Source organism: Podarcis liolepis (genome assembly GCF_965112155.1).
Source record: "Podarcis liolepis genome assembly, chromosome: 6".
NCBI lineage: Eukaryota > Metazoa > Chordata > Lepidosauria > Squamata > Lacertidae > Podarcis > Podarcis liolepis.
In genome coordinates, this window is record NC_139559.1 from 29,605,158 (window position 1) to 29,727,053 (window position 121,896).

A 121,896-nucleotide genomic window follows, 5' to 3' on the forward strand; every position below is an offset into this window, starting at 1 on the left:
AATCTGGCTTTCTACCATTCCATGCGGCATATCTTTTGGCAACTGAAAACCACAAAAATTGTAATTACATTTCCTCTCAAGAACAAGCATTTAGCAGGAACCACAGAAGTCCCTTCAGGAGATGGCTCATTTGGGCGCTTCTCCTCTCTGGAGCATTTGTTTCAAACCAAATCACTGTTGCATATGAGTTTTATTATGAGTTTCCGTGCGCTCTGATTTCCTTCACAGTGTTCCATTGTGCAAGAAGTGGTTTAGTCATGCAGGTCACATGACCTGGAAAGCAGTCTGTGGACAAACACCGGCTGCCTCAGCCTGAAAGCGAGATGAGTGCCACAACCCCAGAGTCGCCTTTGACTGGGCTTAACCGTCCAGGGGTCCTTTACCTTTACCTTTTTATTATAATATTATTCTCATAATATTATTGTGCATGATGTCTCACAGCACATCTTCTCTTGATTTAAAAGGAATTTTCACTTCAGCTTAAAAACAAAAAAGCTGAGTTTTTGTGACTGTGTGGAACCCAGTTCAGCTACTGATTCATTGATTGGTTGATTGATTGTGTGATTGCAGTACATTGTTTATTGCTTTCATTTTCAATGGTCTTGATAGATAGTAAAATTCACATTAAATTGCTGTTTTAGGGGTTGTTTCTAAAAGTCTGGAACAGATTAATCCATTTTGCAATACTTTCTATGGGAAAGTGTACCTTGGTTTTGGAACGCTTTGGTTTCAGAACGGACCTTTGGAACAGATTAAGTTTGAGAACTTTACTATACTTTACTCACCTGCAAGGATAATGAAACCTCAACAACTGCTTGTATTAGTGCAAAGCAATGTCAGAAAGAGGTCATTTGAAGTAGAAGCCTGGCAAGAGGAAAGAGATACTTACCCTCCCACCACCATCATCACTTTCCCCATCACTGGCTTCCAGATGCAACATGGTGAAGGGGTGAGTTTTTCTCCCATTGCAAATACAAAGCTTGTTGTGCATGGGGCAGGGCACTTCTGATCAGGATCACAGCCGGGGCAAACCCTCTTCCCCCGTGTCATGGGCATGCAATAGGATGCAAAACAAAATTAAATAACTTTGGTTGTAGGCCCAGTGTCGTAACAAAGGATTTGTCTCCTCTTTATTCCGTTTCTGGAATGTGGAAAAAAGGTATCACCTCCATAACACTGGAAATAGCCTGGATATCCCAGGGTATAGTTTTGGCAAGGGCATGGAGGCCAGCAGATCTTTGCTGTTTTAAAGTTTCTGGAATGAACCCAGGTTCTTGTAAGAATATGCAAAGCCCTGGACAACTTCAGTCCAGCATGCCTTGAATACCACCTGAGCCCTTATATCCTAGCTTGGTCACTGAGATATTCTGAGCATTGCTCATTGTTCCGTGTTCCTGACTGGCTTCAACTAGATGTTGGGCATTGCGTGTCACCAATCCCATCCTATGGGATACCCTTCCAGGAGAGATTCAGAAGGCATCCTCCCTGCTAATTTTCAGTTGTCTCTAGAAGAAGCAGCTTCTGATAGACATTTGGCTCCCCTTGGTCAGTACAGCAGAACTTTGGGTTCTTATTTAATTCTCAGAAGAGTTCAATTATTTAGAAGCTAGCAGCTTCTATATGTGAACGTTCTGTTTGTAAACATATTTTTTAAAGAATCACACTGATTTTCACGATGATGTACATTTTTATTACAGTACTTGCATTTAACTTTAATTTTACATTTTTAAATGGGCAAAATAGGTATAGTAATATATCTGAAGGAAGATTTTGTGTAGTTTTATGCTGCAGTTCCAATTATTTAATGTCTGTACCATCTATGGATACACAATAAATTAAATTTATCTACTAATACTACATGAACTGAGACCTATTTCCTTATGTGGCTGTACGAGACATGGGCTTTGGTGAATGAGTTTTAGGGAAGGATTAATTCCCTTGTACAGATAATTTCCTTCACAATTGATGTTGTGCATTAATGTTTTATTAGGGGCTTCCTTTCTGAAGCCAATTTTATAAAACTGATTTATTGCCCGTTCCAGTGATATTCAAGTCAAGGCTTTATGGAGAGGTCAGCATTATCTGATTTAGTTTATGGAGGTTCATAAAAACAATGAGAATTCTTAATGTGGTCTGTGTTAAAACCAAGATGTACTTTATCAAGAGTACAATAATGCTGCACACTTATCCTGGGGGCCTGTGTTAGCCCCTGGCATCCTTGGGCCAGGTCCTCATCATCTGGAATGGTTCACTGCTAACACCTGGCCTGGACCCTTTTATTTTAAAAGATGAATATGCCCTGGTCCTATGAGACCACCTGGTGGCTGGGTCTCACTTCGTTCTAATTTCCCAACATGCATTCAATATAGTACTACATATTAGGGCATTGTGGATAATTTAAATAGTGGTACTCAATGATGCTTAGGGACGCGGGTGGCGCTGTGGGTAAAACCTCAGCGCCTAGGACTTGCCAATCGTCAGGTCGGCGGTTCGAATCCCCGTGGCGGGGTGCGCTCCCATTGCTCCCGTTGCTCGGTCCCAGCGCCTGCCAACCTAGCAGTTCGAAAGCACCCCCGGGTGCAAGTAGATAAATAGGGACCGCTTTCTAGCGGGAAGGTAAACAGCGTTTCCGTGTGCTGCACTGGCTCGCCAGATGCAGCTTGTCACACTGGCCACGTGACCCGGAAGTCTCTCCGGACAGCGCTGGCCCCCGGCCTCTTAAGTGAGATGGGCGCACAACCCTAGAGTCGGACACGACTGGCCCGTACGGGCAGGGGTACCTTTACCTTTACTTTACTTTGCCTTAACTTACTCAATGATGCTTGGCGTTCTGCTGCCACCATGGCCCATGAAATAGATGTGGGAGGTCACCATGTGGCACTTTGTCCTGGTCCACGATTAAGAGAAATGTTAGTGGTCTAAGGAAGCCATTCATGAATTTATTTAGAGGCTAGGTCCACCTCCTTAATGACTCTGCAATTACATTATACAAGGAATGGCCCATTTTTATCAGCTGAAGTATTGTGGATGAGGCATTTACCTAAAAATGTGTAGTTAGAAACAAAACACAGGGTATCTGACTGTAGAGGACACCCAAAGGAGTGTTCTGATCATAGATGATTGAGGGGGTTGCTCTGTTCAGAATACAGAATTCGTCACAGGAAGCTAGACCAAATATATATATATATATATATATATATATATATATATATATATATATATATATATATATATATTGCTTCTCTCCAATCAGGATAGTAACAGGAAACTCCTCACTCCATCTAAATACAGCTAAGTCTGGTGCCACCTAATGTGTAGCCATGTAATGACACTATCCACAAACCACAGAAGGCACTGATAACCACACCACTACTTAGCTGGTTGCATAAAACCCTCTAAAATAACCCTTTAAGATTTCAGGCTATCCATTTATTTTTTGTGCAGTTTTAAGGATTGGGGGTTTAGGATATATCTCCAATCAGGCCCAACTTCAACACTTGGCTAATGAACTCATCCAAGAGTATGGAGTCGATTTGTTGTCCCATATCCCTGACTTCACTCCTACAGTCCATGTTCCGTTGGTGCTCTGCTTCCCTTTCCCGCTCCCTGTCTCACAGCACAGTGTGTCTTTACTTCTAATTTGCAAAGCAGGAGTCGTAGCCTGGTTAATTAAATCTGTCTTAATTAGTATGTGCTGCCACACACCATTGTATTGCCAGAGACGGTTTTCTACGCTGCCACAGAATGCTTGCCACGTACCTAATGCCTCATTTCCATCACTGCAAGCACAGTCTGTTGAAAGAAACATTGTAACCCATCTCAATCGGGCTCCTTTCAGTGAGCCGATTAAGTACAGGGGATTTTTATGCAAACATGCATCAATAAATTATCAAGGTAATGTAGCACAACGCATGGTGGAGCTGAGCATGAAATTAACTGTGGGATCGATTTACACTGTAGCCTTAGAGTTATTGGTGAGCCTGGGAGGTGGTGTGGAAAAGAAAGAGAAAGAGAGAGCAGGGGCTAGTGAAAAAAATAATCCAGAGGGTTAAGCATAAATAAATAAAAAAATGCTTTAATAAAAAAAAACCCTAACATGCACATACTTTGGGCCACACTCTTCTTCAGCAATATTTAGATCAACGAACCTCAAAGAAACAGAATTATTTATATACTTCTTCATATGTAAGCAATATACCGGTATATAATATTTGTCTCCTTCAGGCTGCAAAAACCACACTTTATCAACCTTGGGTTCCCAAATGCTCTTGAACAACAGCTTCCATCATAACTGACCACTGTCCATGCCAGCTAGGAATGGTGGGATTTGGGAGCTGCGGTACAAGAACATCTGCAGACCCAAGGTTGAGAAAGACTAGGCTACACATTTACCTAGAAGGATGTGCCATTGTCAAGAGCTGCTGGTTCTGTATGCACATGCCCCATGTGGCGATCACAGAACTGCAGGTGGCATCTTTTCTGTGGAGAAACTTCTGGACATGGGCTGCCCATCCAGACTGGCCATGGGACCTTTCTGGAGAGGAAGGGCTACTGAGTTTTGCTTGGACAATATAGTATTCCTGTGTTCTGATGTGTGCCTGGATTTTTGGATAATCTTTAGTCCTGACATGCTCTTCGGACCTGCCTCCTGGTTTGACTGTTGACTCCCAGGGCACTTGTCACTCATTCCAAAGTCCGCCACCAGGAACTTTGGGAGAAAAATATTTTTTTCAAAATTCAAATATATATATGGTCCAAGCAAAATACATCACATTAAAATCACGCACATGGTTGCCCTTCTGAGTTGTGTATCAAATAACACAACCAACTAACTGCTAGTTAGTATATCAAATACAATTTTTAAAGCGAAGTCCAATGCAAACAAAGCTGACTTAAGCTATTGTGATTTTTATTTTATTTTTTGTACTTTGCTTTTTGGATAATACTTTTAACAACAGAATGCTTCACTGCCTCTTTGGTATCTTCTTTCAGAAAATTAGGGTGCTTCAGTAATCTGCAAAGAAGACCATGCCTTCTCTCATTACACCATGAAAAGGACTGCTTAGGACTACTTAGAAAGTAATTTCTGTCATAGTTTTGGGTCAGGGGACACAATTCAACAACATTTTTGTATTTCTGGCAATGCATCAATATACTTTCTTCTCAGTTTTTCAGTAGCCTTATCAAATATACCCATGGTTGAAAATGGCAGCTCCTACTTCAATGATCATCTTCACCAAAACCCCAGATCGTCATGGAATAATGCAATGGTTGGGGCATTCTGTGACAATAAAATGACAGCCTCCAGAAATGGCCACCGAAGTTAGCTCCATTGACCAGTGCTTGAACAACATCCATTTGTTTCTCTGGATGTTAATTTTGGGCTATACAGCAATTAAGCTGAATGGGCTACATTCAATTTAGTGTTTTCATTCTTTACAAAACAAATGAATACAAAACTAGGGATGACTACAACAGGGTAAGGAAATATTATTTCTTTTTCTTCTGCTCTCATTATGAAGAGCTGTTGGCACATCCATGTTGGAGATAGTTTATGTTTTAGAAAAGAAAATTTAACATTCAGACTCCAGGTCAGCAGCCAATCCCAAACTTAATATGCTGCTAAGAGGCAAGGAATGGATTTCAGCTGCTCTCTAAATATTTGAGACCTGACAGCCTGGAATCCTAATGACAGGATAAGCCTTCTTGGAGGGAAATAATAATGAGATAAAATCTAAATGAAGCCCATAGTGTTTCATTACAGTAAAAAAAAGCCTGCCTGCCTGCCTGCAACACACAGAGCTAGGACTTGAGCTATACACAGTGTTAATTCCACATCCATCCATTAGGGCCAAAACACACCTGATGCAGAAGATCCATGATCAGATCTGACTTTTTTAAACCAAGGAGCCACAGACATCTCCAAATTTGATAGGAGCAGTAACATTGGTAGTTAGCATTCAAACCTTTCATCCAAGGCTGTGTTCCTAATTATATCCCCGCTCTCTGAAGCTGCTCTTATTCACAGAGGGTAAAAAATGCAAAGAAACAGTTTTGAGCCTGTATTTTACCTCCTGGTCACAGCTCCAATCATGCACTCTTGTAGATATTTTAAAGGCTTGTTGTTGTTGTTGCTGTGTGAGATGGGGTCAATGGGCTGAGTTCAAACGTAACCCTAAACCATGGCTTAGTGTTATGTGAACAAGCCTCAGGCTTATGCAGTCACCCCACCTCTGTCTCTCTGTCTTTGTCTCTCTCTCTCGGTCAAAAGGCCACATTCACCCTTGACCAGCCTTCAGTAGGTTGCGCACCAGAGGTAGAAGCACTGGTGGCAGAGCATCTACTTTGCATACAGAGGGTCCCAGATCCAATCTCTGTCAGCTCCAGGTAGGCCAAGGAGAGACTCCTGTCTGAACAATACTGAACTAGATGGGACCAATGGTCTGACTTGGTAGAAGGAAGCATTGTTAGAATTCCTGATCTATGATTGCAGTGATAGGATTGTTGTTGTATGTTTTGACTCCATAGAGTGGGAAGTGACAGAAACAGGATGTTTGTGTTACTGTGTTCCATGAAGTGGGACTATTGTCCTTTGTTCTTTTTCTCTTTGCTGTCTGATCCCTGAGAGAGAGGGAGCCATGTTGCAGTGGTCCGTGTGTGTTTATATGTAAATAAAGTAGATTAGCCAAAATGCTGAGTTGCTGAGGTCTGTTACGCAAGCTGCGAAGACTCTGCAGATCCCTAAGTGTGCCGATGTCTGTTGGCATTGGTCGCTGTGATGTTTGGGCAGAAGATAGCTTTTGAAGCTCCCGAACGATCGACCAGGAAGAAGTGTGAAGAAGTGTGCATGCACACGAACGCTCATACCAAGAACTAACTTAGTTGGTCTTTAAGGTGCTACTGGAAGGAATTTTTTAAGATCGACCAGGAGGGAGAGAACATGCCAGTCGGGCATGTGTCTCTGCCAGGGTCCTACTTGAGTGTAGGCTGAAGTCCTGAAAAGCATCTCATGTTCTGAAAGTGAGTGTGACCAAACCTTGCAGTGCCCCCTAAGATCAGTGCCCAGTGCTGTGGAACCAGTTGTGCTGCCCTAATTTTGCCGCTGGAGCTATTGTGTCATCTGCTACTGTTAGGCTGCAATCCTATACACTTGCAAAGTACCGTAAGTCCCATTGGGGCTAACTTCTAATTAGACAGGTTTAGGGTTGTACTGCTACTTGGTTTCTGCATTTTTTATTTTGCAGCTGGAGGTTTGATATGATTGATGTGGTTTTGTCCTTGCCTTTGCTTTTCTTGTTTTGGTTTCGATACTGTTTTTAAACTGTACGCTCTACTAGCTGCTTTGAGTTATTTTACAAAGAAAAGTGGGAAAGGATCTTGTAAAATATTTATTATTATAAGAATGTTCTCAGAGCCACTCGTTATTCTACCTTACAAAAGGAGGTCCCATGATGAACCAAAGTGGAGCCAACCTCAAATAAACAATTTGGTGTTGGGGAACTCTAGGCTGTAAGGACCAGTCACACCTTTTTGTAGGACAAGTGCACACAGGAAGGCAATGCCCATTCAGCAGCCACTAAGGCTATTTTACTTGCTATTTACACTTCAGGCTCCCAAAGCCATTAACACATTACCCAGCAGATGCCAGCTTCATTCTTAGTGCATTCAAGTTAATGGAACTGTGCACTGAAGTGCCATTGTGGTTATTTGTTTAACTGACAGGAGATGGGGATATTGCTTGAGACAACCTTATAAGAAGCACTCTAATTAAATTAGTGGCAAGGGAGCAGCAGCACAGGTAGAGAGTCCTCAAAGCAGGGTGGGGGAAGACTGTCCTCTTTCACAGGTTCACATGAAAATGTTGCATCACATGGTCCTTTGAGCTGATCCAGCGGGGCTACTTTCATGTTCTTATCTTCCATTTATGTAAGAGCAGCATATCCTAATCGTCCTTGCTCCTACCCAAGGCTAAACCTCAAAGCAAGAAGTAAACACTAATGGTACAAACTCGGTGCTGAGGAAAGTGCAGAATGTAGTCCAGGTACTCTTACAAGGCAACAATAAATCTGGTCCGAGAACAAGGCCAAGGTGCCTGAGTTCAATATTAGTAGCAAGAGTTCCAGGACTGCATGGGAGCTGCAAAGCTGTCCCAACAATTGCCCCACCTACCAGCCAAGCTTTTAAGCAGAGAGTCCCTCTCCCTGCAGGAATTCCTTCTCTGAAGATGCACACTCTTCCTGATGATGGGAGTCTCTTTGCTTGGCAACACCTTTCCCTGTGAGACACCAGCAGGAGTGCTTCTGTCAGGTGTGCATGCAGGAGCCAGGCCCTGTGACTAATAGGACTTTGCAGGACTGGGGCCTTCCTAAGTTTGTTCAGGTAAGGCCAATTGGTAACTCACAGCACCTGGTAGCAAGAGCTGGGAAGGTATATAAGGTCAGCATTTCCCTTCAGTTCTTTGCCACAGCAACATGTTCCCTGCCCTGCTTTGTTTGGCTCCTTGACTCCTTGATCCCCTGACTTTGTGACTCCTTGCTTCTTGATCCTCGGACCCTTGACTTCTTGACTCCTTGCTTCTTGATCCTCAGACCCCTGACTTCATGACTCCCGGCTCTCTGACCCTCAGACTTTTGGCTTCCTGACTCCTGGCTTCTGGACTCCTGTTCCTGCTCCCACCCTGCCATTTTGCCCCCGGTCCCGACGTCGCCAGCTGGGACTTCGATCACCCGTGAACAGCTTCCTTTTCTGAACTCTCCTACTCTTCCCCAGCTAGCTGGGCCCATGAGTGTCCCTCATCCTCCACAGGCTGGGAAGGGGCAGCCCCTGGGACTCCCATCTCATGTCTGGAGGTGTCTGGAGGCAGAAGGGGGCCTTAGCAAGAGGGCTCTATACCATAGTCTTCCCTCCCCTTCCTACTACTAATTGCCCTCATCCTTAGGTGCCTCCCACACTGGGTCTGAATCAGAAAGACCAGGGGGAAAGGGAACCATGATGCTATTACAGGGTTACAGGGCTGGGGGGAAATTGCACCTGTGCAATGTTGCCCCTCTTCAGAGAAGAAGCCCTGTTGTAAAAGAAATGTGATGATCTTACTATCAGCCACAAAAATCTGTACTGTGCACAACTTCTTCCCCACTCCAAAAACAATTAGTGTATTCATAGTCCTTCCATTTCTCTCTCTCTCTCTCTTTCTCTCTTTCTCTCTTTCTCTCTCTCTCTCTCTCTCTCTATTTCTCCCTCTCAGTTGTGGGAAATATTCTTAGTTGCTACCCATGTCAGAGCCTTGCAGGCTGTAAAATCCAATGAGGGTGCTTTTTAAAAAGAGAGTGAGAGACAATCATTGTTAATGTCTCAAGGAGCAGAATAAGGCACTGCCATTTTATTCACAAGCCAGTTAGAGGCAGAGGCAGTGAAACTGATGGAGCTTGTTCAAGCTTTATGGGTTTGACAGGCACTGCAATCATGGCTTTAGACTCAGCAGGAGTCCAGAGTGAGACTACCTGCCAAAACAAACTTTTGTGGCTGTTTAAAGCCATTTCAAATAGCAGTACCAACCAGCCTATTAAACCTTCAACTTAAAGCAGACTGTTACTTTCATCTTCAAGGTTGTTTGTTACTTGAAGCAACTCAAAAATATGCTCTTCACTCAAGAAATCATTTTTTTCAAAAGAGAACTCCACAGATTCCAAAAAACCCAGATACTGCTGTGATACATCTGAAACTGCCCCTAGACCTAGCTGCACGCTGCTTGTGTAGCAAAAATGTCTTCCATAACAGCCACTGATTGCTCACTTCGACCTGAATGAGGATCTGAGCTTTATCTTAACCCAGCAACTTTCCACTTGATCCCTCTACTCTCTTGCCTGACAAAGTGACCAAGTCAGTCATTCCATGCTATGCTATGCATGAGCGTGTGGTTGTGACCTCGTAATGACCTCTGAGAATGAACCTGATGGAGTGCCTGAAAAATACTTGCCTCACCGACTCACATGTTGTTTCCACAGAAGGCAAAGGGATGAGCACATGTTTTGAATAAAGAACGTTCCAGTTCAGTCCTTAGACTCTCTATGTAAAGGATCTCAGTTAGCAAAGCCTTGGTGAGTCGTGTTCAAAGTCAGAGATTGCTCAATCGTCTTATTCACTATAAATACAACTTTCCAGGGGGTTAGAGGTCATTGCAATGTGTGGTTGGGAGAATATCCCTTCTGTGGAGCCTGTTGCAGACAGTTGAGCAGCTACATTTGAACTACTTCCACATCCATACTTCCCCAGAGCAAATCCAAAGATATACAGAGGATGTTAACACATACCATTTTATTGTGCAGAATATGATTTGATGTGTCACGCTTTTATAGAAGCTTTCAGTACAGCATGGCCATCACCTTGAACTGCTTTGTATACCTTAAAACACATGGTGTGCGTTTTATTTTTCATATGAGGTTTACCTAAATAATCTAAAAAATGCAGAACTCTCCTGTTCCACCAAAAGATCTGTTTTGCAAACCAAGCTTCACATTTCAAGGCCCTTGAGAAATCATACAATAATGGGCAAACATAAAAAAAATACACTCAGCTTATGATCTCTTTATAAAAGGAAGAACCTTCCAATACATTCTTCCCAGAGTTTTTTTCCAGGATAGATAGGTAGCAAAAGTACCATACTGCCATTATAGTAGAATTGCCACACACAAAAAGATGGCATTACTGGAACGATTGTCCTATTTCCTTCCTTTTCCCATGTTTTCTTTCTTCTTGGTAAGTTGCCTTTGGGCTGGTGAGGTGAAAACAATCCGTAGAAATCTAATCAATCAAGGATTCTTTTTAAAAAACAACAACCTAGAGGTATTTACCCGGCAAGCACAATATTCAAAAACAGACCTGGCAGAATGATACACACATCTTATGCTACCTAACATCTTGGAGTCCAGGTTTAGCTGGCCATGTTTTCTTCACCCTTGTCCTTATTTCTGCAGAAAGCTTCACTTGCCTTGATCTTTCTGTTGCTCTGCAGGATCCACAGATAAAGGGGATGACATTCCAATAATCACTGAAAAGGTGCAGCCCATGGATGCACAACTCTCATTTTACCTTGAGTGGCAGGCAGCCCAGTCTTGAGTGAGGGTTCAGCCATCTACTGTTCCATCAGAAAGATGAATATAAGATATACATACCAGATCTGACTTTTATGCTCTGAAAATACAGAATGGTCTCCACCACCACCACCCTCCAGAAAAGAGAACCCTGCATAAGACACCCATCATTTGAGCCCCTTATCACTGGTCACTGTACAAAACCTTAGCCCCCGGATGTTTGGAGGTTCCTGTCATTATCTTTCTATTAAGCATCTTTTTTATAAAAAACAACAACACACAAAACACTTTTGTTATTGCGTTTTACTCAAATGTCATTTCTTGGAAATGTCAGACATCTTGTTTATTGGTGACATTTCAGAGGTGTCTGTCACAGCTGCTTCAGTGGGTGTCCTGAGGCAATATTTATTACTCTCATATCTAAGTAGTTAGGGAATTTCATCCGTAATGCCAGGATTCTCACACCTGCTGCTCCTTTTCATAGTACATCCTTGCAAATGCTATGCATTCTCCTGGGCCTCAGCCTCTCTGTTCTGGGTGAAGGAGACATTTGCCCATCAGATTGTTGAAGGGGTTCTTCATTCTGTTTTGCTTTGATGTGGCTGTTTCTACTCATAGCTCCTCTGGATTTCTTAGGCTGAATGAAGCTCCAGCTCTGGGCTCTGGGTGGCACTGTGGTCTAAACCACTGAGCCTCTTGGACTTGCCAAACAGAAGGTCAGCAGTTCAAATCCTCATGCCTGGGTGAGCTCCTGTTGCTCTGTCCCAGCTCTTGCCAAGCTAGCAGTTCAAAAGCATGCCAGTGCAAGTAGATAAATAGGTACTACTGCAGCAGGAACTTAAATGGCATTTCTGTGTGCTCTGGTTTCTGTCACGGTGTCCCGTTGTGCCAGAAGCGGTTTAGTCATGTTGGCCACATGACCCAGAAAGCTGTCTGTGGACAAACGCCAGCTCCCTTAGCCTAAAAACAAGATGAGTGCCACACAGGGCCGGATTTAGGTTTGATGAGGCCCTAAGCTACCGAAGGTAATGAGGCCCTTTATATCTCCAGCTGTCCTTTGTCAACAACAAATCGTCTCTGTTTTTTGAGTTGAATATATGCTATATGGTAATTTATGGACCTAATAGGTATCTATTACTTACATCATAGGAGCCTACACAACACAAAACACTGTTGCTGTATGTAGGTTTTATTTTATTTGTTTTTTATCTTATATTTTAGAAATGTACATCCAGGTTTTTTTTCCTTTAATTTTTTTGGGCCCCACCAAGAGAGTGGGCCCCTAAACTATAGCTTGTTTAGCTTATACATAAATCTGGCACTGGTGCCACACCCCATAGTCGCCTTTGACAGGACTTAACCGTCCAGGGGTCCTTTACCTTTTTACCTTTACCTCTGAATTTTTCCATTTCCACCCATAAACTTAAGCTATGAAATATATATATACTGAGGAGGTGTTGATGTTGTGCAGGTCAATCAAGTCCTTCAGAATAGTGCTTGATGGTGGCTTTTTGATATCATTTCTGGAATGACTTCATACCTCTTTTACAGTATTTTATCAATCCAAGTGCGTTGCAAACCACCCAGGAGCCACATGCCTGAAGTAGGTGGGACCCAAGTTAAAAGTGGGTGGAGTTATACACACAATATGTGCATGCATGCACACACACACACACACACACACACACACACACACAAACTTATATAGACAAACCACGCATATTGCACAAATGCAGTTACCATAAATATAGTGTGTGCACACATCATAGTTCTCTTTAAAGAATGTGAAACAAGAACTCATGAGAAATATCTCCTAACTATGAATTTTGTGTCAAATAGAACAATATCACTCTTACTGAGATTTGAACAATTCCTGGTCAACAGTATCTGTCTGCATAAGAAGTGAAGTTTTCACAGCTAAGCACAGAGCAGTGGCTTCTCCGCTTTTATGGAACTGCCTCCCAATGAAGATTTATCAGGCCTAAACTGTCATTTTTTTAGGTGCTCAGTGAAAACACCAAGCCTTTTATGGTCCTTGAACTTGCCGTTTTATCTCTTTGTTGCTACTAGCAGCTTTAAATTTTGTAGTTTCCAATTGTGCTTGATTAATTGGCTTGTTTTATTTCTTTATATTTATTGATGCCCTGTTTCTCAAGGAAGGCAGCCTTCCCAAAGCAACTTGCAATATAGCCTAATCTAGTATAACAGCTAGTATAAATAAATTGTAAAGCAATTTTTAAATTATTTTAAAAACAATTCCTTGGTACTTCCAGATTTCACGGCTGAGAGAGACTAGCCATGGCAACCTTGAAATTAGTAAGTGTGCGGATATGTGATTGCTTTTGAACGTTTAAAATGTATTTTGTTTTTATGTTAAACTAGCAGGGAGTGCCCAGTGCTTCCTGGTAATTTGTAGACATGCACAGTTTGCAAAGCTCCCAGAGCAGTCAGTGAGGATTTGTTAAGGAAGTGGGATGAGCTGTCTAGCCTTGGGAAATACAGCCCTTTCCAGTGATCTAGGACTTGGAAAACTCCAGCAGGAACCATGCACAGCCTAGTCCTCGACTGGTCTATGCACTAATCCCGGGTAGTTCAACGTGCAGCCCTCAAGGACTTTTTGGTGGCCCTCTGCACCATTTGACATCACCTCCGCCTTCACACTGCCTTCCAAAGCTGCATAAGCAAAGTGCTGGGCTTTGGGAAGGAGTAGTGAGGGCTCTGGTAGGGTCCTAGAGGCTTCCTCCCTCCTTCCCAAATTCTAGTTAGTGCTTTCCCAGCTTTCAGAAGGAGGTAGGAAGGCTCTAGGATCCTGCCAGAGCCTCACACCTACATCCTAGCTTAGCTGGCTTTGGAAAGGCAGTGTGAGGGCTGGTGTGGGTGTGGGTGTGGGTGTCAGATTTTGGCCTCACTCCCTGCTGCCCCCGTGCAGCCCCCCCACCACCACCACATGACATGACAATGTGTGGTCCACAGGTTCCATGTCAAAGTACTCTTGTGGCCCACTGCACTAATCCAAGCACTTTGGCAGGATGAGGTCCATGTACTGTTCCTCAGGGAAAGGTAGCCCCATGTTGAACACAATGCTCTTGAGTTTCCGCCTGATCATGGCCACCTATGAAATCTTAACTGTATTGGTGCTTTACGGCATTTTTTGTTGTTGTTGTAATCTGCTTTGAGGGCCATTTGAGGTGGAAAGACAGCGTATTGATCTATCTAGCATCACATTTGTGGCATCCCACAAGTTTGGTATGCTGATTTCAACACTGTGCTCAGTCCCTTCTTGCATAAATGGTAGCCAGCAAGCAAATCTAAGTAACAGAAATGGTAGACAAAAATCTTGGCTTTACACATTGACCGCATGCATAACTACACACCGACTGCTTCTAACTCTGCAATTCTATGATTCTATGTACTTGAACAATGACGATTGCCCTCATGTGTAGTTTTCTGAGGTCCATGACCATTACTTGTGCAACTGAGTACTAGGTACGTTTTGCTACAACCTCCCCCATAATCACTTGTCAAGATTAGACCAATGAAGAAACAGCTATACCATATGAAAAAGCAAATAAGTATAGGACTAGCCTAACTGCTTGTCTTCAGACAGGTGCCTAAAGCTTCTCATAAGAAGAGAGATAGCACAAAAAAACAGGAAGAGACAGGAAGTGAAACAGGAAGTAGATACATTGGAAATCTTCTACTCAGTCCTACAGAGTTGTGGTGTGGAATAGGATGTCAAATTGTAATATGCAATCAACGTTCGTTATGAACCAACAAGCCTCCTATGAGAATAATTAGCTAGTAGACAATTTACTCCCTGCCAAAGTCTTCCTGTGGGCTAACAGCTCTGATTAGCTCCTCATCACACGATGGATTTGCACCTGGCAGATGGCTAATATCTCATTGGTGCAAGATTATGAAAATTATTGCAAACATTTTTTGTAAATAATTTGCAAATTTTAAATGAAAATCACATCTAGTTAGCATATCAAAGTTCATTTTAATTAAGAAGATTTGAACGGCAGCTAAAACAAATAAGCAAATGAGCAAATCCTTTCTCCCCCTCTCCCGGCAAAGAAAATGGCACCAAGTTAAAATGCTCCTTGAGAAAAAGATGCCCCTATTTGAATTCTCTGTTTGTAAGCAAACACATTGATTAGACAAAATGAACATTGTCCCTTAAGGCATTTTCCTCATGCATGTTAACAATGTAAAAGTTTAAAGGGCAGAAAACTTGGCAAATAGAGGAGGAGAAGGAGGAAAAGGAGAAAAAGAAACACTGATGTTAACTCTGCTGAGGTGTAAACCTATTCATGGATAAAAAAGCAAGTGTTCAGTCACCCTAAGGGCCATCCTTTCAGGTGCTCCCTGGGGCTTTCTTATTCTGACACTCTTGCTGTTCAGCGTGTCTCTCCCCAGAGAGATAATGAAACACACCAGATTAACATATCATCAGGGTAGTTTCAGCAAGGTAAAGCTGTGCCACAGTCCCGCACAGTTCGTTTGGGGCAGTGATGAACATGATACATACCTGCTCGCATCACTGGCCTTTCTAGCCCCGAATGCAGGTTAGGAGGGATCTCAAAGGTCTTCTAATCCAACCCCCTGACCCGTCCAATGCAGGAAATCCATCACAGCATCTCTGAGCGGTGGCAACTCTGTTTCATCTCTCTCTCTCTCTGTACCTGCTCTGAAAGGTAGGTGGCTAATCTGTTGTCTACTCTTACTGGCAGCAGTTGTCAGATTTTATAGCATTTGATGACTGGGAGTCACTGTTCTTGGCAGCTCTTGAGATCTTGGTTGACACATCAGGTCACCCTGCCCTGAGTTGATCTGGGGACTACCACCCTGCCCTAGATCCAACCCCCTGAATAAATTTGGGGGCAGCAATAATGTTTAATTGGGGTTTTAAAATGTTAATCAAACATATAGCTGGGAACTGAGACCAGAGGTCCATTCCCAATCCCAGCCAAGACAAAGGGTGCTGAGATGCCTCCTCCTTCTCCCTCATATCAATGCCGCTGTTCAGCAGAGGGGTCAGTCCTCTGGATGTGGTCACACATCCACAGGATGTGGATGATGCTCCATGAGCAGAGGGATCTATCCTGTGTGGGTGATGGGGGTTAATCCTGAGTAGGTGATGCTCCTAAAGCAAAATCATCTGTGGACCATCACCAGCATCCCTGTAGGATCAATTCCTCCAATGAACAGCTCTTGAGTGGAGAGGGTAAATGCTGGAGAAGGAGGCTTCAGGCAGGCTGGGAGTTGGCCCTTCCGCTTCCTGGAAGATGCATGAAACAATCAGAGATAGGTCTTGGGCTTTTTGAAGGATTTTCTGCCCTTCCTATCTCTCTCCCTTCTTTATGCCCTTACCCCTGACAGCTACTGATCAATGTGAACCACCCAACTCATAGCGATCCATGGCTATCTGAACCCAACTCATTGAACATCCTAGTCGCTCAGAATAGGCCTGATTTGGGTTGACACTCAGCCAGATCCGGTGCACAGCCCTAATAATGACTGGTGAGTTGTTACCCTGGGCACCTTTGGAAGGAAGAGAGGAATATGAATTGAAAAAAGAAGCAAAACAGCTAATTCTCCTCTGCCAATACCCACTTTTCCTGTTTTCATCATTCTCCCAATTTGGGGGGGGGGCAGAGCCTCAGATGCAATGGGTTACTTGGCAGGCACAGCAGGACACATTTGGGTTGGTTTGTGACCAGGCATTTGCTGAATTAACACGCAAAGGAAGAATGCTAGAAAGGAAAGGAAAGGATGCATTAACTTGACCTGCTGCATGGGATCCATGTTAGCTCTGAAACCCCAGGTGAGGGATGACATTGTCTTAGCTCAGATAATGAAAATGACAAATAGACTCAGAGCTTCCCACTATTTATTTATGAAGCAGATTTTGGGCTTGCGAAGCAAGGCGACATTTTAAGCCTTTGAGCACACATTGCTTGTTCCAGTTCCTCTCTTAATAGCAGCAAATCTTGGTGCTGAGTTTAAAACTAAGTTACACTGTGGTGGGATGTTCTCCAGATCTAAATCAACATGCCAAGGAGATGTGTGTGAGCTTCTGTGTGTCTAGTTTGTTTAAACCAGTGCTGTGCAAAAACAATGTATCCTGTGCTTTGTTTCTTTTTTAACCATTCTCCACCAACTAACAAGAAAAGAAATGACATTCAGAAATTATCAAGGGGGAGAGAAAATTTCAGTGAAATATTCAGGAATGAGATCCAGGGGTTTTGTCATGCTTACTTTACTCTTGTGATGGCCAAGGAGTATTTCTGGACATCCTTGCTTTTATTCTAAAAGTATCTCTGCAGCCTTCCTGTCTTCCCACACTTTAAATTAAATCCCAGGGGAAGACATCATGAAGCCACTCTGCCCATGGCACTCTCCCCTGACAGAGGCCTTCCCAAGTTTCTCCCACCCTCTGGAGAAGCTGAGTTTCTTGTGTCCTCTCCTTGCTTCCTAGCCACCCTGCTTCAGATTAGCCTGGTTCTTCTAAATGTGTCTGCTCTGCACAAATCCTAGGAGACCTTGTGTGGCCTTGCTTCCTATTTTCCAAGGAGTAATCCAGAGCCGCACTTTAATTGCAAATGTATATCACCCCTTCCTAAGAGCAGCACTTTCTCAGCCCGCTGCAGATTTATTTGCGTTGTTCTTCTGTTTAATAGAGACAAAAGAGGGGTTGCAGTCTGCTTGTTAAAAGAGAGAACCGTACAAGGAAATACAAGGACACAGAGAGCAGCCAGTGTCAGTACATCAGGAGGACTGTTCAGATTAAATAGCTGTATCTTCAAGTACCAATGCTGGCTCTGAGCCGAGTTTTTAGCTGAAAGAAAAGCAAATTGATGCCTGGCTTGCAGTGGCCTAAAAATAAAATACTTTTATACAGGTCTTCCTTCTTTCCTTTTCTTTGAAAGGGGGACACCGGTGCTCCTGTAACACTTTAGCTGTAATGGATGCAGACATCTTCTTTCCAGATCATGCCAACTTTGCTGTGGACCCAGCACTCTGCCATGATTAAATGTTGGTCAGTAATGGCAGCAATCCATTCCCCCCACCCATCCAGCCTTACTTGCCATTAAGCTGTCCTATACACCATGCAGCCTGGCTGGCCCTGAGCTTCATGCAGGCTAGGAAGGTGACTTACATGAAGTCAAACTATTGGCCCATCTGGTTCGGGATGATCAACACCAGAAGTGCAGAGCCTTTTCCAGCCCATTTCCACATCTCCCAGTTTCTCATTTTTCCAATCTGAAATCTAGTTCTTGTTATAGCAGTTTGCAATTATTATTATTTAATAAAAATCCTCATGAAGCTTCTTCACCATTTTAGTGTGCATTTTTCCTAATAAATACCTTTTCTGTGTGTGCATTTTTTTTGCAAGCGATGGCTCCTAATATAATACATGTTTGTATGTTGTTTTCACTCATGCATGCATTTGTATGCACTTTTTAAAAATTACCTAATATATGCATTTTTGTAAACACTGGAGAACCATCACAAAATCCTGACAGCTCTGAATTTTTGTTCTCATATTGTTTCAGAAGGGGCAAATGATCGATTCACCTTTAAACACCAGCTGGTTTGAATTTCTCCCCCATCCCTAGTACAAGGCTGTGTTCCGTCCGGAGCGGTTTTCCAGGGCCTAAAAGCCAGAGGTGGAGGGAGGAGGAAGATGTAATAGCTGCTTTCTATACACACTCGCACATTCCTCTCTTTCCTCCAATGAAACAAGCAAGAGGCATCATGCGAGCAAAAACCCTCAAGGAGGGTGAGGGGTGTGGCCTGGGAGTCCCACAAGGGCCAAATAGAGAGGCCTGGAGGGCCACGTTCAGCTACCAGGCCTGGGGTGCCCCATTCCTAGTCTACACGGACAGACAGCAGCTCTCCAAGGTTTCAAGCAGCAGTTTTTCCCAGCCCTCCTTGTAGATGCCAAGAATTGATTCTGGGACCTTCTGCATGTTCTGAGACCCAGAGCTATGGCCCTCAGGGATGTGACCAGCTGGTGCAACACTGCTGCTCCCACTGCAGTCAGTAAACAAATGGGGACTCCTGTAAAATGGGGATGCGACTCTGTGCCATCTCTTACAGGGCTGTTGCGAGGTCTAATGAGATAACGCATTATGATATGGTGGCCTTGGGGAAAGAGCAGTAGAAATCTTAAGTAATAATATAAGTGGAGGCAGGATTAGCATTAGTCAGGAAAAAGCCAAAGGGAAAGTATCAGGGTTGCTCTTTAGAGCTGAATAGACCAGGAGGCACACAATGCGTTTGCATTTGCGAGTCTATGAGCTTCCTAATTGGGTTTGTGCCCCTGTATTGTCGCCAGAGACAACAGCATCATCTTAGCAGGCAGTGATGAATGGGAATGATCTGTGCTGCCAGCCAGCGCTTTCATTTGCTTCAGCAATGTGCTGAATGGAAGATGGCAAAGAAGTTAATGCTGATGGAGAGGCAGGGTGTGGGAACAAACATATTGTTTGCTGGCGCCATGGGAGGGGAGGCGATCTCTCCCCTGCTTGCTTATTAAGTAAAAGCTTCACCTCCAATTTGAATAGCATTAAATTTCGAGCCACATAAAGGGGCAATCTGTACATTTGAATCAGGAGGACCCCTGTCCACGCTCTAATCAAATGCATTTTTCTTTCTTTTGCAAGCAGGTGTAGAAATCAAGTTATGGCAAGTGGTAAAGAACAATCAGGTTAACACACGTAATAAACTTGATACCAAGATGAAGGGCAAAATTAAAGCCCATTAAATGTGACACAGAATATAGAGGTATATTATATATAAAACCAAAGGGAGCATAGATTTATAGGCTGCCTAACACAAGGGCTCACAGTGAGTTACATATACATCCATATATTAAATGCTGTGCTTTAAGTATCCCCAGAAGGAAAACCAGTGTTGGTTCATCTAGCTCAGTATTGTCTGACATTCGCAGCCCTACTTGGAGACACCAAGAATTGAACCTCGGACCTTCTGAGTGGAAGACAGATGCTCTACCACTGCACTACGGGTCCTTCACATACCACAGTATCTCTGCCACTCACTTCCATCCTGCTTTCCTTTATGCTCAGTCCACTCCATCCCCAGTGACAAGCAGAGCCAATTTATTTTACCATTGTCCCCATGCTTCTCTCTGCGGTGTTCAACAACACTGAGATTGAGGAGGAGGAAGCAAGATGGGTGGTGCTGCCCTCTGGGCTGTGTGTGAGAATGAAGGCTGGTGGAAGGCTGGCTATAGGCAAAACTGGTTGGTGGGGCAATGCCATATGATCCCTAATGGGTCAGCCGCCACTGAGAGCCTGTGTGATTTGTTTTAGAGTTGGAAGGCTTTTTGTATGAAACAGCACTACTCTCTCTTTATGTATGAAAGACAAGCCTGTTCATCACCACCACTGCCATTCCACCATGCATTCATATAACATATGAAAAGGGCTTTTTAAAGAACTGTTCATGGGGCCCCATGTCCAAGTGAAACTATATTCTCAGCTTCACTAGCAGTTGTGATTAGTTTCCAGAAAGAGGTTTAATCTGGCAGTTCTCTGGTTTGATGTCCCATGCAAACTGCTGCTATCTCATTATTGCAATGTAATGAGATGGTTCTGGGCTGCTTTCCCCAATAAGGTCATCCCTCTACTGGACTGATTTCCACAACCTTGGCTGACCTGGCTCAGCTCTTGCTGCCTTTTGATCATCTCACATGGGTACCGTACTTTTTGCTCTATAAGACTCACTTTTTCCCTCTTAAAAAGTAAGGGGAAATGTGTGTGCGTCTTATGAAGCGAATGCAGGCTGCGCAGCTATCCCAGAAGCCAGAACAGCTGCTTTCGCTGCGCAGCGATCCCTCTTGTTGTTCTGGCCTCTGGGATTCAGATTTTTTTTTTCTTGTTTTCCTCCTCCAAAAACTAGGTGCGTCTTATGGTCTGGTGTGTCTTATAGAGCGAAAAATACGGTAACTTGCATGCTGCATTTCTACAGCTTCAGGTTTATCAGTGTTGTGGGGAAGGAGGGAATGGGAAGAGAAAATCCCGCCATCTTCTTCAACTCCAGGCCATACCTGATATCATTGCTCTGCTCAGCCAAAAGGATGAAGCAGCTTCTGGAATGGGTTACAGGGAGGCTGTGCTTGGACAGAGGGCTGGTAGGCAAGGCATCTTCTGCCTCTGGGTTAATGTCAAAAGTCATGTTTTTAAAAAATATTATTTAATCAATTTTTCGATACAAACATCAACCGCAAAAGACACATACAACAAAAACCATAATAGGAATAACACAATTTGACAGTTCAGATTTGGATACACTGATATACCTATGCCTACACCTTTTTTAACAATATTTTCCCACCTCTCTCTCCCCCTTCTACTTCCCACCACTATCCACCTTATCACTTAAATATTCATTCCAGATTTCTTCATATTTATCCATTCTTATTTTGCATCAACATGCAATTCGCTCGTATGTAGCTAATCTGTCCATATTATCAATCCATGTGCTCAATGGAATCTACCGTATTTTTTGCCCTATAGGACGCACCGTCCCATAAGGCGCACCTAGGTTTTTTGGGGGGAAATAAAGGGAAAAAAATTATTTTCCCCCCAGGCGCGGGGCTGGGGCGGGGGAGGCCGAAGCTTCCCCCGACCCCAGCCCCCAAACAGGCAGCTCTCTGCAAGCCGTGGGAGCCCAGCGCTGGCTCCCGCTGCTTGTGGAGAGGTCCGTGAAGCCTGGACGCGCTGATCTCAGCGCGCGCAGGCTTCGGCATGCAGGCAACTCTCTGCAAGCAGTGGGAGCGCTCCCGCTGCTTGTGGAGAGGTCCGCGAAGCCTGGAGAGCGAGAGGGGTCGGTGCGCACCTGCATTCGCCCCATAGGACACACACACATTTCCCCTTCATTTTTGGAGGGGAAAAAGTGCGTCCTATAGGGCGAAAAATGCGGTGTGTCAAAAGTCACTAGTGTCTGTTCACCAGTCTGGTGCCCTCCTACAATTGGGGAGGGGGGCTGGTGAGAGTTGTGGTTCAAAAGAGCAGGGTAGCAACAGGTTGGGGAAGCTGCTCAGCTGTGAAGTCAATCCACCAAGGTCTAAAACAGAGATCACCTTCTGCAGCTCTGCTACGTAAGATCATTTAACTAAACAGAACCCCCTCTTCAAATGAACCTGGAGCCTCCTGCCTACAGAGCATGTTTTCTACCACGGAGCTAAGTTCTCTCCCTTGTGTATGTATACAAAGCTGAGGAAAGAAGATGCATTTCAATTTTCTTACAGTGATCTTGCTAATTAGCCCCATGCAATTTAGCACAGGCTTGCTTTTATCTTTTGCAGGCTTTCTGAAGTGAGAGTTTGATCCAACACCCGTTTCTTCCATGGCATAGAATTTTACTGCACAAAAAACTGACGAAAAACAAAACCTCCAACCCAACACTAGCAGCAAGGGAAGTTGCATTTTTCATCACATCAATTCCATTTCAAAGCATTTTCCAGTACCAGCTAATCCCCATAGTGATGCCTTGGTTGTCAATAACTTCTCAGCAGGAACCTGGCTGTGTAATTCAGGAACAAATTCCTTGGGCTATCTATCTTCCTGGGGTGTAAGAGAAGCAGTGTGAGCTTGAATTACAGAGTCTCTGGTTCTCCCCTTCACAGAACAGGAGGGGGGAAACTTCTTGTGCTCCAGGAGGAAGCAAATGGCACAGCTGTAAAGTGGGCATAACATACAGGTTCTGGCAATGGTTTCAGGTCAGGACTGTAAAGCACAATCAGAAGAGCAGAGAGTTTCCTTTTCCCTCAGGGATGGGGTGGTAAACACATGGCTGTCCAGTCTCGGTCAGTATGGCCAGTGATGAGGGATGATGGGAGCTGTAGTCTTACAACATCAACAGACCTACAGGTTAAGTCACACTTGCTCTAGGGCAGGGATGAGGAACCTCTGCTTCTCCAACCAGTAGATAAATGACAAGGAATTATGGGAGTTGTAGGCCAACAACATCTGGAAGGCCAGAGGTTCCCCATTCCTGCTCTAAGACACCTATACCCTGAAATTCAGAAGCTCCAGTTCATTGCGGCACAATAATTAACAGCCTATAGACATTAAGTCCTGGACTGCTAATAACTGATGCCTTGATTTGGTACAAATGAGAAATACAGAAGCAGCTGTATTTCAACAGAACTCTACAAAAACTTTAAATCTGGATGATGACAGATTTAAGATTTTAAATGAGGAGGTAGTTTGAAAGCACCATTCCTGCTCTGAAAACATGTATACATTTTTCTGTCTGGGGAAAAAAGTGGTTCTGCAAGTTTCCAGTATGCTGGGGGAAGTGTTGGGAAGCTTATGAAAGGTGCCAGGTTCAAACTGCAGCATCTCTGGCTAGCACCTGTCTGAAACACCTCAGAGTCTCTGTCAGCCAATGTAAACAATACTGAAAGAGATGGCCATAAGGCAGCATCCTATGTGGAAAATCTTTTCCAGGAATGTGTAGGGGAGTGCATTTTGAACTCTGTCCCTTGGTTTTCTAAGTGCAGAGACTGCTTTAAAAAAGAGGGGGGAGGGAGTATTCAAACACACAACACATATCAATTGGCTGGAGTTGTACACTTTTAGGGGTCAGGTATTTGGAACACAAAATAGCTATTCTGTACCAGAGATGTAGCTCAGTGGTAGGTAAAGGTAAAGGACTCCTGGATGATAAAGTCCAGTCAAAGGTGACTATGGGGTTGCGGCGCTCATCTTGCTTTCAGGCCAAGGGAGTGGGCGTTTGTCCACAGACAGCTTTCTGGGTCATGTGGCCAACATACTAAACCACTTCTGGCACAACAGAACACCGTGATGGAAACCAGAGCACATGGAAACGATGTTTACCTTCCCAACACAGCAGTACCTATTTATCTATTGCACTGGTGTGCTTTTGAACTGCTAGGTTGGCAGGAGCTGAGACAGAGCAACAGAAGCTCACCTCGTCACAGGGATTCAAACCACTGACCTTCTGTTTGGCAAGCCCAAGAGGCTCAGTGGTTTAGACCTCAGTGCCACCTGCATCTTTAGCTCAGTGGTAGAACAGTTTCATGGCACACAGAAAGTCCCAGATTCTATCCCTGGAATCTCCAGGTGGGGCTGGGAGGGATTCCCTGCCTGAAACCCTATGGAGCCACTGCCAGTGTAGACATAACTGAGCTAGATGGACTGATATTTTGCCTGACTTTTCCTTTATTTTGTCTGACCAAAGGTGGCAACACTGTGTCTTGGTTTTATTTTTAACTGCTATTATCACATTCGCCCTTTTTGTTCCACTGCTTGCTCCCTTTCATGTACTTCTACAGCAGCTCCAATGAGATGCAGCAGACACAAAACTAACTCTTCATCAGGGCCTGAATTAAATCTGCTGCAGTGTTCTTGTTTGCTTTCATTTATTAAATGTTTTTATATCCTGCCCTTCCTCCATTCTGAAGCACAGGGTAATTTCAGATAACTAATCATTTAAACACCTGTTTATAACGAGGCAGGCAGTTGACAACTTTTCCTCTTATCTTCTGGAGCAGTTCTCCAGCCCTCTCCCTCCATGGTGTTCTTCCTCCAGCAGACTTTATAATAATTTAGGAAGCTGACACACAATCCAAACTTTTCTTCTGGATAATTAGTGAATCAAATGGCCGAAAGACGAAGGTAATTTTCATCCTCCTTGGAGACTTCTTTGCAACAGACATTTTATTGCATGCACAGCTCCAGTCATTACCCAGATGAGCTCTAAAATACCTGAGACAATAACAGACTCGTTGACTTGTAACAGTCTGTCAGTTACCTATAATAAGCCCCTCTGAAGTCGAGTTAAATCCCTGTGCATGAAAATGTTTGCTGATTGTGTTTGTGAATTACAGACTTCTTCCCTGAGTCTGGTCACATGTTCTACAAAGCTAAGCAGATAAGAAGAGGCCAATGGCCCATCTAGTCCAGTGTCCTGTTATCACACTGGCCAAGCAGATGCCATTATTATTATTATTATTATTATTATTATTATTGCTACTATTATTATTCCCATTTATATACTGCCCTTTATCAAAAGATCCCAGGGTGGTTTACAACATTAGAACAATAAAAACGTAATAAAAAAGCATCATAATATACAGTATAATAATAAATTAATCATAACAACAGTCTCCCCACCCACCCACCCATATCTTTTACAGGCCATAGTTTATTTCATGGCCAAAGGCCTGAGTAAAGAGGAATGTTTTTGTCTGTTGCTTAAAGACCTCTAATGATGGTGCCAGGCAAGCCTCTCTGGGGAGAGCGTTCCACAGATGGGGAGCCATCACAGGAAATGGTTCATTCTCATGTTGTCACCCTCTGAACCTGTCAGGGATGGGGAACATAGAGAAGGGCCTCAGATGAAAAGCTCAGGGTACGTGCGCTCTGCCTTCCGTCACAGTATCCTGTTGCACCAGAAGTGGTTTAGTCATGCTGGCCACATGACCCGGAAAGCTGTCTGTGGACAAACACCAGCTCCCTCGGCCAGAAGTGAGATGAGCGCTGCAACCCCATAGTCACCTTTGACTGGATTTAACCATCCAGGGGTCATTTACCTATTTTTTACCTAAGGTATTGAGGAAAACCCAAAGCAGATGCACCATGCTGTTTCTTCATTCCGCTTTATGGATACACAACCTGTCTGTCTATCTGTCTGCAGGCACTACAGGCATCTGCAAGGGATTCCACAATGAGGGCAATTAAATTTATCTCATTGCCCTCGGGGGCAGGCGAAATTTAAACACACCCCTGTCCTTGTGTGACTGCAAACACCTTTCAGTTCAGCAGCTTTATGGGCAGGGAAAATGCTTGCCAGTGTGGAGGAGGAGGAGGAGCCAGAAAGTAAAACTGATCCTGTTCATTTCTGCCCAGGCTGCCCAAAGCATCTCAGTCTGAGATCCCTCTGGAAATGACAACCATCCTTCCATCTTCCCAGCCAATGTAGCAGCTTACAGAGAATAACAGAAATGCTAGCAGTCTTGCCACAGCCGAGAAAGGAGGAAAGCAGAAGCCTGCATACAGAAGCAAGTGCTTGGAAGGAGGGTTGCTTTTTCCAATCATTCGCTTGCTGCTTCCCTATTCCACGTGCAACATTCTATTGGCAACACTATGCTGTTTCTTCTTATTGATTGACAGGATTTCTCTGCTGCCTTTTGATACAATTGAGCTCAAGGTAATTGAGCTCAATAGCTTGTTTGGGTTGGTTTTTTTTAAGAAAATCAAAGCATGCAATTTAATATAGCATGGAGAAGAATGTGACAATTACAAAGGTTATATTGGGGAGAGGGGATTAAAAATCTACATAAGAAGCATTAAAAACAGCAGCAGCAAGGTTCCAGCTATCAAAGAGGTGACCAATCATGTTTTATAACTATGGCACCACTATGGGGGGGGAGGGGAATATATCCTGAACGGAGCATCATTTAACTCAATGAAAAGATGACACATGGAGCAGGACCCTCTAAGGATGCTCTTATAGCATAGGAAATCTAATGGGAAAGTAAACAAACACCTGGTGTATGGATGAATCTCCAACTAGACTTGACAGGCTCATAGGAGCCACAACAATTTTCATCCCAGTAATAAAAATGTCACTTGGCCTTTTAGAAAATGTGTGATCTCATGGTCCCTAGGAGGACATTCCAGGGGCCATCGGATATAAAGGAGCAAGCGCTCACTTTTGCTTTTGCGTTCTCTCTCTCTCTCTCTCAGCAAAGGGGAGATCTGCTCCTGGATGCCACCCCAGAGCAATGGGGGAAACGTCTCCTTTACCAACACAGAGAGGGGAAAGGGGGTCATTCCACAGGCAGGTTGGGGCAGATCAGGTGAGGCTCTGGATCCACTAGATCCAAACCTCTTCCTTTGCTAGAACCCCACCACCACCACTCACACACAAAAGAAAGGGGGAGGGTATATGCCAGGTCTGAGACTGGCATATGTTACCAATAAAAGGGGAAATACGCCCCCCCCCCAAAAAAAACCCCACCTAAAGATAAGAATGGGCAGATCAGTAAGAAACGGTGGTAGAAAAATTACAAAGTATCTGCACATAACATTTCTGCCCTGCTAAATGGAGCCCAGATACACTTTTCATTTAGCAGTTCTTCTACTATGGATTTTCCCTCCCTTAGGATTGTTCTGTAAATATGAAGAACTTCCAGAACACCTGGTAGACTCTGATCTGCTCCTTGTACTTGCTAGCGATTCCATGTAAAGGAACTTCAGTATCAGTAGGAACAATCAGAGTGACCATTCAGGTTTAAGATTCTCTTACCAGTATCTCCATAGGCAGACATTTCTTAAAATAGTGAAAATTTAGCTTACAGCTAAGGAGGGGGGAAATGCCCAGTGAAATTAACACTGGAGCTGTCCCAGCTCTGACTTACTCAATGGGTATAATTAAATGGTCTGATGAAGACTTGAATTAGCTCGTCAGCCTGCACATCCGTGATGAAGTTCAGAAAGCATCAGGAAAATCTTTCAGTGGAAAGTCTATCTGCCCTAAGATTTGAAAAAGGTAGAGTGCACTCTTCTCAATCAGGCACCTGATCACCCAGTTTTCCAGGCAGTGGCCTAGGCTGATTAAACTGTCACCTCTCTAAAACTCAGTGATGAATTATTCCATCCACTCTCAGTATCAATAAAAGAAAGAACCAAAACAGGGAATTCCAAAACCCTGCAATGGGAATAGTTGTGTAGTGGCAAATTCGGAACTGCAGGGTCCCTTTATGACAGTCACAGCCACACCCCCTCATAGCCATGCCCCCTTCTAAGATTACCCAACAATTGGATAATCATACAATGATAATAATTAGGGATGCATTGCAGCCATCACTGCAGTTCGACTCTTTAGAGCTACACCAATGACTGGCAATACGCAGACAGCTTTAGCAATGGAGATGTGGGCATACCCTCATCAGTGAAAAGTCTAAAGGCAGGTCAGTTTAAAGCAGAAACTAAAGGGTTTGTCTTTGCTATCCAAAGCTCTGTACTTGCTGCCAGTGAACAATGACAATGGATACAGATACCTGCAGAAAATGCAAATATAAATCAAGAACAATAGAACATGAAGGTGTCTTATTCTGTACATTATATCTTATCAGATATACTGAGGTTGCAAAGCTCATTCCCGATCAACTGGATAGGAAGTATCAATGAATCAGTTCCTTACTATAAATAAACTCTTCAGCCTGTTTTTGAGAAAAATGGTTTCATTGTGTACTTGTATAAACCTAGCATAACAGATAAAACTATATATTACAATGGACTAGGCATAATTCTAGTGCACACCCTACCCCCAAATACCCTACCATAATAGATATTGCAATATTTGTCATACATAACATGTGGAGCCAGGAGAACACAGAGATTTGTTTTTAAAAATGAAAATATAACACTGAAGATAAAGCACACAGAGAAACTCAAGGTAATTCATATACACCTGGAATATTCTATCCAGTTCTGGGTGCCACAACTTAATACCTGTGGGTAAAGGGGGGTATACAAATTTAAAAAGGATATTGGCACGCAGAGGAGGGCAACCAAGATGATCATGGATCTGCAAACTAAGCTTTATGAGGAACCATTGAGTGAGATGGAATAGAGGTGGCTGAGAGGAGATATGATAGCCATTTTCAAATATCTAAAGGGCTGCCATATGGAGACGGGATCAAGTGTGTTTCCTTCTGCTCCGGAGGGCAGGACGTGAACCAATGGATTCAAGATACAAGAAAGGAGATTCTGACTAAACATCAGGAAGAACTTTCTGACAATGAGCTGTTTGACAGTGGAATTGACTCCTTTGGGAGGTTGTGGGTTCTCCTTCCTTGGAGGTTTTTAAGCAGAGGTTGGATGGTCATCTGTCATGGATGCTTTAGTTGAGATTCCTGCATTGCAGGGGGTTGGACTAAAAGACCCTCGGGGTCCCTTCCAACCCTACAATTCTATGAGTCTTAGGGTGCACTCTTGTCACGATGTCCTAAATTGCCACCAGGAGTTAGGCACAGAAGGAAAGGATCCAGCTGAGTTCTTCTCTTCCACATTCCCAGCAGAGAAGCAGCATCTCTAGAACTCAGAACTCTTGAACAAGAACAACCAAAGAGAGTTCCTCCCAAGCCAGACTCCACTCCAAGGAACCATGTCTCAGTATCCAAGATGTGCCTAAAAGGCTCCAGACCAAGGATCACAACTCTTGAGTCATGGGGCTGGGAGGGGGATGTCTTGGAAGAATACAAGGTGCCCTTTGAAGCTTGGATTTCATTTCCGTGCATTCCTTGCCCTCAGCGATCTGTCCATGGTCCTGCAAGCTTGATGTCTGATCCACCACTTTAAGTTCTCTTACCTCTTTCCTCCTCCCAAACTACAGGGCAGATTCCCCTGCCTGCCAGGCTATCTGTTGGCCTCACCAACTCAATGCAAATCAATTATAAAGCAGTCATGGAAGCAGAGAATACTTTCCCCGCCACCATTGCAGTGCCTTCCTGTGAAGCTATTCTGAGGGCTCCAGGTGTTTTTCAAGAGGGCATGCAGCTGATCTTAAGGAAACTTCAGTGAACCCATTGTGAATTGTTTGCTAAGCACTGTGACAACACAGTTGCTTGAATCTGTCTTGACTTGCATGCCATCATGTGGGCAGAACAGCCACAGCTAAGTCATATTTCTTTGGATGAATTTCGATTATTGCAGCCTGAGGATGCAGAAAAGGTGCTTGGAAAGGAATCGCTTATTATTTGCCTGCTTGCCTACCTGACTGATAATATTGAGCAGGAAATGGATGAATAGATGGATCCAGGAAGAGATTAATACTGCATTATGAAACTGAGTAGTCCCAGCTATCTGGAAGGAGGTGATAATGATATTACTCCTGAAGAAACTCTTCGGGGACCCTAAAGATTTTTCTACTCGCTTATATCCTGTACTTGTATAAGGTGTTCTAAAACTCTAGGCAATCTTGGGTGACCCTGATTATATACATCCATTTCAGCCTTTCTTCTATTCTGGGTTTGGCAATGAACCTATCTTGGTTGCCTGTGTTGGATCACTTATATGGGGAGAGTATAATCCTATTTGCTCACTCTCCACCTCTCAGGAGCTTTCAGTACCATTGACAAAGTTATTGTTCTGGACCATCTGTCTGGGATGGGAATTGGGAGGCATTCAAGTAAGCCTTTCTCAGAGCTGACCCACTGAAATGAATGAACCTACATTTAACAACCTAAATCAACAACTGCCTGACTTTAGAAGACATCTGAAGGCAGCCCTCTATTGGGAAATTTTCAATGTCTGATGTTTTACAATTTTTTATATGTGCTGTAAGCTGCCTCGAGTGGCTGGGGAAACCCAGCCAAATGGGTGGGGTACAAATATAATCTTCATCATCATCATCATCATCATCATAGGTTTGCTTTGAGTAAAAATTAGCTGAAATAACTTCCACTGTGTTCCATGTGAGTTTGGGTATACTGTGTAATGTGAAACAACCAACCATCTTGCTATCCTTCTTTGTTGGTGCTTCAGGCTGCAAGGCCATTTATTCCCCATTCGCCATTTTGTGTAAATAAACATTGTAGATTTGCTAAGATTGGTATTGGTTCTTGCCAACTTCCCCCAAATAAGCAAGGCAATGCTGGTGTTTATAAACTAGAGACCATATCCATTGCAATATCACCTGAGGCACACAATCACTTCCAGCAGTTTCCCCAAATTAGTTCCATGAGCACGTAGGCAAAACACAAGCTCATATGTTTATAGACACACATGCAGATCGGAATACAGTTGATGCTTTGTTTTATGGCATTGTTTTTGCTGCGGTTTCACTCAGTTTTTATTTGTATCTTGAAAGTGTTTTTTAAAATAATAATAATAATAATAATAATAATAATAATAATAATTGTAAGCCACCTAGGAAGGGGAAAGGTGATAGTGTGGAGCCTATGTTTGTAAAATACATATAATTATAAGGGGTTCTGACTCTCGCAAAACAAAATGGCTGTGTTAAATCCTTTGCATTTGTTAATTCAGTTTAATTCATATGCAGCTCTGAAAGAAGTCCCATTGAAGTTAAGTGGGAGGTCAAACAAAACAAATCTCAACTTCACCCAATGCAGCAAGATTCTCTCTGCTGCCCTGGTGATTAGTCAAAAGGCAAGATGGATAAACTAGATAAACAAGCTTGGCAAAACCTTGGTCCCAGAAACTGGAAATAATTGCTACTGGCTGAAAATGTTTCCTAGTGGGGCAGGTTAGCACCCCTCTTTGCCTTTCCCATCATTGCTTTAAGCTTTTCTCTCTTTTCTGAATTTGAGAGAAGGGGAAAAATGGTTTTAATTAACAGAGATGACTGGCGAATTTCTCTCCTGTAATGAGACATGTTTAAAACATTAGCCTCCAATTTATGAAAATTTAATGTGCTTTAGAAGAGACATTGAAAATATTTTACAGTTGCAAACATTGCCAGGAGCTCTCCTCAGTGAGTGGGCTCTTGCCAAAAAAGATGCTGCAACGTTCCAAGTTGGTACCACTAATAGGATTCCACCCAGATGAAAGTGTAAGGGTGGCTGAGCTCACACACTGGGTATTTACTCTGGGATTATCACTCTTTGTTTACTCACTTTCTGAGGGCATCTGTATAACATCATCCCCAAATTATTGCTGGCCTGTGTTTTCCCTGTGGTTCTTCCATATCCTTGAAACTTCTGAATGGGTTTGGGGTACAGAAAGGATTCTCCACAGGCAAAGATCGCCTGAGCACTACTGCCTTCTTGAAGAGGCACGGTTTTGACATGCACAGTGATGTTTCAGGCAGTTCAGCCTAATGCCTCTTCATATCAGCACAATTTTAGAGGTGTGGGGTTCTGGAAACAATTTTTAAATTTGTGCTGAAATGCTTTTCCACCTTTTTTAAAAAAAAATGCCCTACACCACTTAAAAGAAGTATTTTAAATGCAAAATTTAAAATGGCTATGCTGCTAAAATGACATACTTAGGTGCAGTGACACATGTAGAAATGTGCAAAGAAAATAGCAGGGTGGATGCTCACAATTGTACCTGGAGACACCGGGAATTGAACCTGTGGCCTTTTGCATGCAAAGGATATGTCTTACCACTAAGCTACAGCCCTTCCCTGCCTTAATGTGAGGTGTACCTGCAGAAATGCCCTCTTCTGCACAACTCCTAAAGGTGCAGCAGCCCTGCTTTCTTTTGCTTCTGCACTGCCACCACCCCAGTTGAGCCGTAATGTGCTACGGGTGGCATATATAGTAGCTTCTGTATGGATGTTATATGGCAAAATGGGATTTAAGATGCTGCAGTCACTAGTACTTATAGAATCATAGAAATGAACAGTTGAGAGGGACCCCAATGGTCAGCTAGTCCACAGTTTCTGAATCCCTGCTTGATTGTGATCTAACATCTTCATGAACCCTTCCAAAATAAGGACTCTCTCTTTCCTCCCACACTGTGGAAAGTCAGGTGCACAGCCGGGAGTCATTTTGGACTCACAGCTGTCCATGGAGGTGCAGGTCAATTCTGTGTCCAGGACAGCTGTTTACCAGCTCCATCTGGCAGGCAGGCTGAGACCCTACCTGCCTGCGAACTGTCTCGCCAGAGTGGTGCATGCTCTAGTTATCTCTCACTTGGATTACTGCAATGTGCTCTATGTGGGGCTACCTTTGAAGATGACCCAGAAACTACAACTAATCCAGAATGCAGTAGCCGAGATCACATAACACCAGTCTTGAAAGACCTACATTGGCTCCCAGTACGTTTCCGAGCACAATTCAAAGTGTTGGTGCTGATCTTTGAAGCCCTTAACAACCTCAGCCCAGTATACCTCAAAGAGAACAACAACTACCAGACTTTTAGAAGACATCTGAAGGCAGCCCTGTTTAGGGAATTATTATTATTATTATTATTATTATTATTATTATTATTATTATTATTATTATTATTCCACATGCAGCTTACAGCACCAAAGCAAGGACAGGTTAGCACTAAAGGTTGGCCACCGAAAAGCAGCCTGCAAAAGGAGGTGCTATTCAGCATCTCCAGGCATTGCCTGCAAAGTAAGCGACACAACCCCATGCCCAGGACTTATCATCTATAAATAACCATTGGGCAAAAACAACTTCAACGAGGGAAGGGAATGCTAATCACCAAATCTGAAATCTGAATGAGCCAAAGGGAAACGGGAATCACTGTCGGAGCTGACATTCATTTGTCTTTATCTGCTTCACTCATGGCTCTCCCTTCTCCATTTCCACTCATTGCCAGATATGGACATTGATTATGTCCTCCTTTTGTCCTCCTTTTATCACCCTGTTGTCCAAGAGACATTATTCTGAATTGTTCACCGTGAGCACATTAATTCAGCCTAACAGACCACTACAACTCTTCCTCATGTAACTTGCACAGCTGCATGACAAATCCTTATTTGTGCATGCAGTTCATTCAACACACAGCACACAGATAGTTGAGCTGTACAGTCCTAGTTATTCACAAGTAAATTCAACAAGTGCATAATCAGTGTACACAGTTGTACAAATCAACAAGTCTACACTCTGTCCCACAGACACTTCCACATGCAAGGTTGTTCATGTGTTCAGCGTAATGTGTGAGCAAGCCTCCTGCTTGCTGCCATGTGCTATGCACAATCCAGGCTGGTGGTTTTTTATTTTTTATTTTATTTATTTCAGATTTCACATGGAGAGGTTGCGTGAATGAACCCGAAACCCCTTCTGCACCTGTCTCATCTGTCAAAATGCTTATGGGGACCAAATTCCACTGCAGTCAATGAGAATTTTGTGCCATTAAAGTCTAAGTTAATTGCTTTTCAACAGCGCTCTACTTACTGTTAAAAGAGGAAACATACCCCCCCAAAGGCTACAATATTGTAGGGATGAACTTTCTGCTGACAGAAGCCTTGCTTTCACATCACTGTTCCTATAATTACCTGACTCTTGCAATAACACAACGCTACCCTGTACTGCTGGGAATGTACAGCAGTATACACAAGACAGAATCCCACTGCTAAAGTGAAGGATGCTGATATACAGCCAGGACACGAGTGGCATCTACAGGTGGTTTATCAATACTGCACATGTGCTTGTCATTTCAGTAAGCCCACAACCTACACACATTTAACTCGTGCACATTCTGCTTCATGTACCAGGCAACAAAAATTAAAGAGGGGGGCGGAAAGGGAAAAAAGACCTGCCCAACATTGCACCCAATGTGTTTTGACTATACACAATTTTGGCTTTGGGTGTGGGCTTACCATATTCTCATTTTGGTACTGCAGCAAGGATGCGAGTTACCACATGGCATGCACATTCAGATTCCATTTGTATCATGCCGACCTCTGAAACCTCCCAACAGGGATCAGACCCTATTTTAGTAGGCTGTACCAAAATCCATTAAATAAACCAGCTTCAGTGGGAGCTGATGAGCAAGAAATCTAACATGGAGGAGGATAACAGTCTGTTGGATACTGGTGTCTGGGCCAAAAATGGAGGGGTGGCTCACTCATGCATGTTTATGATTTCAGGAGCAGAGCACCAACTTGCATGTGTGAATGATGAAGGTCATACGTATAACACTAACGTAGTAGTTTGAAAAAACTTCACTATTAAGCCAGATCTTCTCAGATCCTTCTAAACATAATGCTTTTCACTGGAGTCAGTTCACACAAAAAGCTTCAAGTAATCAAGCGAGGTGTATGACTTTGAGGAGTAGCCTCAGTGCTCATTGATAGTCCAAATGTTTTGCTATCAGACAGTCCTGGGTTCAATCCTCAGCAAATCCAGGTATGGCTGAACCAACTGAAACTCTGGAAAGCCATCACCAGGGACAATAGTAAGCTAGATGGACCTGTAGTCTAACTCAGTAAAGGGCAGGATTTGTGAAGCTGCTATTTGCACAGGAAAGCAAGGAGTTTTACAGCCTAAACATGACAGTACATAGCACCATAGCTAAGCTATCCCAGTCATAGAAGGAGAATAGCTTATGAATCAGCAGACAAGGAGTTTCACTGAAGCTTCAAGAGCATTCCCAAGCTATGACCTTCAAGGGAAGGGTAACTCCATCCAGAACAGAACAGTATGGTCAAACCTTGGTTGTCGAATGTAATTCGTTAAGGAAGACCGTTTGACTTCCAAAGCGTTCGACAACCAAAAACTGAAAGCGGAAGCCTCAATACAATAGGGAAACTAAAAATGGAAGCCATGTAGCGTGTTCGGCTTCTGAAAATCATTCAAAAACCGAAGCAGTTACTTCTGGGTTTTCGGCATTCAGGAGCCGAAACGTTTCAAAACGGAGGCATTCAGGAACCAAGGTTTGACTGTAACTCAACCCCATGGACCCAGGAAATGCTCCCCAAGAGTACCTTCGTCTTATTAGGTACTGCCTTTCATCTGGCCCATTATTGCCTCTAGACACTGGTTGAGCTCCTAAACAGCCTCTCCTGATTCAGATGGAAGAGAGAAGTTTGGTGTTATGCTGACGACACTGCATTCCAAAACCCCAATTACTTCCAGTGGCTTCATATAGATATCAAACAGCATTGACAACAATATGGTATCCTGCAGGACAAGTGGCAATGGACTGAGGAGCTTCCCAATTCTCTCTGGTATTGATGTTGTAAATAAGAGCAGAACCACCATATTACAGTGCCTCCAACGCCCAGTCCACAGAGCCTACTGGTACAGAAAGATCAAGAACCAGCAAGGTTGCACTCCAGCCCACCTTCCAGTAAAGGTCATTTGATCAGGGCAACAAAGGGAAGGGATGCAGCTCAGTGGTAGATGCAACCGCTTTGCATGCAGAAGGTCTGAGGTTTGACTCCTGGCATCTCTATATAGGGCTGAGAGAGACTCCCTGTCAAACCATGGAGAGCCATTGTCAATCACTGTAGACTATACTGTGCCAAATGAACTAACAGTCTGACTTGGCAGAACAGATTGAAAATGTGCAATCGGGAGCATTTTAAGACTCCACTGTCAACACTATTTCTTGCGTAGGACATAAGCACATATCAATAGCACAGATCATGTGGGTTGGTTGCCCATTGGTACTAGCTCACAGTGCAGTGCAGATCATGGCAGGTAGTTGTACAAGTGCTGCAGAGGACTCAACAGATCTATAAATTAGACATGCCACTAGTCACACGTTGTATTCCAGAGCGTTTCCGTGTGCTCTGGTTTCCGTCGTGGTTTTTCGTTGCGCCAGAAACGGTTTAGTCATGCTGGCCACATGACCCGGAAAGCTGTCTGTGGACAAACGCTGGCTCCCTTGGCCTGAAAGCAGAGATGAGCGCTGCACCCCAGTGTTGCCTTTGACTGGACTTAACCGTCCAGGGGTCCTTTACCTTTACCTATATTCCTTGATAAAAAGTACTCCACTTAAGCTAGATTAATATACAACAGCAAATAACCTGACTGGCCATGTATAGCTAGTTCCCCTAAACTACCTATACTGAGGAACTACAGGAACATAAAAAGAAAATAATAATATATAAGCTTTCAAAATTCATCTGATTTCCCAAGGAAGGTATACATTTTACATGGAATGGTGTAAGGTTGCCACCCAGTGTTCAAATACAGGAATTTCATTTCTGTGGCTCAGTTAAGTATTCCATTGATTTGTGAATGGCCAAGGCTGAAATGCAGATACAGTGGTACCTCGGGTTACGTACTTAATTCGTTCCGGAGGTCCGTTCTTAACCTGAAACTGTTCTTAACCTGAAGCACCACTTTAGCTAATGGGGCCTCCTGCTGCTGCCATGCCGCCGGAGCACGATTTCTGTTCTCAACCTGAAGCAAAGTTCTTAACCTGAAGCACTATTTCTGCGTTAGCGGAGTATGTAACCTGAAGCGTATGTAACCTGAGGTACCACTGTACATACATGGATCATCCCACTGCATATCTCATGTGAAATCTTAAAGCTTAAGCATTACACAAACCATCAACAAATAAACATCAGTGATTACTCTGCAGGCTAAAATTCCCGATTACCAACCAGCTCTGGTAAGTAAGATAAATCAAACTCTGAAAAGTGGAGAGGCAGAGAAATAAAATGCTTGGAAGAGCATACAGTGCCACAACTATATGATCTATTCTGAACAGCAATCAAATTTCAGAGTAAGGAAAGTGACTCTCAAATATGAGCATCAAACCAAGAATACTACTTTCCTGACAAAGGCACTGTAAACAGAGATCGTGTTTCGGAGAATGATTTTGTGACTGTCTAATTATTATTATTAATTAAATTTCTATACTGCCTTCATCCAAGGATCACAGGTCGGTTTACAATATAAAACACAAAAATACATAACAAAGTAAGAAATAAAAACAATATCCACCCCACACATTTTAAAAGGCCATAGATTGTTTAAATAGCCAAAGGCCTGGGAGAAGAGGTATGTTTTTGCCTGGCGCCTGAAGATACGTAACAAAGGCACCAGGCAAGCTTTCTTGGGGAGAGCATTCTACAAACAGGGAGCCACGGCAGAAAAGGCCCCTTCTCGCGTTGTCATCCTCTGGACCTCTCCTGGAGGAGACATGTGAAGAAGGGCTTCAGATGATGGTCAGAGGGTCCGCATCAGTTCATATGCAGAGAGGCAGTCCTTGAGTTATTATAAAATATTGCGGGAAATATTAAGAACCAGCATGTTCTTCTCTCTCTCTCTCTCTCTGTGCTGATTCTGCTTCTATACCCTTCTGTGTGAGACTCACATCTAAATATACACTGGTAGGTTGTGGTAGTCTTCCATTTTTATTTTACTGCTTTAAGCATTGTATTGTATTAATATTGCGGCCCTGTATACCATATGATTCATCTGTTGCTTTGCTGAGGATGTAAGAGACCGGGGGCGGGGAGAGACTACAAATGCAAGTAACTGAGCAACAGGTAAAGGTAAAGGGACCCCTGACCATTAGGTCCAGTCGTGACCGACTCTGGGGTTGTGGCGCTCATCTCTCTTTATTGGCCGAGGGAGCCGGCGTACATGTGGCCAGCATGACAAAGCTGCTTCTGCCGAACCAGAGCAGCGCATGGAAACGCCATTTACCTTCCCGCTGGAGCGGTACCTATTTATCTACTTGCACTTTGACGTGCTTTTGAACTGCTAGGTTGGCAGGAGCAGGGACTGAGCAACGGGAGCTCACCCCGTCGCGGGGATTCGAACCGCGGACCTTGTGATCGGCAAGTCCTAGGCTCTGTGGTTTAACCCACAGCGCCACCCACGTCCCTGAGCAATACTAACCCCCGATAGGACCAGCAGATTGATCACCACACCCAAAGACCTGCTAGGGCATAGCACATATATTGCCGGTGTGTGCTCTCTATATTTTGCTGTGCCAATTCCATGCTGGCAGAGTTGAGGCACCCAAATTAGGCCCATCTCAGGGGAATGGAGTAGCTTAGGATACAGCCTATTCCTTGTCAGCTGTAATTTGCCCTTGCCCCATAAAGCCTTGCTATGGAGCTGTAGGTTGGCTAACACGGGTGAATACTCTGCAGCAGAAGTGCTCCATGCACCATGCTTTCCATCGCTGCAAGAACAGAGCCTCTCTAAGAGCAGGTAAGTATGCCTGCCACAGTCTACACCTTCCAGCAACAAAGATCAAAGGGTTGGAATTGCATTTGGATAATCTATGTTTACAGTAGCTAAAGATATATAGCACATCCCTTAAGACTAGACTACATGCATCTAAACTGTATGATTTGTTTCATACAGCTCTTGATGAAGCTGTTAACAGGATGGATCTATATTTGAGAAGTACAAAGTCACTGATGTTATAGAGATGTACATTCTAGAAATGCGAAGTTGATTTTATTAAACCGTCTTACATTTGTAATCCAGAGGGAAGAGGACATGGGATAATTTAATACATTGTGCCATTTCTGTTTTTACTGATGTTTCTCAGGAAAATCAATAAAGTTATAAATTCTAAAAAAAATGCTCATATCATGTACTAGGATGAAGTATATAATCATAATGGTTGCCCTTCTACAGTCAAACCTCGGTTGTTGAACATAATGTGTTCCAGAAACCCGTTTGGCTTCCAAAACAATTGACAACCAGGGCACAGCTTGCGATTGGCTGCAAGAGCTTCCTGCACTCAAGCGGAAGCTGCGTTAGACATTCAGCTTCCAAAAAACGTTTGAAAACCAGAACATTTACTTCTGGGTTTTTGGCATTCAGGAGCCAAAACGTTCCAAAATGGAGCTGTTTGGGAACCGAGGTTTGACTGTAATAAGTTGTCTGCAAGATAACATATGAAGGGAGCTTGTAAACAAGACTTAATTTGAGAAGCCCTCCCAGCCTTTGATTGTACTTTTCCTCATAATTTTTATAATGAATTCTGTATTATTTGTAATCAAAGAGATAATTCCAGGTGGATACAATAGTTTAGGCAGGAAAAAGGGGAAAGGAAAAGGTAGAAGAACTGTGAAAGCCATATACAGATGTGACTCTTGGACTTAGCCCACGGAAGCAGAAATAAGGGGTTTAACATATTCATTATATTGATTAGACTTATTATAGTTCTCCGGTTCAGAAGAATCTCATTTAGGCACTCTGGCTAATTTTCTAAACCCTTGCAATCACAGTCCTCAATAGGATGATCAGCTTTAATAACAGAGTGGGGATTACTGCAAGTACAAATCTACAAAAGGGACCGGCAATGTAGTGTGTATCACTGTATTCCAGCCATCTTTGAAAGAGACAAAATTAGGCAATTTCCACTGGAAGCCACGTGACAGGGGTTCGAGATGACCAGACAAAATTGTAGCTACTTCAGAACTACATGGAAGGAATATATTTCACATTAAATCATACTGAGATAGACTAATTTAAATCAATGGACTTTAAAGTCCATTCATTTTAATGGGGCTACTCTAATCATAACTAGCATTGGAGATCAGCCCTTGACTTTTTTTTGGGGGGGGTTGCACATCCCCTATGGTGCATGGGGGCAGGGGAATGCATGAGAACATTAATTACAATTGCATAATTTACCATTCTTGAGAAAATGGGCACACAATCCTGAGGAGCGGAACATCCACGGATATAGGAAGCACAAGGACACCATTAATAGGAAACAAGGGTATGCTGAAAACAGCAGCAACCATAATGCATATCAGATTATAATCTTCAGCTATACCCCAGGGAAATTTTTAAATGAGATTTCTACCATATTATGGAGCAGAGAAATTGCCAAGACAGCTGCCTCAGCCAGCATTTGGACTAAGCCTTTCCAAAACCAATACTAAGATAGTTACTGTGGGATGTTGTGTATTTTCAGTAGCGGTTCTCTGTTTTCTTCCGTTTATACAAATACTTGGCGGCAGAGTTCCATATAGAATGCTGAAAGGTTGCATGCTGAAAAACGTATGATGTACTTATGCAGAATGAAGAGCAAAGGCCCTTCTATTATTAACCAAGGCAATGTTTCTGGCTCTGGCACAGAGTTGTTGTTTGTAGCAAATTAATGAACACCATGTGGCAAATGGATTCAACATCAGATGGGCTGACACAGCAGTAAGCTTTCAAAAACAGGCACTGCTTAGCACTATTCAAATTCTGTTCATTTGGGGGGAGGGGAGAATGTATTAGTATTTCTAGCATATACTATTCAGAATATTCAACTTAAGAACCAAAGTGGCACATACTTGGATATCTACACTTCTGCCTCGAAGGAAGACCAAAGTACCAGAGAAAACCGATGTACAAAATGGGGTGGGGGAAATCCCAACAAGGTTCTCCAAGTTTCTGTTACATACATGCATAGTGAAGACATCAGGCAGGTACGAAAATCAATCAAGGTATTTAATACAGTGCAAACCATAGATCCTTATTTAAAATAAACGTATGTTTGTTTGTGTCTGAATGGGAATTGGATATCACAGATAGCAATCAACATTCCAGGTGCTATGTAGAAAAATGTACAGCTAGTGTCAATTTCACCTACTTCCATCATAGAATTACTTCAACATTCCAAATCCACCTCACCAAATCCAACTGGGAACAGCGACCAAGTGAGTGTAATGCGGAGAGAGGAGTGTCAATGCCACCAATGGATATAAATAGAGACTTTAAAGAACTAAAAGCCTAAGTGATGCATTTGTACATCTAAGCATAATAAGCCAATAACGGCTTATGACTTTTCCTTTTGAAATACTTTACAAGACTTCTAAAAGCGTTTCCATCAAATTAAGTTACAGGCTTCGTATCCCGAGTCAGATTCAGCATGGTCAGAACTCTGAAAGATGGTGATCCAGCAGTGGCATTAGCATAGTCCAGAAGCTGAATGTTGGAATTTTGCCAATAAGGTTTATTATTTAAAGTAAGTCAACACCCTAAACTGCAGGCAACTTTCTTTGGAAACTTTGTTTCCCTTGCTCAGACCATGCTATGCAGAATGCAATTCCCACAGCTATGGGATTAAAGAAATAAAGGCGTTGCGCTTAATGATGTCTCCCACCCATACATGCACCTGTAGCAACAGGTGAGCAGAGTCTCAATTGTTTCTCCAGCTGGGCAGCTGGTGTAGTTATATGTTTTCAGCCCAGGCTTCTAGCTCTTTCATGTCATCATCCTCTTCTTCTTCTTTCTTCTTAGCTAGAAAAAGACACAACACCACAAGATTAAGCACTACATTGTGATTGTAGGCAGTTGTCCAATGTATTTATTTTAGGTATTTATACACCCACTCTTCATCTGGCCAATACAAGAGCAGTTCCTGGCATGTAAACATAATACAAAAAAATAAAATAAAATAAAAACTATCATCATCAAATATTTAAAATCACAACAAAATTATGTCACACAAACATACACCCCATCCCAAGCAATTATTTTAGCAACCAACAAATACCTGAGTGAACAAGTGCTAAGCATGTTCTGAAAATTCAAGAGTTGCTTGCCTTATTTCAGAAAAGAGGAAGCTCTACAAGGCAGATGCCACCAAAGACCCTCTCCCAGATTGCTGCATAATGTACATCTGTGACAGTCGCACAACCAGTGACAGCCTCTTCCAATGATCTCAGGAAATAGAGAGACCTAGATGGGAGCCTAAAAGGGATACTTTCAGGTATCCAAACCCGAGTTCTCTAGGGATTATGTCAATAGAAGCTCCTTAAATATGGCTTAGTTGCCAAATGGCAGGCAGTGTTTTAAAGTGGTGCTTGCTTCCCTGGGGTGATACGCCAGGTTATATGGAAAAATGGAGGGCATGTTTAAAAAGCTCCTTGCTGTGTTATCCACACATGGGCAACATCTGCATGCTGCCATCAGAACTGTGCAATGCTACAACACTATGGGCAAGGGATTTTAATCAGAACCACATCCATTTATTCTCATACCCAAGACAGTGATTCTCAAACAAAAGGTATGGGGGAAGAATTTTGTCACCCAAGTTCCTTTTCTTCGAGACAATTGTTCTCATCCCTGGGGGAATAAAAGTAAATGAAGTATTCCAACCTGGAAACCATTGATTAGTTGGAATAGGCGATCAGAAAACTGCTTATGGGGTCTAAGGTGTCAGAGATAGATCCTGAGGAAGCTCCCCCACCCAGCTTTGAGAACCATGACATTAGATCTGTAGATAAAGATAACTAGGGAACTTAACTGGCTTTCCTTCTGTGAAACAGATTAGTGTGTGTAAATTTTGCACAGTAGTTCAGAAATAAAACCACAAGAATGGCATATTACAATGCTTTTTTGACAAATGCACTTGTTACAAGATGCTCCTGTCTTTAGCAATTGCAAGGCACACACCTGGTTTTGAAGGTATAGATATTGAGGGCACATTGGGAAGTGGAACTGTTTCAGGACCACTGATCTCCAGCAAGTTTTTATCCAATTCTTCCTGTTCGAGTTCCTCTAGTTCAGCCATCAGTTCATCCTATTATTGAAGGAGAGAGACACTGCAGTTACAGGTGCTAGTACCAGAAATCACTGTTGCCAATTTTGTAACATCATATAATTGTAAGAAACCTTGATGTCCAACTCAACACAACTGGGCATTCTAAGTGTCTCAAAACGTTTACATATCCAAATTATTCTGTTGTTCCCAAGCGCAAGCCAGAGTATTAAACTCACATTTCTGTTGTTATTTAAGATGGAAAAATCATGAGTCATAATATTTTGAGTCACAAGAAGTAAGTGTGTTTCAAAATCCTTAAGTTTGTATGTGTACAAACGTCATACTTGTCTTAAACTGTTTGGTACTTACCTCATCAAATTCTTCACCGATTCCCACAGGCTTGGAGATAGCTGTTGAAATTTCTTCTGCTAACTCCTGCTGTTCTGCAATGTCTTGCATTAGTTCATCTACTTTGTCAATATCCCTGTAGGAAAAGGATTTAAGTTACTTGAACCATTCAGTCTTGGAGATCATTACAAGTCTCAATAGCTTTAAGGAAATATTCAGCTAACCACCAGGGCAAACTGATTCAAATCATCAAGAAAACAATACTGCTGATTTAAAACACACTTCTTCCTTTGAAATCATTATTTCCTGAGCAAGAATTCAGACTAATTTAAATAAAAATTGTAACAGTAATAACTGGTTGCTCTAATAAATTGTTTGCATCTATTCAGTTGCATAATCTGGAAGTAAAATTCAAAGACTTTAACCATGAAAGCCACATACTTTTCAAACTATATGCTGCTTACAGATAAAGAATGTCTACATGTAATGATACTGAGCATGATCAGTTACTTGAAAGCTTATACACGTCTGTACATACTTTTATAGAAACAAGTCCCGCTGCACAATGTAGAATTTGAATTACTGTGTGCAGACTGGTTTATAATAACTGTCCAGAACTATCAAAAAAAGAGAGAATATGGGCAAAGAGTGAATGTGTCCCTTTGTACTGCACTCAGTGAAAAGTTGGCCCATTCAATGAACCAATGATGAAGAGCATCTTACATGTTGTCGTGAGCAGCTTTCATTGCTTTGGCAGCAAATCCCATATTCTTGAGCACTTCAGTGTTGGTGTTGGCATTTTCCAGCGCTTCCCTCTGGAATTCGATTGTCGATAATGTGCCATCGATTTGTGCAAGCTGCTTCTCATACCTCTTCTTTCGTTTTAGGGCTTGAAGTGCAGCTGGACAAAAACAAGACAAATGATGATTGATATACAATGTGCATCTAAAACTGTTTCTACAAGCATGATGTTCAGAACATAAAACCACTTAAAATTTATGCTACCAATTATGCCTCTCGCATCTTTTGTGTTCCCAGTTTAATTAACTTTTGTTACCAATAGGTGTCTTTCTCTAAGCAAATCAATTTTGTTGCTGAGTTGTTTGTCTACTCAGTATCAAACTGCAGGATCTACAGCCAAGTACTAGAAGCTTAGATGCTTAGCACACAAGGCATGACAGGCTTGTTGACAAATAAACCTTCATTCAATCTTTCTAATATGGTAGTCTAGCAGGTAATGAGAGAGAAGGCTCAAAGAATTATTCAAACTACACAAGAATGTAAAGTAAAATGAACACAAGAAATGCATAAAATCTGGATGTTTTGTCTTAGTCACTATGTAAGAAATGGAAACACTTTATATGACCGCCATCTAAGATACTTTGGGGGCAGGAAAGAGAAGAGAACACTCTGAGTAAGCAAGGACATTTGGTACAGGGCAGGCATAAGTACCTGCAGGAGAACCACCCCTAGGGCACCTTCTCCTCAAGGAAAAAGTGAGGCAATGAGGATTTCCCATTTCTTGGTGTCAATTAAAACTCAGCTTGGCGGGGGCACTTCAGTTTTGTTTGTCAGCATTGGAAATTTCACACCACTTCAGAGGATGCTATGAAAGGAGATAAGCATGTTCAAGTACTGTATTTTCTGGCTACAGCAGCAGCTCCTGCAGCAATTCCCCACCAAAGAACAAAACGACAGCAAATTAAATCGGAGGACACCAAGCTCTCTAGATGAAGCAGAAATACACTTGGAAATTGGCCCCAGAAGCCTCCCCAATCACCAGCAACAGAATGACCCTAACCACTCTCGGTAGTAGACCATGTGGTCCAAAATGGTGGCCTTGTGTTGCCCCAGCAACTAGACATGTGGCCACTGCCTCAGCCCAAGCAGCCCCCGCAGTAAAAGAAAAGAAAGGCTCACAACAAAGGCAGGGAACCAACAACAGCATTAAGCGCAGCAGAGCGTGGCACAGCCGAAGGGGCAAGCAAAGGTAGAAAATGGCTGGGGGAGGGGAGGGAAGCCGATTATCAAGCCATGAGGGCAACGACGAAGGGAGCAGTTTGGGCAGGGGAAGCAGAGAGGGGGAGGTGGCTGGGAACAGAGAAACCCGGAAGCTTTTTCACCACGAGGGCAGCAAAGTTGTAAAGCGAGAGCGGCAACTGAGGGAGCACTCCCCTCAAATGCGCTGCTCCCCACGCACAGCGATGGACTCACCCACTGCCAATTGATCGGGGCGTCCGATAAAGACTTTTTTCCAGCCACCCTGGGTTGAAATGGTGCCTGTCAGCTGTTCCACGTCCCAAGCAAATTCCACGAGAGCGGCTCAACAAAAGCAGTAAAAAATCCCCCCAAAATGCTTCAGCAGGTCCGACAAAAGGAATAACTGAGCAAAGTTCAGCGACGTCATAGCGATTGAGGAAGTGAGCCAAAGAGGAAGCCCTCTGGCTCGCTCCTCTGTTTAAATGGACCCGGCCACGCCCCTCCCCCCCGGCCACTGGGAAGTGGAGCGGATTTCCGAGCCGGGCTGGAGACTGGTTTTTCTAATTTTTATTTGGTGTGCGTTAGAAGAGGGGTAGTCTTATACGGTGAGTATATCCCAAACTCTAAATTTTAACTGGAAAAGTCGGGGGTCGTCTTATTCGCCCAGTCGTCTTATACGCCGGAAAATACGGTAATCAAGCAAGGCGTATGACTGTTTTGTCTTTCTTTCTCTGTTTTTGTTTTTATTTAGATTAGTTTCTTTTATTGTATTGTATTATGAAAAACCTTTAATAAAATCTTATATATATATAAAGGAGGCAATCATCTGCATAGGTGTAGATTTTCTAGTTCACTCTAGCATGAAACTAGGCTGCCTGGTACACATGGAAGCGGATCAGTTTGGGGCAGTTAGAACTGATGTAGTAATTGGTACTCAAGCAGAATTATAGCCAGTTGCAAAACTAAAATGGCTATACAAGACTATTCACATTAAATAGTAGGCAATCAGGTGTCCGTTTTTAATTTTGAGAGCTAAACATCTATAGCAAAGGAAATTTCATTATACCATTAAAATTAAGATGCAACAGTTACCATTTTCCACTGCCCACTGAAAGTTCCTAATTAAATGAATTTATCATTTAAAACCTTAAACAGGAATTATACTAAGCAGGAATACAGCTCCGGCCATCTGCAGTTGTAAAACCTTTTCAAGAAGTAAACAAAGCCTACATTTAGAAGTTTCCCTCATCTGGCTGCCCTCTATGAATGCTGGAATTTGAGCTGCTTTCCACTGTAAAACATTCAAACTGTAGGTCAAGTGTTATGGTAGAGCCACTGCACTGTTTCTGCCAGGATGAGTTACATTATCTTCTAAATACCATCTTTTCAAAGAATCCTATGATGCTATTCTACAAATAGCAGCCCAGTTTGTTGCCTAACCCTATGCAACTTTACCTATTTTCAGCAACAACACAAGTTAAATTAACATATGACGCAGGCCAACACTGAAATAGATCTGTTCATATACCGCCTGTGCAGAGTGTTGTTTCTGGGCATTTAAGTGTCAGGTGGCAGTAAGTCATTTTGACCATCTGAATCAGGTAATTGTGAGAATAACTATAGTGTTCTGTTACAATGAAGTTTTCAGGCACTGAATTTTTTTACAAGTCATTTCCAGCAAAATTGTTCTTGTTATAAATTCCCACTGAGCTAAAAATTAATTGTATTTATTGCCAGAGCATTATCTATCCAGAGGTAAAAAGATAACTTCTTAAGAGATGATAATAAAATTTAGCATCTTCTTTGCAATATTATGAATCTGAACATTTCAGTAAGCAGGGAAAACAGAAGCCTCAACATCCCAGCCGTATGAAGTTATGCTCCATTATTTACACTGTATGTTACACCAGAGATGACCCTAATCTATTATGCCTCTTAAAAGAGACTTGCAAATTAAGGAATAGCAGTTCTCCTTTATAGCAAAAATTTCTTTTTAGCACTCAATAAACTTGAATCACTAACTCGCATCATCAGAAGCACTAAACTTCACTCATTAAGAACTGCATGCAGATTCTTGTGGAACTCTTAAGATTAAACTCAACGTAAACAGCAATCTGCAGTGGAAATTGGGATATTGACAACTTTAGTGCAATTCCATTCATTTTGATGGGACGTAGACAGGTTTCAAATGTGCTACGTTGCTGCTCAACAGATTCTTTCTTGCAATTGTCATTTCTGTGCAAAGGACTGAAATGCAGTTTTAAATGCACTTGTACCAAGATTTATAATCAACTGGTGACCATAAAGGAAGATCAGCTTACAGTCACATTTCAGCCTATGTTTTTTGTATCATCCTCTCTAAAAATGCATCTTTATAGTATCTGAAGAATCTTCGGTATAGAGTTGTTGCTGGCATCCATCTGTCTCAAGAAACAATGGACTGCACCTCTGGGGTGAAGTCAAACCGAGCACCAAAGTAACCTCCCCAGGGAACAAGCCTGGGCTGTATGTATGGAGGTCCTGGGCTACCCAGATGACAAGATCCTCCTCTCTGCCTTGCTGATGTGGTCCAAAGAAAAGCAGAGCAATACATTTGGCATCAGCTTGGCTGCAGGAGTAGCTGACCAGAAGAAGGCGTACAAGGTGCCATCCCACCACCTTAGGGACTCCACTCTGGATTTGTGTAGGGTTTGCTCCTTAGCCTTTTCTTCTCCGAAGTTGTCCTACAAGGCAGTGGAGATTTAGGACCAGAGTTTTCCTTCTCTTAGATGGACTACCTTACCAGGTTGATGAGCCCCATCTGCCCCTCACTTTCCTCTACAGCACGTGCAGTAACTGCCATCTTGACTGTGGGACACACTATTAGCTCAATCTGCTGCAGCTTTCTTCACATGAAGGGAAAGTCCTTACTCATCGAGAGTCTGAGAGTTGTATACATCAGGGAATAGGTTTTTCAAATTTTAACCTCCTTGACCTCACTGCAAATGTATTTTTTACTATTAGCAGATACAGTATAGTGGAGCTCTATTGCTCAACTTTCATAACGGTAGGCACTTGCAACACGCAATGTAGCATTGTACATACACACACCATGATTTCTGCTGAAACTGGCGAGTTTGGGGGGGGGGGACAACCATAGCAATTTTTCTCTAATTCTATGCACGCTAATCAGCATGAAGGGATGCAGTAACACTTTAATTTTAAGAAGAATCACAAGATATTGCTGAAATGTACATCTGTACCTGACATTTTCCTCCTGGAGCTTAGGGAATGATTTAGATCAGGGAAATAGCATGAGATTTTTGTTTGCTTGCTTGCTTGCTTGCTCATTTTAAACACCTTTCCTAGTGTTCCTTCCCCATAGATGTTTTGAGATTTACAAGCATACAGGAGATTCTGATCTCAGACCTTCAACATGCCCAAGCTGGCCCTCAGTCTAGTCTCAAGGTAGTATGAACTACTGTCACAGGTAAGCAAGAAGCAAGTATCTTCTCCCACACTGACTAGTGTGGTACTTTAATGAAATATTCCTATTCAGAAATTATTTTGTTGTGATCTTTACAACCATCCTGCAAAGCAGACCAGCATTATTCTACAGCTACCTAATGAACAGTAAGAGTCAAACAGGGGACATCTTGATTTGTAGCTCAATCTCTTTACCACAACACCACATCAGCTGTCAATAAACTGGATTACAGCATAAAGTGCAGCATTCTGTTGTAACTATACAACCAATCTAATTTCCCATTGATAGAATTAAGCATTTGCCAGATCAGCAAACTAAGCTTTTCCAACTAGCCAGATGATGAATTAAAGAAGCCTATAGCTTTCTCCCTTTATTTTGGCATTTTTTACAAGTCATGATTATAAAAGCTGACAACAGAAATAAATGGTAAAGAATGTACATAAATTGTATACACAGAAACATATTCTGCTGTGGAGATAAAAAGTTCCAGTATTACTGTAAGGAGACCCTGTTGCTTCTAAATACCACAAGCATGCACAGCACACTAAATAGCAAAACCATGATAAGAATGAGACAGTGTCAATTAAAGGAAAATAGTCCTGAGCAACATAACATGGAACAGCTTCATAAAGGAGATAAGATAAACAGCCTCTTGTTTAATATCTTTTCAATGTGCCTCAGGTTCAACTAATAAATAAGGAATACTGACCCTGACAAGAGATTAGCTTAGAACTTAGCCTCAGCAAGGAAGCCTCAATGAGGAAATACAATGTCAGTGCTAGTTTAAAGATTACAAATCACTCTGCACGAAGTGCAGGTTCCTACTTAGGTCTAGGCTTCAAATGGATGCAGCCAGGCCCATGCAGAGCTTGTCTGAGGCCTGAGGGAGAAGTCCTGTTCTTGACATGACAGCATAAGTCTGGCAGGCCCCTAGCACCCCCCCTCCCCCAGCCAGCTTAGTCCTTAGTGTACCCAGCTGCCTCCCTGCCCTGCACAGGTCTGGATGCAGCCCCAAGGAAGCAACCCAAAACTGAGCAGGGACATAGAAAAGATGCTGTATCTAGAGGCTAACCCTAAGGTACTCCCTCGCAGAATCCCACTCAAACTAACCCAAGATCTGAGTGCTACAGCAGAACTTGAAGAGCAAAACTCAAAGAGGGATGGGGAAAGAGTAAGACCAGGATAGATGTACAGCAAATTGCTGGCGTCAAGAATTAAGTCCAAACTATAGAAACACGGCATCTGCTACCTTACACTTTTATGTGTATAGAGTTCAAGATGCAAATGCTACTAATGGCCTGAGAAAAATGAAAGAGACTTTAACTGTAGGACAGGCACGCCGAACTCCCAAGATACTGATCTACTCACAGTATAAAAAACTGGCAGTGATCTACATTGTCATTCGAGGGTGAACCAAAGTTGTCCCAAGATCGACCAGGATCAACCAGGGCCACCCCGCAATTGACCAGTAGATCACGATCAACCTGTTGGACATGCCTGCTATAGGAGATGGGCACATGGAAACAAAGCACACCATATTTTTCAGATATACTACAATAATTTTCCCATTCTGAAAACCAGCTGCCATTTATTTGACTATATTGAATAAACTTGTATGCCTCCACTGTAGTTCACACAACAGCCCCCTTTACTTCCCCCCTCAACATCTGAAGTCTCTTTTGTGCTGAAAGCAGTGTAGAGAAAAGCCTGCAAAACTTATCTGTATGCCAAACTCACAAGAGGCCCACAAAAACAGGAATGGAGGAAGAGCTCTGGGCTGGGTACTTTTAATTACGGAACTGTAGCCTTATAACAATGATCTGGTGAGACCAGGCAGGCCACCCCAATAATGGAAATGTGTTTTGTTCCTGTCTTGTGTGCCATTTCATTGATAGTTGCTGCACGTTTAGTTTATCTATTTTGCGTTCTTAGTAGGCTGAACATTACCCTGGAGGCTTTTAAGGCAAAAATGCCACTAATACCGCAATCTTAGGCACATTTAAATGAAAGTAAAAATCTACAGATTGCAAGGTGTCTTATCTCTGAGTAAACATACACAACATTGTGAAGCAAGCTCTTTTCCTACCTATTAGGCTGTGCTTTTACTTTGCTCTAACTGACCCCAGCACCATCCTTTCCTTTAGAAAGGTCCAAGCACCTTTCTGTCTCTACACCCCTCTTGCCACAGGTAGATTTTAGGCTGCTGTGGCCCCTTGGAGTATGTCCAGCACTGGTCACGTTGGTCTGCTTTATTTATTTAGGTCTGCAAGCTTTTATTTTGTGCTCTGCTTGTTAAGTATCAAACGGAGTAACTATAATACTGAAAGTCTTTATTTACGGATTTACATCTACCTATCTTATTTTGCCTTACTTGAATGCAATTGATGTGTTCTGTAAAGTTGCTTCCCCTTCCCCGAAGATGTTACCTATTTTGACAGCGACTCCGCCAGTGGTTATTACGAGGCGCTTTGGGCGCAGTTCACTGTGTGGGTGGGAAACCAGCATATAAATAAAGGGAACTTTGAAAAGAAGTCCCACCCGAGGAGAGAAGCCACCTCTTCCTCCGCCCACCCGCCCCGGCTCACCGCGCTTGTTCTTGGTGCCGTGTTTGCGGGCCGCCCCCAGCTCCTGCTCGATCTTCTTCTCCAGGAACTCCTGCTTCTTGCTCAGCATCTCCTCCGTGTCGCGAAGCCGCTGGATGGCCTCCTGGGGGGAAGGCCCCTTGCCGCCGCCCTTCCCCCCCGTCCCGAACAGCTTGCCCAGCAGCCCCGACATGGCTGGGCCGCAGGCGGAGAAAGCGGCAGCGGAGAAACGGCGGCACCCCGCGACCTCCCGGTTACGATAGGATCAACCGTGAGGGAGTGAAGCGGGGCCGGCCGAAGACCGCCGGTGCTGAGGTGCTGAGGCAAAACGCCAGGAAAGAGACACCACCTCCGCCTTCCTCCCGACCGGAGAGGCCCCTCCACCAGCAGCGGCGGCTGTAGGGCCTCTCACAGGCCCGAGCCCTCACGGTGACCACTCCCTGACTGACACACAGATGCCACACACGCAAAGCCCCCGCCGGCACGTCAGCCTCGGCTGCCCCTTGACTGACTCACGGCCTCCCGGTAGGACCGCCCGAGATCTCTCTCTCACGTCACTCCGGGCGCCACGGCAACGGCGGCTCCGCCCACAGCCTTCTTCCCCAGCCCTCGCTACTCAACAGGCCGCGAGTATGTAAATAACACGCAAGGGCTGCCGGGTGCCGTAGTTTTTTCACTCAGGGTTTCCTCTCGTTCTCTGAGGGGGTAACGTCACTTGGCGACGCGCGAGGAGCGCTCGCACGAGCCTGGGTGTTTTTTTTGTTTTTAACTCTCTCTCTCTCTGTGCTCAGTTGAACGCTGGGAGATGTAGTCCTGTCCTCCACCAAAGCATTAGGAGATGCCCCATACAGGGCTGGCCCTAACATGAGGGAGAGAGAGGCAGGTGCAGGGAGGGGAGAGCCATAGTTATGAGAGCCGTGTGGTGGGGAAGACAGCGTCCAGTTCACCTGTTTTGTAGTAAGATTCAACCACCAGGTTGTGGCCTTGGGGAAAGGTGCCATCTCGTCCTTCACCTCAGGCAGCTGATATCTTGAGCCACCCCTGAGCCCACAGGTTGAACCTTTTTGGAGCCTCTAATAGTGACTTGCTTGAATGGTGGGTTTGGATGTGGGCTGATATTAAGTGACCTTGAGCAAGTCAGTTTCTCTTGCCTAACCTACTTCATGGGGTTGCTGTGGGACTAAAATACAACTCTCAGCTCTTTGGAGGATATACGTACCGTATTGAAAAGTAATGAATGATAACAGCAGCCGAAATAAAACATCATTGTTAAAGATTGTACTTGAAATGCCAGGTGACTCGGGCTCAGGCATGAAGCTTTTCCAAATACAGTACATTTGTTTTTCTGAGGTTTGTGGTCTGAATTTAGGTAGCCTGGCTATGGCAAAACTTGATCATCAGTGCTATGGGTGGGTGAGGATCTTGTTTTAGTGAGGACGTTGTTAATTGATAAAATTGTTTAGTTCAACTTTCCCCGCTCTTGCCCCTGTCTCTCGCATTCCTTCTCCAATTCTTCATTAGGCATTGTTGATTACACAGAATGGAGCAAGAATTGCTCGTTATTTTTCTCTGCCCTTCTTCACAATGCAGTCACTAGCTGCCTGTACACTTGCAGCACACTTGCATTTCTAAATCATGCATTTAGGCATGTTTCCTTTTATATGAGGTTGCTGCTCATCATATGCTAATCCTAGTAAGTGCATGAGGGAAAGCTCAAATTTTAACTGGACCATGGTATTTCTGCAGAACTGCGTCCCTTTTCTACATACATCAGAGTCATAGGATGTTTCTGTTGAGAGCATTTATGAATGACATTCGAAATGGAGAACACAATGCACTTACTCCCAGTACGAAGGATTGTTTGCTTACAGCTGGAAAGACAAATTGTCCAGATACATGGTATTGCAAATTTCAGAAAATAATTACAAATGGGATGCACTACAATTAAAAATAAATAAATCAGGTCTTGTATGTTATTTCAATGTTCTGTATTGTGTTTCTCACTGGATTCAGGAATCATCATAAATTATGTTAACCAATAAGCATCTTTCAAAGAAAAGCATGCAACCATACCTTTCAGTGCTCCGCATGATTAATTCATCTGGATAAGGGAAGCTACTCTCAGTTTTATCAACAAAATTCTTTATGAATGCTGATCACTGCATCATGGCAGCTGAAACATACACTCACACATACAGTACACATACACATTTCATTCATTTCCAATCCCCTGCAGCAGCATATCTCCATCAAACAGCAGAGGAATTATTTCCCCCATTAAGTCACAGTACTATTCAGTTATTCAGTAGCCTGAATGTATACAGGAACTGCTAGCATGGCGCATGGACTCTCCGAGCCAGGCTGCAACTCAGCCAGAGCAAGGTTGGATGGAATGCCACTGCATTGGGTAGGGTTGCCAAGATCAGAGTCTGTTGCCGACACGGCTGTTGATCTGCCAACCACAATGGACAGGACTGTGTCAGACACTGGAAACTGTTCTTTATTGGGACCACCTTTCTGAGGGTTTCCTCCATCTGTACTGTCTTTCAGTTCTGTCAAGGTCAGCTGAGCTGAAACAGGAAGCCCCACTTTCCGGCCACGAGTCCCCCACTTCTTCTGGGATTTTCTGACTGGCAGCTCTTTGTCCTTGGCTGAACTCAGTCTACACTTGTGGTCCTTCATGTACTTCTGGCGTGTAAAGCCTTTGCTGCATGTAGGGCAGCGGTACTTATAGTTTCCAGTGTGAGAGCGCTGGTGTTCCACCATGTGAGCTCGCCGGCTGAAGGCCTTGCTGCAGTATTGGCACTTGTGGATCTTCATCCCTAAACCAAGAAGAACACAACTTAGTTGCAAAAGGGCTCATGGACTAGGAACATAAAGAGAGCCCTGCCAGGTCAGAACAAAGGCCCAGCTAGTCCAGAATCCTGTTTCCCACAATGGCTAATCAGATTCCAATAACCAGGACAAGAGGATGATGGCACCCTTCCACTGTAGTTTCCTAGTGACTGCTATATGGAGGAATGGTACCTCTTATCTTGAAAGTTGTACATAGCCATCATGATTAGTAGGCATTGATAGCCTTATCCTCCATGAATTTACCTAATCCCTTACTAAAGCTATACAAGTTAGTGGCTATCACCAAATTCTGTGGAAGCCACTATGTGTTCTGTGAAGTAGTTCTTTATGTCTGTCCTGAATATCCCACCATTCAACTTTATCTATCTACTTTTTATACACCAAGCATAATTTTATACACCCTTTATTTCTGCTGCCTTATTCACCTATTTTCTAAACTGAAGAGCCTCAGACATATTCTTGAGCTACACTGTCCCCGCCCTTACCTGCGGCTGAGAAACAAAAAGATCACTGTGGTTCAATAATTAGGTGAGTGAAGAAAATTAAATGAACCTGTTTATCTGCAGCATAGGGCAGAGCATGAGCCAGAATTTCATTTACCTGAATGGGAGAGAATATGAGCTTTCAATTTGTCCGGTCTGTTGAACTCTTTATTGCAGCCTGTATGATTTCTGTGACAAAAATTTAAAACAAATATTTAATCAGATGTTGAATGATACAGATAGGAGTCTCAGATGTAGTTCTGTTTCAGCAGTGTGCAAGTAATGCTGGGTGTTTCTTATGATTTAAAATAGCAGAACAATCATCAGAGCTTTCTGATCTCCTTGCCATGGTACAAAAAGAAGAAGAAAAGTGCCTGCATAATATTGCAGATCAAATTGGCCCGACAACTGAAAAATGCTTTTTGCTGTTTTTGCCTTTTGCATAGCTTTTGAAAAACTGGACTACTGAAAAAGAAATGCAAGTATTGTGCCAATAAAGAGCTGCAAGTTTATCCTTAATTGAAGAGTTGGAAGGAACCAAAATGACCCATCAGATCTAACCCTCCACCATCCTGCCAATTCATACCAAATATAACGCAAATACATTAAAGCTGCATTTTGTTAAGATGCCTGTGCAGCCAATGACTCAAGCAAATAAGCCAAACGAGCCACAAAAGGGAGAGACAAAACCAAGTAAAACCCTTCTTGCTGTAAGCAGAAGTATGGATTGCATGATAACAAAGTGGGCACTGGGGAGTTAGTGAATTCATTGAATTGAGAATGGGCTGGGGGGGGGTGTAACCAAAAGTCTGTGTCTAAGGACCCTATGCAATGTGTGATGATGCCATCCAGAAGCGCCCTTAGAATTGCAAGGCACCACCATTGTCTGCCTAGCTCTTTCATTTCTAAACTGTCTTCCAATGAACAATGGAAAGAGAGAATGTGGTTAATCAGAAGAGGTAACTACTGCACAGAGACACAAGATCCCAGAGCCAGTAAAATCAGAAGGCTTTTTTCCCTCCAAAAAAGGTTACTCCCTTACTTCAAAAGGCCCTATGTTAGCCTATAAACAGAAACTAGTCCAAGATGAATTACACTTTCCATCTAATGGCTGCAAAGCCAGTGCCATTACTGGCTGCTGTTGAAAACGTGATACTTACGAGAAGGGGCATTTATATTTCTTGAAAGGCTCATGGATCAACATATGCCGTTTGAGTTTATCTTTCCTGTTGAAGGCTGAGTCACACACAGAGCATTTAAAAGGCTTTTCACCTGTGTAGGACAGAGACATAAACTCAGCAAGGGAGTTCCAGGCTAGGCTTGGCTTACAGATATTCTAATATCCCTTGCTTTGGCTGAGCTACAGAAAAGAGATGCAGCAGAACCAGGCTCTTAAGTTCCCGAAGATCTCTCATCTATCTCTCCCTGCTGGCCACAATCCTTGAGAGTCATATGCCTGGATGTTGACTACTGAGAACTGTGTAGGCAGTTGGATGCATTTTAAACTGTTTCAATACTACATCTGGTGTGAACAGAGAAGTCACATTTCTGCATAAAACTTGCCTGTTTGTTCATCCAGGTGATCAGTTGCATATACAGTGACCTCCTAACCTCCTAAGGCCCAGGGTCTGGATCCGGCCCAACTGCCTTCTAAATCCGGCCATGGACAGTCTGGGAATCAGCATGTTTTTACATAAGTAGAATGTGTGCTTTTATTTAAAATGCATCTCTGGGTTATTTGTGGGGTATAGGAATTCGTTCTTCTTTTTCAAAATATAGTCCAGCCCCCCATAAGGTCTGAGAGACAGTGGACCGGTCCCCTGCTGAAAAAGTTTGCTGACCCCTGTGACCTAACCAATACTCAAAAAGATTACCAAGCTGGCTGCAACAATTCAAACAGCTAAGTGAAATGCAAACAATAAAATAATGACTATAAGGGAGGGGGACAACCTGATCTGAATGCCTTTAAAATAATGGGCTTACATTAGGAAGCAGGTTGCTGATCATCACTAGAAATCGTAGCAGCAGACCCCAAAGAATGAATGGGTTCAACATGCAGGAAAGCAGTACTGTGCTATTGCCTACCCGAGTGAATGTGAGCGTGTAGTTTGAGGTAGTGTTCTCGGCGGAAGAATTTTTTGCAGATCTGACATTTGAATTTCCCTCCACCCCCATGTGTAGGTAGATGTCGTCGTAAGTACCTCTCACAAGGGAACACCTGGAAAAAGAAGACAACACATGATTAAGAGCACAGCCATCTGGAAGGGCAGCAGCCCTTGCTCCTCGGCTAAGGGCACACGTTTTTCTAAATGACGCTCACCATAAAAACGTGCAGTGCAACTCTCATCCGGAGAGAACGATGACTTAACAGATCTCGGAGATGCTCTTTTAGTTATAATTGCATGGTCAATTCCTGCAGGTCCAAATGTGGGAGGAAGAGTCATAGGACAGAACACACCTTGTTAACCAGGGGCAATGTGGCCCATGCTTAGCTCCTGTGACAGTGCAAATATTGCACTTGTCAACTGGGCATTAGCATGCATCCAATATGCAACCTCAACCTTTCAGAGGCAGTCTTGGATAAATCTATTTTCTCAGCCTAGCAGATCTCACAAAGAGAGGGTAGAAAAGAAGCCTGGACAAATAAATAAGAGGTCATAGGGAAAATAGCTAATAAAACCACCAATGGCACAAAAGAGTAAACTGACTTCGTCAAGGCCATCATCTACCTACCTTCTGACAGTGAGGACAGGGAAAGTTGTGTGTTGCTGTCTGTAAGTGATGCTCCAGGGCTTCTGGGGTAGAATATTTATTTACACACTTGACACACCTGAAGCAGGAGGAAGAAGAAAGAATGCATTGAGTTAGAGGACTAGGGTCCAGTTTTAGTATGCATTGTTATATATTATGAATATTATCAAAGAAGAAAATGAGACAATTTATAACCTTGAGTCCCCAGTGTGGTGTAGTGACTAATAGTGCTTGGCTTAGGCGCAGGAGATCTGGGTTAAAATCTCTGCTCAGCCAGACATCAGTCAGTAACTAACTCTCTGCCTAACCTACTTTACAGAACTGGGAGGTTGATTGCGAGGCTAAAGGAATAGGGAAGGACCATGTGCCTTGCTTTGAAAAGTGCTGGGATTAAAACTGTAATAAACAGATAAATCACTTCCTCCTAATTTTCAGTTCTAAGCTGTCCCCCTGCTCCCGCATTGCTTAACTGAGGTAACTTAATCTTTAAAACAATGGAGGCTGAGGGAGTGGATTGGGGGATGGAGAGCTTAAAGAAAACTTGTTCTTGTACCCCAAGTTGACCATTGACACCAGAGCTCCCAAAAATATCTGAGTAAAGCCTAGTCACCTTTTATAATTATCTGAGAACTTTCAAGACCTGAGGGCCACATTTTATTCTCAAAATGTTCTCTAATCTGTGACCAGTGACAATGACTTAATTCAATGGCCTAAAAATCCTTTATTTGATATGGACAGCGTGCAATTTCTGTTTCTGTAAGTGGTTTTGCTTTGAGAACCTGTTCTAAATCACTTTGAGAGCCTCTTGGGGCAACAAAGTGAGGTGTGAGAATTTTAAATAGATAAACAAAGATGCAACAGTTTGTCAGTACAGAATTAGTACAAGCTTCAAACAACAGAGATTAATAGCTTCTGCTTCTAGTTTTTAGAAAACCAGAGTTTTGCCATTCCATCAGAATTGCAACAAACTATAGTTTACTTACTCTCAAACCAGAATCCCAAACCACAGTTTCATCTGATATGTTTCATCTACCTACCTAAACCATTCAATCAAAAATAGTCTCTAAGTCATCACTTGACTGCTACATACATGTTAACTGTTTGGCCTGACAAGAACAAAATTCAGCTCGAAGTCAAAAGCTATAATTGCTCCCTCCAAACATAGACAGAATAAGCACTTTCCCAACAACTACTGTACTTGTAAATGGCAATGTCCTTCTTGGGACTGTGTTGAGGAAGCAAGCTGTGGGAATACTGATGGACACCCAGTTCATAGAGGGAGGGGAAGTCCTTGCTGCAAAGGTGACAACGGTAGCTCAGCTCCTCCTGATGGTTCTTGATGTGCTCCAAGAAGGAATCCAGCTTCTGGAATGTTTGAGCACAACTTTTCACAACACACTTGTAAACCTGCACATGAATGGTGATAGGAGAATGATTAGACCGGTAACCCTGACCACTTATCATCATGAAAACAAGCAAACCCTAGTGTACTGTGAGAAATAAATTAATAAATGTAATTAAAGATTCTTGTACGCTCCTATAAAGGAGGTTGCCTGCTCAATCTCTGAATGATTTATTATTCTAACTTCTCTTTCCAAGCATGCTATACTGATGATAGGCAGTGGCTCGTTCAGTTAGAGAGAGCACAGAATGACCTGCCCTTAGAGGAGGCTACAGGTTGTATCTCTGTACGAGTTACTAAGTCTCAGTTTGCCTCCTTCAAGTCAGGGGACATAGAAGATGCCTTCTACCAAGTCAAACCAGACTGATCTAGATTAGCATTGTCTATACTGACTGAGAATAGTTCTTCGGGGGTTCAGACAGGGGTCTTTTCCAGCAGTACCTAGAGATGTGAGGGATTGAACCTGAGGTCATCTGCATACAAAGTATGCATGAGGACACATCCAAGACAGTGGCTCAGGCAGACATAAATGAGGTGGACCTTTCTACAGGCAGGTGATTCTTACACTAAAACAAACCTTTTTGGGAAGGGGTATCAAAAGGGACCTAAGCTATAAGAAATTTAGTGAGCAATCGTTTAGTTTTACTGTGCTTTTCCTACCCAGAAGCTTGGATAGGAATAGAGTGTACTGTCTGCAGGAGGGCTGCAGATCAGTTGTACAAAAACACATTTCTGTGTGCATAATGTCTCAGGTTCTATCTCTAGCATCTTTAGCTGAAGCATTTCTGAGCCTTTGCCAGCCAGGCAAGATTTTACTAGACTAGACTGATCATTGGTCTGTCTCAATAAAGAAATCAACATTAGCCTGCATTTTGCACAAAGAAAAACTGGGTCCTATCACCTATGTCCTTTATGCAAATTTTGTGCATCCATTTCCTACTTCTGTAAGTCAGAGAGAATGGTAAAGAGTTTAGCAGCGCGGGGGGAAGTCATCCTTTGACTTGGCACCCACCTGTTCATGTTTGTGTTGGGTCATGTGCGATTTCAACTGGAAATATGTGCAGAATTTGTTGGGGCAGAACTGGCACTGGTAAGAACTGTCTATCAAGACCACTTGCTTAGCTTCCAGTTTGCAAGCCTCATGCTCTTCTGCAGGAGGCATGACCTGTGGCTGTGGGGGGCTGCTTCTGGGAACCGTATTCAAACCTGGAGGAAATAGCCAAGATACATATATATTAGAGGTTCAGCTTAGGAAGTTACTAGAGTTGTTATTATTGTAATTATAAGAACAGTTTACAACCAAGGTCAGCCGTGCATTTTCCTACAATACCCTACGACTCATCTCAAATCACAGCCAACCAACTTTCCTTTCCAAAATGCAAAGCCAGGGAGGGGGGTGTCAGCTTCTCTTTGTTTTCCCTTCCCTGTGCTTTTCACTTAATATGCATTATCATTAAGGAGTGTGATCTCCGCTCTGGGTATTTTAGAGTTTAAATGACAGAGGAACTTGCTGATCAAAGCTCTACTTCTTGGCAAGGTTAATGTGGGCCTGGAGGTGAGAGCTCACATGATTGAATGACCCTCAATACAACAAACCTGATGCCAGGAAGGATTATTGCCTAGCCTTAGCTCTGAAGTACCCATTTTCTATGTGTCATATAGAAACTGTAGTTTGAAGTGGGTATAGCCTAGATACACATTTATTGCATCAGTGATAACTAGGTCAAGATCTACCCTTGGTTGGTGAGAGGCCTTAGGCACTGTGGAGAGGAGATAGTACTGTGGGAAGCACCAAATGTCGTTCTCTGCCAGCTAGTCAAATTAGCTTCGCTGTAATTTGCAGCCAGTGTTCACCGGGTTCATTCTGCATTTTCAGACTTGTTACACCTGTAGCTGATCCCTTCTGTTTTGGTAAACCCATCTATAATTGGGATTGGAATGCCCTTCCCACCCAACCAATTAGCTGACAAGGTGGGAAAGAGATTGGCTAGACAGGCTAACAAATTGCCATCCGATGTCTGGCTCAGGGCAAAATAACTGGACCATCATGTACAAATGATTTGGAGTGCAAGGCTCAACTAATTCCTTAAGATCAACCATGGCTAGTACCAGGGATATTTAGGATGTCAGCTATGCAATACATGAAGTCACTGGCTAAACAGGCTCTGTTCCATGGATAGTTCTCACATGAAGCAACTAAATCTTAGGAATAAACCATGTGCTTCGCAAGTACAATATACTGACTAGCATCCCATGTCTGGGGATTCATGATCACTAAACACATCCAAACAAGCTCAGAGACAAAGGATTATGGATTTGTCTCCTACTGCCAGATCCCACTACTGTACAAAGCTTTCAAATTAGGAGGGCTGGGGCAGGGGAGAAATAACATGGATGGAGAATACAAAATAATGGATTGTGACCCAGTTGTAGTTTGCAAACCTGGCCCCTACATTCATGATCCAACAAATTTTGAAGTTGGTAGTACACATAAATCTACTCTCCAATCCTTCCTAGTCCTAGGGACCAAGACAGGTAGAAGAAAGTGGAAGCACAATTATTCAGAGGTTTGGGGAGCAGGTCACCAGTCAACTGGCCATCCCACCAGTAAGTAATGCACCTGCATTCTCCTCATCCTCCTGCTGGTTGGGGTTGAGTGCCATGACTTGCACAGTGACAGAGCTCCGAGAGATGGTACACCCAATTCCTGGTGGCCACACCTTATGCGTCTGCATATGCTTTTTCACGTTGGACTTTTGGGCGAAGGCACGACCACATACAATGCACTGGAATGGCTTCTCCCCTGTGTGACTGAAGGAAAAAAGGAGATTGCATAAGGGAGGGTAAGGCAGAATCTCTCCACGGGGAATAGCCACACTACTCCAGCTCCTTTTCGGCAAAGGTAACAGGTTTGATTTCCAAAATACTGTAAAGAGCTTTTTAAAAACAGTGTCAAAATGAAGTGGAATCCCTGCCACTAAGAAGTCTATCCGGGCAAGCAGGAAGTGGTACTGGGAAGCAGGAACTACTAAATGGCTACTGGCAAGAGGAGCAGAAACTTTGGCTTGGAAGCACAAAGCAAAAACTGGAGAATTCTTCTTATTATTTAGTCGCTTTGTTCATAAAAATGACTCAACGCACTTACAGACACAATAAAAAATACTAAAATGAATTACAATAAACATAATAAAAACCTAACAAAGAAGCAAATTGATACAAATAAAAAGGACAGGTCCAGCAGATCCTGCTCTACCAAATACTTAAAAACCCTTCAAACCAAGGATGAAAAGCCCAGGTAAAATGGAGCATGTGGACAGACTGTTTCTACGTGTTGGGATGCAAAACGGGAGGTGAATGTGGCAGCCTAGAAGCTATTGTTCCCAGCAGGATCACTTACGACCAGTCTGGAGAGTGACTGGCAGGCCCAATTTGGCAGGCTGGCAACAGGCTGTGGTGCAGCCCTGCAAGACCTGGTGGCTTTATCAGCTGAGAGCTGTGGCTGAATTTAGGTTTCACAGACTACATGCATTTACTCACTCAGGCCATTCTGAAGCCAATGTTGAACTTTTTGGGGACCACACTGACCTAGCAGCAAGATAGTATTGATTTTCAAAGTCTTATCCAGCATGGAAGAATGGCTCAAATGGAAGTGACCTGTTGCTCAGAGTGTCCAGCCAATCCCTCATCCTATCCAATTAGCCATAATCTGTATGCCTCATTTGGAATGCCAACGTTACCTTCTGATATGCTGCTGCAGGTCAAAGTTCTTGGTGAATGCCTTATCGCAGTATGTGCATTTCAGTTTTGGTGACTTGGGTTTCCCTGAAATAAAGTGGTAGGAAATAATCATGAGCTCAAATTGGGGAGACCACTTTCATGGATTCTTACTCCCTCGCTCTCCATTGTGCTAGAACTGTAGGTAAAGGTAAAGGGACCCCTGACCATTAGGTCCAGTCGTGGCCGACTCTGGGGTTGCGGAGCTCATCTCGCTTTATTGGCCAAGGGAGCCGGCGTGCAGCTTCCGGGTCATGTGGCCAGCATGACTAACATTGGGATGAAAGTGAAGCATGAATCTTAGGTTCAAGTGATGGAAGCAGGGAAACGATTATGGTGGCCAATAATCTCAGCTAAGAAGTAGGCTCCTTAGTGGGCAAAATAAGCTACTTAGGCCCAATAATCACGTTGCCCCTTTTGCTTATGGAGCTGCTTCAACACTTCAAACTCTGCATTACTAGGGTGAGAAACCTCAAACCAGGAATTCCTACTCTGGATTTCCCCCATAACAGTGTTAATAATCTGGAAGCTGGGATAACACTGGCATGGGCTCCTCCTGTGTAGTCGGGGCTTCTCACATCATCTGGTGGCACAGGAAGGAACAGCACCACAGCAACTCCTCTACCACCAGAGTAACAAAAATGACAAGCTTTAATGGACTATAACAAACATCATAATTTCTTGAAAATACTGATGAGAAAAACAGACATTCTGATTTTCTGTAGTGGGACATATCAGCACATGCTTAGGCAACGGCTCTGAGTTCCCACTGTGTAAATATGCACAAATCCCACCCACCACCTACCCCCACAGGATATGGAATAGCGACAGCAAACAACCCACAAGCAGACTGCAAGCTAATTCCATCGAGGAAGGGCTTTCTGTGTAGGAATTCCGCAATGTGTGAAGCACACCTGAAAAAACACTTAGCTGCAAAAACACTCATAACAGTCCATTAAGCCCACACAAGTATTTTAATTCATTTGTCTGCATCATCTAAAATACTGATTTGTATCTTCTATCCCCCTGCACTGTGGAGATATGAACAAGTGCCCAACATGGGGAAACTGCAGATGCATCACCTTAGAGGTAAAAACATGAAAATTCTATTTCAAATGTTATGTAGAGAAGGGTGGAAAGGGAAGCGTGAGGCATTTAATATCCATTTACAAATAGACAGATTCTCAGATTCTGATGCCCACCTGCGGAAAAGGTTACAGCAAGCACTGGTGGCGAGAAGCCTTACCTTCTAGCAGGCTGCTGTCTGTCTTAAGACGACGGTTCTTGGCAGCTGAAGCCGGATCAAAACTGGTCACATTTCCTCCGCAGGCATTGTTCAAGGGAGCAACAGCGTTGGGGCTTTTAGACTTAAAACCTTGCTTCCCTGGGCTGTATACTGGAGGGGAGGGGTACACTGCGGTTTCCACACATTGATTGGGCACCTAAAATAGAAATTATTGAGGAAAACATGCTGAAAATGTAGTGACAACATTGACAACTCTGAAAAGATGTTTCCACTTCTAAACATTTAGTATTCTGCTCAACATGCTAGATCCAGCCTGGTGTAGTGGCTGGGTGTTAGACTAGGATCTGGGAAACCAGGGTTCAAATCCTCTCTCAACCACAAAACTCACAGGTGACCTTGGTTCCGCCACCATCTCTCAGACTGACCTACCTCACAGGGCTAAAATGGGGTAAAATGAGAAAGGGAAGAACTCTGTATGCTACTTTGAGCTTCTTGGGGAAAAGGTGGGATATAAATGTAATAATCAATAAAAATAAATGAAGTGTGGACTAATTTCAAACATGTGGTTATCATCCTAAATGCAGTGTGGAAAGAGAAGTGAGTTGTCTTAGCTTCTGCTCACGGTCCTCTCAAAGGGCTGAGAAGTCAAAAGCAAGGCACAAGTGGAATTATCTAGTGAAGGTCTTATGAATTATGACTTAACATTTAGGTGTACCAAATTACCATACTCCACCCTGCTTTACAGCTCTGTAGTGCAATGGATATTTACGTTTTCTCATGTGAAATGGAACTGAACAGATTCCAGAAAAATGCCAAGTAGCCAGAGCAACTTCAGACACTCTTGAAGCAGAACCAAGTCAAAACGTTTAACCATTTTGACTTCATGACCGCCTTATAGAACTTGAAGTCACTTTTTAGACCTTGAATGCAGAAGACAGTGGGACTTTCTTTCTCAGACAAACTGAGAGCTCTTTGAATCAAAAGGTGGGATATAAATCATATAAAGATCTATGAATAAGATTAGAGAATACATCAAATTTATTTTACATATGCAAAGTAAAACCAGTGTTATGGTATCAGATGCATAAGTAATTTAGTGCAATGGGGTGACAGTGCTTTCTAAAGAGCCAGTCCTTTTCACTGTGGCCCCTGCTTTATCTGAGGGTATGAACTCACCAAAAACAAAATTAGGCAAAGAGTCTTGCCACATTCTTTTTTTCTGTGTAGCATCTGATTATGCTTTTTCTATCTGCAAGATTTTCATTTTACTCCCAAGTCAACAGTTACATCAAAAATAAATGTTTTGAAAAGAGCTTCAGCAGTGTGGGCTCTTCAAAGATGCAATTCCGTCTTGGACTATTGTCTTAATACTCAGGCTAGGTTACTTACTAGGCTTTCCTGGCTTTGTCCTGTTACTTCATGAACTCCATCTTTTAGTAGCTTTCTAAACAAACCCTCTGCCTCCTGGTTTAGCGTTGACATTCTTCTACTTGTTGACAACTATATGATGTTCCCTCTTAATCACACTGGGCCAGCGACACACGTTTCATTCTAGCGACCTCTCCACATCCATCGATTTCTGTTGCCCATAAATCGTTTTCCTTGTTCCCTCAACTCCCTGCAGCTGGCTGACATCTTTCTGATCACTATTTTGCTCACAGAGAAAATAATCACTGATTAGAAGACAAGCTTGTTCATCTTGCTGCACCTCTAATTTCTTTGATAAATAGGATTTTGAGGCTAAGTGAATCAGAAATAGCATTTTATCACAGTCTTCTTGTAGCCAGAGATTGTGCGCCCTTCAGGGGCGAAAGGCAGTAAGCAACACTTGGAACCATATTGCACTATGTGGGTCAAAAAAATAAAAAAATAAACTTTACCTCCATAGGTGGGTAGGGTTGCATCCCCAGATTCTGTATCTCTACTGTGCTATTCCCAGTCATGGGGGTTGATGCACTGTACACTTCCACCACTCCATTGCTGCCTGAGTTGGCCTGACCTGGTGCTCCAAGAGACTGAGGTGCGGGAGGAGGGGGCTGAGGTGGCGGTGGTGGGGGTGGAGGAGGAGGCGGTGGTTGAGAAAGGTAGCCAGCTCCAGTATGCATATTCAGGCTGCTCTAAAAAGATAGGATGAGAAATTAGCAAGCTTTGGAAGAGAGCATCAGATTTCCCAGACTCAATGACTCCCATTCATAAACGAAGATCACTTTTGTGGGTAAAACTACCTGTAGCACTCTTTCCACATTGAGTATGGTTGACATGGGATGGAAAAAAATGTTATCTGTGTTGGTATCTGCAAAGAGCCTGTTGCAATTGTAACATCAGAGTTAAAATGTTGTAATAAATTTGGATTTCCTTCTTCGTGCCTTAAATGTGGTGCTTGGTGATGTGGGCTCTGACACACAAATGCTTGTATTGCCTCTATTCTACAGCTTTATTTTATTTTATTTCTTAAACGGAATCACTAGAATCACACATACTTGTGCTATTTGCACACCATGGATTTCTACAATCATTACTTCCCATGATTTTTACAATGCTTCATGATATTCTACTTGCCTTTTTTGCCACTGACATACACGAAGTTTACTGTGCAATGGCAATAACGTATATTACCTGCTTCAACAGTTGCCACTAATTTAGTACTCCACACTATGTAGATTTTGCAATCAGTGCAGAGATGTTCTGATAAGGATGAGTCTGAAGCCAAAAGCTTAATTTTTGTGTGTCATTATCCCCACAAAATTACCTCTAACCTCTTATATACTTTAATTTGCTAGAGCATGTATGCATCTTAAAGGGCATAAAAAACATTCTGCTTACCTGCACAGAGGGTTGTACTGTGGACATTGGTTGGTCCAGGGTTGTAAAAGCAGACATAGCTGACATCAAGACCTCATCACTCACTAAGATATTCCCCTGGACTAATGTCTGGATCAAAGGAGAGGGTGGGACGGTAATATAGGTAGAGATCTGTTAGGAGGAAGAGATTCTTTAAAATCCTTTATGTTGGATCTCAGCTCAGAAAGAATAGCTTAGTTCTTGTGAACTGCATTAAAATAGGCTAGGAAAAAATCCATTAATCAATGCAATCTTTCTCTCTCTGCTAGAAAGAGCATAAGAAGAATGGTCTAAAAACCTTGTAACGGAAAGCAACACTTGACATTTATACCACAATCTAAGCGTACAAAGCACTTCACATTGTATCATTAAACTCTTGCGAGACCTCTGTCTCATAATGTGGATATTTTACTGTATTCAGATTATATGGCTCTACTGTGACATTCATACACTGACTTGAAATGTTTCCAGGAGAAATTTAACAGAGAACAGACAAATTTAATTAATCCAAGCCCAAAGCCATGACATTTGTAGTCAAACCAAAGTGAGATGTCTGGATCCTTAAGTTTATGCCATTGCTACACATCTGGAAGTCAGAAATCCTTGCAAATCTCCCGGCAGTTCCAAATATACTTTGTACCCTCATCTCTTCTGGACTGCTAGTGCTGGTTTAGGGTTTTATCATGCAGCTCACTGTTAATGGCACAGAGATCTCAGAGAGTTCAACATCTATACCTGACGATTTGTGGTCTGAGCCTGCTGCACTGAGGTAATGGATGGTGTGTAGATGCTGTTAGTAGCCAGTGAAACAGTAGCCAACGAGGGTGTACTGCCTTGACACTGCTCTCTTTTGTGGGTCATGAATGCAGGCAGTGAGTTGAATTGCTTCTTACATTTCCCACAAAGAAACACATCTTCATCATCTGCAGTCAAAAAGAGAGAGAAGTTATTGATCCAACTCCAGAGTCCTTTCCAATTGCTGCACTCAAATAATAAAATAGAGTTTCAACAAGAGGAAGTAAATTTGCCTTTTAGGCCAGAACAGAAGCTCTCAGTCAAAGGCAAGTGAATTGTCAAACAGTGGGATTTCTCTTCATGGTTAGCTTTCTAAAAGCCGTTTCTACCTCAGGAAAAGTCACCTGTTTATACAGCAAATCACATTTTTCTGCCTATACAAACGAAAGAGCTGCATATCGTCAAACACTAGGAAATATTGAGTGGACAAGCACTTTGGAAAGCAGGGTTGGCATGCCCACTGCACATTTGGAAACAACCATTCCCATTTACACTTTGTGCACAGGAAGCAAAACACAAATGCTACATAAAGTGCTACCTGAGGCAGGTGAGCTTCCTAATTGTGCTCTTACTGTGATGTAAGAGATGAAAAGACGAAAGTACAGGAAAATGCTCAAAATGGCACTGTAAAGTTTATTCATATATAAATCGTTGATCAAATATTGCTGATTGTGTGCTGTGTAGCACTTGCTGATGTAAGTTTAATTGTTTTGTTACTGTTTCTATTTAAAAATAAAACCCTCTAAGCCTTGATGCAATATCATACAAGAACAGTAGGACAGCCAGATCTCACGTTTCTAATTCTAATCTAATCTAATCTAATCTAATCTATTTTAATACTATACTAATTCTAAATTCCACCTTTATAAATTATGATGGAGCTGCAATGCAGATTTACTTGGAAGCAAGAGCCAATGATGTTTAGGGCCAAATTGTACATCACCAATCTAGAGTGAGAGGAAGAAAGCAAATCAAATTCTATAACCATTTGTAGGAGAAATTTAAAACAAGCAAAAAAAACCTAATATATTCCAAGGGCATCTAACACCACAGCCAACCCAATAAACAGCAACATGCAAATCCAGACTTCATATCACACCCTGCAGGTAAATCTCTGTAATCCTGGCAATTGCAGGATTCGGTCAATGGGAGGAAACCACAGAGGGAAAGAAGGGAAACAGGGCTAGTCCATCAGCTCTGCTGATAGATCTTAGTTTATCTTCTCCCTCAACAATCACCTAGCAATGGCTGCATCATGCTGAACTGTTTCCATCCCAGCTGGCCATCTTAACATCAGTAACTTTAAAAATTGGTGCCTAAGTTTGCTTTTCCCCTCCTCCCTTTCCACCTCCCTTTCCGTTGGTGGTATGTCTTTTTCATTAAGGCACTGTAAGAGCCCTTTTCATTGAAGTGAGGAGTAAAAATGCCTTAAATAAACAAACAAACCAAAAATGCATGCCAGTCTAAACAACAACCCTGCATCCCATATGCAAAAATGGCCAGATAAAATTAATATCCTGGAAATGCCTGCTGAAATAAAAATGCCTTCACAGCACCACAAAATCCATACAAATGTTGGCATTTAGCTATCCAGAACAATTTAAAACCAACAACTTAAAACCAGCAGCTTTGTGTAGAGACAATGCACATACTTTTGTAAACCAAAAACATGTTTAATAATTTTTTTTAGAAAAACAACAGCAGCTATATAAAACATTAAAAAGTACAGCATCTTAATTAAATGCAGCACAGAATTAATGGGTTTACAAAATCCATTTAAAAGTCAGCACGGAATGGAACAAGCATATGTACCCTAGGAGGGAGTTCCACAGATATGGGGCTCCCACCCAAAAGTGCCAGTCTAGCACATAGGGTGGCCAATCAAAACTGGGAGCATTACAGGCGCTCCCCACCCCCATGCCAGGGTTCATAGTAACAAAATCAAGCCCCAAGAGCCTGCAGTTTGCAATTTTCCATGCTGGCTAGGGAGCAAGGGAAGTCAGCAAAGAAGCTGGGGCTGAGGAGGAGATGCCCTTCTGCATGGGCGCCGTCCAAGGCCAGAGATTCTTCATCCTTGCAATAAACCAAAAGTGGGGGGTGGGACCTCTGATTCTTTTCTTTCCATCTCATTTGGTATGCAGAGAAGGGCTCACCCATGGACTGGATGGTGGTGGATGTGTTGACGGATTGTCCTGATGGATCTGTTACTGCTCCCTGGCCATCTAGCAAAGACTGAACAGCTAGAACCGTCTGATTATCCATACCTGGAGAAACAGAAATGGTGGTTAGAGGGACTGTATTCAGAAACACTGCATTTGAATTATTTTAACTATCAAGCATATCATGCATTCTGCTGCAGGACCCCCATGTCCCAACCAGATTAAAATATAACCTATTTCCTTCTCCTCTACTTTTTTTTAACCTTTTGATTTACAGCCACCTATGATATCAATAAGGACATGGGTGGCGCAGTGGTCTAAACCACTGAGCCTCATGGGCTTGCCGATCAGGTGGTCAGCGGTTCGAATCCCCGTGACAGGGTGAGCTCCTGTTGCTCGGTCCCAGCTCCTGCCAACCTAACAGTTCAAAAGCATGCCAAAAAGTGCAAGTAGATAAATAGGTACCACTCCAGTGGGAGGGTAAACGATGTTTCTGTGCGCTGCTCTGGTTTCGGTGTTCCGTTGCACCAGAAGTGACTTAGTCATGCTGGCCACATGACCCGGAAAAACTGTCTGCAGACAAACGCCGGCTCCCTCAGCCTGTAAAGCGAGATGAGCGCCACAACCCCAGAGTCGTCTGTGACTGGACTTAACTGTCAGGGGTCCTTTACCTTTTATGATAGCAATACCCCACAATTTTTAAAACCTAACATGTTTTATTACTCTATTAAAGCAACAAGACTGACAATATTTCTAAGGCTTTCTAAGATTCTACCAGTAAAAGCAAAATGATTATTTCTAGTACACAAGTGTAGGAATAAGTGGGTTAAAAGGCTCATCACTAAAAAGTACTAAAACAGGTGGGGAACTGGAGCAAGCCTGCTCACTTGACAATCATCTGAAAACACCATACACAGTGCTTTGAAGCCTCAACAATCTGCTGATTGTCAGTGCATGAAAAAAGCCTGGTGTGGCACTTGACATCCCAACAATGCTGATTATCAGGGCTACAAAATACCACAATCTGCTCTATGTAGCCACTAATCAGCTGCTTGTCACGGCTTCAACAACCTGTGCTTGGCTATATGCAAGCCCCAGTGATTGGCTGATTGTTGGGACTTCAAAGCACTGTATATGGGTATTTGCAAGTGCCATTGATCAGCTGTGTTTGCATCCCCCTTTTTAGCCCAATTGCATCTTTATGACATCAGGTGTCAATCTCACGGAGGGGGGAGGGGTGTTACCAAAAAGAAATGTTAGAAATGCATCATCTATACTCTTGGACACATTTAGATTGCAAAGCTAAACACAGTTACTACTGTAGGTAGTGAGCCCCACTTCTAAAGAAATACACATATCAATCAAGGCCAGCTAAGTTTTCTGCAGGTTCATGGGAAGTATTTTACTGAATCTGAAACACGGATTAAATCTAGCAAATAAACTGTACTGGAGAAACTTCCAAAAAATCACCATAACATATATGTTATGGTCAACAACTACACTATTATATTTGAAAGGGAAGGATGAATTTTAGGGCTAACTAAACCAATGCAGATTCTGTGTCCAGACAGGATAGGATACTGCACAGAGAAGGAAGTGATCACTGTTTTTAAATGGTTACCTTGGCCCTCTTCCATGCTTATGAAGCTATGCAGTCACAATGCAAGATTAAAAGGGGTTCTGATATAATTGGGAGTTTCCTGTGAAGAGGGCTTGTTAAACCACTTTGAGAGTTGCAGTTCTGTGATAGGAACAGGCTCCCAGGATTGGGAAGCCAGGACTGTTTAAAATGGTATCATAGTGCTTTAAATGTTTTGTGTGGCCTTAGAATTAAATTCAATGTCATACTCATAGTAGGCCCACTCAAATCAACAGAGTAAGGCAAGTCCAGTCACTTCAGTGGGTCTACTCTGAGTATGCCTAAGTTCACCCCTACCCCTGGTAGTTTCAGTGAGTTTCAAGCATCCTTATTTCCCATTTCTATACAAGCCGTTGAGTTCCATGATATCTTTCTTCCTGATAAATATGTTTGTGATTGCAGCTTTCATATTCTCCAAAACAGGAACCCTCTGAATTTAATTTTTGTGTTGTAAATATTACCACACAGTTTTTCTTGCTGTCTTGTCTCTCTGGCTTGCTTAAAAATGGCATTCACAAAATAAAGAGACAGAACCAGCAGAATGCATTAAAAGGTATACATCATCTAGATTCTGGACAAAGAACTACTTATTTTATTTGATGTCCACTTAAGACCTTACAGTTCTTTTTTCCATCAATAGAGGAAGTAATTCTATGACCCTGAGTTGTATATTCATCTGTATCCAGTCACAACACCCCTGTGAGGTTGCTGAAATGAAGGAAGCTAATCAGGAATGAACTTTTGTGTGAGAAGATGCAGTTCTGGTACTGAAATTAGATTCCTAAGATCAAAACATTTTCAGAGGCAACCTGTTTTTTCATTCTAACTGTATGTCCTTCACATATGATTCCAGTTCACAGATTTGGGGTTCTAGTTGAACACTAAGTAGACCCAAAATGCCTGAAATCTGCCCAACCTGCTCTAAAACATCAGTACCACATAACAGCATCGCATGATCACTTAAGACAATCTGAGATAGCTTTTTAGCCCTTGTTGCTCTATTTATGAACATGTGTGATGGCAAATTGAGAACGTAAAATTGAATGTTTTCATTCAACAGCACAGAAAAATTGAATGTTTTCACCTCTCATTATACTTGAACTCAGGGTCATCTAATTAAATTGATCAGGAAGAGATTTTGGGCAGAAAAGCACTGATTTGCACAGTGCACAATTAATTTATAGAAATCAATGCCACAAGATGTGATGGCTACTTGTTCAGGAGGCTTAGAATTAGACAAATCCATTGAGAATAATGGCTACAAATCATGATCCTATATGCACTCTTCAGGTTCAGTGGCAGTTGCTGGGGGGCGGGGGGAGAGTAGTTAGAATTATTACTTCAGGTCTTGGATAGCCAGCTGTCATGGACACTTTGCAGAGGGTCGGGCTAGATGTCCTCAGGGTCCCAACTCTACAATTCAATGCAGTGTTTGAAACTCCCATTGTTCTAGGCATATTTTGCGATGGGGAATTTCATTAGCATGGGAGCAGTACTGCACCTAAGATTTCAGATTAAAACTGCAGAGTGGAAGGAAAGGAAGAACCTTTTTCTGCCTCCCCACTTCCAGCTACTATCTGAATACTGGAAAAGAGACCCTCTTAATAATATTAGGGGGGTGGGCAATGGAAGGACTAGACCATGTGAAAAATGAACATAATATTTTAGCTGGTTTTCATTTTCAGCTTTGTATTCTTGTTATAAAAAAGTGAAGCTAGACATTCTGTTGTTGCGTCCATAACCTAGGCTTAAGGTGCCATTTAGCCCCTTGCTTTCATATCTCTGTTTCCAACACTAATTCTATGATTCTTTGTGAGATTTCCTGAAACATCTGACCATGGTAGAAAACCAGAGTGCTGGGCGAGTCGGATGGTGTATCTGATCCAGCATGTTCTTAAAGAAGACATTTTGGCCAAGATGAAGGTATGTGAATTAAGACACTGGGAACATAAAAAACTAATTTTAAGCACTATTTGTGTAGGATCAAGCCCTAATTTACAACTGATTAACAAGCAGCCATCCACTCTGCGGGGCAACCTATCCAAAAGCGCAATACGCTCAACCAAGTTTTAAAGTTGCAGATGTTGAAGGAATTCAACGTCTCTGGGAATGGTGGCTGTCATGTCCCCCAAATCACAATAAGCTCTGCATCCTGGAAGCAAGGGAGAAACCCTTAAAACGGGGTTTCCCAAACTTGGGTCTCCAGCTGTTTTTGGACTACAATCCCCATCATCTGTGACCACTAGTCCTGCCAGCTAGGGATGATGGAAGTTGTAGTCCAGCTTGGAAAAGCCTCCTTTGGAAGGAAGGGGAAACTGAGGTATCGTTGAGGGGTGTAGGAAAGTCTTTTTCCTTAGATCCTGCAGTACAAAATCCCACCCAGAAGGACATCCGTCGCCTCCCTGCGCCCCCCCCCCCCGAGTCCGGCAGCAGCGGGCAGAGCCGCGCCCGCAGGCTGGCAGCGTTTGCTGCAACTGCTGCTCCTCCGCGGGAAAGAGGCGCAGCGGGGCCGCCTGAGCGGCTGTTCCGTGAACCCTCCCTCGGCCCCCGCGCTGCCCGGGGGCGGCCCCGCGTCGTCCTCCTCACAGCCCCTGCCCCGTCCGCAGCGGCGGGAGGGGAGGCGCCCGGCGTGGAACAGCCGCGTCTGTCCTTGCGGCGCCTCGGCGCCTCCCCAACCAGCGCTAGGCCTCAGCCCGCCCGACTACACGCACACCCCCACCCCCACCCCGATATCGAGATGTAGATACCTTCCAGCGCCTCGAATATCGCCTGCGCCATCTTGGAGCCGAGGCAGAGCAGCCTAAACGGGCATTGTGGGAAGGAAGAGGGAGGCTCGCTTTGCCGCCAGGGGGAGCAAGAGGGGGCGGGGAGGGGAGGCCGGCTGAGGGAAGAGCCGCTCCGCCCGTGCTGAGGGCGCTGCTTTATGGAAGCGGTTGGGGGGCAACGTCCAAGCTCCGGGGGGGGGGGGGGGAGCTGCGCCTCCGTGATGTAAATAAATGGAAATACTTAACTCAAAGTAGCTTATTTGCTCCTTTTACTACAGTAATAACTGAAAGTAGAAGGATTTCGATATATTTTTCTGAGTCAACAGAAAGTATTTCGAAACAACTCTGTTTTTTAATTGTTTTCTTGGGTTACAGAAGTACACGCATTGCCTCTATTTTCAGGTCCTTTCAGTCCTTTGTACAGATCGGTTGTATCCGATGGGAGACTTTAATAATGTTGAGACGTGTCATTCCAAATCTGCAAGACAGAGCCAGACATAGGATGGTGGCAGCTGGGTGTCCATACATAAATCTTGGCTCCTATGCCCATGGTCAGAAGCGGCACCTGCTGCTTAAGAAAAATTTTGCACGACGCACGACAGGACAGAGTCTTAAACAGAGATGTGTTCTTCCAAGCCCACATTCCCAAGCATGTTTGCACTCCTGTCTTATTGACGTCTAGGCTGGCTTAGTCATTTTCACAGAATGGAAGATGCGGCATCCTTAAGGATGTGCTCTATATGGGAACCTGGTTTCAGGCACTAGGCCTGTTGGCAGACCAACTCTGTATTACAAAGATGTCTGGAAATGTGACATGAAGGCTGGCAACATCAACCCTGCTGTGTGGGAATCCCTTGCAGACGACCACAGTGCCTGGAGAAACAAAGTCAGGTCATGCATCCATAGCGGGACCAGAGGAGGAATGACTGCTGGGAGGGGCGCAGAGAGAAGAAATGCCATGGTTTAAGTGCAGCAGCATAACCAGACATCTTCATTTGCCTCAACTGCAACAAAACATGTCTCTCTCCCGTATAGGTCTCGACAGCCCCCGAAGGCTCTGTAACCTTCCAACAGTTTGATTTCACCCCCAAAGGCGCACTCCTCCATTGTCTCCTAAGACAGACGGATACCAACAGGGGAGATTCATGTGGTTGATCCTCCTGATGGCTGTGCTGGTGCAGGCTGATGCTTTTGTGTGCATGCACACTTCTTCAGATATGCACACGAAAGCTTATACCAAGAACAAACATAGTTGGTCTCTTAAGGTGCTACTGGACAATTATTATTTTTTAATATATATATTTCGACTGCATCAGACCAACACTGCTACCTACCTGAATCTAGATACATTATAAATGTGATTTGGCTCCACACCCTCTACATCTTTTTTTTTTTAATGCAGAAGCAAAATCAAGAGTTTATGCTCTTTCAAAAGCAGTAGTCTTACTGTGTGTGTAAGAAGGTAGAATCATAGAATCATAGAGTTGGAAGAGACCACAAGGGCCATCGAGTCCAACCCCTCGGTAGTTCTCGAAGTTTTTGAAAATGTGCTGCAAGTGAAAATATAGTTCATTGTTATTCTATCACCAGATGTGGTGCAGATTAGGCTGGGAGTCACTTACGACAACCTTGTACACATAATCGTTTCCCACTAGCGCTGTGTAAAATAGGGGGGGAAAGAAACACAGTGGGGGCTGATGCCTATTTGAGATTGGTAAGGAAGAAGGCAGAGAAAACCCAACAGTAGGTGGAGCCAGAGGCGACGAGAAGCAAAGCCGCCCCCTGACAGGTTGTAAGCAAGAAGACAAACGAAGGTTGTCTGAGGGCAAAGTGAGGTAGGTGCGGCACCGCCCCGTTCGCCCTCATCGGAACAGTGACTGAACGGAGAGAAGCCCATAGAACTTTTTTCCCCCCTAGCTGCTTGCACCCTTCCCTCGGTTGGGCGGAACTGTAGTGCGTGGGTTGATTTTTCCACACCGACGCTCTTTGCTCAAGCCCCATTTCCATGCATTCGGTGCTCTAGGCAAATCGTCCCCTCGGGTTGCGAAAACGCCGGGATCGGTGTGCGAGCGCGAGAGAGAAGGAGAGCGCGAGAGATTCTTCGGCCATGGGGGGCGAGACGATGTTGCGGACCCTGCTATACACCGTCAACTCCCTGCTGCAGCAGCGCAGATACCAGGCGGCGTTGGCCGTCGTCAAGGGCTTCCGTAACGGAGCAGTGTAAGCCCTGGCTGGAGAGGGACCGTCTCTCCTTTCCCCCACCCACCGCATCCCTAGTCCGGGAAAGGAGGCTGAGGGGCTCCCGTGTCGGCCGGGGGCGGAGCCTTTGGGCGGGCGCCGCTCCAACGAGGAGCTCTGAGGGAGGAAACGAGCCCCGGCCGGGCGGGAAAGCCTCCCGGGTAGTTTGCAAACCACCAGCTGGGGGCAAAGGACTCTCTCCAAAAAGCCCTTTCCACGGGGAATGCCGTCTCCGTCAGTGTTAGAAACAAACACGATTCGTGTGTGTGTGGTGGTGGGAATGAAGGCTCGCTTTCTTTCTGGCGCAGGGCCGCCTTTGAATCGCCGAGGGTTTGTGCTAAGCAAAATTAACTACAGTATCTGATAGTGGACAAGTCTTTCTCTGAGAGGATTGACAGCCACGTCTTTGACGAGGTGGCAGTAGACAAGCGTGCCAACTTGAATTAAAATATTGGGAAGAAGGGGCAGGTAAGCCTCGCCCCACATAATCGATTACAAGGGCGAGGCTCACGCACACCATTTGAATGGCATTGACCATCAACTTTGGGAGGCGGCCCTCTCAAATATTTCAAGGGGGGTTAAAAGGATCCCCTCGGTCCCTAGGAGATGACTCCTATGGCAGTAGATATGACTGCCAGGTATTTGTTTATTACGGTTCCCATGAAATGTATACACTGCTTGATTGTAGGGGGGAACCTCAAAGTGGTTTATAAAAAAGTTAAAACAATAATAGGAAAAGTCCACAACAGTAGTAAATAAATAAGTTTACCACCTCTCTTTAATTTTCTGCGTGCTCTTCACTTCAGTTGAAGCCAAAACCCAGATTTATGGTTGTTTTTCCAGTGACCTGAAGTCAAGGTTCAGTTATTAAATATTAAATCCATGATGCCTCCTATTGTAGAAATAGGTTTGGATTAGTATGTGTAAACCACACCCTTGCTATGTTCTTTTTCTTGAATGTCAGGGTGTGGCTTAAACATGCTAATCCAAAACTATTTCTACAACATGAGGCAAAACCCATCAACATAAGCCATAGCCAATAAACTAATACTGTCAAAATATATTTAATACCTCAGAAGTGATTTGTTGCCGAATCATGTTGCTTTCTACTTTACACACATTTCTAAAATCAGGTTTACATGCAGAGTGGAGTTACGTGTAAAGCGAGGGAGGGGGACTGGGGGCTTTGAGGTATTGTTGGAACTCCAACTGCCATCAACCTCAGCCTGCATGGATGGCCAGGAATTACAAGATGACAAGAGAGTTTTAGGCCAGCAACTTCTGGAAGGCTAAAGGTTACCTATCCCCGCTGTAAAGTGAACTGAGCTGCTGTTAGTGTAATCTGCATACCTGCACATATCATACAGCCATAAATAAATGATTCTCTCTGAAAAATTGATTACTTTATGGCTAATGAGACAAATGCAGTGCTTTTTTCGGGGGGGGGGACAGGTACGCATACCCCTAAACATTTTTTAAATCTTTGTACTTTTGGCCATTTACTGTATTTATTTTCCCCGATTTGAACTATAAAATGGTGGTTTTCTTGAGTCTAAATGAGAGTACCCCTAAACATTTTTTAAGAAAAAAAGCACTGGACAAATGAATCAATAACTTGATTCAAAACAACATTTGTACATGTGTGCAGAGTTTATTATCTTCTTTCCTTTTGCCAGGTATGGAGCAAAAATACGTGCCCCCCATGCTTTAGTGATGACATTTCTCTTCAGGAGTGGAAGGTATATTTATCAGTCCCTTTCTTTTTCATATATATGTGTGTGTGATTATTTCTTTATAAGGCTATGTGATTTGATAAGGTTCAGTACTGTACAGCTATTATCCTCTGTGCATATTAAACCCAGTGAAACAGGATCCTCCTTATTTCTTTATAAGATTTATTCACCGTAAGGTCCCAGAATCAATTATAACTGTACAATCTTACAATTATAAAAAACAACTAAAAACCATTCCAACAAAAAACAGAACATTCTTTCTCTCTCTGCATTTCTTTGGAATAGAGCAACTAGATTAGAATACAAGGAGACTTGTATTGTATGTCTTCTTGGTGTTAATGAATAGTCATTTTCTTTATTTTTAATTAAAGGCTACAAATGACATGTGTAGTGCTATCCTATGAATATGCACTCAGAAGGCAGTTTTAGAATGGCAGCCCAACAGCACAGCCTGTTTACTGGGAAGAAAGTCTTGGTTGTGTCCATTGGGGCTTAGGCTGCCATTATGTCACATTTACTATGGGATCTATTCATGCCCATATTAATTTAATTATTAATAGATTGGCTAATCTGTCTTTAGATTTTATTGCTTTCTGAAACTGGGATAAATGATCACTGTGACTTCCTGAAGTAGATCATAGGTTACAACTTAGTAGTTAATTTTTATTCACTTCTCTTTTAGTTGAAGAGTGTACTATCTGTAATAACAGGTCTTCATTTTTTCTCTTAGTTTAAGGGAGAAATTGAAAGCAATTGTTCGTGCCACTTACACTCATTCCAGAAACCTGGCATACTTTGTGTTCACATACAAGGGCCTGTTGGCCCTTCAGTCGCGGATGCAGGGAAAGAAGATCCCATTTCACTCTTTCCTCGCAGCCTGCATTGGAGGCTGGTTGGTGTTTGGAGAAAATAACAATATTAACAGCCAGGTAAATGATGGTGTTGTGTGCTTCTGGGTTTATACTGCTGCCCATTTAATGCAAAGTGAAAATCAAGTGATGTTAGTGATCCAGGTTGCTTCATATTTAACTGCCCTTCAAGTTAAAACTTGAGGACAATAAAATAACTGTGCCCCAACACTTCTGCATCTTTCACTCACCAAGGTGCTCTATAGAATGGGGGAAAGGGTTGTATTAGCTCAGAATTCTATTAATTTGGTCCCATCACCAGTTTCTGCTTCTTTCAGCTGCCTGTTTTGATCAGGTTTGTAATTAAATATAAGCATTGCTTTAACTGGTGCACCAGTGACCCATCTAGCTCAACATATTGCTTCTTCCTGGAGAAATGGTTTGCCTTTGAAAGCTGCAGTTAGTGATATTTTTTAATGTTTCACAGAATTAGAAAGCTGCAGTGGCAAGAGGTTCTACAGAAAGCTGCAGTGGGAAGAGCCCCCCCCCCCGTATGAAAAGACTAGGGTCTCTAGGTATATTTTTGTTTCTCCCTAGGTTTACTCTGCATCAGCTTTGAAAATAGTAATCTTTCAACTGAGCACACAAATTACTTTTTCAAGCAACTAAATTTTGCAATGCTTGATCATACACTGTTGCTAAAAATGGCAAACAGCCCAGCTGAGAGACTACAAAAGCATTATCATGTTTTAAAAAAATGATTTGACATAAAACCAACTTGGTGATTGCCTAAATTGAGGACTGTTTGAAATAATCACCTTCTAGATATGTTCCTTGCCTAATATTTGTTTACAATTTCCCCCTACAGATAAACATGTACCTATTGTCTCGTATCCTGTTTGGCTTGTCCCGACTGGCAGTGGAGAAAGGTTACATCCCAGAGCCAAAACAAGATCCCTTTCCACTCTTTGCTGCTCTGGTTTGGGGGATTGTTCTCTGGCTCTTTGAGTACCACCGACACACTCTACAGCCATCATTGCAATCATCCATGACCTACCTGTATGATGACAGTAATGTCTGGCATGATGTTTCTGACTTTCTTGTATATAACAAAAGACCTGCTACCAATCAGTCTTGAAAGATCTTTTAGTAATGGCACATTCCAACAGCAGGGCTTTTATGCTTTTATTTGAACACACAATCGTTAACATTGGATGTTGATCTCTACATGGGTCTGGCCACGTTGTTCTGTGTAGGCTTCTGGTTTCTCTGGTTAGAGCTTGAAAAGGCCATATTTCGAGCAAACCATTTTGTAATCTTTTTGTAAGGTGTTCCTCTTGTCTGTAAGAGGCTGTGGGTGGAAAAAAATGCACTATAAATGCACTGATCTTAAAACTTGAGAAAATAGGGTGAAAATATTTTCTTGTAATACTGAAATACCAGGTGCCATAGGTAACTTTCTGCCTACATATATGCAATACAACCTTCGCTGCTTCCTCAATTAGCCATAGAAGAAATAGGACTATTTTCATCATAGTAAATACTACATAAAGCTCAAGATTAGGATCTTTGTGTGCAGATATGGTACTGGGAAACTTTACTTCTTTATGCATGTTTGTTAATTCATCTTTCTTACATTAACCACCTATAACAACATAAAACCAGTAAAAGTGCATTTAGAAAAAGAAGATGACTAAAAGGCGGGGGGGGGGGGAGTTAAGCAACTAAGAGAGGCTTTACTGCAAGCACGGTACGTCCTCTTCAGTGCAAAGGGCCTGTTTTAAAAATTCATCACCAATGACTTAGATAAATGCCAATATTTATTCAAAGAGTTGAGGTTCATTTCTCTAGACTTACAGTCTAGAGAAAGCTATGAAACAAAAGAAAAAAATGGAGTAGATGGATTGGTGAAAGGGTAGATACAGTGGCAAATGAGTGATTTGCTTCTATTTTGACATCTTCACTGTTAGGTGTATAAATACCTGAATAGTTTTCTTTGGCCCTAGCCTCTTCTAGTTGGAACAGAGGGTGCAACTATACACTCTTACAACTGTGGTTGCAGTTGGCAAAATATGGTAACGCTATGTAAATAGACCTTTGAAAAAATGTATCTGATCAAGCATCTGCTGTCATAGAAGCAAAGATGCCAATGGATTGTTGAGGGTGTTGCTTTTATGACACTGCCTTATCAGAAAACGTTAAATATAAGGTAAGCCACTGATTATAGCACAATTATAGGAAAGTGACATAAAGTCTTGCAGCCTAATCCTCTGGGCTTGCAATGGCAGCTCTTTTTGTGCTAGTTTTGCACAGGATGGGGGGAAAAGCACTTGAGTTACAAATTAAATATACATAGGCAATGGGAAAACGCTGGGTAAAGAACACGGTTTTGTTTTGTTTTTTCACTTCTTGGGGTATTGTCATTGATTTTTTATTTTATCATTGTTTGGTAACTTGTGATGGTTTATTATTTAGTCCTGTCAGTTGGAGAAGTTTTTTTAAAAGAAAAACTTATAGGGCCACAACACTGGTGTATGCTTCTTGTTCTTTTGTCACATCTTTCAGTGGTTTGCTTGTTTGGTACCAATGTATCAGCTTGTATCTGTGAGCATCTGTCTTGATCTGGCGTGTGAGCTGCCGCCTTCTTTCTCCTGAATCTTTACTACCATATGTAAAATATCCTGCAAACACCCCCCTCAAATTCCCTGTCCCATCAAGTCAGATATATGAAAGAACAAACCCACCAAACACATTCAGACCATTATTGATATTTTAAGCAGTAACTATGTTTTGAGCTTTCCCGGTCTCTCCCCAACATTTGGTTGCTTCCATGCAAAGGCACTATCTTCTATCCCCCTCACCCCAAACAACAGACAGTACAGTAGCTGTTGCAAATTACTGCGTCAGCATAATCGTAACAGTGCCTGCAATATATTTCCTTAATTTACATATAACTTCTGCTGCCCTCCTGTCCCCAGAATGCTAATACTAAGCTCTTCTAGCAAACTGTCTGAGTCTCTTATCTGTCTGCAGTTCAGAGCACAAAACTGCCATAAAACACATCAAACTCTGGTCCCACCACAGCAGCACCCTTTACATATCTGTCCGTGGCAATTAACTGTGCTTTTTAAAGATTGCTCTCCTGCTGTGTAAGGATAGAATGCTATGCTACAAAGTCAGTCAATTTCCCAGGGAGGTAGCTGGAATAATTTTAAACAGCATTTAACATCCACCACTGTTCCTATAGCTCGATTGGTGAGGTCGAATCCCTTCTGCCACTAATGTGATTGAACAATGCCAGTGTGTGCTAGGGAAGTGAACTAGAAGTAATGGGTCTGTCTGAAGACTCTTGGATACATAGGTTCCATTCCTCACTCTTCCAGATCGTATTGTTCGGCAAGCTAAGTGTTCTGTTTGGTTTTCATGCTAATAAGAAAGAAACACAAACAGGAATAAGGAGACGGTTTGAAAATCCACCTCCCAAGCAGCCCGTCACATCAAAATTAAGCTAGTCCCAACCATCCCCACTCTGAAGATCAAAACAGACATGCATATGTGTTTACAACAGCTCAATTGTGGCTTCTCATTGAAGGCTCAGCTCTTTTGTGTTTTGTTCAAGAGGAGTTCTTGGTTCCCAATGCTGGGGAAATGTCTATCCCTATCTGATTTGCCATAACTGTTGTGCTTGAATAACACTGCTTCCACAGCGTAATGAAATAGTGCAAGGAACATCTACAAATGCTATGTAGACTACTTAATTATTTCAAGGAGTGGGGGGAAATTGAAATAAGCAAATAGCTGCACCATTCTAAAAGTTTAGGAAATATAATGTTGAGCTCAAATTACAAAAAAGAAAAGTTAAAAACCCTATGTATTTATGGTCCTGTATTTATTCTTAATTCAAGTCCTCTAAAAACCTGAATCTACAATAAGGTATTGTTTCTCCTCCATTAATAACACTATTGGCTTGTTTTATAAAAGTTATTTACAATAGGCATCCAAACATATATTTGGAGGTCTTGATTTGTAGACATCTGCAACAGATATTTACAAGAACAACAAATAGAACCAGTGACCCCTTGACAATGCCAAGAGCCTGTTTTGTCGTTTACGGTACTTTGTTTGCTATTTTTAGTGCATACTGCTCTGATTTCCTTAGGCAGGATTAGTGGGAAATAAGTGCCTTTTTGTGAAATACATGTACACACCTTCATGTGGGTGAATGTGCTTCCCCGCACCTTACTGCTGTTTTCCGAATCATTTAGATTGGTAAACAGCAAAAAGCCACTTCACACCTGCAACTTTGTCTTTGTCAGAGGGAAATGTGTGCCAACATTTATTGTTCCATTTAGTTTGCCAGCTCGAATGACCCCTCTCTCTTCCCACACACTCTGTTCTGTGGTTTCTCCTGACACCCCCAGAACCAATTTCAGTGGGCATGTCAGGAGTGGGGAACCCACATTGCACAAGCGAAATCATTGTGCAGGTTTCTATTGACAGGGCTCCTTAGGCGAATCCTGCCCTATGCTCTCTTCCTCTACACTCATGTAGGTGTTGTGTTTGATAGGAAAGCTTGTGGTGCTGTGGTCTAAACCACCAAGCGTCTTGGGCTTGCCAATCGTAAGATCAGCAGTTCAAATCTGTGCAACAGGGTGAGCTCCCGTTGCTCTGTCCCAGCTCCTGCCATCCTAGCAGTTTGAAAGCATACCAGTGTGAGTAGATAAATCGGTACCACTGTGGTGGGAAGGTAAATGGCATTTCTGTGCACTCTGGCTTTTATCACAGTGTTTTGTTGCACTAGAAGTGATTTAGTCATGCTGGCCACATGACCCACAAAGCTGTCTGTGGACAAATGCCGGCTCCCTCAGCCAGAAAGCAGAGATAAGCGCCACATCCCATAGTCAAATTTGACTGGACTTAACCGTCCAGGGGTCCTTTTACCCGTGTTTGATATGCTTTGTAAAAAATAGATCTTTTGACTACATAACTGCAGGCTTTGCTTTTCAAAAATGTGGTGGTGACTAATTGCACATTTCTACTTTTGCCTTGTAAAAACAGTGGTGCCTCGCAAGACAAAATTAATTCATTCCGCGAGTTTTGTCGTCTTGCGATGTTTTTCGTCTTGCAAAGCATGGTGTCGGGAAAGTTTTGGAAAAGTTTCAAAAATCACCAGTCTTTAAAAACCTCAAAAAAGGCTACCACACCGCGTTCTATGAGTTGCTCCTCAAAGTCAAGTCGCAACTATATTAACGGTGTTTGTTAAGAAAAAGGAAACAAACTTGCAAGACATTTCCGTCTTCCGAAGCAAGCCCATAGGGAAAATCGTCTTGCGAAGCAGCTCAAAAAACAAAAAACCTTTCGTCTTGCGAGTTTTTTGTCTTGCGAGGCATTCGTCTTGCGAGGTACCACTGAATATTAATTGCTGTAACTACCTTTACCTGGCACAGACTATCTTCCTATTCATGGTGCTATATATTTCAATCATTCTCTTCCTGCCTTCTGGTAAAGCAGCCTGATGCTGTTCTCTGTGTTAAGTTTTTAACAGCAAACGTAAGATCAGAAGACATCCAGAGATGATATATTCCAACTACACTTCATTCTATGAAGCCAAAACTGCTGAAAACCCTAGGAATCATTGCACATACAAGTGATTCTTCCTGGCGAATTATGCCAGTAGTTCTCATACAAGCAACATATAAAAATGGGCATGGCATTCAGTTTGGCTTGCTGAGTTCATAAATCACGCAGAAAGTCTTAAATCCTATTATTTGGAAATGTGTGGGTTCATACCAGGGCTTTTTGTACAGCTGGAACTCACCAGAACTCAGTTCAGGCACCTCTCAGGTGGGTGCCATTGCCATTATAAGAAAACAAAGGAGGTGAGTTCATGGTGAGTTCCAGCACCTCTTTTTCTAGAAAAAATAGCACTGACTCTGATACACAAAGAGATCTGTTGAGTGTTTGGAGACTTAGGTGTGCAATACAGTATTTGGCAGCGACAATGCAGAATTTCCTAAAAGATAACAGAATGTACATTTGTAACAGACTGAAATGTTGACTTGAGTTTTTTCAGGCAATAGTGGATGCATTGAAACATACAGTTAAAGTAGCAGATTGGCCAGACTGTTTCAAATAAACTGCTATGTACTTTAACAAAATGTAGTAGAAAATTAACTTGTTAATTAGTAAGGTCTAGCTGCCAACACAGCTTTGCCACACCTTTGGTTTGATACTGAAGTATATGGAAACAAATTAAATGCAAAATATCTGCTTTAAGATGCACTTCTGTATAATGTGTTTTTTTCTCATTTTAACCTTTTTTTTTAGGGATCCAACACGCAGCTTGTGAGAACACCTTACATTCTGACTAGATGTTTCTGTTCCTTAAGAATGTAAAGCTAAGTTTGCAATTGTGATGGAGATCACTAAGATACTGGGCAGAAAAGGTGATTTTAAAAAGAAGCCTACATGCATATATTTCTAGAATCCTTAGTCTGTAATCTCAAAATATTACGGTTTACTTAAGCTTTTCATGCTAAAAGAAATAATAATTTCCTTATAAGGATCTTGTACAAGTGTAACATGCCTGTCAACTGTAATTTGGCATCTGCCAGCTTCATTAAAATGATATGCAAATTATGGGGAGCAATTAAATATGCATATTAGCTGCAGCTGTACGAGTCATGGCTACGTTGGCAGTGTGGCCTTCACACTGACCAAGTTGTCTACCTCTGCTCTAAATGATTTATACTGTTAATTAAACTGCAGCTTAATTAAATGCATCTTCCTAACAACATGGAAATGATTAATTATAAACAAGTAATGTTGCTATTATCCAGTATTTCATATTATCACAGAAAATACAGTCATGGGTTAAACCATATAGATGTTGAAAGTATACTGGTGCCTGCCCTGGTATTTTTGACTACCTTGGTTCTAGGGGCAAGGGTGGCACTTAAAAGTATTGTGAACAGAAGTATTATTATTATTATTATTATTATTATTATTATTAAGTTTAAAGACCATTCAATAATTCAGAATTTTGTCGTTCACAAAGCTGACCAGCTAATCCTAGCCAAACCAGTTGCTGAAACATATTGTCACAGCTATCACAAAAAGGCCACAATGGGATAAGATCTTGAGGGCTAATGACATGTTACACGTTGCCATTTTAAGGAGTTGTGCCACACTATGGAGCCATGTTGGGTACTAATTAATACATCTTTCATCTTGTCTATATGTCAGAAACACACTAGGGGAATCCCTGACTTGCCCTGGCTCCCCAGCACATGTTTTTTACATTGTAGAAAAGACGAGAGAGAAGTCAAATATGTACTTCAAACATTAACCTGTGGAGAGATCTCTTTGATCTCCAAAGAATTCTTTTAAGAGCTGTACTAAGCATTATATACAGATGTATGTAACATTCTCCTGTGTGCGTTTTCTTCCTACTGAAATAAGAAGCAGCTTCAGGAGGCTGCAGACTTGAGTGTGCCTCTTTCCCATACTTGCTGTATTTCTCCTCTGCACACACACCACAACCATGACAGAAAAGATTTTGACATCCATGTGGGGAAGGAGGGGAGGTGCCAGAAAAAGCAGCCAGCACACAGAAGGGTTAAACAGCCTCCCTACTCAACATTGCATCATTCCTATACTATCTATCTCTCTATATGATGGGAAGTTACCTGTAGCTGTGTACATAACATCCAGTTTTTCCTTAATGGTATCTAACTAGTTTGTTTCACTTCTGCTTGCAAAGAGACTGAGAAATAAAAATGAGATGGTGACAATTATTAGGTCATGCTGCTCTTGAATCGTTGATTTGGTAAAGAAAACAGAGAGGCCTTTCCCAATATCCATTTAGGAGAAACAGAGTAATGCCCAGCCTGAACACCCAGCACTAAATTGAAATTAGTTAATTGTTCATGACTCTGTAGCTGCAGATAGGAGCCTTCCATGCCTTGTGTAGGCTATTCAGAGTCATGACGACTGGTTTGGTTTAGTACAAGAAGTGCCAATAAGCATTGGGAACCCTGGCTTTGTGCAAGCTACTTCTCGAGTGAGATGTCTTGGGGAAAGAAGTGTATATGTGAACTGGGGGAGTATCTCTGGTGGGTTGCTGTACTGAAGCTGAGTCTTGTCTTCTTTTCTTTTTTAGAAGTACATTCTTGAACAGCACAAAAGTAAAGGCAGTTAGTTCTGAAGAACCCCCCTCCCCCGAAGTACCTAGGAAGGATTGGCTTTGTTCATGTAAATGTCACCTCTGTCGTTGTTGTCTCTCCCCCAACCTTTAACAGAAGGTACATCATCTTGTTATGTTAGATTGAAATACAGATTAATATTGAAAGTTGCAAATCCAGGCCTGAATATTCCCTCTTTTGGGTGTGCGGATATCCTTTCCAGTGTCTGCATAATTTGCACTGCACTCTTAAACTAAGGTTACCAGATTTTTTTCAGTGAATCCAGGGACACTTTTCAACTTCCTACTAAATAGGTGGATTTTGTCAGGGGACTGATTTGCAAATCCAGGGACGTCTGGTAACCTTATCTGAAACACCATTTTTAACCACCTTTGAGGCAACAGAACTGTGCGATGTTAAAGAAGAACAGCCTCCGTTCCCCTGAAGTGGACAGGCGGGTGGACGGTCTGGCTACCCTTTGGGATGGAGGTGGGGGGGTTAAGCGGATCTGTTCACCCTGAATAAACTTACTCCACGGATTTGAAATTAAACTTTTTAATTCCATTTGGCATTTCTGAGCTCCCTGCCAATGGGGATCATTGCCTTGCTAATAAAAAATAAAAAATCTTTTGTGACAGTAGGAGGAACAGCTGGTGCAGCAGCTGTGTCCAAAAACTGCACACTAAGAGAGCTGCAGAGTCTCCATGGGGGAAGGGGGGAGCAGAACTCCCACAAAACTCTGCCCTACTTTCTCACAGATTGGGGGTGGGGTGGCGCGTGAATCAAACCACAGACTGCTTCCATCTGGTCTAACTGTTGCTCAGTTTGCAATGTTACAGTAACGTTAGGATTCGATTTGGCATTTGTGAAGTATAGCAACCTTCCACTAAAGGAAGGTAAATACCTATCTCAAACTATAGTTCCCCAGAACCATGAAACCCACCAAGCTTTTCTCTCTCTGCAATTTTAACATAGTATATATATTTTAGCACCAACAGTACGGGGATAGAATACAGAAACAAAAGGATCTCTGCCAGGAATTAGTAAGACTGAGCCTTTCACATCAGGACACAGTGGCACAGGAGTTTTTTCTCTGGCTGCCTACATATCGTGCATATAAAGCACATGGCTTCCCCTCAAAGAATTCTGGGAGCTGTAGTTTACCTCTTACAGAGCCAATTCCCAGCACATTAACAAACTACAGTTCCCAGGATTCAATGGAGGAAGTCATGCTTTAAGTGTATGGGGTGTACACAGTCTTTGTGATGTGACTCCATAGTGTTGTAGGCTATGTGAGAGTAACAGAACCCTGTAAATTTTGGGGGTGGGGGGATTACACAGCCCCATCCATGCGCTGTCTCATTTGTACAGACCTGAAAGCCATGCGGGATCGCACTACAATGATGCATCTCCTATGCTGCTGCCGCTAAGTGTGGATGAGGGTCTGGCACAGCAAAGGCAAAGAGGGGGCAGATGATGCAACAGAGGAGTGAAAAGAACATGGCTGGAGGATGTAAATGTTTCCTTTACTAATACGGACAAGCAGCTTTATCTGAAAGCAGTTGCTTCTTGTTAAAAATGGATTGTTTACTCAATAGACCCCACGCAGTCACTACAGGGGAAAGAAATGCACAGTAGTTGCCCCAGAAGCTAATAGAGATGGTGCTTCATCTTCATGGAGATACCAGCACTTTCTGACTTCATGAAATTGCCCAAAGCTCACTCTGCGAATTGAAAGAGGGTTGTCAACACAGACACCGGGAAGTAGTTTTCAACATCATTTTGAGATAAGCGGCTTTACCCATATGACAATGCAAAAACATCTGCCATGGTAAAGGTGGGAATCCTAAGTGGTATCCCCAAGACTTCAAAAAGAGGGTGGAATAACCAGGGTTAGCACTCATGACTGCGCCATGATGAACCCACTCTACCACCAGCATTACTTTTCAAATACTGTCCTCCTTACTGATCACAAAGCTTTAAGTGGGGATGGGGAAGACATTCAATTCAGTTCACACTTAAAGGGAAACCTACCTAATTAAAACTTTCCAAAACAAAACACAAGCCGAGACACAACCATCCTTAGAAATTTGCACTTCTCCCAATTTTGCAGTGCAGTTTTCCAGCCAAGTAATTATACAAAAATGCACATACAAGGGTAAAGTGCATGGAAATGCATATATTCATGAAAATTATATATAAAAATGCATTGTATTAGGAAAAATTGCTTTGTAAAAATGTGTATTAGACAAAATCACATACTAAAATGTGTATATTGGGAGAAATTTGTACTAAAATGCTAATTAATTTTCATGAGGATATTGGGGGTTTTTAAAACAAAAACAGGTAGAGATTCCAACTGAAGATTGGAAGAATGAGAAACTGAAACTGACCTATTAACTCATCCCTAGCTTTAAAGCAAAAGTGTCCCGTGAAGTGCATTTGCAAGCAAAGAGTTACTCAATACTTAGCACATTCTCTAACTATCTTTTCAAATGTATGAAATATTGATGTTGAACTCTTGCCTAGGGTTCCTCCTTTGGCTAAGGAGTGAGAGTACTTATTCTCTTGCTATTCTCAGTCTGCAGTAGTAAAGGAATGATTGTAACTTAGCTTCTTCTGGCTGGCAGAGTGACCCCAAGCAGTCTAGGCTTCCAACCACAGTTCCAACCTTTATGTGGCAACCATGAGGCTGTACTAGAGAAGCCGAAATACAGGTTTCATTTTAAACCTAATTAGTGTGTGCAAAACCTGTTTTATGAATGCAACCATTCCACCTATTAGGCTCTCTTATCGTGATCTGACTAACATACATAGATCCTCATCCATTCTTAACGCAAACAAAATTGCCCCGCATAATATATAAATGCACCACACAAGCACACATATACAGAGAGACACTCATATTTGATTGAATCTCATGAAGCCTCTTGTTTAATCTGATTGGCTTTGTGTTTGCAGGCTTGTGTGTTTGAACAATTCTAGTGACTACTCTTCTGTTATATCCTATGGTTAAAACATTAAAGACTGACTGACTCATTTGGCAGCTACTTTCATATTAAAGGTAAAGGTACCCCTGCCCATACGGGCCAGTCTTGTCAGACTCTGGGGTTGTGCGCCCATCTCACTCAAGAGGCCGGGGGCCAGCGCTGTCTGGAGACACTTCCGGGTCACGTGGCCAGCATGGCATCGCTGCTCTGGCGAGCCAGAGCCGCACACGGAAATGCTAGAAAGCGGTCCCTATTTATCTACTTGCACCCGGGGGTGCTTTCAAACTGCTAGGTTGGCAGGCGCTGGGACCGAGCAACGGGAGCGCACCTCGCCGCGGGGATTCTAACCGCCGACCTTTCGATCGGCAAGCCCTAGGCGCTGAGGCTTTTACCCACAGCGCCCGCCACCCGCGTCCACAGCGCCACCCGCGTCCATATTTTCATATTAACTTTCATATTAATGAAATTTCACTTTCATATTAATGAAGTCTTAAATCGCATTGGCTTTTTTTGCAGTCACAATACACTGCTAACTTATGTTTAGCCTGGGTCATAGAGTTGTAGAGTCTGAAGGGTCTCTGAGGGTCATCTAGTGCAGTCCCTTCCAATGCAGGAATCTCTATTAGAGCATCCTTGACAGGCAGCCATCTAACCTAACTACTACTACTACTTCTTCTTCTTCTTCTTCTTCTTCTTCTTCCCTCTGCTTGCACTTTCCAAGGGAGTGCAGTCCACCATCAAACAGCTCTTACCATCAGAAAAATCTTCCTTGTTTAGTTGGATTCTCCTTTCTTGGAACTTGAAGCCGTTGGTTTGGTTCCTACCCTCCAGAGAGGAGAAAACAAGCTTGCTCCATCTTCCATGTGACAGCCCTTTAGATATTTGAAGGTGGCTATCATATCTTTTTTTGGAAGAAGAGAAATGATGGCCTTTAAAATCTCCCCTGCAGTTTCATAAGGAAATTCCTAACAAGTGCTAACAAAGGGGATAGTTAATAAAGCTGCCTCCCGAGCCCCTCCAAGCAGGGCTTTTGTGCCTATAACATGCAGAAATCCATCAGGTGAAACTTTTCCTTTCCTGTCTCCATCCTGGGAAAGGCTCTTTGGTTGGCACTTGTGTTCACCATAAAGCTGTAAAAAGCACAAGAGCCCTACCTCTAAAAAGCTACCATGTACCACATTTCAGAATAAGCCAAACCATTTAAGGGCTGAGTTGTATGGCAAGTTGTATTTGATGTCGAAAGCCTTGGTTTGGTGGGAAGGAAAACTGTCCTATGACATTTAGGGCTTACATAACACAAAAGTGATCCAGACTGATTCCCTTCATCAATGCAGGATGCCAGCATGTCTAACACATTTACATTTTATTTTATCTAGTACACTAGTTTATCACTTGCAAGAAAAAACAAAACAAAGTATGCAACACTATGTAACTTTTGCTGCCTTAATAAAAAGCAAGATGGCACCTATGGAAACCAATCAAAGTGGCAGTTGAACTTGAGTTCAGCACTGGCAATGGAACAGTGCCCTCCTCTGCATGTGAAGGTAACAGGCAGGTATAGGGCAGGCAGCATGGCACACCTGGCTCTTTTCTTGGAACAGTTTGCTTCCACCACCCTCCTCTCTGTTACCCGAAACAGCTGCCTCACTCTGCCTAATGGCAGGATGGGCCCCAGCACTACAGGGCAATCAGGCCTTATGCACAAAGGCAGAACCGGTTCACAATCAAACCTACACTCTACCACTTATTATACCAGAATCTATATTTCAATTTTTGCGAGAATCTTGTGTGGCATATCATCACAATGCACATGGAAGGGACTCCACAATCTAGACCATATTTTGTGGGTGTTCCACTGTTATCTTCTACTGTTCTGTCTTTTAAATGCTGGCTTGCTTCTTTTTCTTTTTGTCATGTGCAGCAGGAGCCTAGCATGTTTACTCAGGGCCACCCTTTTCAACAAGGTTTAACCCAAAGTGAACGTGCACAAGGGTTCTAGCCATGGTGACTATTTCATGGAAATAAAAGCATAGTACATGCAGTACAGTGGTGATCACAGAAATAACATTCAAAGGGGACAATAATAGAAACTGGAACAGAGGTATTAATACATCAATGAGGCCAATTATTTTCACTGTTGCAATAGTAATACTGTACAATGCAATGACAAAGAAAATTTTACAGTCTTATATTTAACAACTACTTGTGTTGCATAAGCCACTTTATCTTACAGTCCTACCTAGGTGGCCAACACTTACACCATTGCTTGTGCTACTCATGAATTTGTAGTTGTTTAATTACTCATTCCCATCCGTCCAGAATTATGGTTTTATGAATGTGTATCTAAACATGTATTTTAAAAACTTGAATCTGGTGCACTCAAACATGCTTTACTTGATTTTTCTACACAGTGTCTATTGTTTCCCTCCTATTTTTGTATGTTCCATGTTGTTTTATCTCTACCTCACGCTAAGCAAATAATGGTTTCGGTGGCCATTCCACTGGCAGAGTGGCAGCATATATCTGGATTTGACAAAATATAAATATAGGATCACTCATCCCTGAATGTTTTCAGGTTTCCCATTTAAATCAACAGTGTTTTAATGTGCTTCACTTTAGCAGGATCATGTCATAAATAAAAACTGAATGTATGCATGTGGTGAACACACTTATTATGCAGATTCACTTGCCAGGGCTACAATGTTGAATTCAGTTTCTTTCTGCATGTAGATGTAGGGGCAAACATACATCTTACGCTGCTTAATAAATGAAGAAAACTTTACAGCACCTGAACTTTTATCTGTAAGTTGGCTTGAGTTCCATCAGGGAAAAAGGCGGGGTATAAATTTTATTATTATTATTATTATTATTTCAAAGACTATGGGAAGTCTCCAGTGGAAGTTCTACAAACATGGAGCAAATACCCCAAGTACTCCTCTCAGGGTGCTTTTAACAGTATTTTCACATTTAGTAGAAGGCAACACCTGCAGGGTATACTAACTTTTGGAGGGTCCAGAAAACCAAGCTCTGGTGCAAACCTTAATCCATCCTCTCTAAGCCACTTCCAGTGTTCGTGAAATCATTGGGTTGTGTGGACTGAAGATAACAGAATCGCCCAAGTCATCATGTTTTGTTGGGAAAAGGACAACTGTCTAGGTCCAATGCTCTATTGCAAAGGAAGAGAACAGGTGGACCTCCAGTTGTTGTTGGACACCAACCTACTCCATCAACCTCAGTCAACATGGGCAATAATCAGAGATGGTGGAATTTAAAGTCCAGCAAGATCTGGAGGACAACAGGCTCTTCACTGTTGCCTAACTGCATCCAGACGTTGGTTCCAATGCAAGCATGCCATTCATAACAGAAGCGGTTCTTGAGGGCACAAGAAACTGATAGGGAAAACGGATTGTGAAAGTTGGCAAGAAATGGCGGGGTAAGGGAAAGAGGCATATTTCCTGAAGGCCAACAAACATCACTGTTAATCTTATTATTAATGTAACTATTCTTCAATATCATCAATGCAGACTTCTTTACAAAGACAGAAAAGAAATTATCCTGTGGTACCTTACCAACTAACACATCACAGCATACACTACCGAGCACCAAAGCTTCAGATTTGTTGGATATGGCTACCCTTCTGGAATATGATAGATCCCTTTCCCAAGGAGTTTGCAAACTAATATTTGGAACACAAGAGACAAAAGTGGAAGAGGAGAGAATGGGGGTTAGAATATGTGGCTGGCCTCAGTGGGGGATTAGTACTAAGATCCTTTCAGTAGAGCTTGAAGCTGCTTTAAGCAGCAGGACTAACTCAGTTCGTGTGAATTAGTCCTAGCACGAGCAAAGTTCCTTTTCATCTTTGCCAAGGCTCAGCAATCACAACCAGCCACCACAAGCCTGGGATTCCGAGATAAAAGGCTTGTAGGCCAGAAGGTCTGACTCTGCCCCAGCTCCCGCCAACTGAGAAATTAAAGGTGCACAGACCACAGCTTGGGAAACTCGCTGCACGCAGGAAAGGCAGCGCTGCCACGCCATGCATCCTTAGGTTAGGTGAGAGTAAAATCCCATTTACCGCTTGTGTGTATGTGCATGCGTTACTTCCGAGTAAATGTGCCTGGAACCGACCTGAGCGTTCAGAGAAAAGTCGGAGAAGCTACGCTGCGAAATGAGAAGAAAGTTGGTACAACGCAGGGCAGCTGGGGTGCAGGAAAGCGGGAGAAACTAGCGAAGGATGCGCCTTTAGAAAACAAGCACTTACGCCGCAGCAGCAGCAAGCGCCACTGACGCGCCTTGCGCGGTCACCGAGGTTCCCCTCACAACTCCCTGGGCAACACCGCCTCCTCTCCCACGTGCCCCGCCGCAGCGTCTCCCGTCCCTTCCCCCGCTCTGATTGGCTGAGCCCCGTTCCCCCTTCCGCAACTCGGGCCCTCGCCATTGGGCGGCTGTCAGAACGTTCGGGCCGTCACGACGGCGCTCCGGCGTCCTCCCTCTCGCAGCCAACGAGGCGGCGGCGTGGCGTATCAATCACGGCACAGCGCCCAATAGGGAGGCGGCGTCTGCTCTTCCCCCCGCCCCCTCGCCCACCCGGAGCCGAATGTTGATGCGGGCGAGCCGACCAATGGGAGCGACGGCGCCCTGCTCGTGCTGCTTTCGCGGCAAAAAGGATTTGGCGCGCAAACGTGTGCGGGGCCGGGACCAGCTGGGAACAATAACAGTGCCTGGAGCGGAGCGCGAGCGGAGCGGACGGGTCCGGCCGAGCGCGGGAGAGAAGGGCGAGAGGAGCCCGGCTCCGCGCGGGGCCACCACACAGCCGAGCGGGGCAGGGCAGGGCGGCTGGGAAGTCGGCGCTGACCGGCCGAGCGTAGGCGGAAGGGAGCCCTGCTGTGCGCCGTAGCGCCCTGCCCTTCCCCGCGGAGACCCGCGCCTTCGTGGGGGCCTCGCAGATGACCCGGGAAGCAGCCTCGGCGCCCTCCGCTCTCGGCCTGGCCGCCGCCGCCTCCTCTCCGCTCGCGGCCCTGGCCGGCTGCACCTCCGCGGGACACCATTTCCCGGGCCTCTGCCCTTAAAGGAGGATGGGGCGTGTTCCTGGCTCCCGGCCCCTGCCATCCGGCGTCTCTCTGCACCCCCGCGGCCAGGACGGTGGCCCCGGCCCGCTGACACGGCTCTGATTCCCGGGAAGGGGGAATCAAGACGGCGGGGTGGGGTGGGGGTGGGGGAAGAGGGATCCTCCGGATTTCCTGCGGTGCGTGGGGGAAGGGAGGCAGAGGAGCGGGCAGGATCAGGCCTTTCCCTCACCCCTACCCACCCCACCCAGTCTCCTGCGAGGCATGTGAGTGCCAGCGTTTTGTACCATGTCTCTGGAGGGCCTGGGGGTGACCCAGAATGTGGCGGACCTGGAAGCCCTCTTGAGGGGCGCGGAAGCCATCCATGTGATGGAGCAGCAGATCGTGATCATTTCCACCCCAGACCAGCTCTCCGCGCCCGGAGGAGAGAGCGACGCCGAGCTGCTGCTGTTCGCCACTCCGCAGCCCGCCAGATTGGAAACGGCGACGCAGAGGCCTGCTCTGGAGCGCCCGCCGGTAATGCCACCCGCTTCCCCGCTGCTGCTGGCTCCTAGGAGAGCAGCAAGCTTTGCCAGCAACGAAATGTTTTGAAGCGTAACTTGTGTATAACGTTTATATATATATGCACCCGATGTTCTAGGACGCTACGGAGATAGGCATATAATATAGATGCCCTTTGTTTACCACTGAATCGTCCTCCATCCTCCACCGGGGGCATGGTGCAAAAATGTAAAAACTCTTGTGACCAACAGCAATGTGGCAATCTTTAGACTTTACACTCAGGGTAATGGAACAAGTTGCAATCTCCATAAGACCTTGTAGTTGGTTTTGCCCATATGTTGGAGAATAAGTGGTTAACTTCTCAGATTGCCTCCCGGCCACCAAATATATATATTTGGAATATATATACTTTCAACTTGTTGCTTCTGTCCAGGATCAGCTACCTAGCAAATTCCAGCACTGCTAAATAATATGAGAGCCATTGTGTTAGAGGCCTTTCTGATTCTTTTCTAGATTGCTTATAACAGTAGAAGGACACAGTTATATCTGTGAGTTGATACAGTTTTCTTTTAATCCCATGTGGCTTTGTAAAGGCTTTCCCTGTGCCTGTAATTACAGGAGAGATGTGGGGAGAGTTTCAAGACTGGGACTGAAATAGTGCCTCTTAAACGTGGCATATGTAGCAATCTCATAGGAAGGGCAGAGTGCTCATGAAGACATGCAGAGAAATCATTAACTAGAAGGTCTAGGCTTCAAAATGTTACATTGTCGAACGCTGCAAGGTTGTCCTGTCTGACCTAGATAGATAGACACCCGGTTGTTGTTTTTTTCTGAGCCTGGCTGCAGAACTTGCTGGATTGTCGAGTCTCTTCTTTCAGTGCAAAGCAGCCTGCAAATGTTGTTAGTGAAGCAGCTTAACTTCCTGTTACAGGATGTCAAGGCCCAGAGTTCTGTGCAACTTGTTCTTAACAAAGACAAATGTTTGGCTTCGGCTTTGTTGTGCAGTCGCTTTCCTTAGAGCTACATACTCTGAGGTATGCAGTGCCCAGCCTGATGTTAAACAAAAGGAAGACCTACCAAAGGGAAAGCTATTGGTAATAGATTTGCCACCGCATTGCAAACGAAGGAAGTGGCAGGAACTGTGCAACTTTGGTTTCTGTTCTATCTGGCTAGTGTCTTCAAATGTGTGTGAGAGAAGGCGACGTATGTTGTGCCCCTAAGGATGGGCAGACCAGTCTATTTCCAGTCCGTGTCAATTGGGCATGAATTAACATGTAAGTCTGTCTCTGCATTCATCATTGCATTTCTTTCTCTTCAAAAATCTGCACGAGTTTTTAAATGCATATTTTATCACAAAACAAGCTACTTCTAATTCAATGTAGGCATTTGCAAACCTATTTTATAATAAAATGCAGTTCTAATGCATTTCTGTACATTGTTTGAGCCGATAGGTATTGCAGAAGTGTGCAATCTGAAGGATAATTATGCTCTGATCCACACATTAATCCAAGAGGTTTGGATCAAATTAGTTTGCACAGGAATTCACAGAATATCTCAAGCATTTCTGTATGTCCCTTTATTTATTTTAGGGAGCATATGCATTTACATATATACAAGAACCAATCTTAAATTAGTTTGTGGCTAACAGTTTTAGCACTGACTGACTGTGCTATGTTTTCTTACTATTGTGAATACTGGAAAAAGAGGCATGAACGCTGCAATAAAATGACACAGTTTAGGAATATTGGGACATAGTGTGTACAGAGAAATAGGCAGATCTTCAAATGGTACTGGAGATGCTGTTGTGTGAATCAGTATATACACTCTATAGTAAGGAGCTTCTATGTGCTGCATTGTTTATAGTATGACCATTGACTATAGGACTTAGAGGGTTAGTGATGAAGCATGTCTAACTAGTTGGAAGTAACAAGTACAGTTTTGTCTCTGTGTTTCTAATATATAGCATAATCACTAGTTGTAGCATGTACTAAGATGTTGATAAGAAGCTAGAGGTCCTGTTGGAAAACTGAAGGCCAAAAAAAAAAAAAAACCAAACCCTTGCAAGAATGCTGAATTTGTCAGAAATTTATATAAACATATTTGGTTTAAAAGAATTTGCTGGATCCTGAGATCCAAAACATGGGGCAAGCACATTCTCTAGTAGAGAGAGTGTCAACAGAAGTTTTAAAAAGGAGCAAAACATTCAGCAAAGTGAAGCATGGGAATTTAGGCTGCTAGACCCTTTTAAGATCATGTTTAGTCTGCTTACAGCAATCTTCCATTTCCCTCCCTCTCTCAATGAACAGACCACACCATTAGTAAGTTTAAATGCTTTACCTACAAACTCCAAAGATTAGATTGTTCCATGTAGCAGCACAAAGAACAGAGGTAGAAAATTATTGGGTTTAAAAATACTTCTGAGCATACAGCCTGGGCTTGAAGTGAGCAAGCTCAGATGCGCTGCCTGGTCTGCTTCAGATGGTGGAAGAGAATGAACAAAGACACTTCACTTCACCAAACTCAGGCCTAACTGAGTCTAGGCATACAATTCTATGGTCTTAACCCCTTCATGTGTTAACTACCCCAAGCTTCCTAGTTACATTTGATTGCAGTTTCCCACAGGATTCACTCTTCCAGATTGGTTCACTTACATTCTAAGTGTAGGAGCAGCAATTGGCAAAGAGGAACCTTCTTCAGGCCTTCTCCTCCGCACATATACTTCCACATTGAAGAGAGGATGGGCAGAGCCTGCTGGCCCTGTCCCAACACCCACATGTTCAGTGTGATGTATGACAAGGGTAGCCTACACACCTGCATTTGTTATCAATTGCATGGAGGTGCAACTGTGTATACATAGGCTCCTGTTTGCAGACATTGCTTTGAACCCATGGGTGTTTGGGGGTGGGGTACCAAATGTTGTGGGCAAAACCGGCAGTCACTGTCCCACTTCTCCATGTGTTAGTATACATTTAGAGCATAAAGTGCTTAACATAACCCTGCATAATAATAAAAGTAGTTTACTAATGTATATCTGTCCGCCCAAACGCTTGCAGCGCATGTTTGTTACTTATTTTGTCTCTCTCCTTGGAGCTTCTTGTGAACCAACATAGCAGCAATTCAACAAGCAGAGTTTCTCCATCAACACATCTCCATGTTGCAGGAAAATGCTGGTCAAGGAACCACATCTGTAAGGGCAACGGGAAGGCGACAGTGTAGAAAGTAGGAGAAGCCTGCACAAGGAGTTTGACTAGGGCAATAGTGCTTTCCCCCCATGTCCCCCGTGGTAAAGGTAAAGGGACCCCTGACCATTAGGTCCAGTTGTGGCTGACTCTGGGGTTGCGGCGCTCATCTCGCTTTATTGGCCGAGGAAGCCGGCGTACAGCTTCCGGGTTATGTGGCCAGCATGACTAAGCCATTTCTGGCAAACCAGAGCAGCACACGGAAACGCCGTTTACCTTCCCGCCAGAGCAGTACCTATTTATCTACTTGTACTTTGACGTGCTTTCGAACTGCTAGGTTGGCAGGAGCGGGACCGAGCAACGGGAGCTCACCCCGTCGCGGGGATTCGAACCACTGACCTTCTGATTGGCAAGTCCTAGGCTCTGTGGTTTAACCCACAGCGCCACCCGCGTCCCTTGTCCCCCGTGGTAGTTGGGGTCAAAAGAACCCCCAGAACAACATACAGGGAGGAGAACAAGGGTGTTGGTTCTTTCTGGCCAGCTGAAATGCTTGTGCTGAGGCAACGATTGCCATAGCACTATGTTGAATTCCTACCATATACTGGTGCTTATACAAATAAACACACAGGGGAGCAGGGACTACCTGCCCCTCCAATCCCAGTTGAAAGACATGAGGTTGTAAACCTGGTCTCTTTCCCTGCCTTCTCGTTGGGTTGGCTTGTCAGAGATTAAGTGAATGGAGCCAGATGCTTAAGGGACTTACTGTCCTCTGTAATGAGACAGCTGGCAACAAAACATGGAGCCATGGTTGCCCTTGGCTATATTGTGTGGGATCCTCCTCCTACAACTGTCTGCTCCTGGAGAACTGAAGCTGTTGCTGGAGTTGGCCAGTGCAAGGGAGTTGATGGTTGCAATTCCCGTTGCTCTTTCCCAGCAGGCAGAGCAAGGGAGGTGATGCTCACAAAAGCTGCCTGCATCCTCCTCCCACAGAGGCCCTTTTCTGTTGAGAGGGGACTGCAGTGGGCGGCCGCTTTACAGTCGGTTCTTTGTTTTAAATGTTTGGGTCGGGAATCTGTAATGAGCCTTCACTTTGTGTTGTCTCATTGGGGTGCCTGTTGTTCAGGGCAGGACTGAAGATGTCTGGTTTCCCCGCCCTGTTGGTGCTGCTGTATTCAAGCCATGTAGTAGGTTTGAGGGCATGACCTTTGTGCTTGCATGGAGGATGCCGGCACCCCCAGAACCTGGATTTGCTCAGTTTGCAGGGATCTGTCATTTTGGAATGGAAGTGAGAAAGGAAAGGCTATTTTTTAAAGAGTATTCCAAGTCAAATCTTGAAAAATATTTCAGATCCCAAGGTGTCCAGCTTTTCAGTTTTGGAGAACCAACATTAGGCTTTCTAGGCCCTCAGATTTGTTCAGGGTTTTTAGATGCCACACCTTCTAAGTTTGCAGAAACTCAGATATAATAGGCGCCAGAGGCTTTTCAGCTTTGCTAGGCTGGAATCTCATGGACACTTTGACTTTAGTGCCTCTCTTTACAGTGGGCAGAGACAAATGGGTTGTATACAACACTACACCTGCTCAGAGTAGACCTGTTGAGGTTAATGAAGCTAAATTAGCTGTGTCCTTTAATGTCAGTTGGTCTACTCTAAGTCAGACTAGAATTGGCTACAAACCATGGCCTTGTAATTGATTTGTGTCACCTTGAGGTTATTTTTCTGGGTTCCCTACTATATGTCATTGCTGATGTCATTGTTTGATTTGAACCCTAAATTTGTGTCTCTTAAAAAAAAAGCCCAACATCATACAAAATTATTTATTTCTTATTAATAGTCTCTTGCTACAAAAAAGTGTCAAAGTAATATACTCTTCTCGGCAAAGCACACAATATCAAATTTAAAATAAACTGGAAAATAAAAACAACATTAGTAACTAAAAGTGCAAATCCTGGAACAAATGCCTTGGCAAAAAAGCCAGTGCTATAAAACATTTTCTAGCAATGCAGTTAATGATCAATACAAAATCTTTAAAGTAATATATTGGTAGGCAACCAGGGGATAATAAACCCACATTTTAGCACAAAATGCACACTTATGCCCACCCTCCAGCAACTGATATACAAAACCATGTGGATGTGACATAAAGGATGGCAAATCCACCACAGAGTCAGCATAAGCCAAGAGAATAACTAACCATTTCCATTTCATACGGTAATAGCAAAGGATACGTTACAAAAAAGGCCACGGTGCACCAAGACCTGCTTATGGCCACACTGTTGATGTTAATGCAGTAGCAAAAAAAGAGGAGACAGCCTACACTGCTCTCTCATCAAACTGCCAGCGGTTGTGGCTTTGTAATGCATCCTGAAGCACACTCACCTGGCAACAGTGACGCAGCGCACTAAATCCTCTGGGTTGTGCAGCACCAAAGTCTCAGCCACTCACTAGGCTTGATGTTTCAGGCATCTTCTCCAAGTTGTTGGAGAAGACGCTCCTCTATCGCCCTTTCTCTCCAGCTGTTCTCCCATCTCTGCCCTGTGCACTGGTGATGCACCAACCTTGGTGGTAGTAGTAATAATAACAACAAGAAGAAGTTTAGTAATATGTTTCCTGTTAACATAAAAATACTATGGACACGGCAATCTAGAAAGGGGAATGCCTGGGTGCAAGATTTCATTATGACATAAATGTGCTTCAGGTTGACAGGAACAGGAAAGCACATTCCCAAGACCAACCAGGTCATGCACATTAAACAGAGTATTCTTTGGGACAGAATTAAAAATTAAGCTCCCTTGCTGAAAGCACAAGTTCCAACTCTCACCCCATTTAAAAGGCATTCTTGGCATCACATGTGAAGGCATCCACAGGGCATGTCTACTCTGCAGACCTAAACTGGTTTAATTGCTATAGCTTCCCACCCAGGGCCCCTAGAAATTCTGGTTTTGCAACGAGACAAAAGAATTTCTAATTCATGCCGGATTCATGCTTCCATTTAAAGTGCCTGTACCTGAGGGATTCATTCAGGTATGGCCAACATTTACTCCTTAAAGCATTTTTAGCATGCTGCGAGTACTTCTGCAGTTAACTGTAAAGCACTCTATAGAAAGTATTTACTTGCAGGATGCATGAGAATATACTTCCTTTAATAAGTAACACCTTCATCCCCACCTTCGGCTCGTCATTTTGTCTTAGCTGCTGGGAAAGAAGCAGTCTCTTTCTTTTATCAGTAGTTGGACAAGTGGAAGCAGTGGAATTTGACCTGGTGATTGCTTTAGATCCTGGAATTGCCAGGTGAGATCTCTCAGCGTTGCTGCTCCCCGTAGCCAAGAAGCAAGCTGCTCACAAGTGTTTCAGGCCTTCATCAGAGACAGAATAGTGCTGGGGTGAGCCTCGATCCCGTTACTAGCCTCCCATGTTGAAGGGAAGAAAACAGAGAGACTATTCCTGGACAGTAAAATGGAACAATTAATAAATTGAAGCCTTCAGCCGGAGTTCAGTTTGGAAAAGAATTATATCTCTCTTCCCATGGGGTGGTTCTCAGCAAACACCAGCACTGGAAAACGAAAGAAAAACCTAGATGGTAGGGTTATGTTTGCGGCTATGCCTAGTGTATTTCAGTCATTGGCAAAAAAATGCAGATGGTCTTTTATATTTAAAACTTCGTCTATCAAGCCTGTCTTGTTAACTGTCCACAGGCATTGCGGATTTCCTAATGCTTCCTTTCAGAAGAAGCAAATAGGCTTCCAGAAAGCGGACTGTCCAGGCTTGCATTTGCTTTGCTCTCCAGCTGTTGTAATCTCTGGGAATGGATAGACCTGAGGATGGAATCTTGTTGTGTGGGGACCTATGAGCTGTGCGGAAATTGTACCCACAGAATAAACTAAAAGATGGGCTGAAAGGAATGGAGAAATCATTCTGTCCTTATAGTTGCAGACTGGCAACCCATTTCAATCTAATGTACCAATTTATCATCTTCTTGATAGTTACTCTTCTTAATCTTTTATCTACCTATACTTGCTGCAAAGCTTTTCTTTGTAGTGGTCATCCTTTGTCGTTTCTCCACTACCTCCTAACTAATTTCCATCTACCTCCTTACTAATTTCCATCTATGTTAGCAATCATTTAATAAGGTTGAGTTGGAAAAACAGGATAATGTTGTAGGATGTTATCTTAACTTAATGACAACTTAATTTGTTGAAGCTTTGTGTCTGAATCACCGATTAAAGAGAATATGACTTATTGCTTCTCCCAGTTTTAGGGTTGTCTGTGGAAATGTCTGCTACCTCTATTATGGGACTGAGGAGCTTTTGGCCCTCCAGATGTTGTTGGACTGTAACTCCCAGTAGTTTCATCCAGTATGTACAATAATCAGGGATGACAGGAGCTGTAGTTCAGCAATATCTGGAGTATCAAAAGGTTCCTAGCTCTGCTCTGCTAGTATGACTTCTGGTCTTCTTCTTCTTCAAAACATCAGGTTGGAGCAACTTCTCTCTCCCTCACTGAAATATCCCAACCAAGTTGGTTGCTCTGTAAATAGTAACTAAAGTGGGATTCTCAAACCAACATATTGCAATTGTGCTGTCCTTATTGGATTTTTGTTTGTATAAAAAGTCCTGCATCTTTTGCTCATTGCTAGGCAACCTCATGGAGATTTGTTGTTTGTGGAACTCTAGTGGATTATGTGATCAACTTCTATTAGGTCAGTACTTCAGGTCTCTGTGGCCCAAGATCTTGCCATCTCTTACTCTTCTGTTTCAGGCAAGAGGTATGGAGTTACGAGAGCTTAAAGGTTTCTCAGTTGTTGGTGTTGATGACTGAAATATCACTGATGCTTAGGTTCATTGAAATAATACCTGAGACTTGCAAAATATAAGCTCTCCTTACTCCACACTTTGAAAAGAAGCTGCACAGAAGAAAAACTAAAAATACGCCATGACTAGAAGGCCCTGTGTTGCTGAGTTGTTGATCATGAGCAGTGAATAGTTTGGACAGCTTCCTAAGTTTTTCCTTATTCTGGGCAATAGTAGCTAGAGTGCTTGTGGATGGTTCTTGGTAAGCAAGCTTCTTGTCTATGAAAAAAAATAGCAATTCCAATTGCACAATTTCTTCACACATTACTTTCTGCTATGGTTTTAGACAGTTTTGGTGATGTCTTAGGGCTCTGTTTACAGTTGCAGAGAAACTATATGATACAGCCTTTGCTGTATCACTTCTGTTTGGAAGTGGGAGACTCTCATAATAAGAGCCCAGCTGGATCAGGCCAAAGGACTAAGTAGCCCAGCATCCTTTTTCCCACACTGGTCAGCCAGATGTCCCTGGGAAGCTCACAGGGAGGACAGGAAGTCAGTCGCTCTCTCCCAACAACTGATAATTTAGATTGTTAATTCATAGTGCCTTTGAACATGGAGATAGCACATAGCCATATAGATTTCATCCTGTTTTTCAAAGTACTCTTGGGCTCTTTCTGCTTCACAAACTCTTCCTTGTTTCACTGCATAGCTGAAATGAAATTACAGCTATCCACCAACCTATTGCAAATCTCTCTCTCTTCTGTTCCAGGTAAAACGGAAGCTGAACTTGGAGACTGACCACCAGTACATTGCAGAGAGTGTTCATGCAGCCCGAGGAAAAGCGAAAAACCCTGTCAAAGGTGCTAGTGGCCAGAAGGGAACCCTGTTGCTTTTAATCAATCCACAGATTTTTCAAGATTTCCTTTTCCCAGTAGTTAAACAGGGCAGGACTTCCTGTTAATAGAACAGCCTGAGCCTAGAAGGCGGCTGTGGTGCTTTTGGGGGGGAAAATAAGCAATTATAAGCCTTGTACATGATGGGGGGGGGGAGGTTGGGGGGTAGCCATTGGAAACAAAAATGAAGTAATTCCCCCCCTTTAAAAAATAGTTATTTTTATTTTGGCAACTTACATACCCCTTTGTTACAATCTTCTCTAAGCAATGTACAGGTAACCCAGCCATACATTAACGATAGAGACATCAATTACAACTGTACAATCAGATTTCGGTTAAAATGGTACAGAAATAAGTGCAAAGAGACAAACGGCTGAAAGACAGAAGTGAAAGAACCACTACAAAAGAGACAAATGGAGTCAGGGGAAAATAGGAAACCAACTATGTCGCTGTAAAAATCTGAAAATCCTAATAATAGTAAGTGCTAAAGTTGATGTTTGGCACTAGATTTAGAATCCTAGAAATCTGAGCATTCTTGGGGGGTTTTAAAAAAAAAAAGTGAAAAAAGAGCAAGTTTCTCACAGAACTGCAGTTCTGGAAGGGACCCTAGTCCAACCCCCTGCAATGCAGAAATCTTAGCTAGAACTTATATGGCAGGTGGCCATCCAACCTCTGCTTCAAAACCTCCAAGGAAGGAGATTCCACCACCTTCCCAGAGCGTCTGTTCCACTGTTGAACAGTTCTTACTGTCAGAAAATTATTCCTGATGTTTAGTCAAAATCTCCTTCCTTGTAACTTGAAGCCATTGGTTTCATTCCTAGCCTCCAGAGCAGGAGAAAACAGGCTTGCTCCATCTTCCATGTGGCAGCCCTTGAGATATTTGAAGATGGCTGTCATAGCTCCTCTTTTCCAGGCTAAACATATCCAGTTCCCTCAACTGTTCCTCATAAGGCTTGCTTTCCAGACCTTTGATCATCTTGGTGCACACGCTACAGCTTGTCAACATCCTGATTAAACTGTGGTGCCCAAAACTGGACACAGTATTCCGCGTGTGTTCTGACCAAGGCAGAATAGAGTGGTACATCCCTTGACCTGGACACTGTGCTTCTGTTGATGCAGCCTAGAAGATCATTCACTCTGTTTTTGCTGCTGCATCACCCTGTTGACTCATGTTAAGCTTGTGGTCCACCAAGACCCTTAGATCCTTTTCTTGTACTGTACCTAAAAAGCTGTGAAGATAGACATGAAACTATGTTGGCCCTGGCATCTGACGTCGCTGAAGCTGAAGGGGAACTGGGTAGGATGCTACAGGGGACTGCAAAACTCTTTGCTTGCCTTACCTAAGGAAGTTTTCTGCTCCTGCTAGCAAGAGACAAATACTTGTGCAAATCAACCAGAAGACATGGCCAGTTCCTCTTTTGGTTGCAGTGTAATTGGTGGATGGATATCTTTCAGACTGTAGACTGATTTTTATAATGCACCTTAATGGGTCTGCAAATCTTTGCTTTTCACCATGAGCCCCTGCCGCCTCCTCTGCAAAACCCTTGGGTTAACGGGGAGGTTTTGCTGGAGCCCTCTTTGAGAAGCCACAATCTTTATATTTTATCTGGTGCCTCGGATAGCAGAATTCAAGGCATTGGGGGTTTAAATTCTGAGCCCAAACAGCAGTAACTTGGGGAAATGCTGCTTGATTTGCGATGCAGCCAAGCATCATGAGCTGGACAAGTTCACACATTCCAAGCCATGCAGTGGCAAACCTTCAACAGCGTTGCTAGTTGTAATGAAGTCATCATTGATCCTCAGGGGTGAAGTCTCCTGGAGAGAAATCCCGCTATGAAACCTCCCTGAATCTGACCACCAAACGTTTCCTGGAGCTGCTGAGCCAATCGCCTGATGGTGTTGTGGATCTCAACTGGGCTGCAGAGGTGTTGAAGGTGCAGAAGAGGCGGATCTATGACATCACAAATGTCCTGGAAGGTATCCAGCTGATCACCAAGAAGTCCAAGAACCATATCCAGTGGTTGTAAGTAGAATGTCACCTGTTCCTTTGGGTTGCCCTGTTCTGATTATATTGGTTTTCCGAATTTCTCCTGGCCTTAGGAAGTAACCAACTTCTTGCATTTGCTGTAGGAGACTTGCCTGGTTGTCCTTTTGGAATGTGTCTCTTAGGAGAAAAGCCTTTGTCCTCATTTCTGTTGTATGAAATGAAGTTTGGCATGGATAAGGCTTTCTGTGTTGTGCAAAATTAATAGGGTAACACTTGAAGATGAGAGTGATAACTGTACTGGACTTAATACAGCTCCTTTTGTTAATAGTTCTCTTTTACAAGCATTCTTCTGTGAGTGAATGTCATCACAAGGACTATATATGGAGTCAAAGGCTTAAAGAAACAAAAGACTACATCAAGAAAACTTGAACATGGTGCCAGAAAAACTGAATTCGGCTATCTATGTAAACTACAAAATGAAATGTACATACTTTATGGAATGTGCGTAAAATGTGCTGCTTGTCATAAGGATGGGCAAACAGCTTTGCAGGGCAGTGAAATCCCATCTCCTGAACAACCGGGAGTCCTGCTGTAGAGTGTACTTGCACCTCTGCTCCATCCGTGCTTTTGAAGCTGCACCAGTATTTATTATTATTATTATTTGAATAAAATGTGCTTTCCTAGATATGTTTATTGAGAACCTAGCCTCTCACTACAGAAAGGTCCTAGCTCAATATTGGAGCATCTGCTTTGCATGCAGAAAACCCCAGGTTCAATCTGTGACATCTCCAGGTAGCACTGGAAGAGGTGTCTGTCTGAAATCCTGGAGAGCCACTGCCAGACATTGTAGACCAAACCGAGCAAGATGGACTAATGGTCTGATGATTTAAGGCAGCTTCTTATGATCTTATGACAAAATGAAATGAGGCTTAACTCCCAAATAAGTGTGCATAGGATTGCAGCAAACCCCATGGAATAAAATAGGACTACCTTATGAGTAAATGTGGCTAAGATTATGCTGTTAAGCCTGACTTAAGCTAAAAAAACCCTGCTCTTCTGTCCTTTTGAATATTTTATTCCCCTCCTGCACGGAAGAGATGATCTTACAAAAAAGTCTGCGTATATAATGTAATGCAAGAAGTGTGGTATGAATGTGTTCATCTGCAATGTATGCTTGATCCATGCCATGCTGTAGGAAAAATGTGCACCACATCCCATCCTGATGTGGGGATTATTTGAAAGTGTAGAGATGGTTGTATATAAACATTCACCAACGTTAAATGAATATCAGATGAAAAGTAGTATCGGATAGAGTTGACCAACTTTCAGAGTTGGCCCAATGTGACTTCCATGTTGCTGCACCATAAAACTTCTAATATAAGTACCTGGACATTCACTAACCCTGCACTAGATCAGTTTTGACAACAACAACAACAATTTATTATTTGTACCCCGCCCATCTGGCTGGCTTTCCCCAGCCACTCTGGGCGGCTTCCACAAAGACCAAAAATACACTTAAGATGTCACACATTAAAAACTTCCCTGAACAGGGCTGCCTTAAGATGTCTTCTGAATGTCAGGTAGTTGTTTATCTCTTTGACATCTGATGGGAGGGCGTTCCACAGGGCGGGCGCCACTACCGAGAAGGCCCTCTGCCTGGTTCCCTGTAGCTTTGCTTCTCGCAATGAGGGAACTGCCAAAAGGCCCTCGGTGCTGGACCTCAGCATCCGGACAGAATGATGGGGGTGGAGACGCTCCTTCAGGTATACTGGGCCGAGGCCGTTTAGGGCTTTAAAGGTCAACACCAACACTTTGATTTGTGCTCGGAAACATACTGGGAGCCAATGTAGGTCTTTCAAGACCGGTGTTATGTGGTCTCAGTGGCTGCCACCAGTCTAGCTGCCGCTTTATGGATTAATTTTAGTTTCCGGATCACCTTCAAAGGTAGCCCCACGTAGAGCGCATTGCAGTAGTCCCATGTGGGACCATAGAACATGCTGTCTGTTCCTCTTTTTAATATGCCCCCTGATGTTAGGAGACAGCAGGTTGCTGATGAGACCATTCCATCTTGACTTGCCCTGTTTCCTTTAGGGGAAGCCGGACTGCTGTGGGGAGCGCCAGCAAGAGCCAGGGGTTGGTGAAGGAACTCCAGGATCTTCAGGCAGCAGAACAGCAACTGGACAGCCTCATCCAGATGTGTACTACACAGTTCAAGCACCTCACGGAGGACCCAGAAAACAAGCAATATCCTTGTGTGGAAGTGGGGGGGGGGGGGTTGGGTGCTTTTAGCAGACCGGAAGATGCAGAGTTGGGCTCCTAGCAAGTAAGTCCTAAAGCACTAACCAGGTGCAGCAAGAGTGCCTTCTTCCAAAGAGGTAGTTGCACCCCTGACATTCCAGGACTGGGTGTTGGTGTTTTAATTTGTACTTCCCCACCCTGTGAGCTAATGGAAAATCCCTACCTGGCTGCTGGTTAAGACTGTGCATTGTCAGTGGAACGGAGAGCTGTGTGAGAGCGAGAGAAGGGTGGCGTTGAGTCAGTCAGATGTTGCTAGTTGATTTTTGCCCGGCAGCTCTGTAGCCGAGCCTGTTCCTGATAACGCGACTTGGATCCCACCTTCTGTGACGGGTGCAGTGCCGTAAATGTGTCACAACTGTCACATTTAACTCAGTTTCAATGTATTCCTTTGCAATTCATTGAAGTTTGACCGGGAGGCACACTGCTCATCACCAACACAGCCCACGCTTTATATATAAGCAAGTGGCTTTTCTTCAGGATGTCTGGTGGAAGTAGTTGAAATGATTATCTTCATGGTCCTAAGGATTAGGCTGATGGGCTTGCTGTCCATTTTGAATCATCCAGGTGATATCAGAGAACAATGTGGAGCAGAAAATTGCCCCTCACTGTCTCCCAAAGTGTTAGCATTTTTCTCCAAGAATGTATACAGTTAACAAGGAATTGATTGTAATGGAGGCTGACACCTGTGCGAAGCCATTATAGTGCAGAATCCACTGGGAAATTGCACAGGCGGACTCTGTGATGCTGATCCATGGATGTACATGGATGTTTGGGAGGCAGAGGAAAAGGTGCCCAAATGTTAATGATGCTTTTAAAAAATAATAATAATGCAGTTTTATTGGGGGGGGGGGTTTCTATTGCAATAACAAATGATTTCTTGCTGTGTGGAAAAGCTATACGTGGAAGCCTTTGTTTCCCAAAAGCTAGTGATTTGGGCTTGGTAACTTAGTGCTTACCATGTAGTCTGTCATCCTTCTCCTGGCAAAACTTAACTGGGCACACCTCAGCTTACGTGACATGCCAAGATCTGCGCAGCATTGCAGACCCTTCTGAACAACTGGTGATGGTGATCAAAGCACCCCAGGAGACGCAGATGCAAGTCTCTGACCCGGCAGAGGTAACTCTTCCTGGTCGCTATAGGACCATTGTGCACAGAATGCTTTCTGCACCAGCTCCTACCAGCTGAACCGGTCACTCCCTTTGCAGGAGTCTGTGGTGACTGATCCAGCTGTAGCCAACCCTGAACCAATGGTATGGCTAAGAAATCCAGTCTTCAAGAATCATAGGCCAATAAGGATCCTTTCTTGCTTGCCTATCCAAGGCAGGATTCTCCATGCATCATACTGATCCAAATTATGTCATCTCCAGTAGACAGATCTGGAGGCAAGAATTAGAAAAACATTAGATAGCTCATGCAGCTACAAACTGTATGGAAGGGTGGAGAGGGGGTAGCCAGTAGCTTCACTTTAACTGGATTAGCTGATAATGGTGAGTAAGAGTCAACATTCATTCACCCACGGAGCCTTGTTGATACAGTGGTACCTCGGATTATGAACTTAATTCGTTCCGGAGGTCCATTCTTAACCCGAAACCGTTCTTAACCTGAGGTGCACTTTCACTAATGGGGCCTCCCGGGCTGCCAGTGTACTACTTCCGGGTTAGCGGAGTTTGTAACCCAAAGCGTTTGTAACCCAAGGTACCACTGTAATAAATCGTTGACCACCAGAAAAAGGCAGCTCAGGCAATGTTGTCTCCATCCTTCCAAATACAGTTGGTGAGCTAAGGGGGAAATTCCCATGGACGTAGTAGACAATGTGAAGCTAATGCTGCACGTTTGGGGAGTAACCCCCCCAATCCAATCCAGGTTTTGTAAAACCCTAATTAATCCTAATGTCCACCCGTTAATCCCCACATCACTGGAATATAGGTTAAGTTCCCACCATGTTTTGACCATAATCTCTTCTTCAGGGGAACAAGCTGGTAGGGAGATCTTCCATTACAGAAAACTACTCAGTTGTGTAAATGTCTCCTTAGATGTCCACCTCTTCTTCTTTTCCAGGCTTTCCAAATTGCTGTGAAGAGCACCCAGGGCCCGATAGATGTGTTCCTGTGCCCAGAAGAGAGCTCTGGAGTCTGCAGCCCCACCAAGAGTCCATTGAAGGTGGCTTCCGAGGAACCTTCCCCAGGGTCTTCGCAAGCAGCAGCAGCTCCTGCACTTCTGCGTCCCTCCCAGGAAATGAACTCGCCATTGCTGAGTGCAGACCAAGGTATGTGGATGGGAGAACAGGGCACCTGAAGGTCCCTTTGGAGCATGTTGTGATTAGAGGCTGTATCAAAGCAGGTCAGGATCTGAGCCTATAACGTCTCCTATAAGAGTGCAAGAATTGCCTTGCTTGGTCTGCCTAGTGTAAACTCTGTTAGCAGCAAGAGATCCAAGAATTCCTCTCTGTCCAGTTGTTTAATCTAAAACCTGCTCACCCCAACTTAATGGGTGGAGTTGCGTGGAAAATATGTATTTTGTGCCTACTGAAGTCTCCGTATAATCAGATCAGGAATGTTAGGTAGGGCTTCAAGTGGCCAAAGGGGAAACATTCTGTTCTTCCTCTTTCCCTCCTGGCCCTACCCAAGCATTACTGCACACACTCCTAATGCTGGGCTTTCCTTTCCATCACCCAGATATAGGAAGCTGCCTTATACCAAATCTAACTCTGTACTGTCTACACCGACTGGAAGCATACCACCAGGGTTTCTGGCAGGGGTTTCTTCCTAGCACACCTGGAGAAGCTGGGCATTGAGCTCTGGCCATTCCCTATGAGAGGCTAATCTCAACAGGTTCCTTGTGCTTTAGGCCTGGTGGTTCACTGTGGCTCCTAGTGATGGTTGACAGGCACTACTAGGGCAGTTGTGCTTAAAGGAGGAAGTATCCACCCTAACTTTTCTTCTAAACCTGGCTTTTGCCCACACTTTCCCTACTTTTCCTTGCCTGAACTGACCTGTGGCATTTTGGAATAGATTTCTGCCTCGAAAGAGCAGAACACAGTCTTAAACATGCCCTTTTCTGTCACGGTGGCCTCTCTTAAGAAGCTACCATAATCTCATCTGCTTTGTTGTCTGGCTCCAGGTTTCCTTTTTCCTTTTCTTTCTTTGCTGAGCCACCTGCCTTCCCCATGGCAGTGACAAAGCACAATACTTAGCATTGCTTGGGATGCTGCATGCAGCAGCCTGGGCTGGGGTTCCCTGCCTATAGGCTGAGTAGAAGTAAGACCGCAGGCTGAATTTCTGGGGAGGCACATGGAGAGACAGTGTGGCAAGGAGGTCAGTGGCATGACTCAGCAGTTGTGCCTGGTGCCTTTGTTTCATGCATTGCCGCTGCTCGGGAGGGCTAGATAAGGAATCCATAGGCATGTTAGGCATATCAGAAAGGTACTGACAAGGTTGGGAGTCAAGGTTGTTCACCTTTTGCAAGTCTCTGACAAGGGAGACTGCAAGTTAATGTGGCTGCGTACACACACACACACACAAACACACACGGAAAGGGGTGGAAAATGCACTGCCAAACTTGAGTACCAGATGATCAATGGCCACAATGGTTGTGTTCTGTCTCCACTGAATACCAGTGACTGGGACAAATGTTATGGCACTCAGGTTTTGCTTACAGGCTTCCCATAGGCATTTCCATGGGAAATGAGCATCATTGGCAAGAGTAAAAGCTTTTAATTTACTCAGGCCTTTGGGATATAGGGAGCATTATCACTGACTCTGCTGCTGTCAGTTGTTCAAACTGCTGCTGCTGGTGTTCAATTCAGTTCTTGTTTTATTATTGCATTTATGTTGTTAGCCACCTTGTGCTCCTTCAGGAGGAAGGGAAAGATATAAAACTGATGAGTGGGAGTCCAGTAAGTTGCTGCATGCATGGAACAAGTTCTGTTCATGCAGTGACACTCTCCATGCCCCTAAATATTCTCTGGAGGGTTGGAGGAACCCTAGAACAGGTTTAGGGTGAATGCAAGAAGTGCACGGCGAGGGAGGAAAAGAGTGGGGTAGGAAACATCCCACTGCATGAGAAAACTTTGTTCCTCACACACATACCCCACTTAGCGCTATGTTGAATTTCGTTCAGTGTAATGAAATGAAATAAACGGTGGGCAGGCACCATGTGTTGCCTGAACTGACCTGTGGCATTTTAAACTGTGGCGTGATTAAAAAATAGAAGTAATGAATGAAACCCATGTGTTTTGTCTTTTGCAGAGCCCCTGTTGTCTAGAGAGAGCGCGTTGCCACTGAAGTGCCCTGCGGATGACGTGAACCTCTCACCACTGGCGTCCGTGGATGCTTTGCTCCAGCAGGGCAAGGAGGACTTCTCAAGCTTCCTACCTGCCGAATTCATTGCGCTTTCGCCGACCCAGGACTATCACTTTGGGCTTGAGGAGGGCGAGGGCATCAGCGAGCTCTTTGACTGTGATTTCGGAGACTTGACTTCCTTGGATTTCTGAGCGTCCTCAGGTGGGGTGGGGTGTGGAGCGCCACTCAGCTGGCCCTGCCCCACCACGGGGCATCCTCTCAGAGCTGACGTCTGAATGTAATCACAAGGCCAGCTGCAGCCTCCTCGGCCGATGTGCTGCAGAGAGGACTCCAGGGGGGAAACAGAAGGCAGCAGTGGCCGGGGTGTGATTCAGTTCTTGGCTTCCTGTCGCCAGCCGCCTCGCTGCATCTGAAGAAGGTGGCTGTGAAGCTAATGGCTGCTGTGAATGTTGCAGGCCCCTTTCTGTGGCCTTCCAGTGGGCCTGCTGCGTCCAGGCCCATAGTAGTAGTGTCCAGGGCCATCTTGATTCTCTGGTGCCATGTTTTGACTCTGTAGGGGCAGTCCTAGTAGTTAATGCTGTTGCCCTAGCAACAGCTAACTTAACTCTCGCTCAACCACTCATTTCCCCAATTCCTCTAAACTGAATTTTGCTGTGGGCAAACCACCCCACCCCGTGCCAGCTGTTTGTCGCTCCTTACTGTGAACAATTTCTTCTCTTGCCTTGGAAACCGTGGCGGTCAGAAGAGTTTCTGAGAACACGCGCTCCTCCTTCCCTTCTGTCAGCAAAGTCTCTGGGGTGTAGGGCAGTAATGGCCTGGATATTCATTGCGAGAGGGGCATCTCTCTCTGCCAGCCAGCTGTGGAAGAAAAAAAGGCAAGAACAGTACTTCTAAGTAATAATTGGTGATAACCTGACACCCCATTGTCCTACAGACCAGGTCATTCTGGTTGGCTGGCACTGAGACACCAACAATTTGCAGTTTGAGGATCAGAGGTGATGGGGGGGGTAGGGGGAGTTATTTTTGCCGGCAAGGTGTAAACCTGAGATTTGTAATCCTGAGGTGAAATAATGGCCATTTTGAGGAAAGGAAGCCAAGTGTGTAGAATTGTGCAGGATGGCGCTGAGGGAACCTTTCAGTAATTCTTTTTTGGGCGGGGGGGGGAGCTGCTCAAAGCTAGTGAAACAAAATAGATAATCAGATGTGCCTGAAGAGTTGCTTCTCCCCCATAGTTGTTTATATATATATATATATATATATATATATATATATATACTGGTTGCAAAAGAAAAGTGAATATAAGGAAGCCAGGAATGATGGGCTGAGTTGTTTCTGGATATTAGCCTGGGGCATGAGGTCCTACTCATGATAAAGCTTTAAGGAGGATTCTATATAGATTATTTATTTATTTTGGGCTCCCCTCCCCTCACCTTTTTATTTTTTTTTTTATATTTTTTTTTGGAAGGCCTCTGAGTCTCCCCACCTTTGTGTGTAGAAGAAGTTCATTTCTGGGGGTGGGTTCGGTGCAGCTTTTTTTTAAAAAAAAAGAAGTAGTGGGCTAGATGGCCATTGAATTTAGCTGTCGCTTCTCTTTTGATGAGCACAAGGCAGGAGGGGATGGTGATTAAGGTGAGGTCAGCCAAGAATGTTTTGCTTCATCAGGAGGCAAGCAAAATGGCTTGTTAGTCTCCAGAAAGGCAAGGAATTCTGTTTCCTGGCTGTGGTGCAGTTAATAATGTAAAGCCGTATATGACAAATGCCTCCCCCCCCTTTTTTTTTTGCTTGGAGACATGTTTGACCCTCCCCTGCGAAGCAAAAGGCGTGAATACTGACTGACCTTTAGTCTGTGCACTGCCTGAACATCCCCCCTCCCCCTGTGCTAAGCACTATGGGGTTTTCTCCATAAATCATGAATTCATACTATTTATTTATTATTTATGTGGGCTCCATCCAGTGTTTCTGGAAGGTTAAAGGGCAAGTGAAGAGGAGACTGCATGAAGTGGACCTCTGCATGTCCAGGCATGCAGGGAAAGAGGCCATATTGTATCCTGGTAGAATAGCTAGCCTAGAAAAATGAGGAATGGAGGAAGAGAGTTTGAGAAATGAGTAGCCGGCGTGTTGTAGATGAGCTGTTGGGGTCTGGTAGGACGCGGTTGCTCTTGTGTCCCATCCGTGTGGTGGGAGGTGTGGCTGGTCAATATTGTTGTGCTGAAATGCTATTTATTGGTAGAAAAATGAACGGCAGGTTCATCTTGTACAGGAATACTCCGTGTTGAGGAGGAAGGGAAGGGAGAGAGACACATACAGCGTTAGTTACAGGGGTCTGAGGAAGGACAAGCATCATCCTGGGCTTGTCCATTTTGGTAAGTACCTTCAGTTGTTGGGAAGCAAGGATAAAAAGGGTGTGAATGTTGCCGGCTGGATAGCATATGACAAGGCAGCTCTCTGCTGTCCCCTAGGTGCCTTCCCTTTTCATTAGCCTAGCAAATTTCAATTACCAGGACTCACCAAAGTGTTCCCCTGCTTTGAAAGGGTCCCTTGCTTCACAAAAAAGGCAGCTGGGTGGGTGGGTGTGTTTGTGTGCAAAGCTTTATTACTCAGCAACGTGGTCCCTGTAGGCAGCCATTGTGGTGTCAGTACATTTGTGGAACAGCCCTATCCATTTGGGCTAGTTTTATAAGAAAAAGAAACTGTGTATGCCTGTTAGAATGAGAGGGCTACAGACCCTGGAATGCATTGTGGCACTGGGTCGCACATAGCCTAAAACCATGCTGGAAGTTCTTCTCCTGTCTGAGGGGGAAAGTAAGAACAATGCCTTTTTGAATTAGGCTTTTCCTGGCTGTCATAAACAGAAAGGTTCTTTAGCCCTCCTTAGGTGTTTGGATGGGAGTATTTAGGTCACATTCACGCCATGTTTTTAAAGTACCACAGTACTACTTTGCATAGTCATGGCTTCCCGCAAAGAATTCTGGGAGCTGTTTAAAGTTACTGAGGAGACCCTCCTTATTCCCTTCCCATGACTACAATTCACAGAGTCCCCTTCGAAGAGGGATTGAGTGTTAAACCCCACTCTGAGAACTGCAGCTGTGTGAGGGGAATAGGGGTCACCTAGCAACTCTCAGCACCCTTAACAAACTGCAACTCCCAGAATTCTTTGGGGGAAGCCAGGACGGTTTAAAGTGGTATCATACTGCATTAAATGTATGGTGTGAATCTGGCATTAAGCTTTGTAGGGGCTGTGAGTGTTGCTCTCTCCTCTTCCAGCCATTGTTCATTCAGAGTTAAGGTGTGCAGGGATTCTAACAGTGGGCTGCAGTTCGAATACCTTCCATTGGTATCTCTGATTTCCCAGGGTTCCCAGTTGCCTGGAGGTTGTAGCTGTGTCCTACTGAACATGGTTAGAATCCCCCCTCAGGCCCTCTGTGCAAAAATGCACAAAGAGTAGATGAGGAAAGGGCAGAGGCCACATGTACATACCTCTGCAGAGTATGAGCTCTTGGACGTTCATCCACGTGCCTGAAGATCCCTTTGCTGGAATTGGACAGCCCATGATTTTATAAAGGTGGAGACACATACTGCCAGTCAGGCAAATATTATGCCTGCAACATGTGTTCTTCCCTCCTACTGTGTAGGTCACAGTAAAGCTGAAACAACCAATACTTCAGAGTAACCATCCTGTGCCTAGGCTCTGTAGTCATTGCAAAAGGAGAAGCAGCTAACTCTCCTAGCCGTCTGGTCCCCTGCAAGTAGTCCGTCTTGAAGCAAATGTTAGGAGTTATATTTTCCACAGAAAATACACACGCACACAAACACAGACACACGGGTGCCATGGTGTGGTATTTTAAATAGCTACCATTTTCTAGTTCAGATCAGAACTAGCATTGTAGGACTTGGATTGCTTTCGCTTGAGCTACTTTCCTGTGCTACAGCTGTCCACAACCTGTCGCCTTCTAGACGCTTTTGGACTACAACTCCCACCATCCATGGCTATGAGGATGGTGGGAGTTGTAGTCCAAAATGTCCCCAAGGCAACAGGTTGTGGGAAGGCTGCTCTATTAGGTTAGGTGCAGAAGACTCCGGTCTGATTATCTCTCTTCATTAAGACGTGGATCCCTTCTAGGGAATTCTGTTCCTCCTCAGCAAAGGCCAGTGCTTAGAGCAACAAGCTGTTGCCATAATGTGCCACTGCTTCCAAATGGCTTGTTGAGATGAGCTGTTCCTCTTGGTGTGCCTGTTCCATGTGCTGCTTTGCTGTTCTTGGTGGGGACGGTCCTTTTCCAAGGGTTTGCCCTGTTCCTGACTCAGAGCATGCTCCCTGATTCCTACAAAGTGCCTGATGTTTCCATACCATAGCACGTTTCAGAGGCCTTTTGAGGTTTTGATACACTTAATAAACTTTTCCCCAAACCGGTGATTGCAAAAGCCAGGAACAAACCAGTATCATAAAGCATCCTTCTGTTTTATTTATTAACCTTACATCCACTCTTCCGCCCAACATTTGCCCTGTTGACACTTCTTGGTTTTGCTGATGGAACCCATTTGTTGTCGCCTGGCAAACAGTTACGATGAGTAGCACAAAGGAACAGCACCTCGCAGCCTGTGAGATGTTGGTGTGTGCCGTGCAAGTTGATCTTGCATGGTGGAAGAGTCAGACTGTGTGTGTGTGTGTGTGTGTGTGTGTGTGTGTGTGTGTGTAATATTTGCATAAAGTTCAGCAGAGCCTCTTTGGTTGAAATGCTGGCCTATAGGCAATACAGAACTTTCAAGGAGTTGACAAGGGGGAAACCAGCCACTTAACTGTAGTGCTTAATATGTATTTTTGGGGATCCAGGTAAACTCACAAATAAAAGAGCTAATGAATCAGGGGGCTGTTTTGAGAAAAGTCCTATATCTGATATTCCAGGTATCTTGAATTTAAGCATGGATGTCTAGCTACAGAAAGTTCTACTGGTATTGACCCGCGAACCTGTTGTGAGAAGTGGCAGCAGATTGGGGAGGGGGAGGAGGATGGGAGCAGGCTCTCTCCCTCCCTGTTTTTTTTTCTAACCCAGATGAGAGCACTTATAGAACACATATACCAATAGCTTTGAAAAGCCTTTATTTACTGGAGCAAAGAAGTAAAAGCCTAGATTGTGTATGATTCTTCTTCTCCTTCCAGTACGTCTCAGTTACTACTTCCAGTGAAAAGTATGGGCAAGTTCAAGTAGAGATTGGCTTTTGTCATGTTGTTTTATTAAAATTGGAAGCACAGCAGAGGAGAGAGGGTGTCTTCTGCCTCGGCAAGAAGGTGTGTGTAGTTTGTCTTGGAGGTGGGTGCTTAATGCATTTTCAGAAAGCGATGCCATTCAGTTTGGGCGGCTAAAGGTTGCTGGGATATTGTGGTGGTTCTTAAGGATTGCACCTTTTCCTGTAAGTGCCAAGCCAGGAACTCTGGGTCCTTCAGCAGCCAAGCACCTAAGTGCATTGCAAAAACTCCAGCAAATCCCAGTGCCTGAACATTGAGGGCAATGCACCTCTGTGTGCCTTGTTCATTATTTGTGCTTTTAGTTTTAATAAATACTTCTACTTCATTTTCTCTTTGCTCTGCAGTGTCTCTTGTTGTGATTTTTAGAACCCTTGGTGACCTCTGTGGGGGTATTTTAAATAAAGCCTTTTGTCTCAAGAGAGGACTCCACTGTTCTGAACACCTCTGGGTTCTCTGCTGCGTTCAAAAGTTCATCTGTGGAGTGGGATGTCCAAACACAGATTCAAAAGATGCACACCTGGAAAGCCCACAAACAAGTTCCTTTAGGGCTGTTTTCAGCAGGAGAAAGGTTTTGCAATTTCACATACATTTATTTGCCCAATATTGTGATAGTCACAGAGCTGGGTAAAGAGCATTGCAGAATCCTGAAACTATATCACTAGCAATCATATTCTGGGGCCCTTGCTTCTGTCTCCTGAACTTTTCACCAGTCATTCCCCTCATATTTTCAAGTTCTCCTCACAGACTTAACAGCTAGATGCTTGCTTTCCCCACCTTTCTTTTTTTAAAGCCTGACATTTTGGGGATATTTCCTGTCTTCTGCTTTGTCCTGTAAAACTCAACATTTTAACTGCTGCTGTCTTCCACTCCAGGTCACCCTTTTTAAATGCTAATTCTCATTCTGACTTAATCAATGTTCCTAACTTAAATATCTCAGCTGGGAATGAGCCACTAACGATTCTGGGGAGCTTCATAGCAGAGTGGATTATTTTCAGAATCTTGTATGTACAGTTTTGTTGGCTTAATTCCCCTTGGAAAGTAAGCATTCGGTTGATCACGTAGGTACTCAGAAACACGCTTGCCACTGCTTGATAGCTTTCTGCTAAGTCTGTGACAATGCCGAAGCTACGAGGAATAATCTACATTTCACCTTTCAGTTCATGAGCATGTGATACTGCCTTATAATAATTCAGAGCTGTGCTTCATCTTTCCCAGGGGTACACACCTCAAACCACTCTGAAGGCCTGTCAGGGATGCCAGTTCCCTCAGCCTCCCCTGGGCAACCACAAGTTTAGGTAACACTGCTTTAAATTTTTTTGCTCCCACCAATTTACTCAGAATGTTTTAAAGGCCTCCTAGCAGCTGATACAGGAGGCTTAGGTGTGAGATGAACACAAGCCGTAGAGATGGGATGAATTTTAAGATTATTGATTTATTAAAGAGTTGCTATGCACATATGGACTTATACCGAGGTCTTAAATGTGGTGGTTGACTGGTTCTGAAGGTTCAAGTGACATTGTCACTAGCCCTATCCTCTAAGTGGCTTTTACCTCAGGCCAAATCCCCCTAACTTCCACCCCAACCAGTTAGTTCCACAGCTCAGTCCATCTAGTGGGAACAATCTGCCACTTTACCTCAAAGCTCCTCTAGTTGTACCAGAGGTGAGAAACAGGAGTCGGGTATCTTTGGTCAAATATGAAATAAAGTAAGCAGCTGAATGAAAGAATGTCGTAGCTGTTATATTTACAGTATATAAATGCTTGCATAGTTCCTGTTATGCACACATCTCAAGGCGATGTGCAAAAGATCATAACATACAGGTCAAATAATCAAATACAGTAAATAAAATGAAGTGGTTAAAAACAAAACACTTAAAGTTCTACAGTGGCAGACTATCCATAGCCAGCAAAAGCATTCATTCAAGTACAGTAGACTTGGAACTTGCACCAGGATTACGTACTGGGGGATTTCACTTAAAGTGTAGAGTCGGAATCGCTTCCATGTGACCATCCCTATTTTTCCAAAGATAATTTCAGCTGGCCAGCCGTCAAGCTACGATCCCACAAGTTTCAGGTCGGCTGTTCTTACTCGTTCTGTCCTCCTAATATAATTAATGCACTTCTCAGGCTGGCTTGCATCTTACCCAATATAACTTCATGCAACCAACAAAAACAGTTACAAAAATACAAGAGAGCGAGGTGCAGGCACATTTTCAGGCTGACCATGGATGACTAGGCAACACAAGTTTTCCCCAGGGATCAATCAGGTTCTTAAATAAGAGTTGCCTACTCTACAAACGCAAGATACAATTCTTTCTAATGAAACGAGGGTGCGATATGTGTGCGGCTCCAGCAGATGTCAGCATTTGGAAGCGAGGGAAATCAGCAAAGGGGAGAAATGGGTTTAAAGTACTGCTGCGAGCCTAAACCACAGCATTCATTGAATGTCTTCTAATGCTTGGTGGACTCAAAGCTGTGCTTTTTGTGGGCTCTGTGCTTTTAATTTGATTCCCGAGTGCCAACTTCTGGTGGGAGTTTTCTGAACCACAGGTCAAAATACAGACTTGTAAATCGAAGCTGTAAGATTCCTAAAAGACCTGCCCAAAGCATTTTTTTTAAATTTAAGAAGTGCCCTTTGTCAGACCGTTTGCCCATCTAGCTCAGTATTGTCTATTTTGACTGGCAACAACTGCTGAGGAGGTCTGGGACACACAGAGGTCTTTCCCATTGGAAGGGTCATAGCTCAGTGGCTGAGCAGCTGTTTTAAACACAGAAGGTTCCATGTTCAATTCCTGGCGTCTCCATGTAAGGCTGGGAGAAACCAAGGAGAGCAGCTGCCAATCAGTGTAGATAATACTGAGCTATATGTAGGGCTAGGCAATATCTGGTTTTCAACATTGCAATATATTACCAGCTAAACATTGCAATATATTGATATATCACAAAAGGATGGAGCTATGTAGAGACATTGCCTGGCTTCAGGGTTTTTCCCACATTGTGATTTTTGCATAGTGCGCGCACACACACACACACACACACACACATCATGACTGGCAATATATTGCCGGGTCAAAAATTATGAAACCGATATTCGATATGGACTTCAAACCGGTTTTGGATTATATATCAATACATCGCTTAGCCCTAGTTCTATGCACTACTTGTCTGAGTCAAGCTGTGTACATGCCAGAATGTGAATGTGCACATGGGTCACATTAAACAGATTGTTCCATGTTTTCTTTTGTGCACACATGTATCTCAATGTTTCCAGTCCACACTAGTAGTGGTGCTTTATGAGATGAATTTGCACTTTGTGGTGCTGTCCCCTCCTCTCAGGTACAGTCGTACCTTGGAAGTCGAACAGAGTCCATTCCGGAAGTTCATTCGACTTCCAAAATGTTCAGAAACCAAAGCGCGGCTTCTGATTGGCTGCACCATGGACTGTACCAAAGCCACTTAAACTGCCGTGTGTACACAACCACTATAAGGCAGTTTCCTCTGTTCAGCACCTGCTAGTTGAGCCTTTTAACTAGAGATGCCAAAGATTAAACCTGGAACCTTCTGCAAGCAAA

At 43.5% G+C, this 121,896-nt stretch overlaps 4 protein-coding genes and 1 long non-coding RNA gene across 8 annotated transcripts; 2 read left to right on the forward strand and 3 right to left on the reverse strand.

The window, feature by feature from the left end:
• Positions 1-40,932: 40,932 nt before the first annotated feature.
• CHMP4B (charged multivesicular body protein 4B) lies at positions 40,933-52,069 on the reverse strand. Its single transcript, XM_083508296.1, has 5 exons — positions 51,371-52,069; positions 44,063-44,240; positions 43,361-43,475; positions 42,904-43,030; positions 40,933-41,745 (listed from the first exon to the last, which is right to left on the reverse strand). Exons 1-5 carry the CDS (start codon positions 51,558-51,560, stop codon positions 41,678-41,680), a joined length of 678 nt encoding a protein of 225 aa, XP_083364422.1. The 5' UTR covers positions 51,561-52,069; the 3' UTR covers positions 40,933-41,677.
• A 1,084-nt stretch (positions 52,070-53,153) lies between these two features.
• ZNF341 (zinc finger protein 341) lies at positions 53,154-74,212 on the reverse strand. 3 transcript variants are annotated; one of them, XM_083508052.1, is made up of 16 exons: positions 74,060-74,212; positions 69,668-69,778; positions 67,455-67,642; positions 66,702-66,851; positions 65,759-65,995; positions 63,879-64,074; positions 62,596-62,680; positions 61,479-61,669; positions 59,871-60,064; positions 58,655-58,863; positions 57,439-57,535; positions 56,791-56,923; positions 55,866-55,977; positions 54,824-54,894; positions 54,649-54,714; positions 53,154-54,189 (listed from the first exon to the last, which is right to left on the reverse strand). In XM_083508052.1, the coding sequence occupies exons 1-15, from the start codon at positions 74,088-74,090 to the stop codon at positions 54,671-54,673; spliced, it is 2,049 nt and encodes a 682-aa protein (XP_083364178.1). In that variant the 5' UTR covers positions 74,091-74,212; the 3' UTR covers positions 53,154-54,189; positions 54,649-54,670. The 3 variants fall into 3 exon arrangements, with proteins under 3 accessions (XP_083364178.1, XP_083364177.1, XP_083364179.1); XM_083508051.1 differs by lacking the exon at positions 54,649-54,714; XM_083508053.1 differs by lacking the exon at positions 54,649-54,714 and having other exon boundaries at positions 65,759-65,990; positions 74,060-74,136.
• Positions 74,213-75,846: 1,634 nt separating this feature from the next.
• PXMP4 (peroxisomal membrane protein 4) lies at positions 75,847-87,591 on the forward strand. 2 transcript variants are annotated; one of them, XR_014527308.1, is made up of 6 exons: positions 76,024-76,297; positions 77,992-78,054; positions 78,779-78,977; positions 79,765-79,955; positions 85,224-85,342; positions 87,058-87,591. XR_014527308.1 is itself a non-coding variant. In XM_083508297.1 (4 exons), the coding sequence occupies exons 1-4, from the start codon at positions 76,185-76,187 to the stop codon at positions 80,032-80,034; spliced, it is 645 nt and encodes a 214-aa protein (XP_083364423.1). In that variant the 5' UTR covers positions 75,847-76,184; the 3' UTR covers positions 80,035-81,421. The 2 variants fall into 2 exon arrangements, 1 of the variants encoding a protein (XP_083364423.1); XM_083508297.1 differs by lacking the exons at positions 85,224-85,342; positions 87,058-87,591 and having other exon boundaries at positions 75,847-76,297; positions 79,765-81,421.
• Positions 87,592-92,165: 4,574 nt separating this feature from the next.
• Positions 92,166-94,406, reverse strand: LOC310709135. Its single transcript, XR_014527341.1, has 2 exons — positions 94,195-94,406; positions 92,166-93,745 (listed from the first exon to the last, which is right to left on the reverse strand). It is a non-coding gene; the product is annotated as an uncharacterized lncRNA (long non-coding RNA).
• A 316-nt stretch (positions 94,407-94,722) lies between these two features.
• Positions 94,723-118,650, forward strand: E2F1 (E2F transcription factor 1). The gene is made up of 7 exons (XM_083510734.1): positions 94,723-95,648; positions 104,370-104,460; positions 106,297-106,516; positions 108,572-108,724; positions 109,781-109,895; positions 110,838-111,045; positions 113,027-118,650. The coding sequence occupies exons 1-7, from the start codon at positions 95,421-95,423 to the stop codon at positions 113,269-113,271; spliced, it is 1,260 nt and encodes a 419-aa protein (XP_083366860.1). The 5' UTR covers positions 94,723-95,420; the 3' UTR covers positions 113,272-118,650.
• Positions 118,651-121,896: the final 3,246 nt, after the last annotated feature.

Coding starts and splice junctions, on each gene's coding strand:
- CHMP4B (XM_083508296.1), bottom strand. CDS start 51,560: ATGTCGGGGCTGCTGGGCAAGCTGTTCGGGACGGGGGGGAAGGGCGGC. Junction 43,476..44,062: donor AAAGCTGCTCACGACAACAT/GTAAGATGCTCT, acceptor CTTTTCCTACAG/GGATATTGACAAAGTAGATG. Junction 41,746..42,903: donor ATCTATACCTTCAAAACCAG/GTGTGTGCCTTG, acceptor GTCTTTTTCTAG/CTAAGAAGAAAGAAGAAGAA.
- ZNF341 (XM_083508051.1), bottom strand. CDS start 74,090: ATGGCGCAGGCGATATTCGAGGCGCTGGAAG. Junction 65,996..66,701: donor CAGTACAACCCTCTGTGCAG/GTAAGCAGAATG, acceptor CTATCTTTTTAG/AGCAGCCTGAATATGCATAC. Junction 64,075..65,758: donor AACCCTACCCACCTATGGAG/GTAAAGTTTATT, acceptor TTTCTATTTTAG/GTGCCCAATCAATGTGTGGA.
- PXMP4 (XM_083508297.1), top strand. CDS start 76,185: ATGGGGGGCGAGACGATGTTGCGGACCCTGCTATACACCGTCAACTCC. Junction 76,298..77,991: donor GGCTTCCGTAACGGAGCAGT/GTAAGCCCTGGC, acceptor TCCTTTTGCCAG/GTATGGAGCAAAAATACGTG. Junction 78,055..78,778: donor TTTCTCTTCAGGAGTGGAAG/GTATATTTATCA, acceptor TTTTTCTCTTAG/TTTAAGGGAGAAATTGAAAG.
- E2F1 (XM_083510734.1), top strand. CDS start 95,421: ATGTCTCTGGAGGGCCTGGGGGTGACCCAGAATGTGGCGGACCTGGAA. Junction 106,517..108,571: donor AAGAACCATATCCAGTGGTT/GTAAGTAGAATG, acceptor TGTTTCCTTTAG/GGGAAGCCGGACTGCTGTGG. Junction 109,896..110,837: donor AAGTCTCTGACCCGGCAGAG/GTAACTCTTCCT, acceptor CTTCTTTTCCAG/GCTTTCCAAATTGCTGTGAA.